General features: G+C 57.2%; 1 protein-coding gene and 1 long non-coding RNA gene across 3 annotated transcripts; one reads left to right on the forward strand and one right to left on the reverse strand.

Annotated features, from left to right (window-relative positions):
* Positions 1 to 11,832: 11,832 nt before the first annotated feature.
* LOC308654401 lies at positions 11,833 to 26,391 on the reverse strand. The gene is made up of 3 exons (XR_014023266.1): positions 25,789 to 26,391; positions 18,952 to 19,002; positions 11,833 to 13,750 (listed from the first exon to the last, which is right to left on the reverse strand). It is a non-coding gene; the product is annotated as an uncharacterized lncRNA (long non-coding RNA).
* PPP2R2C (protein phosphatase 2 regulatory subunit Bgamma) lies at positions 23,840 to 121,051 on the forward strand. 2 transcript variants are annotated; one of them, XM_081303741.1, is made up of 9 exons: positions 23,840 to 24,453; positions 89,952 to 90,049; positions 91,923 to 92,088; positions 92,933 to 93,045; positions 96,349 to 96,526; positions 109,165 to 109,329; positions 115,070 to 115,239; positions 116,526 to 116,617; positions 120,002 to 121,051. In XM_081303741.1, the coding sequence occupies exons 1-9, from the start codon at positions 24,426 to 24,428 to the stop codon at positions 120,291 to 120,293; spliced, it is 1,302 nt and encodes a 433-aa protein (XP_081159867.1). In that variant the 5' UTR covers positions 23,840 to 24,425; the 3' UTR covers positions 120,294 to 121,051. The 2 variants fall into 2 exon arrangements, with proteins under 2 accessions (XP_081159867.1, XP_081159866.1); XM_081303740.1 differs by having other exon boundaries at positions 23,840 to 24,376.
* The last annotated feature ends 845 nt before the right edge of the window (positions 121,052 to 121,896 follow it).

Below are 121,896 nucleotides of genomic sequence, written 5' to 3' on the forward strand. Positions count from 1 at the left end.
AGACGTCTTTGTGGGGTCCTTTGGCCCCCACTGGCATCCAGGGGTTCCTTGTGCATTTTCTCACTCGGCCATGCTGGGGGGCAGGTGCACCCCGTGTGTGCGGTTTGTCTTTGCTCTGTTCATGGTGGCCTTAACGTGGTGGAAGGGGCCCCTCTTGGTGGTCTGCACTTTGGCCTTGGTTGGGGGTCCCCAGCGTCCTAACCACAGCCTTCTTCAATGCCTTACAACAGTTTTCATAGTTAAATCTTGACTCTTCCTAGAGTTTACTCTTGTGCAGGGCCTGAGTTAGAGACCCCACATTATTTTTCCCAAAGAGACAGCAGTATCCCAATGGCCCCTGCCCCTGCTGTGGAATTGCCCTGGGTCTCCCTATGCTTGGGAGGCTGCTGTCTGCCCTCACCAGCCCTCGGGGCACCTGCTCCTCCCTCTCCTCTTCCATGCATTCCTCTTCTAAAAATAAGCAGCTGGGCCCCTGTTGCTGCATTCCCAAACACACCCGGCCCCTTGTCATCTTGCCTGTGTTCTGCGCAGGGCGGAAACACAGAAGGCACCAGGAGATGCCGCTGGGCCATGATGGGCTATGAGCTTCCCCTGAAAGGCGCCTCCCTCTTTCCTCAACGCGGGTTGGTCATGGTGAGGTGTCACCGACAGCAAAAGGAATGGCTTTCCTGCAAACCCGTGTCGTGCCCAGTCCCAGGTAGTAGCTAGACGACTGGTTCTCGGAGCCGGGCGGGCCGCGAGGCCTTGCTCCTCGGCCGCTTCCTTCCAGCCACGATGCGCGCCCTCTGGGACTGGGGTTTTCTTTCTGTACATCGTGGGTGGAATTTTGTTCCCTTCCATTTTGTCCAAGACCTGATCCCCGGTAACTGGATGGGACCTTATTTGAAAATAAGGGTCACGGCAGATGAAATTAAAGACCTCCCGATGAGAGCATCCTGGCTTTGCTGTCTGGTGCTGTCCTGATGTCCCTTCCTGTGTCCTTATAAGAGAGGAGAGAGGAGAGTTGGAGAGGGGGCGGCAGAGATGGGCCGGTGTGTCTACAAGCCAAGGGATCCCCGGGGACAGTGGCAGACACCAGCAGCCGGGCAGAGGCCTGCAAGGGGTTGTCCCCCAGGGCCTCTGGAAGGCACCAGTCCTGCCAGCACTTTGGTTTTATCCCTTAACACTCTTTGGACTTCTGGCCTCCAGAGCTGTGAGGGGAAAAGTCCTGTGGCTTCAAACCATCCGCCCACTGGCGACTGGCTGCAGCCGCCCTGGGAGGTGAGACACCCAGAGGAGAGCGTGGGGGCAGCCCAGGCCCTGACCCTCCTGGACAGCACCGTTTCCAGGAGCCTTGAAGCTTCCAGCTGATTTCCTTGGGCCTGGGAGGAAGGCCTGACCTCCTGTCCCCATCTCCCAGGTAGAAAAGCCCTCCTGCCCGACTCTACTTCCCTTCTGCCTGCCAGAGCCCTGCAGGAACCCGGGCCCCACGTGCCAGGCCCCTCTAGGCACAGGTGCCCCCGGCCGGCCTCCACCCTCCGCCTGCTGCTGGCCCCAGCCTCCTGGCTGACGGCTGTGGCATTTGCTCCCCCACGACGCTAGCTACCGTCCCTGGGCCAGACCAGGAGTGGGGAGGGCAGGCCGAGGTGGGCCCACAGCCTGTGCTCAGGGGCTGCTTGCTGGTCTCCCCGTCACTGCTGTCCACACAGGGCAGGCTGAGCAGGTGGTTAGAGCCCTCTCCCAGGGTAGGGCCAGGCGGGGCCTCACTCTCCAGCTTCTTGTCCCCCAGTCACTCTTCATCCCGCGGCGTCTGTCCCTGTCACAGGGACAGTGCCCAGGCCTCCGAGCACCCTCAGTGCCTCTCCTCCTCTCCCCAGTGCGTGCCCAGGCCCGTGCAGCAGTCCCCTCAGGAACCTCCTGCTCCCGTCTGGCCCTCAGGGTGTCCGCCTGCCCAGCAGCCAGGAGCAAGCAGCTCTGCAGGCCTTGCTCTCCTCGCTCTCCTGCCCCCCCTCTCCCCAGCCCCAGCATCAACAGCCAGCACAGCCTGGTGGCAGAGCCGCGCTGCGACTCGGCCCCAGTCTCTCCCCAGGAAGAGGCTGACAGGCCTCCTGCCCGCCCTGCCCAGCGCCAGTCGCCTCCCAGCACCTGCTCAGTTACTGGGCGCGCTGGGTGCCCTTAGCGCTGACCCCATGGGGCTGCCAGCTCCTGCAGTTAGGGACTGGGTTTGTTGCGCTTCCTCCACGGGCACCTGGCACCCTGCCTGGCGGCCCCCAAATGGGCACCAGTCGAGCTTTTGCTGGGTTACATCCAGCTCTTTGGCAGGGCCTGCAGGCAGGTGGGGGCCTGGATGCGGGAAATGCTGTGGAACTGGGGTGAGCGAATGGGCAGGGGATGGGACGTGGGGTCAACGTGAGGACGCCTCTGGATCAGGAAGGTCCTTCACACCCACACTGCTGACGGACTACTGGGGACCCGAGGTGAGGGGTGGAGGTCCCCTGCATGACCAGGCTTGCTGTGGGGTCCACCCAGGCCCACGGGCTGGACTGAAGGGTCCCGCCCCTCCATGGCAGAGCAGCCTGCCTGCTCCTGTCCCTGGGTGCTGGGACAGCACAAGACTCAGACTGAAATATCCAGCGTCCTGGTGAGAGGCTCAGAGACACCCTGCCCAGGCCCCGCGAGGAGGGAGGCTGATGCTGGGCACAGCTGAGGCATCGGGCAAAGAGTGTGTTTGGATTTAAAAGGCCAAAGCATCTAACAGCCGGGGAGGTTTTGCCTTCCCCTTCCAGCATGTTCTGTGGACGTATGGCCGTTGCTAGGCAACAGAGTACACTGAGGCGGGTGTGATTTTAAAGCTGTGGATCCCGACCAAAGAGAAAACCATTAGTCGGGGTGGTGGCTGGGGCGGGTTTCAGCGCAGCCCAGAGGACCTGGGACTGTCGGAAGCAATTAGAGCAAAGTGAGGTCCCCAGCCCTCCAGGCGGCCCTCCTGGGCGTGCCCACCCGGAGCCTGACCTTCCCCCCACCCGGAGCCTGAGCTTCTCCTTCGGGGACGGTCAGTGTGGACTCTCCTTACCTTGCAGTGGGTGGCGCAGTGTGTGTCAGGCTCCTAACGTGACCCTGTGGGCTGGACACGAGAGCTCGGAGGGCCATCCTGGTGGGGGTGGTCAGGTCCTGTCCAAACAGGAGCCCAGCCTCACAGCACCGTCACCACTACACAGGCGCCCACACCTCCCGGCCCAGGGCGGATGGAAGCCCTTCGGTGAAGCGGCCTTCTGAGTCGGGGACAGGCAGGAAGCAGTGGTTATTATGCACAAGCAAATCGCACCTTGTGACGTTAATGGGAGGTAAATGCCAGGGGGAGAAAAGGGAAAGGCAGAGCCAAGCAAAGGTGACCAGGGGCAGGAGTGCCTGCATCGGGGCTGGCATGGCAGGGCTGGCCTGGGGGGTGGCTGCATCTGTAAGTAGGAGAACCTGGTTGGCCTCACCAAGAAGGTGACATCTGAGCAGCATCTTGAAGGAAGTGAGGGACTGTGCCTTGTGAGCACCCAAGGCAGAGCAAGGCAGGGGCTCAGAGTGGTGCAAGGGCCCTGAGGCTAGGGCCTGTGTGCTGTGCTGCAGTGACAGCAGGGAAGCCAGCCTGGCTGTAATGCAGTGAGGAGAGGAAGAGGAGGTCCTCACCACTGGGAGAACACGCCACCAGGACAGGTCAGAGTTTCACATCTGGGGCCCAGGTCCTGTGGTCAGGTCTCCCTCTTATCAAAGGCCAGCCTGCCCCTTGTACCTGTGTCCTTGCTGGATGTCCTCCAGACCCCAAGGAGCCCTCTCCATGTACATCTTGGTTTGGGTTTCTTGAAAGCAGAGCCCGAGATCAGCAAGTTGTTGCAGACTGTTGATTTGGGATGCAATCCCAAGGTGTGTCACTTGGGTCCCGGCTGTAGGGAACTGGAAATCTAGTCCACCAAGAAGTCTAACAGAAGATTCTAAAACAGATCCCGGAAAGACAGGGGGGTGGCAGCAATTCTCCAGGGGTTCTCAGTGCAAGCTGGGCCGGGGTCACCTCGGGTCACTGACACATTCCACACCTCACTCGCACAAGGCCCTGTGTGCCCGGAGAAGGCCTCAGGGCAGATGCAGGAAGACACCAGGGTGTGGTGCTGGGCCTGGCCTCCTGTTTGAAGCAGTCCTGCCCCTGGCTCTCCAAGGCCCCCTGGACTCCAGTCGTCCCACTGGGCTGACTCTCTGGCCCAAGGAATGCCTGAACTGGCCCCCATGCTCCTCTAACTCCAGGCTTGACCCATCGAGCCACACCCAGACGGGCTCTGCCATCTCTCCCCAGCAGAGGTCGCTGGACAGGTTGCTGGTTGGGGCAACATCCTTTGGGGGCTACTGTGGGATCAGCAGGGGCAGCATGAGGGGCTGGCCGCTGGGCATGCCTGCTGGCTTTCCTAATCGTCCAGCCATTCACTAATCCACCCGACAAATCCAAATGAACTCCTACGGCCTCCAGGCCAACCGGGAGGAAGGCGCAGGTCCGCCATAGTGCTGCAGGGAAAGAGCAAAAGGGAGGAGGCCCTGGGATGTCGGGCTGCAGTGCCCGGGGTTAGTGTGGGAACAGGCTGGGAGCCCCGCCCTGGAGCCAGGTGCCGGGTTGTGGGTGACCAAGCAGAGGTCACTTAACCTTTAGGCCTCAGTTTTCTCACCTGTGAAGATGGAGATGCCGAGTCCCTGCCTGTGGGGTTTAGAGGCGAAGTGAAGAGTGCTTCGGAGGTACAGGTGCACGGGTGTGTGGCCCTTCAACCCCGGCTTCTGTCTGGGGCTCACAATTCCCCTGGGCCTGAGGAGTGTCACTTCCTAGTGACCTGAAGCTTCCTCTCTCCCTGGGATGTGGAGCTGGGGTGCAGGGAAGGCAAGTCTCACTCTTGGAACGGGGCCAGTGTGCTCTGTGCCATCTTCCCATCCAGCTGTTCCCTTCCACATGTCCCTTGGGGCTGTTTCCTTGAGATCTTGAGGGCAAGAACAGGTACTGCTTATTGGTCTGTGCTCCAGCATCCACTGCAGCCTTGATACTCAATCAGTGATCAACCACTTTTAAACATTAAGTTAGTGAATGTTGAGTAACCACCGTAGGGACTTAGGCTTGAGCACAGAAGTTATCCAGGAAGGTTCCGCGGAGGAAGCATCATGGAGGAGGCCTAGAGATGCTGGTGGAGAGGGCGGGCGCCGTCTCCCGGGTGCAGGCCAGGCAGAGTGCCCGTTCACAGATGAATGCTGGTCCACAGAGGAGCCATGCCCCCAGGGGCTTGCCGTCTCCTTCCCCCCCCCCCCACCGTTGCCAGGCCCAGGTGGGAAGTGGGGATGGGCCTCGGGCTCTCAGGGCCTCTCCAGAGGGCTGGGCTGCCTGGCCAGAGGAGTGGAAGTGTGGAGGCTGCTCAGGGCCAGCAAGTGCTGTGAATTATTGATCACCAGAGAGCACAGTGGAGCCGAGGTCATTCCCCTCCCAGGCCAAGCCGCTCCATCTTGCTTAACTGCCTGTTTTCCAAATTTCCCCAGGGCTGGCCTTGGGGAGGGATCAGCTCAGTGCCCATTTGTTTTGCTTAAATCCAGTGTGTGGGGGGGTGGGGGGTGGGTTGGGGTGGAAGCTGAGGGGTAAAGAGAAGCCTTCCACTTGGGGATGAAGTTTGAAACAGGGGATGGGTTAAGCCAGGCATTCCTGGAGATTGCCACACTATTGGGCATTGCAAAGAGGTGCTTCTCTGCACCCCAGTTCTCCCCACTCTTGCCTCACATGTTGGGGGCTGGCAGAATCCCCCCAAATTAGGCACAATATATATTCTTTGAACAATGGCGATGTGCCAGGCTGCCTGCGTGCCATCCTCCTTCATTCCCACTGAGGCTCCAGAAGAACTGCCACAGCACACTGGGGTGAGGGATCAGATGAGGAGACTTCCAAAGAACCGTCAGAAGCCAGTGGGAAGGTTCTCCTACCCCCTGAACAGGCAGGATGTGCAAGGGTGGGTGGTGGGTCACAGGGGCTTTGTGGGGAGGGCCGCTGGAGGGGGCTGTGCCAGGAACCCTTCCCTACCATGGGGGAGGAAGAGGAGGTGCCCGGCCCTCTTGGGTTCCTCGTGGAAGGGGATAATGCAAAACCTGAAACGCAGCTGCTGAGCTTCGGGCAGAGGTGGAATAAAGGCAGCAGACTCACCTCCTCCGGAAACAACCAAAAAATGGGACAAAACACCAAATGGCTGTTTTCAAGCAACAGGACCCCAGGCAGCACAGGACAGCAACCGCTGAGGGTGGAACAGGAATGGGCGAGCTCAGCACCCCTCCCACGGCTGCCCGGAGCTGCCAGCCCTCATTCAGGGAGAGTCTGCCCCTGAGCATGGAGGAGCCCTGAGCTGGGCAGGCAGAACCGAGAGCCAGGGAGACCCAGGGGCCCGAGAGTCGGGGGGCCAGGGGTCCGAGAGCCGGGGGGTCAGGGGGGCAGGCGGAGAGCTACAGAAGGAGGACTCTGGAGGCAGCAGAGTCCAGCCTGAGCACTTGGTTGAGTGCTCATCAGCACAGGCTAGTGAAGAAATGACTACAAGGACCTGAGGGGATGGAGTGTAAGCGCACGGGGAGTTGGCAGAGGCTTCTGCTCCTATCAGCCTGACTGGAAACAGCGCATTGGGAAACGGCTCAGGGAAGTCTGGTCTCCATGGTGGGGAAAAACTGGTCCTAGATTAAGATCTGCAACCATCAGAGCAAGACTTGAAAGGGTCAAATTGTTTCTAAATGTGTTGACTACCTTTCAGAACAAAGTCCAAAAGCATTTATAGGAATATGGACGCTCAGCACTCTTGAACTTGAGAGTCATAGGGTCTGGCATCCAGTAAAAAAAAAGTCCAGTCATGAAAAGAAGCAGGAAAATGCAACTCACTAGGAGGAGAAAAGCCAGTCAACTGAGACTGATCCTCAATTGACACTTAAGTTACCGACAAGGACATCAAAAACAGTTATTATGAACACTTTCCACAGCTTTTTTAAAGCTAGAAGAAAGGTTCACTATTCAACAGACATGGAGGGTATGATCACAGGGCGGGGAGTGCAGCTCGGGACTGGGAGTACTTGCCTAGTGTGTGCAAGGTCCTGGGTTCCATCCCAGAACTGGAGGGAAAAAACCTAAATCAAACTACTCCAGAAGAAAACTGCAGCATCTGAGATGAAGACACACTGGGTAGGATTAATAACCCAGAGGACATTAAGAAAAGATTAGTTAACTTGAAAACCACAATAGGAACCATCCAAAAAGAAACAGAGATTAATGAGGGTTTTAAAAGGAAGAAGAATTTAAAAAGACAGAGGCCTCTTCAGTGAGCTGTGAGACAATTTTTAAAAGTCTAATGCACATGCAATTGGGGTTCCTGAAATGGGGCAGCGGGGAGGAACAGAAAAATATCTGAAGATACAAATTCTTCTTCCTTTTAAAAAGCCTTGTTCATCTCTGTGCTTCATTTTGGATCGTTTCCATTGTAGTTTTCAAGATAACTAACCTTTTTTTTTCAGTGTCTTCTGTGTTATTAATCCCATCCAGTGTGTCTTCATCTTAGATGCTGGCACATTTCTAAATTGATGAAAACTATATGCTCAGGGATACAAGAATCTCAACAAACCCCAGCACAATATAAATGAAACCCACATCATAATTTAATTACTCAAAATGAGTAATAAAGAAAAAAATCTTAAAATAGCCAGAAAAAAGGGGTGAGAGGGAAGAACCAGAAAAAAGAGGTGTGGGGAGAAACCTGTTAACACAGACGAGGACGACGGCAGATTATTGCAGAAAATAATGCAAGTGAGAAGGCAATGGAGCAACATCTTTTTTAAAAAAAAATTATTCTAATTTGTTATATATGACATCAGAATGTAGTCCAATTCATATTGCACAAATAGAGCACCACTTTTCACGTCTCTGGTTGTACACAAAGTAGAGTCACACCATTCGTGTTTTCATACACGTATTTAGGGTAATGATGTCCATCTCCAGAGCAACATCTTTAAAGCACTAAATTAAAACATGTAGTGTCAACTTGGGATATACATCCAGAAAAAGTCTTTTAAGAATAAAAGCAAAATAAAGACTTCTCAGACATACAAAACCTGAAATAACTTATCTCTGGCAGAACTGTCATACAAGAAGTGTTAAAAGATGTACTTCAAAAACAGAACCAAATGATGAGAATATGCATTTATGTAAGGGAAAGAAGAGCATCCACCATGACAATCACATAGGTGTATGTGTAATATTTTCTCTTGTTAGTATAATCTCTCTAAAATACCATTGGCTCTTGAAACAAAAATAATAACTATATAGTGTGAGGTTTATGGCACGTATAAAAGCAAAATATATGATAACAATAGCAAAAAGACTGAGAGGGGAGAATGGAAGTATACTGTTGTAAGTAAGTATAAGTCTCATCAACTTGATGTAAAATAGCATGGCATCGTTTGAAGATAGATTGTGATGAGTTAAAGAGATATACTGTAAACCTTAAAGCAACACTAAGAACTGAAACAGAGTTATAGCTTATAAGCCACAAAGTAGATAAAACTGAATCATTTAAACATGCTCAAATGATCCCAAAGAAGGCAGGAAAAGGAAAGAGGGTGATAAAGAAAAAATGGAACAAGTGGAAAGCAAATATCAATATGGCAAATATAAACCTAAATATTCAATTAAGAGACAGAGATGGTCAGATTGGATGAAAAGGCAGGACCCAGATATATACTGTCCACATGCAACCTTTTTGTTTTTTTGAGGGGGTACCAGGGATTGAACTCAGGGGAACTTGGCCACTGAGCCACATCCCCAGCCCTATTTTGTATTTTATTTAGTGACAGGGTCTTACTGAGTTGCTTAGTGCCTTGTTGTTGCTGAGGCTGGCTTTGAACTCTAGATCCCCCTGCCTCAGCCTTCAGAGCTGCTGGGATTACAGGTGTGTACCACTGCACCTGGCACAGGAAAACTATTTTAAATATAAAAATAAATAGGCTAAAGCATCATAATGGAAAAGATATACTATGCTGATATTAATCAAAAGAAGATTTTTGTGGCTTGCATTAATCTCAAAGTAGATACAGTAAAAAATATTATCAGGATTAAGAGTAATTTCATAGTAATAAAAGGGACAATTCTTAAATTGGATGTAACAATCTAAACATTTATGCACCTAATAACAGGTCTTAAGAATACAAAAAGCTCAAACCAATAGAACTGAGAAATAGATGAATACACAATTATAGCTGGATATTTCAATAGTCCTCTCTTCATAACTTATAAAAGAATTAGACCAAAAATGTATAAGGAAACAGAGACATGAGGCTTCTCTGTCCAACAACAGCAGAATAGAAACTCAAATACACAGCATAGAACATTTGCCCAAAGGGACCAAAACCAATCTTAGTTAATGGGAAGGGATTGAAATCATAAAAATATGTTCTCTGTTTTAATGGAATTAAATTAGAAATTCAATAACAGATCTGAAAAAATCTCCAAATATTTAGAAACCATGATACACACTTCTGTGTAACCTGTGTATACAGCAAGAAATGGAAAAGAAAATAGAAAGTACTTTCTCTTGAGTGAAAATAAACACAATGTATAAAAATCTGTGAGGTGTCCCAAACACAAGCCCCATAGGGGACTTTTTAGCCCTGAACTCGCATATTGGAAAAGAAGTTCTTAAAATCAATAATCTTATGTTCCACCTCTAGAAACTAGAAAAAAAAAAATGAAACCCAAAGTAACATGATGTTTTAGTCAGCTTCTTTTCTGCTGTGACCAAAATACGTGGCAAAAACAATTAGAGGAGGAAAGGTTTATTCAGGGCTCACGGTTCCAGAGGTCTGAGTCCACAGATCGGAGACTCCACTGCAGAGGGCTCAAGGTGAGTGGGAAAGTCAAAGCAGAAAGTGGGGAGGAGAAAGTCTGCTCAGCACGTGGCCATGGGGAAGCAGAGAGTGCTCCGCCCACCTGGGACAAACCTCAACCCGCAGGGAACTGCTAACCCTAACCCTAACCCTAACCCTAACCCTAACCCTAACCCTAACCCTACCTGTCTCCTCCAGCCACGCCCACCCGCCTCCTCCAGCCACGCCCACCCGCCTCCTCCAGCCACGCCCACCTGCCTCCTCCAGCCACTCCTACCTGTCTCCTCCAGCCACGCCCACCCGCCTCCTCCAGCCACTCCTACCCGCCTCCTCCAGCCACGCCCACCGCCTCCTCCAGCCACGCCCACCGCCTCCTCCAGCCACGTCCACCGCCTCCTCCAGCCACGCCCACCTGTCTCCTCCAGCCTCTCCTACCTGTCTCCTCCAGCCACGCCTACCCGCCTGCGGGTTGACCCACTGATCAGGTCCCGGCTCTCATCATCTGCTCACCTCGCCTCTGAACCTTGCCTTGTCTCACACACGAGCTTTGGGAGGACACCGCGCATCTCACCACGACAGAGGAAATAACACAGACCAGAACAGAAAACAGCAAAATATAAAACAAAAGTGATAGAGAAACCAAGGAAACCAAAGCCAGTTATTTAGTAATAAAGAAGTACCTGAGATTTCTGCTAATAAAATCCATACACCCCTGGCCAGAGTGACCAGGGCGAGGAGGAAGAAATGATCAAATGGCAGAGGGGGAAGACGCGAGGGGGACAGCCCACTGGAGGCTCTGAGAAGCCTCTCTGCTGGGCGGGTCCAGCTCTTGTCGCCTCATGGCATCCAGTTACTGGGGGCCACTGTGCAGACGTGGACACCAGCTCTGGATCACCACCAGGGCCTGAAGCAGAGGGAAGAGGCTGTGGAGGAGGCCGAGAAGGGAAGAGGGAGATGCAGAGCAGGAGGCCAACGGGGAGGCTGAGGAAGGAGGAGAAGAGGGTGGGGGAGGAGGATGGAGACAGCAGCAGAGGCTGAGGCAGCTGAAGGGGTGACTGCAGGACACCAAGAAACAGGAGCCCCACGAGGACGATTAGACAGCAGCACAGGAAAAGTCAGACCAAAAAGGAGAGAAAGCTGCCATGCCCTTCACAGGGCTTTTCCCAACTGAGCTAAAGGTGGTCACTGGGAGTTCAGAGGCCCCCACCCACTGTGGGCTGTGCCAGTGCCTCTGACACGCGCTCTCCACCAGCAGCCAGAACCACAGCGCAAGCCATCGCGGTGGCACACACCTGTAATCCTAGCGACTCAGGAGGCTGAGGCAGGAGGATCACAGGCTCAAGGCCAGCCTCAGCAATTTAGTGAGGCCCTAAGCAACTTAGCAAGATCCTCTCTCTAAAAAAATTAAAAAGGACTGGGGATGTGGCTTGGGGTTAAGTGCCTCTGGGTTCGGTCCCCAGTACCAAAACAAACAAACAGAAAACAACACCACCAATAAAAACAGAATGAATTTTCAACAGGGGAGGGGAAAAAAGAACTGAAACTTCTAAGGCTCTGCTTTTTTTCTTAAAATTACTTTAGAAAAGGAAAAATTATTGTTTTATATGCATTTTATATTTTTGTACATATTACTAGGGGTCAGCCATTTTTAATGATCTCAGATGACCCAACCAGCCTTCTGAGTGCTGCTCTGACTTTACTTATGGTGTGACCAGGTTCATCATCATCTCAAAGGAGAAAGAGAAACCAACTTGTAAAAACATAAAAAATAACAACAACAACAACAAAATCTTACTCTGAGAATTCCAGTAACATTTTGGGATATGTATTTTAGCTATACTTTAAGTAATTGGTTTGTATGAGAAGGCTAAAAAGGCCAAAAATAAAAAGGTTACTTTCCATTTTCTTTATTTTGGTCTGAGAAGCTATTGTTTATTTATTTATTTGTGACCTGTTTGATGTATGTGTGAAGCAATGTTGTCCAATAATAAACTGGAATTTTATTTTGCTGAGTAGTTCTAAAAAAAAAAAAGCAGTGACATTCTTGTAGATTCTGCAGTTATTAAAAGAATAATAAAGGAAAACTAGCGAGGCTTTCTGATACACACTTGTATTCCCAGCCGCTTGGGAGGCTGAGACAGGAGTGACACAAGTTTGAGGGTACCTTAATGAGACCCTGTTTGGAAAAATAAAAAGGGCTGCGGATGTAGCTCCGTGTAGAGTACTTGCCTAGCATGCACACGGCCCTGGGTTCCATCCTCAGTATCGAAAATAAAAACAATATTATGCATGTTTTACTAACATTAAAAAGCAGATGGAGTCAATAAGTTCCTTGAAACACACAAGCAAATATTCCTGAAGAAGAAGCAGCCAGCCTGAGCCCTCTTCTCGACAATACGGGAAGGAGTGTGTGATTCAAATCCTCCCAGGAGGAAATCTCCAGGCCAGGGGGCTCTACAGAGGCTCCACCGAACACTGGAGGAAGGTGGGGCACCACGGCTACCAGGATTTCCCAGAAAGCCGAGGAGGAGGAAGGCCCCGGGTCCTCAGGGAAGGCCCCATGCGTCTTCAGCCAGAGAGAGCAGCTAACGGCTGCAGCTCCGCTGCACAGATCCGGAAAAGGAGACTGTCCCAGTCGCCTCAACAGGCCTCGAAACACAGGGGCAGAACCCGCCTTACTCCTGATCAGATCTCAGCTTGCCCAGAGTGTCTGTGGGAAGGACACAGATGTGGCAGTGAAGCCCAGGCCCGAGGCGGGACGTCCACTCCACACTTCTGATCCACCTGCCCTGGAAGTCTCAGCGGTGTAGGTGGCAGGGAAGAGACTACAGGATGCTCATGTCAGAGGCGAAGAAACGAAACCTCACAGACTGCATGATTACCAGGTAGCTGTGGGATCTACAAAAGAGATGCCAGAACTCATAGTGAGTTTGTCAAGCTGCAGGATACAAGAACATCAGAATTAAAAATGTTTTATAGTTGTAGATGAACAGCGTGCCTTTATTTTTATTTATTTATTTATTTTTATGTTGCTAAGGATGGAACCCAGTGCCTCACACATGCTAGGCAAGCGCTCTGCCACTGAGCCACAGATTAAAATGTAAGAAGCAGCACCAGTTATGATATGAAATATGGAGAAATGAGTCCTAGTCAAGATGTGAAAAGCCTGTACCCTGAAAATCACAAGACATTGATGACAGAAGTTAAAGAGACTTATTAACCAGGTAGGGAGAAACACCATGCCAACAGGCTGAGAACCCACACTGTCGAGATGTCAGTCACCCCGAATCAACCTACAATTTAACAACCTAAATGAAATCTGAGCCGCCTTTTAAGAAATTGACGAGCCAATTCTAGAATTCCTATAGAAATGCGAAGGGCCTAGGAGAGCCAAAGCCCTCTCAAGTAAGAACAAGGAGGACTAACAGGATCTGACTCCAAAATTTATTAGCAAGCCTTGGTCATCAATACAGGCAGCACAGGTGTCAAGACAGAGGAGCTGATCAATGGAGAACAGAGTCCAGAAATAGACTCGCAGGCACACAGCTGCTCACACAAGGCACAAGGAGAGCAGCCAACTTCAACACATGTCTTGCGCCATCTACAAAACCCAACTCGATGTGGATAATAGATCTAAACGTAAACCTAGGTCTACAGGAGAAGGTGACAGAGGTCTTCAGGGTCCGGATATCCGTACTTTGGGCCTGTGGACTGCAGTGTCTCTGTTGCAAGTACACAACTCTGACATCACACTGTGAGAGTGACCATAGACAGTCCAGAAGTGAATGGGGGTGGCCGTGTCCCAGTGACCTCCTGGAGATAAAACAGGCAGCTGGGCTCCAGACACAGTTTGCCAATCCTGCTGTAGAAGAAAACAGGAAAAAAATCTTTGTGACCTGGAGTTAGTCAAAGATTTCACAGACATGACTCTTAAAGCAGGATCTGTAAAAGAAAAAATTGATAAATTGAGGCCTCATAAAAAACTAAAAATCCCCCTCTATGCAAAACACTCTTCAGAAAATGAAAAGACAAGCCGTAGACTGGGAGAAACCTCTGCAAAGCACATATCTGATAAATAGATTGCATCAAGAATATATTAAGCTCAATAATCAGAAAACAAATAACCCTATTAATAAGTGGGCGGAATGTCTGAACAGGTCACCAAAAGTCGTATACAGGTGGCATATAAGGCATGAAAAGACAAGCAATGTCACTAGCCACTGGGATGATGCCAATTAAAACCACAATGAGGTGCCACCACATACCTGTTAGAATGGCCTACGTTAAAAAGGCTGGCCACTCGCAACTGTGGTGGAGACATGGAGGAAGGGACTCCTCCTGTACGCTGCCGTCTGGCATGTAACATGGCATAGCCACTTGGAAATAGTATGGACTATTATCTCTATCACATGTAAACCATCCCATAGAACCATAAAGAGAAAGTTCTTCAACTCTTTTTATGATGTTAGCATAAGCCATCTAGTAAACTGCAAGAAAAAATTACTACTACTAAACAATCTAAATTCTAAACATAGAGGCAAAAACTCAAATAAATATATTAGCCAAATGAACATGGATATATCTGTATCTTGACCATGTAGCGTCCACCCTAGGGATGAAAGGATGGTTACGGACAAAACTGATAATCTGACTCACTCCATTAATAGATTAAGGCAAAATGTCACAGGATCATTTCAATAGTATAATAAGAAATCACCAAACAAAAAACATCTACTTTTGAAAAATGTGAATGCTCATTTTTTCAGAAAACTAGGAAGTGAATTCTTGGCCCGAGAAAGAACATTAATCAACCCCTGAATGCCAACATCATTCTCTGTGGTGGAATTTAAAAAATATTGCTAGACCTAACACAGAGATGCCTTCTAGCTGGGCTGGTGGCACATCCCCGTAATCCCAGACACCCAGGAGGCTGAGAAGAGAGGACTACAAGTTCAAGGCCAGCCTCAGCAACTTAGTCAAGACCTGTCTCAATGAATAAAATAAACAAGTCTGCGGATGTAGCTTGGTAGAGCACCCTTGGGTCCAATTCCCAGCACTGAAAAAGCCCTCTAGCAACACTGCTGTTCAATATCACCTTGTCTTGGAACTCACTGGGACAGAATGGCAAAGAAAAGTCAAAAGGGTCTTCAGTTATGATTGTCTACATGGAAAACCCAAGAGAATCTAATTTTGTACTATTAGAAGCCTGTACAGTTGAACAAATTGCTGGACACAAGGCAACACAGAAAATCAATAGCATTCCTATTGAGGAGTCACACCAACATGTGAGAAGGCACGAATCCCATTTACTGCAGCAGCCAACTCCAGACGGGTCTTAAGATGAAGTCTAGCAATGTTGGCATGAGTCCCTTGTGGAGGAGGTGCAGGAGTGGTTCAGCTGAGCAGAGCAGAGCCTCCGAACCAGACCACCAGAGCTCAGGTCACAGCTGTCCACCCTCCACATCCTGGCCTGCATGAATTAGTCCCTCACCCCATGCCTCAGTTTCCCCATTTATAAAAGAGAAATACTGATATGTATCTCACGGGGAAGTTGGGAAGATCAGTTGAGCTAGATATAAAGTGTTTAGAACAGGGGCTGCCACACTCAACTTCTCTATACGTGGTTCCTATTGTTATAGAGAAAATTACAAAGTTTAATTGAAAGAGGTGAAACAAGACCCAAATAAGTAGAGAGATGGACCACATCGTGGATGAGATGATTCAGTGTTAGGAAGAACCACATTTTTCTCCTGGCTAATGTAAATTCATCGCAATTATAATAAAACACCCAAGAGGATTTGGAATGAAATCCAAAAGACTAGAAATTCATATAGAAGAGTAAAATTCCAAGAATAGCCAAGGCAGTTTTGAAGGAGAGCCAAGGCAGTGCCATTTCATCTGTTTGATGTGGAGTTATTATAAAGCTAGCCTGAGACGGGGTAGTACTGTCACGTGAGCAGGGCCAAAAGACCAAAGGAACAGAACACAGAGTCCAGAAATGACACCCCCCCACACACACACACGTAGGAAGCTGGTATAGAGGTGGCACTCTCAGTCCGTGGGAGTGGATGGGCTACAGTGACTGACTTGGATATTATGTTGCTCACATGGAAAAGTATGTGATGCCCTCCCCCCTCACCCCAAGCCCACAGCAGCTCTAGATGGGCTAAATCTCTAAATAGACGTTCTTAGGGTCGGGACCTGGAATGTCCCTCAAAGGCTCCTGTGTTGAAGGCTTGAACCCCAATGCAGCAATGTTCAGAGGTGAGGCTTTGGGGAAGCAATTGGATCATGAGGGCTGGAAACTAATCAGTGTATTAGTCCACAGATGATCTATATTTGAATGAACCACTGGGAGGTGGTGGAAACCAAAGGAGGCGGGGCCTAGTTGAAGGGAGTGGGTCCTTGGGGACTGTATCTTGTCCCCAGTTCCTTCCTCTCTCTCTCTCTCACTCACACACAAACACGCATCTGCGTGTGCCTGCACACATGTGCACACACCACACACACACACACACACTGTTCCCTGCTACATGCTCCCTGCCTTGAAGTTCTGCCTCAATACAAGCCCACAGTGATGGGGCCAGCCAACCATGAACTGAAATCTCTGAAACCATAACCTAAAGTAAATCTTTCCTCTTTTCAGTTGATTTTCTTAGGTATTTTGTCACAGTGATGAAAAGCTAACTAATAGGTCTTCACGTGTTAATATAAAGGAAGGTCATTCTGAAGGACCACCTTTATAACTCAGGAGGGAGAGAAGTACTGCTCAAACAAAAGGGAAAAACATTTAAAATACAACACTAACAAATTTCACTGCATAAAAATTAGTGCCTTCTGTAGGACAAGAGTTCTGTACATAACATTAAGAAAAAAGCAACAAATGAGAAGAGAATATTTTCATCACATACAAGCAGATGAGAACAGGGAGTACCTTTGCATAAAAAGCTCCAGGAAGCCAGTAAGAAGAAAGCCAAGCAGGGGCTGGGGTTGTGGCTCAGTGGCAGAGCGCTCGCCTAGCATGTGCAAGGCCCTGGGTTCCATCCTTAGTGCCACATAAAAATAAGTAAAATAAGGTATTGTGAACAACTACAACTAAAAAATATTTAAAAAGAAGAAGAGGAAGAGGAAGAATAGGAAGAATAAGAAGAAGAATAAGAAGAAGAAGAGGAGGAGGAAGAGAGCCAAGCAACCTAATGGGAAAATGGGCAAAGGGAAAGAACAGGCAATTAACAGAAGAGGAAATTCATATGGCAGCTTTGGAAAGATTCCTGACTGCACTTCCAGTGTGGAGTTGCAAATGAAGCAATCATCAACTTCACTTGAATTTGCATCTGCTCCAGGTCTTAGTGAGAATGCTGTTGGAGTACAAATGGTTTCTCAATTTGAAAAGAAAGTTAGAAGTTGAATTTACATATCCACTAGTAGGCGTGACCCATCATATGTATGTACCATACTCCGCATTACACAAGTGATGTATATTCTTGGTATATGTAAGGGGTGGCACCCTCTCCGGATCCCAGGGACTTGCATTTGGGTTTGGGGAGCTAGGTGAAAGGACACCACTGCATGCTGTGTGAAATCCTGAAAGTCCGGAAACAACCTAAATATCCTTCAAGGTGGAGCAGGGTGGAGAAATCCTAAGTCTGCCATAGCCCCTGGCGTGCTGCTGAATGTTTAACAGCCCACTGTTCAGGGAGAAAGCCTTCATTTGCCAGTTTCTGGGATGTCACTTCTCCACCATGGCTGAGGTCTGTCTATCCTGTGACATCACTGACCACAGAGCTGGGAGAAGATGCACAGGGTGAGTCTGTGGGAAGGTGCTCGGAGCGAGTGGCAGTGCACCATTGATTGCTTTCTCCCAGCAGCCAAGATCGATGAAGAGACCAGGTATAGCCGAAGAAAATAATGCTTAGGGTGGAAAAGAAGCAATTTTCAATGTGGGACGATCAATATGATAATGTTTATATAAATTCAAAAATTACACAAAGTGGTAAGACGCACATTGTTGAAGAATGGAATGGGAACGGGTGGAAACGCCAGCCTGGGGACGCTGTTTGCCTTTGGAAAGAGAAAGGGGAGAGCAGAATGAAGGACGGGTACGAGGAAGCGCCCGCCTTCCCGCTCTCTCTTTTTCTCTGGTTTTGTTTCTTAAGTGTCAAGAGCTGAAGCAAATATGTGGGACTGGGAAGCTGGTTTATGTTGGATCAATATTCAAAAGGTGGGGATTGTCGTCAGGCATGACTCTGTGTATTTAAAATACAACATTAAAACAAACAGAATTAAAATAAAAAACTGAAGAGAAAACTAACGTGGAAGGCCCTGGAGGGACACGCTCCAAGGGGTTTGGCAACTGCGTGTGGACTCAGGATCTTCACTTTTCATCTTCCTTATGTCTGGATGTGCCTGGACTGGGGCGGCACTCCCTGGGCCCTGGGAGGGCTGGGCTAGGCCGTAGCTCTAGGCCCTTCCATGTGGACGTCAACTCCCTTTGCTGGGTCGTGGCCTGTTTGTGAGACATCCCCATCCACAGGCCTGGTGACCTAGGCTACGGTGAGTGGGTGGGATTGTGGCCATCCTGGCCCAGGAGGGAAGAGCCACGGGGTGCTCTGTCAGCCTAGAGGTGGGAACAGACAGTCACAGTGCTGGAGAGAGCTGAAACCATCTTGAAGCTCGGCCCCAGGATCTGAGAGGTCACAGAGGGGGACAGTGGCAGAGAGTAGCTAGGTTGTACTGGCCGTGTGGACCGACCTAATCAACTCTGGATTCACTCAGACCTGGGCAAATCTCTGTGATGCCACATAGGAGCTGTGTGACTCAGGAAAATGACTCAGCATCTGTTTTTTTTTTTTTTTTTAAATGGGAACTATGGTAGAGTGTCTTATGGTGCAAACTAATTGCAGCTCTTTCCTAGAGAAAGATTGTTCCCTTGTGCTCCCCTGAGACCATGAAGCCCTGTGACCTGGGTCCCTGTCCTCCCTGAACTGATGTATGGTGTTATGTGACCTGCTTGGGCCAGTGATGCCGTAGGAGTGAGCTCGTGATCCCAGGTCTTTCTTTTACCTCTGCATGAGTCCAGTGTCCAAATGTGGGGCTGCTCCATCACCTTGGGTCCTGGAACAAAGATGGAAATGATGAGAACTGTAACCAACTCATGAGGAGTGTGCGACGTGCATGAGAAATAAGCCTGTAAGTCACTGCATTACTGCAGTATGACTTGGTCCACGGTGGCTGAGTGGCATTTCTCATGTTCTGATAGAGGGTGCAATAACACATGTGAAATGCTTACAGGGACAAAGCAGTGGGGATAGGCGAGGGTGTGCTGCAGTAATAAGCAGCCTGCATGTCTTAGTGACTAACACAGCACATTCTTTTTCTTGCTTACCCTGATGTGTAATAGTTCTTCAGAGTCCTTTAAAGAAGTAAAGGAAGGAAGGGAGAAGAGAGTGGGGAGGGGAGGAAGGAAGATCTGGCAAGCCTCTCACAGAGAAGCTCCAACCCAGAGAGATACTCTCCTCTCACTTGCCTCAAGCTTCACTGCCCAACACTAGTCTCATGACCACAACTAATTTAAGAGGGGACAGGAAGTGCAGATCTACCCCAGGCACAGAAGAAGGCGAGGAGCAGGAGAACAGAGGGAAGGTCGACAAGATGGCATTGTAGGCAGGAGTGGCTGGTGCGAATGTGCCCTCTGGAGGAGTCTGCCTTGCTCCAGAAGCTGTGGTCTTCAGGAAGGCCCCAGGGTGCACACAGGGATGGCTGGAGACACAGTCAGGCACTTACTGGGAAGACCCTTGCATTCAGAAATAGCGTGTGGGAGATGGGAGCCCCTGGGTCCTGGTGTGGCCATGTGGCTGGATGGAGGAGGGCTTGGGAACTCTGTCTGAGACCAGGAGAGGGCAGGCTGGGAAGGCGTGGGCAGAGGAGCTGGCAGGGGTTTACCCTCGGTGGGAGAAGGAGCAGGCCAGTCGGTGTCAGCATGGCAGCTGGTGGCTGGGCTGTGCCCACAAGCCAAGGCAGTAGCTCCCTGAGGCAGGGGTGGGCCAACAGGGACTCTCTAATGTTACTCTAAGGAGACGGCTTGCCCTCTGCAACCAAAGTTAGATGTCTGTAGGCCGTTGAGTGGCAGTGCTGGCACGTGTGCACAAAATGCGGACGCGTGGGAACTTTCCGGCTTCCAAACTGAAGGTAACTGCAGTGCCCTGAGCAGAGGGCACATTGCAGCATTTCCACGAGGAATAGTACACAGCAATGCAAACGACTAGACCACAACCAGGGTGTACGCAGATCGCCAAGCGAGAACCCAGAGAGAGAACGTCAAGCAAGACACCAGGCGAGCGGCATTCGTGCCCTGGAGTCGGTGGCGGGAAATCTCCAGAGCAGCAAAGCCGCAGCGGGTGATGTGTGGGTGGGCCTCAGCCAGGGCTGCTGTAACACAGATGCCACCACCAATGGCTTACACAGGATGAGGACCCTTCACCCCTCTGGAGGCCGTGTGGCTCCCATGACTCGGAGCTGGTGGTCTTCTTGCTGTGTCCCCACTTGACCGAAAGGGACAGGATGCAAGTTCTCTGTGTTCTTGTGGGGACTGAGCTGTCACTAGAGTGCCACCCTCATCACCTAATCACCTCCACTGTTCCCCTCCTAAAACCTAGCTCTCGAGGGACAAGATTTAAACATGACTTTTGGGGTGGGAGTGAGGGGGCAGAAGGAGCCTCGTGGGTTGGCTGTGCTTCCCTCCTGCCGTGGGCAGCCTCAGGTGCTCCCCGAGGTCCGGGGGCCCAGTGTTCAACTGTGCAACGGGCCACCCTCACAAGGCACCATGGACAAGCTCTCTCACAGCTCTCGAGGCCAGGATGTCCAAGGTGAGGCTCCGGCCGCTCTGTCCCCCAGGGAGGCTCTCTCCCCAGGTGCCCAGTGACCTTCCAGAGGAAGCAGGTAAGCCTTCTTGTCTTTTTTTTTTAACAAAGGCAGCGATCCCACCGTGAAGCCCCCTGTGACCTCATCTGACCCTAATCACCTCCGAGGCATTGGGGGGTGGGCTGTGTGTTCTCTATGTCACTTAAAACATCCTGGGGAAACAGGGGCACGAAACTTGGGTCCATCAGGAGGAGCAGCAGCTCCGGGGAGAAGCGAGTGGGGCTGCCCACCAGCGGCAGCCAAGAGAGGGGCTACAGTGTCCCTGGCTCCAGGAAGCCTTTCTCTGCCCCACGGGACCAGCTTCTCTTCGGGAAGGAGAGGAGGATGGTGGTCAGAAGCCAGCAGGAGGGGCTGAGGCATTGAGAGGGTGGGGAGGAGGCGGTGGCCCATGTGAACATGTCCTTCAGCCTGAGGTTGTGAGCAGGGGAGGCAGGTGCTGGCACTGGGAGGGACCCGTCTAGGCCTGTTACTGTGGCAGAGACCCGAGCAGGCTCAGCCCTGAGTCGTGAGAGTCTCTGGAGGGCTGCTGCCAAATATTTCCTTACGCAGCCGTCCTGCCCCTCCCTTCTCAAAGGACCTCTCCCGGCCACGTGTCTCCACAGCAGCTCCTTCCTCCTCTTCTCCACCCACCATGGCCTCCCCAGGACATGCTCACCTCCTCAGGGCATTGCCCATCTCATGCCACGGGAGGCCTGCCCCTCTAACCTGTGCCAGGCCGTGCGTGCACAGAGCAGGCGCGCAGCAGACACACTGTGAATGAGTGAAAGGCAGGGGACTCTGCAGGGGGGTGCAGGATCTGGAGCTGAGGTTCCGGCCAGGAGGGACAGAGACGTGTGCAGACGCAGAGGAGGAAGCAGTGCATTCTGTGACTGAGTGGGTGCCGGTAGCCAGGAGGCAGAGGGAGGGCCTTGGCTCTGATTGGGGAAGGGTGCTCCAGAAGAATGGGGAGACAGCTTGGAGAAATCTGAAGGATTCAGAGGGACTTCCTGGGGACTGATGCTGAGCCTTGGGGTCCAGCAAGTCTGGAGATCACCAACTCAGGGGTCCCAGGCATGGCTCAGGCATGATGGACTGAGGCACGGGTGGGCCTCAGTGTCAGTATGGTTCAGGGCATCCCTGCAGGTGAGGCTCATGTTAGCATGGGTTGGGTGCTTTGGCAGAAGTGACAGATGGGAAAGGTGGGTGTGGAGACCAGAGAGGAAGGGTAAAGGACATGTAGGAGGCTGGGGCTCGGCATGACCACAGTATAGCACCAATGAGGTCAGGTTCCAGTCATGCCAACCTTCTGAGGCACCTCCTTGTGCCTCTCACGTCCCTTTTGCAGATGAGGTTGTGCCAGCCCCAGCTCCCTTGTTGTTAGGACTTGAATGCAGCCTGTCTGTCTTCCAGTGTCTGAGGCTGCAGTCATTTTTCTGTCCTGAGCTGGAGAGGTGAGGAGGACATGGACAGAGAATGGGTACTGGTTCAGGATGTGCAGTGTGGGACATCTGAGCAGACCAGGTATGAGAGACAGAGAATGTCCCCATTCAGTGTATGAGGCCATGTGGACATCAGTCACCTTCCTGTGGGCAGAGTGATGTGGAACCAGCACATGTGGAGGGTCCCTGCATTTAATCTGCACCCCTCTGCTCCAGGGAGAGCAGAAGCCCAGGCTGGGACAGGCAGGGCATTGGTCCTGGGCCGCTCAGCAAGCAGGTGCTGCAGAGCCCCCAGGCCTCTGATGTGTCCAAGCCTTTCCATTACACCTGCAGGGTGTTAGGTTGGGCACTTTGACCTCTGGGCATTTTGAGGAATGAAAACCCAGTTTCAGCTGTGAAAGCCCCCTCCTGTTCCCCACCAGGATGCCTCAGGCAGCATCTCTGTTTCCCATAAGCCTGCCCTCCATACCCAGCACCTTTGGACCCTCCTGTCTCTACCACATTTTAGTGAGGTTTCTGGAATTCCAAAACCCAGCTGAGAGAAGCAGAGAGCATTGCATAATTGCACAACTGGGCAAGACCAGTCCCGCTGGTCACCTGGAGCCTGTGCCCCTAAATCTTGGACCCCAGGGCCTCTCAGCCTTGGTGACCACATGGAATCTGTCCCCCCATGGCACACTGCAGCTTTTCTCTCCCCTCTTTCCAAGGAGGTCTTGCCGAACACCCAAGCAGGCCTGTGAGGCCACAGTACCCCATGCATCACGCACAGAGTGAGCCTGGAAGAGATGGCAGCTTGAGAAAAGAGGAGGGCCTGGTCCAGTGTACTGGAAGATGGGGAGGGAAGGAGTTAGAAGGGAGGGGAAAGGTGGGGTGGAGGAAGAGGGGAGGGAAGGGAGGGAGGGAGGAGGTAAGCTCCTGATGCCTACTGCAGGGAGATGGGTGAGGGAAGGTGCGCTCTCCAGCCTGTTTCTGGAGCGCCCCCAGTGCTGGTGTCCACAGCTGGATCTCACTTGTAGGTATTCAGGGGTGAGCAGGAGGAGAGATCAGGACTCAGTTTGGGGGTGGTAAACTCACCCTGGGCAGAACCATCCAGAGTTTCACCTTGCAAGTGCTGGCCTGCCTCCCCTAGCTTCCTCACAAAGAGCCAGGGTGCTCTTGGAAGGGCCCCCAGAACTTTCCGGATCCACTCGCTCTTCTACTAACCAAGGGGCTTGTGGTCCTCCCCACTACCACCCTCTTAGGACTCCCATTCTACAGGTGCCCCCTTCAGCTGCGCCCCACCCCCTCCCAGTCCTTCTATTGCCTTCTGCCCAGTGAAGCTGCCCACCTCCTCCGCTCTTCTAGTCCCCCTATCCGTTGGCCGTCTCTTCCCCAATTGGAGCACCTGGCACCCAAGGGACCCTCCTCCCACAGCTCAGCCGACCAGCACCCCCGCCCCCACCCAGGCTGGCAGTCTCCTCCTTCCATCCCTCCTCCGTGGCGCACCCAGCCACCAAAGGCGCCCACCGCGAAGACTCGAGCACTGCGGCCCCACCTCTGCCCGGGCGCCCGCTGCACCTGCAGGGTGGCTGGGTGCACGGCGGGTGGCGGGCGGTGCGGCCGCAGGGGCGGAGGAGCGGGCGGCGCGAGGGAGGGGCCTGCAACAGCAGCGGCGGCGGCCGCCCCAGCCCGCGCAGCCCGGCTCGGCCCCGGCTCGGTCGGCGCAGCGCAGCGCAGCGCCGCGCGCGTCCCCTCGCCGCCGCCGCCGCAGCCAGGCGCACCGGCACCAGGCCACCGCCGCCGCCGCCGCCGGCGCACGGACGCAGCGCGCACAGGCCGGCCGGGATGCGCGCCTGGGCCCCGGCCCGCCCGAACCCGCGGCCGCCGCCCGCCCGCCGCGCTCTCGCCTGACCGCGGCGCCCGCCCCGGCCACCCCGCCCGGTCCCGGCCGCCCGCGGCCGAGATGTCCGCCCTCCGGGGCCCTGGCGGCCCGCGCCCCTGCTAGGCTGCGGCGGTATGGCCCGCGCGCCCGGCGCGACCTCTGCGGATTGCATCGGTGTGCGGCGGCGGGGCATGCCCAGGGCACCGGGCACGGCCTTCAATGGGCGAGGACACGGACACGCGGAAAATTAACCACAGCTTCCTGCGGGACCACAGCTATGTGACTGAAGGTAACGTACGTGTTGTCTGAGACCCCCTCCGGCCGGCCGCGGCGTGGGGATGCCGTCGCACCGAATGCCCTCCGAAGGTTTGGACCGCGCGCTGTGTGTCGTGTCCCCTGACCCCACCCCACCCCACCCCACCTTCACCCCACCTCACCCTGACCCGGGCCTGGAGGGAGGGAACCCTAGGGCACCGGCCCCCGCTGCCCAGTGCCGGGAGAGGCCAGCGCCCTCCTCTGCGCCGCCCTCCGGGAGGCAGCTTTACCCCCTGGCCAGGTAGCATCCTGATCGGCCCGTGGCCATCATTTTTTTTTTTTTTTAAGGCCATGTCTGCGGTTAAGGTGATGCGGAAATCCCGGGGAAATGTAATGGCTTAAAACCCCGTGTTTGCCATTTCAGCCCTATCCAAAGCCCGCAGAATCTTCTAGGCTGCCCACTCCTTGGAGACGGAGAGGGGCCCAGAGGAAAAATCCATTGCCAGACCCTTCGGAGAAGCTCGCCTGCCGCGGGCCTCTCCCTGCCCCCAGAGGCAGGGTCCTTTCCTGGGAGGGAGGCGCAGATGTGGACTCGAGTTTTATTCCTGGGGAGTTATATTGAGACAGGAGTAGCGGGGCCCAACCTTCAGGATTCCCACCACCCAAGTGGCACAGGTTACCCCAGACAGACCCTGCATTTAAACCCCCTAAATTGGCCCTACAGCCCAACCCCCACACCAAGCTGGTGGAACCCAGAGGGTCAGCACCCCTCTTACATGGCAGTAACTTCCGGGGTCCCTCTGCTCTGCCTTGCCCAGAGAACGGTGGGACAGCTCCAGTGCGAAGCCAGGGGACAGCGGAGTGAACTCCTGGTGGAGGATAGGGAGACCTGGCCGTGGAGTAGCAATGGGCTGCGCCCGCGGGGACCCTCGTGCTGGAGACCTTCCCGAGTATAGGGCGGTGCATCTCCCCCGGGGGCTGCTGGGCAGGCTGCAGAAGTGCTTGTGTGTTTTTAGCAAGAGGCTTCTTAATGGGCACCGGGAGAAGGGCCCTGGGCACTTCGTCCCGCGGGACTGGTGCGCACGGTGCGGGAGCTGGGGAACCTGTGTGGGCCCTGCGCGATGACTAGCCTCCGGCCGGTGTCTAATGCCTGCTCCGCCGGAAATGAGGCCGAGAGGGAGCGGAGCCCTGCGGGGACTAGGCAGCGGAGGACGGCCAGGCGGGCTCGGCGTCCTGACCCCGGGGGCGGAGGCTGGGTGTGCAACCTGGGCGGACAGACCGCTGCTGAGGGTGGCGTTCTCCGCTCGGAGAGGAGAAGCGCTGAGTCATGCTTCGCCGCTGGGTGGGTGTGGGGAAAGCAGGCAGGGCTGCCGCGCTGGGGGACAGCGCTGTCAGGCCGGGCTCCGGGAGGCCCCGGGGAGCCCAACGCGGCCCTTTGTCGCTTGCCTGGGTGAGGTGGAGCCAAGATCCGCTGTGTGCTGGGGGTGCGCTTTCCGCTCACAGCCTGAGGAGCCGCAGAGGGTTGAAGGAGGCCTCGGGTTGCTGGCAGGTGCCCGAGCGGCCTGGCTCTAGAGCAAGGGGATCTTGGCAGGTCCTCTGCTGCTCGGATCTGGCTCCGGTCTGGCTCCCTGGAGGAAGCCTCTGTTTTCTCATCTTTATACTGGGGATGATGGGATGGGAGGCAGGACTGAGCTGTAATTAAACATCAACTGCACGGCCCCAGCTCATAGGCCATTTTCAGCATGAATTCCTTGGCATCCCCCTGGCTTCTCTCTCTGATGACTCCACCGGTTCTCAGCTGTAGGAGCTGAAGTCATGCTTTTGAGTCCCTTTTCCTTTTACATGATTCCTGAGCCCCTGTGTATGCAGTCGCTGCCTTAGGACCACCCCCTGCCCCCCATAGACCCCCTTGTGCAGGCTGTATTCTAGCAGGGAGCCCTGTGACCTTGAGGGGAGTTCTTCCCACCTCATGTCAGTTTCCCCACCTGTAAAATGAGAGTGCAGAAGACCACCCTGCCTATGAGGCCCAGGTGAGATGGGAGGAAGGAGCACCTTGGAACCCCAAATTGTCAATGGCAAAGTGTGGTCTGCACCTACTTTGTGCTAGGGCCTCCCACAGGTCTCACATAACCCTCATCTCACTTTTTAGATGAGGACACTGAGGCTTGGCTTGGTCCATGGCTCAGACAGAATGTCAGGATATATAGTGCCCAGGGCTGAGGTGCCAGGGCCTTGCAGGGGCCAGATCAGATTCCTGCCGTCCACAAGAAGAAACAGTAACAGTGATTGAGAGAAAATTAGATGAGAATTGTGACCTCCTTAGAGGAAACTGGACTTTCATGCTGTGGAATCCTGACTGCATTTGGTAGAGCGTAGATTTGTCAGCCTTCAGACCTGTGTTGGAATTCTGCTTCTGATGCCTCACCTCCTGTGCTGCCTTGGTCAAGTTGCTTTGCTTTCTCACTTTGTAAAGAGAGAAATAAAATGATCTCTGTCACCGACTAGATTATTGAGGTGACTATGCTAATGTAGAAAGGGCCTACTGTAGTGTTTAGCTTATCAGAATCATTTAATGAATGGCACCAGAATTTCATAACCAGTAGTGGATGCTGAGACTCAGTTTGCAAAAGACCAGGTTTGGGGGGGCTGGGGCTGTGGCTCAGCGGTAGAGCCCTCGCCTAGGTTCGATCCTCAGCATCACATAAAAATAAATAAATAAAATAAAAGTAAATAAAATAAAAAGACCAGGTGTGCACATTCCTGTTCCACCCGGTGTCTCGGTCCACGCTCCTTCAGGATGCCCCGCTGCGTGGGTTACTTCCTGCTCCTTCACTTGCCAATTTCTTTTGACCTCACAGTGTTTGCTCTGGCAGTTCCTCTACCTGGAGGCCTACCTCCTGCGTTCCTCCTGACTATCTCCCACTCATCCTTTGAGTCCCAAATTCAATGTCATCTTTGCCAGTGGGAGTCCTGCCTGGGTTTCTAAGCCTTGGGAAATCCTAAATACCTTGAGAAGAGTTTATGTCTTGTTAGTCATTCACACCTCAGTGTGAATTGGACTGTGTGGGGTTTTTTTTGTTTCTGTGCTTACTCTTGGCTGGGCTCAGCTGCATTGAGGGTTATTGTGATCATTAGGTGTGAGTGTAGGACCTGGAGAACTGGGGGGCATGAGGGCCAGCAGTGAAGTGGAAGCACTGAGGACATTGGAGAGACCTGAGCCCTAGGGAAAGGGGACCCAGGGATAGGAGGATGCTGGGACATCTCTTTCAGATGTTTCTCAAAAGCTGAATATTTCCAGAAAGGGCCCTTCCTAGCTGTGCTCTCTCTCGCTACAGAACCCAATACTCAACCTTCGAGTGAGTTCCCTGGGTGTTTCTAGGCTAGTCTGAAAGGGTTTGGATGTGCCAAACCCTCCCACCCTTCCTTCTCTGGGCACCAGGTGCCAGGCATGTCCTCCGCTGGGCCTGGCTCTGGTCAGGCAGCATGGTTCCCACACAAGAGCTCAGCTAGGGCATCACAGGTGGATCCTGGCGGGTCTGGGTCACTTTGAGGAGGAGCAGCGACTCCCATGTGCCCAGCAGGTAAGGCATGTCAGGAGCATGGTGTTTGGCTGGGACCACAGTCAGTGTCCCCTCCCTGGAGCATCTCAGTCATCGACCCCTTGCAGACACCTGCTGCTCACACCTGAGGAAGGGCCGTGCCTCTGTCTTCTTAACCTCATTCAGGTTGTCTGTTATCCTGGCTTAGCAGGGAGGAAATGAAGGGGGCTCCGGTGAGCAAGGGCCGCCGGCCTGCCCTAACCCAGCGCGTGGGCAGGTTCCACTGTGGGTACTTGTCCTGGGCTGTTCCCTAGAGGCCATGGTTTCCCGTCCACCCTCAGCCACACTGGAAAGGGTGCTGCTTGTGAGAGATGGGGCCAGTGGAGTTTCACCTTTGTGGTCATGTCACAGCCGGCTCCCCAGCATGCTGTCTCTGCCTCTGGGCAGCACACGTGCTGTTCCTGGCAAGAGGCCGTGGCCATGTCTGGGTCTGACGGGTCTAAGGGTGGGCAGTCTCATCCCCTGGGCAGTGACTGTTCCAGAGGGGATGTGGGGTAGTTCTGGAGGCTGAGTGGGAAGGAAAGGGGGCTGCGGAAGCCAGTCCCTCTGTGGGGTGAGCACACCAAATCCCTGTGGTTGCTGGTAGCTCTGTTGGCACCTGGTGGGGAGTAGTCTTAAGATGGCATTGTCGATGGCCAAGTGGAGAGTGACAGAGAACCCAGGACCATGGTGACATCCAGGCCTGATGTCCACCTCACCTCTGGGCATCCAGTTGCATGAGCTGTTCCACCTTTGAGTCAAGTCTCCATTCTTTGCAGCCAATAGCATCCGACTCACATAACCCTGACTTGGTATCAGGAAAGCCAGGAGGACTCTACATAAAGCCAGGGTTCTGTTCACTTCCTGTTTAGGAGTCCTTTTGTCCCTTACTGCACCCAAGTCAAGGTTGCCAAGTTCAGTTTTCCCCTTCCGGGTCCTATTGTGGTGACCTGATGTGTGACCACAAGACCTGATTTTGGCGACCTGGGTCTGGTGGAGTCTGGCTCTGAGCTGTGGTCTCTGGCTAGCCACAGTCTCTCGGAGCCTCAGTTTCTTCTTTGTTGTTGCCTATCTTTGCAAATGAGGGACCTGCCACTGTTTGGAGTTTTCACATCTCTCTGATCTCCCTGGCCCATAGCCCCCTGTGTTAAATGGCTGGGTATACCAAGCATGCCCAGCCCAGGACTCATAGCACAGGCTGCCCTCATAAGCGCTCTACATAAATGACAATGTCCAGGCTAGTCCTCAGAACTGTCATCAAGTGGGCTGGCCCAAATCCTACCCCAACCGGTGGGAAACAGGCTAGGCAGGGAGGGAATTAGTTGGTGCTGGACCTACAGCCTAGGGGGCCATCAGGGAGAGCCAGGCTTTGATGTTTCAAAATCCACATATGGACTGGCTGATTCCGCCCTCCTTCTTTGGGTCCTTCCCTGCTGTCGGCTGAGTGGGGTAGAGTGCTGCTCGACCGCAGGTATCAAGGAGCCAATACAACAGTTATTTCTCAGTGGACTTGCCTCTGCTCTGGAAAGAACAACGCGCATGTGCAAAATACTAATTTTGCCTCTCAGTGATTTCACGTTCTGGGTAAATGCTCTAGCATTTAAATTGAAATTGCATGACAAGATGATGGGCAATAAAAATCATTCTAAAATATAAACTTTTACTTTCTCTTTATTTCGATTGACTTAAGCTGGAAATAAATAACATCTTGACAGATATGGAAGAGATGAAAAAACTGAATTTTAGACCAGTCAGTGAGGTCTCTTGCTTTTTGGCAGAAGGATCCCACATTTTCTCTTTTCCAGGGCCCCACTCATGATACCCTTGTGCCTCTTTGCTGAAACTCGGGAGAGGTGGGGTCCCTGGCCACGCCCCTTGCCTTGGCCACGCCCTTCACCTTGGCTTTTGTGATTGGTGAAAACGGTGAGAGAGCCTGTTATCCATTGAGTAGCTTTTCTCTCCTGGGCGGGGTCGGCTTTGGAGGTTGCCGCCCCCTGGACCCCGCCCCCTGTTTCTCCATCCCAAAGGCCTCTGGCCCTTTAACTTGGGAGTCTAGACTTAAACGTGCTATCCATGCAGGGTCCCTGGTTCATGTTTTTCGTCCAGATTTGTGCATATTAGCATATTATATATTCTCAAGTCCTAGGAGAGGTGGGTAACTGTGACCTCAGCCCCGCCCCAGTGCAGGTTGACCCTCATTTTATTGGCTGTGTACTGTTGCTGTATAGATGTGTTGTAGTTCAAATGTCACTCCTTATTGTTGGATGTTTAGGTTGCTTTTTGTCCTTTTACAGAATTTCCTGCTCTATCCCTTCCCCTAACTTTGGAATGGTGTTTTTCAGAGCAAGTCCTATAAGTGTAATTTTATGTAAACATCACAAACATTTTTAATGTTTGATACAGACTGACAAATTATTCTCCAGAAAGTTTCCGTGTTTTGCTGCAAGCTGAGCAGCATTAGATAGTCTAATTTGTTTGACCTTTGCAAATATCATAGATGAAAAAGATTTGTTTTAATCTATGTCTGAATACCAATGAGGCTTTTTGTTCAACACACATTTACGGACTTCCCTTATGTTCCAGGGTCATGTTATATGCGAGATGCACCAAGTTGACGAGCTAGGCCATGACCTTCACTCAGTCATTCAACAAATATTAAAGGAGTGCCCACTCTCTGCAAGGCACAGAAGAGGCCATGTTGCTGGATTGGGGAGAGGGGTGGGGGGAGATGAGAGCTGCAGCTCCAAGGTTCGTCAGCATCTAGGGGACCAATAATGAGACACTGGAACAGGGACAGAGTCTGAGTGGCCGAAGAGCAGGAAGAGAAGCAGGAGGGCTGTGGAGTCCTTCTTTCCAGGGGACTCCTTTCCAGGGGACTGGGGCATCAGTGATGGGTCAGGCCGATCTGATGTGGTAGGAGGACTCTGTAGCCCCATAGTACCCCATCGAACCCTGCAAAGACAGAACTCGCTGGTCAGCCCTCAGGAATGATGGCCCATGTGGACTTAGGATTAAATGATGATAATGGAAACATAACAGCCATTATTATGAGTAACCATTTATTGAATACATAGTCTGAGTACCCCATTATATCTGAGGTGTGGGTACTTACCTAGTCTCACATGGTTTGTAAAATGACAGAGCTGGGTCATCTGCCTGTGGAACCTGCAGTCCTTACCCCACACTGAGTAGCTGGGACAACAGGACAGGGGCAAGTGGCCTGCTCAGTTCTGATTATGCACTGTGTTTAGAGGGTTTGAGGATTTGAACCCAGTCTGCCTGGCTCCGTCTTGGGCTCATGGGGGGAGTTCCTCTCCAGCGCACAGGTGTGTGGTGGTGGGCCGTGGGTGGTGGTCTACAGGAGACAGGAGGTTCAGGGGCTGGAGGATACGTGGCAGTCCCCAGGTTTAGAGTGATGGTGTTAGGATACAGCCTTCTAGTGCCTTCCAGGCAGTTGGAACAGCCTGGTGGAGTGCCTGATGCTCACCCTGACAGCGTCTGAGCTCCTTCCTGTCCTGTTTCCAGGAGCCAGTTGCCTGCCATGCAGTCCCAGGGAGCAGGGCACAGGGGGCTGCTGTGCTGCCCAGGAGCCTTGCACAGTGGGGGCCATTGTCTTCTAGATCCTGCCCTAAATGACCCATTGATGCAGAACAAAGGCTGTCCACAGGCTCTGGCTGGGGAGTGTGGGCTGCCCCAAGCAGGGACCCGATCTCCAACTGCAGGCCTGAAGGACCCTGGGGTCAGCCTGGCTTCCCAGTTCCCCGCCAGTCCCTGTGGTTACCCTAGGCTGCGGCTGCTGGAAGCCGGGGCTTGGGCTCGGCTTCGGCACAGCTGTGTTCTTCTGGCAGCTTCTTCAGCCTCTGAGCCAGTTTCCTCTTCTCCCAAGCGGAGAGAATGGCCAACTACCTAGGCTTTCAGCCAGGATTAAATGAAATAATGTACACACCACACTGGAATTGGAAGGAAAGGGAGCTACTTTTATTATTAACTTTTTTTTTAGAGAGAGAGAGAGAGAGAGAGAGAGAGAGAGAGAGAGAGAGAATTTTTTAATATTTATTTTTCAGTTCTTGGCAGACACAACATCTTTGTTTGTATGTGGTGCTGAGGATCGAACCCGGGCCGCACACATGCCAGGCGAGTGCGCTACAGCTTGAGCCACTTCCCCAGCCCTATTATTAACTTTTGAATTAAAAAAAATCCAAAAAACGATTTCACGAAACTTTTCACATATGTAAAAGTAGAGAAAAATAATACTCTAAATTGCTATTAACTCCGCTGCTATCAATATTTTTCTGTACTTCCTGCATTTGGCTGGAGAATTTTTAAGCAAATGTAAGCCGGGCGTCATTACCTCATGCCACCAGGCATTCCTGAACGTGAGGCCCTTCTCTTTTCTTACGCAGCCAAACCCCATTCACTCACCTAACAGAATGAGTGGGTGCTGACTCCTCGTTATCTAGACTCCGGTCCGTTGTACCAATGCCCCTGCTTGTCCCAACAGCCCTCTTACTGTTGGCTGTTCTGACCCAGGATCTGGCCCTGCCCTGCCTGTGCTTCTTCTTCCTCTTGAGTTTTTTTCTGGTCGAGACCTGTCAATTCTCTGTCCCATTTTCAGACCACTGACTTGCAGGTGACATTCTTCATTATGTTCTGAGGAGGACAGTGCCACCTCCACTGCCCTGACCCAGGCCCTAAGGGTCTTGGAGGCTGATGGTGACTGCTTCCCTCCTGGGGAACAGGCCCGGGGTGGCCCCCCTACCCTGGACCCCTCCCTGCTCCGCTGGGCGGCACCTGGGTCGGGTGGGGGAGGCCCGCCTTCCTCTCAGAGTGGCAGCTTGTGTTGGTGAGATGACCCGAGGATGAGCTCGGGGCTGACACACCAGAGGCAGGTTGTCTTTCTCCCGAGCTGAGGATGTGGCAGTGAGACCTGGAGCCCCTGCCAGCCGCTCCCGCTCATGCTTGGCTGGGAGACCAGGGGGCTGGACTGGCCGGCATGTGCCCTGTGAGCTTCCCCAGAGGGGAGGTGGCTGCGGAGGACAGTTTGTTCCAGCTGCTGGTGAGCACCTGCTGTGAGGAAACCCAGGAGTTGGTGGCTTGATACCAGCAAAGTCTTTACCATCCACCGCGGCTGGTCCCAGTTGGTGGGCAGACTTGTCCACAGAGTGGCCGGGGGCCCTTCCACCTGTCAGCTCCCTTGCCCTCTCTGTTCCTTGGGAGAGAGTGGAGAAGGTGCCCTCCCTTCTTAGACACTTTGGCCCTGAAGAGCCTCCTGGGGCCTCCCTCCAATTCCATTGGCTGGAGCTAGTCACACCGCCTGCCCAGCTGCAAGGGAAGCTGGGAAATGCTGTCCCTGGCTGGGCTCCCAGGGACAGTTCTACAGATGGAACAGATGATCCTTGTGGACAGCTAGTCATCTTTGCCACATGACCCAGCAGAACAAACTGTCACTTTTTGGTCTCAAAGAATCCTGCTGAGAATCTTGCAGGGAAGACACCCTTATTCAACCCCTGACCCTCTAGTGTCCCCTGGTACAGGGACCAGAGTGGAGAGTTGCACGTTGGCTATGGGGTTCAGGGACGCCTTCCTGGGAGAGGTGATGACTGATCTGAATCCTGAAAGCCAATGAGTTGAGCCCAGGCAGGTCAGGTAGGAAAGGAGTAGTGGGAATTGGTCTCAGGGGGTCAAGGCGGGCACCTCTGGAGAGGGCGTCCTTCCCGGGGACCCTGTGGGCCTGTGAAGCCTTGAGGGTGTGTGAGGGAGGGGTGCTCAGAGGAGGAGAGGAGGGGAGCTGGGAAGGAGGAAGCACTGTAAGGAATTTGGATTTCATCCTGTCGACATCGTGGAACACACAGGACATTCTCTCCACCTCATTCAAAGTAGTGTGATTTGTATTGGCTTATTGTTTTACCACACACACACACACACACACAAATAAATGCACTCATTGTAGGAAGTCCAGAAAATATATAGAGAGAAAAGGTGAAAAAGAAAATCCTACCACTGAAAATATTTGGCTTATTTTTGTTTGCCTAGGTGCAGACAGCCTATCTACCTGCTATCTATCCATTTCTACATTGACTCCTTCACAAAAATATTGTTTAGACATGTACTGTGTGCTCATCCTATTTTGCACTCCTTTAAAATTTCCCTTAACAACATTTATGGATAGTTTCCAGGTTATAAAATGCAGAGCCCCTTGTCCTAGGCTGCTCGCTGTCATTAAAAAGTACCAGAAAACAGGCCTCAAACAGCAGAGGTTTATTAGCTCACAATTCCAGACACTGAGAATCCAAGATCAAGGTGTTGGCAAGGTTGGTTCCTCCTGAGACCTCTCTCCTTGGCTTGCAGATGGTGTCTTCTCCCTGGGTCCTCATGGTCTTCCTTCTGTGTCTGTGTCCTTCTAAGGCCACCAGCTATGTTGGATTAGGTCCCACTCAGGCAAGCATATTTTACCCTAATGGCCTGTTTAAAGCCCATATCTTCAAATATGGGCACATTCTGAGGTCCTGCGGGTTAGGGCTTCAACAAATGAATTCGAGGGACCCCATCATCACTGTGGAGTGCACCTCATAGGCATTTAAGTCACTTCCACGTTGGTGGATTGAGGAAGTGTCTGTCTGCTCGAGGTCACGGCTGGTCTGTACATCTTTGGCTCCCTCCACGGGAAGTGGAATTGCTGCTCCTAAAGGTTTGTTTTTTTAGAGGATCCTCATCTGACACCAGCTTCTCCCGATGCCCCAAGCCGGCAGTGTCTGAACCTTTCCCCAGAGCCTTGCTGGATTCATATTTGCCCATAAAACAGTAAAATAAGCTGCATTCTTTTCTTATTTATTTATTTTCATGTAAATTTTTAAATTTGTATATGACAGCAGAAAGCATTACAATTCTTATTACACATATAGAGCACAATTTTTCATATCTCTGCTTGTATACATAGTATATTCACACCAATTCATGTCTTCATACATGTACTTTGGATAATAATTATCATCATATTCCACCATCATTAATAACCCCATGCCCCCTCCCTTCCCCTCCAACCCCTCTGCCCTATCTAGAGTTCGTCTATTCCTCCCATGCTCCCCCTCCCTGCCCCACTATGAATGAGCCTCCTTGTATCAAAGAACATTTGGCATTTTTTTGGGGGGGGATTCGCCAACTTCACTTAGCATTACCTTCTCTAACTCCATCCATACCTGCAAATGCCATGATTTTATTCTCTTTTATTGCTGAGTAATATTCCATTGGGTATATATAGCACATTTTTTTAATCCATTCATCTATTGAAGGGCATCTAGGTTGGTTCCATAGTTTAGTTATTGTGAATTGTGCTGCTATAAACATTGATGTGGCTGTGTCCCTGTAGTATGCTGTTTTTAAGTCCTTTGGGTATAGACCGAGGAGAGGGATAGCTGAGTCAAATAGTGGTTCCATTCCCAATTTTCTAAGAAATCTCCACACTGCCTTCCATATTGGCTGCATTATTCTGCAGTCCCGCCAGCAATGTATGAGTGTGCGTTTTCCCCACATCCTCGCCAACACTTTTTGTTGTTTGTATGCATAATAGCTGCCATTCTGACTGGAGTGAGATGGAATCTTAGAGTGGTTTTAATTTGAATTTCTCTGATTGCTAGTGATGATGAATATTTTTTTCATGTGTTTGTTGATTGATTGAACTCATCTTCTGAGAAGTGTCTCTTCAGGTCCTTGTGTTCTTTTCTCTCCCTCCACTACTGGGAATCGGACCCAGAGCCTCACACAAACTAGGCAGGCACTCCACAACTGAGCTCCACCCCAACCCTTTTTATTTTATTTTATTACTCTAAGATGGTGCTAAGTTGCTCAAACCTGTGATCCTCCTGCCTCAGACTCTTGAGTTTCTGGGATTCTCGAGTAGCTGTGTGCTGTCACTCCCGGCAAGCTGTGTGCTTCTGAATCATCTTTCAGTGAGGTTCAGCTGCCTCACTTGTTGGCCATGGTATTCATTTGGTTGTGAGTTTTGCACTTTTGCACTTTATTTGCTTGTTTTTCTACATTCTTGGTCATCTCTGTCACAGAGGTGGCCCCTTGGTTTGTTGTTCACCTCTGGTGGTGTTTAATTTTATGTGATCAGATGTCAGTTTCACCTCTGTGGTTCAAAACTCTGCTGTCTGCTGAGAATGGATCTGTGCATTCCTCAGTCATGAGAAGAACTGCTGGAATATGGCGGAGGTGACACTGTGTGGCTTTGGAGGTCAGGCCATTAACAGGCCAACACAGGACCAGGCCTTACTCTTTGGGGGACACTTGGTCTTGGAAGCCAGCCACCACATTGTGAGGAAGCCCAAACAGTTTGTGGAGAGCTGTCAGCCAACAGCCAGTGCCACCCTGCTAGCCAAGGCCATCTTAAAGATGGATCCTGCAGAAGTGCCCCTGCAAACCCAGCCAGATGGCAGATTCATGAACAAAACAGTAAGTGGTTTCTGCTGGGAGTCATTTTATTCAAGGTGCTGTTACACAGCAATAGATACCGAACCTCAGGCCTTCCCCACGTTGAACCCCCAGACCTGCCTCTGGCTCCTGCTGGGGCCAGTGTTGTCCCCACCAAGTCAGCAGACATTATGTCTGCTTGGTCCTGTCATCTTCTTCCATACCCAGTTCAGCCTGACACCCAGCAGATGCCCAGTGAATTGCTGGATGACCGAGTGAGCCAACAGATGACACCTCTTCACATCCAATCTCAGAGCAATGCAGGTGGGGTTTCACCAAGTGCCCTGCCTTCCCCTGGCCAAACTCTCTCTCTCTGGGCAGCCAGCTTCAGTTTGAGCGGCTCCAGGATGTGTTGACATTGGTTGCCGTGGTCAGTTAGGTAATGCTGACCCCAGCAGCACCTCTGGGATTTCACTTAGCAAGGCAGGCGGCGGGTCACGGCAGAGAGCACCACCCCTACTGCTCGCTCCGCAGTCCCCATGTCACCAAGGAAAGAACAGATGCATGTTGTGATACATGAGCAGATCACTTCTGTTGCCAAGGATCTCGACAGGTGTTCATTCATCCACAGGCAGCAAACATGTAGCTGTGCTGCTTCCTTGTCTCCCTACAATGGATGGAAGACTTGTGTCCCCTACAGTTCATGTTGAAACCTTGACCCCGCTGTGAGAGTGCATGTGGGGTGGGGGGCCTTTGGGAGGTGATTATGTTGTAAGGGTGGAGCCCTGGTGAGCGGGATTAATGCCCCAAAGAGCTCTTCTCTCCCTTGCCACATGAGGATACAGTGGAAAAGACACCGACTGTCACCAGAAAGCAGTCGTCACCAGACAGGGACTCTGCCTTGCCTTGACCTTGGACTTCGGCCTCCAGACCTGTGAGAAATGAGCATGTTTTTTACAAGTCACCCCAGCTATGGTGTTTTGTTATAGCAGCACAGATGGACTAAGACATTCCCAGTGATAAACACACACCTTTTTACAAATATGGGCAATTGAGAGGAGGAATTGGCCAATGAGGATGGCATTCAGCAAAGACAGGAAGTGATAATGCTGGGGTGGGGCTTGTAGCTCAGGGGTAGAGGGCTAGCCTGGCATGTACGAGGGTCCTGGGTGGATTCCTGGCATTGCAAAAAATAAAGCAAAATAAACCCACAAGGAAAATAAAAGTGATAACTCTGGAAGAGGACTCGTGACCGAGTGTAAGTGGACGTCCAGAAGAAGTCACTGCTCCTGGCAACGCCGAAGTTCCTGTCCTTCTTGAGGCTCATCTGCAGCCAGAGGCACTGTGAGACGGGGGACTAGCCCTCGGATGTGAGGAGAGTGGTTGTACCCAGAGGGTGGAGGTGCCCTGGAGGGAGCGGCCAGGAAGACACACTGTGTTCAAGGGCCGCTGGAAGATGTGGTGTCCAAAGCACAGGGGACGCAGTTTAGGACGCTGATCAAACTTAGCGGCACCCGGAGGCACAGGGAGGGCCTTCTCCGCCTGCCTGGAGTCTTGTAAAGGCAGAAGCACTGGATTTCTTCCTCTCCCCGGCGTTTTGAATTGCAGTGTCCTGAATAAACACCATTTCTCGTTTTTAATTTCCCTGTGCATTTATAACCGTCAGTAAGAGGGTTTTTAATGTCTTCAAAAAACGTTTTAGAGGACGCAGGACGACTGTAAATTTCTTCATTGACTGTTGACATGGCTTCAAGCTGTTCCGGCTGTGTTGCAGGTGACTTTTACTGTCCTACACTTCCAGGCGGAGGACAGACCGCTTGCCCTCTGTTTTAGTCAGCTTTTTTTGTTGCTGTGACCAAAAGACATGACAAGAACAGCACATAGGAGGGAAAGTTACTGGTCATGTTCCCGAAGTTCAGTCCTGGGTCAGCGGAGGCCGCCAAGGCCGTGGTGGTAGAAGGGCGTGGTGGAGGGAAACAGTCAGGACACAGCCACAGGAAGCAGAGAGAGCTCTGCTCACCCGGGACATGAACCCCAGAGTTTATGTCCCCAGTGACCCACCTCCTCCAGCCACACCCCACCTGCCCAGCACCACCCATTAATCCATGAGTGGATTAATCCACTATGAGGTTACCCCCCACAGTCCCCACCTCTGAAAAGCCCTGCGTTGTCTCATACAGGAGCTCTTGGAGGACACCCCACGTCCAGACCAAGCGCCTGCATTCCAGAGGAGCGGTGTTCGCTGTTGCATACGTCGCCTGTCGGTGCAGGAGGCTGCAGTGATGCCCAAACCCAGGAGGCTGCGGTCTCTCTCTACTGAGGCCGCAGCTCAGAGCGTCACATAATCAAGTCCCTTGCTGTGGACATGGTTAGGTGGCTCACGATCGCTGGTCAGTGAGTAGACCTGGGCCCGGCTGTCGGCTTTGGAACAGCCCCTCGTGGACAGAACTGATGGAGGCAGAGGTCGAGTCAGAGTGGTCCCTGTACCAGCTCTCAGTGCGAAAGGTGCTAAAACAACCGTCATATTATACAGCCCCGAAGAGCAGAAGACCCTTCACTAAAGCTTTGGTGAACACGTGATTCATCCTGTGTCCCAGGTCATCAAACTGGAGCTAAGTTGGATGTCTGTTAAGGTGCTCCTTGTGAGACGATTTTAGTCACATTTCTCTATTTTATGTCAGTACAGAAATGCCTGACAATGGAGAAGGGTAGCATCCTGATTTCATTGTCCCAGAACCATTGCTCACATTTTGTAACTGCCCCCAGATTGCAATATAAATAGTTTTGTATCATTTAAAACATCTGACACACCATCAATGATTTTCTGGCTGTGTAGTATTCCACCACACAGAGATGATTACTCATTCGGTGGTCACTTAGGGAACCATGCATCAGCTAGTGTTGTGTGTGGCCGGGGTGAGGATGGGGTGCAGGAAGGAGGATGGGGTGCAGCCCACTGTGACTGACCATGGTCCTAATGCAGTATGATAAGCAGGGGTGCCTGGGCCCCATCCAGCCTGGGGCAGGTCAGAGACACTAAAACTGTGACAGTGGCTGAGGAGCAGCCAGTGCTGCCCAGCCATTGGGGAGCAGGGAGCAGGGTGTCCCCGGCAAGAAGAACCTCATGAGCAGGCTCAGAGGAAGGTCAGCGGGTGGTTCCTGTCTACCGACAGGTCTTGGAGATCCCGGGTGGCATGGTGCAGTCAGTCCAGGCAGGGAAAGAAGAGGAGACTGAGAGTGACCAGAGGTCCTGGGAACTTGGAGAGGGGCCATGAGGGACAGGAGGGCGTGTGGGCACTTGTAGCAGAGGCTGGGAGACCCCAGTGAGGCACCTGGAGCTGCGGGGCTGCTGGGCTGGGGGCGCCAGGGGAAGGCAGGCCGAGCCTCCTGTCCAGGTCTTGATCAACAGGGCAGTGTGGCCTGCAGGGGCAGATCCCGGGGGTGGGCTTCTCCCCTCCTGTAGGACTCCCGTGTCCCTGGCTTCCAGCTTCTGGTGAGCAGACTTAGACGGGATGAGCATCCTCGTGGAGGTCCGTTTGCCTGGTCCCCTTACCTCAAGTCCTCCTCTCCAGGGTGCCGTGTCCTGGTGAAAGGGTAGGAGTGTTTTCATGGGGCTTGAATACCGACTTGAATACAATGTTGTCTTCTACGCAGAAATTCAAATATCCCAAAATTTCTGGGCAGTTTTTAAGAGTAAGTCCACTGGCAGGTGGTGTGACTGGAGCCCCCTGTAGGTCACAGCCGAACGTCTCGCTCTTGCTGAAACGACGGATGGACGTCAGCACCAGCTCTGGGGGCTTGGCTTTGTTGTCACCTTTTGATGGGGGCCTGACAGGGTGGGGCTGCATCGTCATGTGAGCTGCCTCTAGGTGGGACATGGCTATTTTGTCTTCATGGTAAACTGATAGCAATGAGGTGGTGACAGGAGAAGTTGCTTCTTGAGGCCACTGTGTAAGGACGTGTCCATGATCCTAGTAACTTTCTGCCCACTGTGGGAGGTGGTGGGACGATCCACCACACCAGGAAACAGCCTCAGAGAGACCGAGCCACATGCCCCTGTCACACGAAGAGTGCCGGGTGACAAATGACCCTGGACCTGAGGGACACAGAACCCTGGGGGGGGGGGGTGGAAGGTGGGGCTCCCTCTCAGCATGGTGGTCTTGGACAGGCGGACTCAGGGGAAGGCCAAGTGTCCCGGGGGTTCAGGTAGAAGCCACATGGCCTTCCCTGAGTTCCCCACAGTCTCACAGCATCTTGTTACTGTCATAGTTGGGGCTCATCACCTGCCGGCCAGGTCGACAGGGGCTAAACTGCCCCGGATGTGGGAGAGGCCAGCTCTTGCTCTTCAGGAGCACCCGGGACAGGTGACAGTGTTGTGCCCTGCCCCAGAAACACAATCGGCCACAGATGGCCTGGGCAGGACCCCGAACCAGGCTGGGCTCTGTGTGACCTTGGGGCTGCCGCCCCTCTGCTGAGCTCCCATACTCCTGTCCTCTGACTCGGTGAAGGAGCACAGGTGCCTCCCTCCTGCTGTCCCTGGGCCAAAAATAGCAGAATCACCCAAATGTTCGCTCATTAAAAGAGTTGGAAGGAGATGAGCAAAGGCGTTCCCTGGTGTAGGTGAGACGCCAGGCTGCCTCCTCCCTCCCCGTGCACCACGGGCTTTGTACACGGAGGGGCGCGGGCTGGGCTGGGCTGCCTCTGTCCTCGCCTGTGGCCACACCCTGTCAGGCTTGGTGGTGCCCACAGCAGGGCACAGTGGCCGAGGAGGTGCCCTTGGCAGGCCCCTGTGTGGGGTGGAGGCTGAGAGGCAGAGGTGAGCAGGCAGGTTTTCTCTTGGAGAGTTGGGTGCGGCTCGATGCCAGGAGGATGCTCCGACCTCCCCACCGGCTCCTTGGCTCCGCCTGGAGCAGCAGTTTCATGGGAAAGTGTTCCAGTCCCCATGGCGAAGGTCCTTGCCGGGCAGCAGGGGCGTTCTTCACTCCCCCACACCTGGCTGGGCGGAGTGGGCGCACTGGGCACCACCTGTTAGGTGGACCAGGCTGAGGTCTCCCTGGGCTGGCAGGAGGCGGGCTGGGCAGTGCCCCTTCCTCCTTGGGAAGCTGTCCGCAGCTTAAACCTCTGCAGGGGGTGGGCACAGAGAGGGACTCAGGCCACCCCAGGACTCACCTCTGTCAGGGGTCACTGCCAATGTGCATGTGGCCCACTATGGCCCCTCCCGGTGGCTCGATGTCTTCAGCTCTAAATCAAGCGTGTCCTCTCGGATCTCTTCAAGGGTGGACAGAAATAGCACGTTAGGCGCTGATGCTCGGAAGGAGGCCAGCACACATCCGTCCTGTGCCCGGCTGTGGTACCGGGGCCAACGGGCCTCTCTGCTTCTGCCCATGCTCTCCAGCATGGCGGGGAAGATGTCTGACCCACTCCCATCCCCACCTGGCCCTTTAACCAGACCAGAATGTCCTGCCACATGGCCTCGAGGACTGGAGCCAGGAAGAGGGTCAGGGGCTGGCAAAATGGCCCTGGGCTGTGGGCTGCCCAGCCTGCAGCCTCCTGCAGTGCCTCAGAGTTCTGAGGAGGGGCTTGTGCTGGGCCAAGAGAGCTGGACCTCTGGGGGACTCTGGGCCAGGAGGTCAGGCAGGACAGAGCTGATCCAGGACCCACATGGACTTCATGCTGAGGACTCAGGACTCACTTTGCTTCTGGGCTTGGGCACCATGGGGTAAAGCAGGAGCCTGGGGTCTTCCCTGGGCTCCAGGCATATCTGTTGATTGCCATTCTGGCAGGTGACCCCATTTTCAAATCCCCAAACTGGGACCTCTGTTGGGCCACACTGTGCATTTGGGCACAGTGGGAATGGCAGGTGAAAAATGGAGGTAGTCCCTGAAATCCTGGGGTTGGCATTGCTGCACAGACACCTCTAGGGACGTGTGCCAGACAGGATCCTCTCTGTGCCTCAGTTTCCTTTTCTTGTGAACTGGGAACTCTTTCTTGGGGGCCACAGAGGCTGGCATGTCCTCTGGGAGAGAGGACGCCCTCCCTGGCAAGGAGAGCAGCAGGTAGCACAGGCCAGGCCCCAGGCAGGTCCAGAGCCTTGGGAAAGCCATCCTGGAGGGCCTGGAATGGACAAGGGTGTCAGAGCCGGTCCTTGGGAACTGGGATGAGAGGACAAAGAGCTGATGGCCTCTCTGGTTCCAGGTAGGGAGTGCAAAGTCATCCTGAGGGGACACAGCGCTAGGCCAGCTGGAGGGGCTGCATCCAGTTGTCTGTTTCTAGCAATATTTGGCCAGCAGAAGTACCTGGTCCTCCGCCTCCTGTCCAGGCCGTGGGCCCCACTCTCCAGCCCTCCCACCCCGCCTGCCTTGCTCAGGCCCCTGCGGGGGAACAAATAGCCATGAGAGGTACAGTGACGCGTGGATTTGGTGGAGGTTGTGAGCACAGGGAACAGGGTGCGGGGGGTGGGGGAGGTGGCTCTGGGTCTGGGACTGTGGTCCCTCTGGTGCGGGTGCCTTTGCTCCTCAGAAGCCAGGAACGAGGGCCCCACTGAGCCTTCCATCTGCCGACCACAGGTCTCATTCCCCTTCCCTCCAGGAGGTTTCCAACTTGGACAGCAATCAGCCAACCCATCCTGATCGCTCAGAGGACAGAGGCTGGGGGCGGGGGGCTCCTTGCTGCAGTGCACAGAGTGCAGGGGGGGCCACCCAGTTTCCTTTGTCCTCCTCCTTTCTGGCCACGACCTGGGGAGGCAGAGTTAATTATGCTTTGTCTTTGTAAACAGGCAGCTATAAAAACCTATCAGCAGCTCAGCACCTTCTCCATAAAACAGGCTTGGCTGGATTTATCACCAGAGGCCCTTCTCCAGGGCTGGGAGGCTAAGGAGGAGGCCCACCCCACCCGCTGCTGACAGGGGAAGCAGCAGGGGACAAGCCCCTGCCCACTGTGTGCTCCCTGGGGTTGCCTCTGGGAAAGGTGGAGTTGTTGGGGGCCACGCTGTTTAGGAATGGTCTGGAGCAGTGGCAAAAGCTGCTTCTGGGAGGCTGGCCTGGGCAGGAGGGGAGGGCCCCGAGTGTGGGGGAGCAGGCGGAGGGGGCGGGTGGGGACTCTGCACACCCATCCATCCTGTGGGCAGTGTGTTGAGCATACGCTGGGTCAGAGCATTTCGGGGTGGGGAATGTGGCTGTGGACGTTATTGACAGGTCTCTGACCCAAGGAGTCCTTGCAACAGACCTTATGGGCAAGTGACCAGTGCTGGGACACTGCGGAGAGGAGCCTAGGGCCCAGCTGCCCAGAGGAGGCATCTCACCAGTGTGGGTGGCGGGGGGTTAGGAGGGAGGATGGAGCTCATTCAGCACAGACCTCAGGGCCTGCTGGGTGCTGGCAGTAAGATTAGTGTTGGGGACCCTGGTAGGTGTGGGGCCAATGGGGCAGAGGGCTCTGGGTGGGCCAGGAGCCCTGCAGTATGGAGGGAGGGCTGCCAGGGGCTTGCCCTGCTGAGGTTTGACCCGTTGCAAGACCCTCCTGCCAGGGCTGGGAGTTTTACCCAGGTCTGTAGCCACTTAGCCCAGCCCTTGAGCAGTCTGCCTGGGCCTCCAGCTCCACAGGGCTTGGGGTGGCTGGCCTGGCACTGTATCTGGTCACTCGTGGCCTTTGCTGGCCCTTCCCCAACCCTTCCTTCATCCTTCACCTGGCTGCCTGAGGGTGGGAATCCCTTGGTGACACCCTGTGTGGGTCACCTGGCAGTGTGCTTCCCACACCTGGCCACTGTGGTGGGTGAGACTGACCGTGACTCAGTGACTCTCTGACCCAGATGAAGAACTGAGGATCCTTGTGGGCAATAAAGTGAGACCTCTGCTCAGGTTAAAAACTGGGGCGGAGGACAGGGGAGGGAAGTGAGGGCTCGGGATGCCCATGGAATAGGTTCTGCACTCTGGCCAGATGCGTCCAGTCCTGACTGGGACAGCCACCTGCAGTGGGTGCTGTTACCTCACCCCAAGATGAGTGAACAGAAGCCCCAGGGGTCAGCCCTCTCCGGGGTACACAGCCACAGGGGTGGTGGAATTGGGTTCAGCCCCAGCTCTGCCTGCCACCAGGGCCCACGTCACCCCCACCACGCCGAGTGTTTCCCAGGCTCATTTTGTTGCTGCAGGAAATTCCAACACAGTTGCCACAGCTGTCCCAACAGCAACTGGATGAGAGATAATGAGAAGGGAATCCTGGGTGCAAGGCTCACGGCTCCTGGGAGGCTGGCCGGGAGGTGGTACAGAGGCCAGTGGGTGGCTCTTCCCATCCTCTCTGGCCAAAGTGGGTCGCAGCCTCCCCCAGAGCCTTTTCTCCATCCAGGACTGGACGTCCTCTGGAAATTGCATCCCCCCAGATTTGGCTCCTGGAGAAGAGGAGAACGTTTGGCTACCCAGAGCTGTGGGGTGTACCCACTCTCCAGAATTCTAGGAGGGAACGGGCTGTCGCCCCGTGCTGCCTGGGCCTGGTGCTCAGGACCTAGGGACTGTGGAGGGCCCTGCTTCGCTGGACCGCTGGCACATGGGCAGGGACGCTGCTCCCCACAGAGCTACAGACCGGGGGCTTCACGTGGCCCAGCCCCCTGCTGTTTTCCTTTCTCTGTGTGTCTTTGGCAGGAACAGTTCAAGGTCAAAGCTGTGTGTTCTCGTGGTCCAGGGTGTCGGGAGGGTGCACATGGGACGCAGACTGCGGTCCTGCAGACTGCCACTCAGAGACCAGCCGAGCTCTGAACAGAGGTGGCGGCACTTCACTATAGGGGTGGAGCACGACCCATCGTCACCTGTCAGTAGGCCTGCGATGGACCTGAGCTTGTGTCTCGCAGTGACTGTCCCTTTGGACGTGGTGCTCCTGGTGGGTGTGTCAGACTCCTGGTGTCCTGTGGGTGCCAGGCTTGCACAGCCTTCCCCCCTGAGATGTTCCCCTGCCCCTCTGTGCCCACCAGGTGACCTAGCTCCTGTCCTCTGCTGCCCTTGGTCACTCAGCCTGGCCCGGGCCCTGGAGGAATGTGGCTCTGGGTCTCCCAGGGTGGCTGGCTTCCTACTGAGATCCGGGGTCTCAGCTGGAAGAGCATGGCAGGACACACCTACCTGTGCCGGAGTCAGCTCTGGCCCCTGGAGTTGACCAGGACCTCACTGGTGGCCTCCCTTGCTTTGTAAAGGTGGACTGCAGGAGGTCCCTTGGGGTGATGGCCATTAGCTTGTGGTTCCTGTACCCATTTGGGGGCAGAAGGCATCCAGGACAGATGAGAGGGGCTTGCCGTGGCAGTTCTGGCCCTTGCCCAGAAATTCCCGGCTGAAGGCCCTGCAGTGTGTCATGGTGCCCTGTGCCTGGTTCCTGGTGACTGGGTGGTGGCAGTGGGAGTGGCCCTGGGAGCAAGGGGCGGGAAGGGGGTCAGGTGTGAGCGGCTTCTTCTCCAGTCTGCCTGGGAGCCGAGCTGAGCTTTCAGCGAGCTGCAGCCTGGTGCTCAGTGGGAAGGGCAGGGAGGACCCAGAGCAGCCTGTTCAGTGGGCAAGTGTTGGGACACCTGGGCCTGGGTCCTGCCTGGCCACCCCTCTGCAGGCAGCCTCTTGGTGCCTCAGTGTTCCCGTGGGTAAAGAGGGCGGTAATGGTTCTCAGATCCTGGGTGGTTGTGCAAGCTGCTCAGGAGCTGACCCAGAGAAAGTGCCCAGTAAATGTCCTCTGTCACACTCCCAGTTCTTCTCTCGCTCGCCTGCTGGTCTCAGGAAACCCCTCTGAGCCATGGTCTTCTCCTTTGTCAGCTGCCCATGGTAACCGTCCCTGTGTCCTGGGCCGTGGTGTGGCTCCCTTGGGAGGGTACGCAGGAGTCTCCTCCCCTCTGCCCTTCCTGAGGAGGTGCTCAGGGAATGTTTGCTGCCCGAGCAGCCGAGTGAACCAGCGAGCTTTCCACGCACCTGGGACGTCGAGGGGCTGCGGGTGGGCGAGGGCCCTTAGCTAAGTAGGGCAGGGCAAGTCCAGAGGCTCGTCTTGGTCAGCCTGTTCCTGTGAGCTGGCTGCTCCCCAGACTGGTCCCTGCTATCCTGGGCCTCTCTGGGCCAGGGTGGATCCCTCTCGCAGGGACACAGGTGGGTGTTCCAGAGAGGGACTGCGACTCTTCCTTTCTGTTGAACTGCTGAGGAGTCGTCTCCTTGGGCCCACAGAGTAAGGGGCAGGCACGAAGGTGAGTCCCCTGAGGCCCGTCTCTGCTGGGGTGCGAATGGGGTGGCCGCAGGATGGGGAACGGGACGCTGGGCCCTGGGCCTCAGATTTCCTCAGCACCTGGGCTGTACCCTCCCTCTCGTTTCTCCGGGGCTCTGCCCCCGCAGGGAGGAGCAGAACGCTGTGGGGTTATTTCAGGGGGATCCCCATGGAGACCGAGAGTGGGAGGCTGCTCTCAGCACCCTGCGCTGGAGTTGGCCGTGGTGACAGTGTGTCCCGGCTGAAGGGTGCAAAGCCCTGCTCTGCACCTCGGGGTCTCAGGGGCCCAAGAGAGGCTGGTGCCCCATGCTCCCACCCCTCTGCCCAGCTCAAGTCCCCAGGTGCCTCGGTGTGGGAGTCAGGCCCGTGGGCCTTTCTCCAGCAGGTCCTGGGCTGTAGCCAGCTGCAGCTTCTAGCACCATCCTGGCAGGACCTCTGTGCTGTGGGCTGCTGCTCCTCTCCCAGGACCTCTTCCCCAGCCGTGGCCTGGATTGGCTGAGTACCCTGAGTCCCTGGGCCGTCCACTCATTGGTCCACGCCTTTCTCTATCGGACTTTTATTGGTAACACGCAGAGCGTTTGCCCCTGAAAGAGCCAACTGTGTAGTCCCCCGAGCCTCGCTCCTCTCATCCGAGTAGTGGGGACGGAGGCGGCTGCCCTGCCTGGCGGGTGAGGGTCTGATGGGGCAGTGAGAAGGCGGGCTGCAGTGGAGAGTGCTGTGCAGCTGTGGCCGGTGTTCCCATGGCACTGGGCCTGGCTGATGGAGAAGCTCTGGGAGGCAGGGAGGCCAGCCAGGCACCCGGAGACCTGCAGAGGTGCCCATGGGACCGTGAGAGCCATCAAGTCCTCCATCCCGTTGGGCCACGGACCCTCCTGTGTGTGGCTGTATTTGGTCTTTGTGCTGGGCCTGAGAGGTGACCGGTGCCAATCTCCATTTTACAGAGGGGGAAACGGAGCTGGGAGGCAGCGTGATCTTTGTGCCTGTAAAGAGGCAGGGCCAGGACGCAGGTGTGGCTTCAACCCCACTGCAGTTTCCAGGATGCAGTCCCGGTGGGGGTGGGGTGAGGACCCCTAGGAGGGCAGGTCTAGATCTCCACCTCGAGCTCTGCTCAGCTGTGTGTGTGGGGCGCTGAGGGAATCCACTGAGGGGGGTGTTGGAGATGCTGCAGGGACACCTCTGGGCTCTGGTGTCCCAGGACTGCGCTGGCATTTCTAGGAGTCCCTGTGGGTCAGGTTCCAAGAGCTCCAGTCTCTAGCCTGACCCTGAGGGTGGGCACCATTGGTTCTGGTATTTAATAGGGAAACGGAGTAGGAGAGCCTGGGGTGCCCGGACAGCAAGAGCCCAGCCTGGGTCCACCAGGGAACGTGGGCTTTCAGGGTCCCTTAGAAAGCGCCCAGCACTGTCACCCATGTTGGGAGACCTTGGGCATGGCCCAAGGCCATCTGGCCACTTGAGCTGGGAGTCCTCTGCAGATCTCCAGCTGGTGTGGGCGGGGAGCCAGAGGGCCTGCGAGCCAGGAGAGCACCTTGTGCTAGTGAAAGTCACGCATTCAGCGCTCCCTTGTCAGTCCTGGCCACCTGTGTACCAGGCTCTGCTTTGACCTAATGAGGGCCACTGTCACTTGTGCTTTGAACTTGGGACTAACAGGTAAATGGTGAAGCCCGTTGACAGCTTGTCCTTTTACAGACGGAGTTCACGAAATGTCCTCCAGCGGGTCCCAGCTGCACGTCAATGGGGTGCAGGTGTGAGTGATTCCAGTCGGCCAAGTCCTACCTGGACAGTGAACACAGGACTCTAGAATGTTCTTAGCTGTTGGGGAAAAGCATCAGGAATCCCTCTGGTCAGGTGTGAAAGAGGCTGTGGTCACTGGGCAGTGGACATGAAGGTGGCTGGTGGCCCGGAAGGGACCCTCATGTCCTCCCTCTGTCCAGCAGATGTAACCCAGTCTGGTTAGAGAAGTCATCCTCTTGGCCACCGTCACTCGAGATGTGCAGACACTTGGCCTTCTGCACTATCTCTCATGTGTAGCTTCCTTGAGTTTAAAGAAATTCAGAAACTGAGCTCCTGTTGACCGTCTGTGAAATGCAGAATTATCCCTTGAATCATGGGCTGGGGGTGAAGAGGCCTGCGGCTCTGAGCCTTCTGGGAAGATCCACAGCTGGCCTGTGAGCCCCTGGGATGGCAGAGTGTCCTGTGTGTCCTACTATCACCCAGAGGACCTGGGACAGTTCTGTGGTCAGTCCAAGCCCTGGCCTTCTCATCTGCATGACGGGGCCGGGGAGTAGCCCTGGGACTCTGGTTGTCATTCAGAAGACAGACTGAGGAAACGGACCCGAAAGGGCTGCCCCAGGCCCGGCCCTCCCTGGTGCTGTCCCTCCCACGGACGCAGAGCCCCTGAAACAGGCACTGGCTGCTGCTTGCCTTGTCACGCCTGGGGACACTGCCCCGCGGGTGCCGGGCTGGTGTTGGGTTCTGAACCTTCCGTCCTGTCCTGACGTGATTCTGGGCTCTTTCTCCTAATCTGCCCACTCATTCCCACCCCGGTGTTGAGCCCAGACGGGGTGCAGATACTCGTGGGTGGAGGGCCTCAGGCAGGCGGAGCGCGAGGCCAGGGCTGGGTGTCTGTGCTGCTGTTGTGTTGGAGCTGCCTGATGCCTGGCTTGTCACAGGGCTGCGTGGGCTGAAAGAGACAGCAGATAAGCTGCACCAGGAGCCATCTGTTTGCAGCCCCTGGACCAGATGGTCTGCAGGGACTCCTGGGGGCGGGCTGGGGGGGTAAAGATGCAGAGCACCCAGCATCTCCAGAGCTCCACCACAGCCTCTGAGCTGGGCCTTCCATCCACGCCTATACAGACCAGGAACACGAGGCCCAGAGTTGTCAAGCCACAGATGAAGGCCACATAGCAGGAAGTGGTCGCGGTGGGGTTTGAACACAAGGCTTCCCAGCTCCCAGGCTTGTCTTCATTGCTCGGGGCTACGGACGTTCCAGCTGGAAGCTGCCGCAGAGTGACTTGTGAGAAAGACCCCAAATGGGGATGACTCATGTGGGAAAGAGCTGGCCTCTGTCCTTGCCCGATGGTCCCCAGGTCCCCATGTGTCCTTGGGTATTGGTGCCAATCTGGACTGACCTGCAGCAGCATTGCATGGCCAGGCTGGACCTGGAGGTGGCCGCTGTGCCCCTAAAGTGCCCCTGCCTACAAAACCCTTCAGTGGAAGGTGGAGAAGCCGGCCCCAGAGATGACCCTCACCCTGCCAGCCGTGGTGGCCAGGGCGTAAGTGGACTCAGCCCTCTGGGCAGACTGGTGGGGTCCTGGGAGGGTGGGCCCCAGGAGAAGGGCCAGGGCTTGTCTCGGGCCTTATTTCCAGGGTGCTGAGCGTGGCCATGGTGTTTTTGTTGGTGGGGATTTGGGAGAGGGGCTCCAGAGCTGGCAGACCAAGGCCAAGTGCTCTGAGGCTGGTGTGTTGCTGGCAGTCGTGCGGGTTCCAGGCCTTCTCCACCTGAAGGGAGAGAATGGGTGCCTCCCTCCATGATTCCTGGGACCCAAGAGCCTTGAGGCAGAGCACTGGGCCCTGGGTCCGCACTGCTGCTCCACACCAGGCAGTGACAAGAGCAAAGGCTCTGTGGTCAGGGCACATGCATCGAAGCCCCGAGGCTCCTTTCACTGGCTGTGTGGCCTGTGGTGAGTTGTCTAACCTCTCTGTGCCTCACTTTGTTCATCTGTAGATGAGGTTGGAAACACTAGCCCCACATCCCAGGGCGGTTGGGAGTCAGACACTCAGTGAGTGCTGGTGTTCAGGTGTTTTGCACCTGTGACGATCACCATGAAATCATCATCGTTACTGTGTCCCCCTCCCTGTGGGCCATGCAGTGAACCCCAGCTAAACTGAGCTGAGTGGTGGGTAGCTCCAGCCACCCACCCACCTTCCTGGCAAGGAGAGGAGCAGAGGGAGGGGCGGCCAGGCCTTCTGCTGGGGGGCAGATGGCCAGAGCAGCGGGCCAGGTGCTGGACACCAGGCGGGGAGATGGCGTGTTAGGCACAGTCTGGTGGCCTCCTTGGAGCTCAGGCCGGAATCCTCGCCCTGTGCCCCCCAAGCCACCGGTGGTGTCTGAATCACATCCAAGTGTGGCGGGCTGAGCCGGCAGCTGAAGGAGCAGCATGAATCGAGGTTGAGATGGTCACCTTGGCCAGCTGCCTTCTCCCTGCCTTGGCCAGAGTTTGGCTCAGCCTGAAAGGGTGGGTGGTCGGGCGGCACCCCATGGCCTCTGCAGGGGACGGTGGGCTGGAGCCATGGGCGCTGCGGCCATCAGGCACTCAGTCCTGACGGCAGCGCTAGGAGGAGGGGCCTCAGCCCGTGCGATGGAGACCCTGGGCGGGCTGTGCTGTGTGGGGGGCGGGCACCAGCCCTTCACTTCTTACATGTCCACATCCAAGCCTCTTGGTCTCTCACTGGGATAAAATGAGGACGCAGAGGCCGGGGGTGCAGAGTGAGGTCTGGGCAGCGGTGAGGCAGGGGCCTGGGTATGCCGAGCAAAGGTGACGTGGAACCACCATCCAGGTGGCACACGGGGGGGGGGGGGTCCAGCCCCAACAGAGGCAGGACGGGGGCACAGAGTGCACACATGTGGTCAGTGAGCAGGTAGAGCCGGGCACAGGTCCTGGGGCCTCGGGGGGCAGGCGGAGGAGTGCTGCAGTCTTGGCTGGGCACAGAATCACGAGCCACTCAAGCAGGAACAAAACTTTATTTTGAAAAAGCCGCCAATACTCTGTAGGCGCCGGCAAGCCAAACCCGGTCCTCCCACGCGGGCGTCAACCGGAACCTCCCCTCTCCCGGAACCGGGGGTCCCCCGGACCTCCCCCGGAATTTCCTCCTACTATCCTTCCCCAACCAATGGGAACTCTCCATGAGTCCCATAACATGAGTCCGGTAGCAGGCCAGGGTGAACAGCGGGAGTCCAATTTCCATATGAATGTAAATCTTAACATAATCATATCTCAGTGGCTAGCTGGCGTCACTTTACAACCAAAGGTGCCATACATCGTATATTTGCTTGTGGCTCCTAGCAGAGGAGGAGCTTGGTCTCCCTGCAGCTGGAAGGGCCTGGACGGCAGTGGACCCAGGGCTGAGGGTAGCAGGGTCACTGGGGGTTGCCCTGGAGGAGAGGAGTGGGGGGCCAGTCAGTAGCCGTTGTGGACAGCCTCTGCCCACGCCCCTCATCCGCAGCCTCTTTGCTACATCCACGCACCAGGACCTGTGGCGGGTCCCTGAGCGCCTGCACTGGGCACCGGGTGGCAGGTGCCCTTGGGCTGCTGAGCCCTCTGCTGGTGCCCCGGGAACCTCCAGCAGCAGTGGTGCACACACCAGCTCCCTCCCTCCTGCCTGGGACACTGAGATGTGACCCGCACTGTCCCCAGGGCCACAGGTGTGACCGAGCCCAGGCTGCCCTACGTGGGACTCTGCTGAGTATCACTCTCTGACCGTCCCTTCCTGTCCTGGTTTCCCTGGGAACACTTCCTGACTACTCCACAGGAGTCCTTGCCTGGGCAGCCGCTTCAAGAGGCCCAGGCCACAGAGCTGGCTCTGGGGCTGAGGCAGGGGAGGGCTCCGAGAGGCTCCAGGTGGGGCTGCCAGCTGTGGCAGGGCTCCCAGATGTGCACAGGCCGGAGGCCAAGCTTCAGAACCATGGACAGCACCAGGGTGGGGCAGCGCCTTGGGTCTCCCCTTGGGGTGGAAGGCCAGTCTTCCCACTGCTTAGGGTCTCCAGCAATGCCAGCTGCAGGGCTGGGCCCTCCCTAAGGGCCTGCTGATGACCCTCCACATGACCGCTGGGACAGGACCTCACAGGACTTCAGTTCTCCGTCCTGCTTTCCTGCTGTGGAGTGGGATTCAGGATTGAGCTTGGGGGCCAGACCTGACTGCTCAGACAGGAAGCCCTAAGGAGAGATGCCCTCTTCTGAGGTCCTCCCAGTCAGTGAATCCACGGAACATCTGCTCACCCGTCCCGTCCACCTGCCCAGCATGTTGTTTGTTGACCCCTCACTAGGCCTTGTGCACCTGGGGATGTCTAGGCCCTGTCTTATTTTGTGTGGCTGTAACACAGTACCTGAGGGTGGGTAAATTATAAGGAAAAGGAATTTATTTCTCACAGTTTTGGAGTCTGGGAAGTCTGTGATCGAGGGGCCAGCACCTGGCCAGGGCCCTTATGTCTCATCATCCCATGGTGGAAGGCAGAGGTGCGAGAGACGGTGAGGCGAGGTGGGGCACACCCACTTTCATGGCAAACCTGCTGTCCTTGTGATGATGACATTAATTCTTGGGGGCTGAGCCTGAGGCCTAATCGACTCCAGGCCCCAGTGTGAACTCTGGGGCCACACTCAGCAGTCCCATGGCCACACCCTGGGGAGCTAGCTGGGGCGGGAGATGCAGTGCAGAAAGACACCATGTCTCTTTTTTTTGGCGGGGGGGGTACTAGGGAGTGAACCCATGGGTGCTTAACCTCTGAGCCACATCCCCAGCCCCTTTTTATATTTTATTTAGAGTCAGGGTCTCACTCAGTTACTTAGAACCTCACTAAGTTGCTGAGGCTGACTTTGAATTCATGATCCTCCTGCCTCAGCCCCCTGAGCCGCTGGGATTACAGGTGTGTGCCACCATGCCTGGCTGATACCATGCCATTTTGATAGGCTCTGGAAAGAGGAGGCCACAGGAGCCTCTATGCTGTGGTGGAGGGATGAGGATGAGGGACAGGTTTGGCCACACCCACGTGGGACCTATGGTGGAGGTGTCAGGGAGGCTAGGAGCTGTGCTGGGGCTGATCTCCCAGGGCTGGCCAGGGCTGGCCCCGTGGTGGTGTGAGGTAAGGCAGGCTAGGGGTGGTCACACCTAGTGGTGCAGTGTCACCGAAGCCACACGTGGAAAGCCTTGGTCGAGGCATGGGACTGGAGTGTGGATTTGGTTTCCAGGACTCTGGGAAGTGTCACCCAGAGCCCTTGCACCTAACCTTCCAACAGGGTTTAAGCCAGAGTGTGGGTGGTGAGACTCCAGTCCAGGAAGACCTCTCTGGGTGGGGTGCAGGAGTGGGTGGGCTGGGATGAACACACTGTCCAGGGGCGGAAGGGCTCGGCCCAGGCCTGGATGTGAGCACCATGCCTTAGCCCAGATGGTGTCTCCCTAACGTAGAGGAAAACAAGAGGAAAGGTCCTTTCTATCTCTGCCTCTTCTGGGGTGGAAATGAGCTATTTTGAACCATGCTAAAGTTAGATTTCTAATTTTCTTTGAATCTGTGTCTCATTTAGAGCATCAGAAACTGAAAACCGTCCCCCTATGAATGCGGGGCCATAAATCAGGGCCCGTCACCAATTGCAGGACGAGTCAGTCCAACCAGCATCACAGCCTTGCATTTATAGCACATCTAATTCTTTTTAGGCGTGGTCTGGAGTAATTAGTCATCTCTGCTGAGGAGGGCAGGGCAGGGCCTGGGCAGGGCAGGGCCTGGGGAGGGCAGGATCTGGGGAGGGCAGGGCCTGGGCAGGGCAGGGCCTGGGCAGGGCATCGACTGGGCAGGGCAGGGCCTTGGGAGGGCAGGACCTGGGGAGGGCAGGGCCTGGGCAGGGCAGGGCCTTGGGAGGGCAGGACCTGGGGAGGGCATCGACTGGGGAGGGCAGGACCTGGGCAGGGCAGGATCTGGGCAGGGCAGGGCCTTGGGAAGGCAGGATCTGGGCAGGGCAGGACCTGGGCTGGGCAGGGCCTGGGCAGGGCATCGACTGGGGAGGGCAGGACCTGGGCAGGGCAGGACCTGGGCTGGGCAGGGCCTGGGCAGGGCATCGACTGGGCAGGGCAGGACCTGGGCTGGGCAGGGCCTGGGCAGGGCAGCGACTGGGCAGGGCAGCGACCAGGCAGGGGAGTGGCGGCAGATTCCTCCCACTGCCCCCCTGCCTCTTGCTGGTGTGGCCCTGTCTCTCCCGCCTGCTTTGGGGGACGTGAGGCAGTTGGGCTGGCAGAGCCATTTCTTGGGCTCTGACCACGCCTGGTGCAGTACAGATTCTGGAGGGGAGGGTCCTTTGTCCACCTGGAGTCTGTCCCTGTGTGTCTGAAGGCCTTTGATGGGTCAGATGATCATTGCTGGCTTATGCTCTGTGTCCACCCTGTGCCACATCTAAACCTCCCAAACTGTCATCAGGAGTCACCTGTTAACCACTCATAAGTACCCGCCCCTTCTTCCTTAGCAGTTGACCCTGGACCACAGAGGAGTGGCCAGCACTTCAGGCCAAACAAGGAACTTCAGACAGGTGCAGGTGGCTCCTGCTCTAACAGGACACAGGTGTCCCCTGAGAAGCCTCCTGGTCCATAGACTCACATGGACGGGGTCAGGTCCGTGCAGACGCTGTGCAGGCTCCACCAGACGCTAGCCAGGATCAGTCCTGTAAAATTCTGCCTCGGTGTTTTCAAAACCTGTTAAGTTCCCCAGAATGAAACATGGCAGCCATTACGGTCTTATCCTGATGGAGGGGCTGCGAGGAGGGGGCTGACCCAGGAACGGGACACGGCGACTCAGCCAGAGTCCACCAAACGCCTCCAGCAGGGCAGAGGGAAGACACGAGGGATGGGCGCGGCCCTGTGCCCGGCTGCGCCTCTTCCCTACGCTGGCCGGCCCTGTTCTGTTGCAGTGGCTCCCAGGGACTGGCACAGGACAGCACACGCCAAGGGAAACCGCGTGTGAACCAACGTTACACTGGCGTTGTTCTCCGGCTCACAAACGTCTGACCTAATTTGCTGTGCGAAAGCCCTGGGCAGAGCAGGTCTGTGTGTACAACGGCAGGAAGAACTGTCACCTGCAGGCCAGATGCCACATGACAAGGCTGTGACCCGGGACCGTTACTCCAGTTCCCAGAGAATGCAAAAGGGCTGGAAGGAGGAGGCCGGAGGCCACCCTGGTAGAGCTTCGTGGGGTCACCCCCATTTACCCTCCAGAAAGCCAGGGAGCTGGCACTTGGTCCAGCCGTCCTGCCTCCGAGAGCCATAGCCCTGTCATGAGAAACGGCAGCTCATTCACACAGAAGCCCGGCTGTGCTCACTCCCAGGGTGTCAAGGACTCAATGAGGGCAGGTGTGTCCGAACACACAGGGCCATGGGTTGTCCCTATACAGGGCTGGTGACACATGCTATTCTGTAGGCCACGGAGAGCCACTGGGCTCAGACGTGCTTGTGGGTCCTTAGCATTGAAGAGGTGCACAGAACAGGGCTGCCCAGACTGCCCCGGGTTGGAGGAGGCCCTGGAGGGTGTCGAAGTGACAGGGCCTGGGCCAGATGACACTTGATCAGAGCACCGTTGCCAGCTTCCTCTGATTCGTCAAGGCCTTGCTCTCTCTCTGGCTTCAACGCCCCGTCCTTAGAGTGAAGGGGTTCAATCGATGACTAGGAGAGGATCCCCAGGCATGTGACCGGATCCTGTGTGACAACCTAAGGCAGCCCAGGTCCCAGGCGCCCTCCTCTCAGCAGTGCAGCTGCGTTTCCTGGCAGTGCAGCCAGCCCTTCTCCAGGCCTTCCAGGAGGCCAAGAGGGATGCCCGTCCATGGCCTGGTGACTGTTAGAACCCGGACATCCCAGGACACAGGGCGGCCGTGTCAGCAAGCCACTCAGAGTGACGAGACAGCAGAGAGGCTTTCCTACGATGGTGGCATCGTGATGACGGGGACCATAGCGTGCTGGGATTCGGGGCAGCAGATGCAGGGAGGCCCTGGAGACACGGAGACTCCCGCACAATCACTGGAGGGTGAGTGAGGGCCAGCGTTTGGAAGGTCCATGGATTCCTGTTGAGGGACGTTAGAGATGACAACGGCCAGCAGCCGGTGCCAGAGGCCCCAAGCCTCTGAGAGCCACGAGACTTTCCCAGGTTGTTTGGGGCCACACCAGCCCAGATGGGTGCGAAGCTATCCGTGGTCTCCAGTTGGCCCTCCAGGGGGGATTTCCGTGGTTTGCTACAGAAAGATAAACGTGACTGAGCGCCGTCCGATCCTCCTGGGGAGGGAGTGTAGGTAGGCCCTGTGCTCTGTACCTGCCCAACACCCCAGAACGTTCTCTTCCTAAACAGCTAGATCCACTCAGGGGCAGTGGGCAGAGAGTGGGAAGCTTGGTCAGGCGACTGGCTGCAGGGAGGGCTGCCGCGGCTCGGGACAGGACCTGTCCTTGCTAGGGCCCAGGGGCCTGTATGCACCAGGCTCTGCTCAGGGCTGGTGCCAGGCCAGCATCTTCCACTGCCCAGCTTCTGCTCTCCGGAGTTCTGGGGCCTCCTCCGTCTCAGCCCTGCACTCTCCTCTCTGGGGAGAGTCCTGGATGAGCCAGGGCCTTGTCTCTTATTTTATGGGAGGCAGGGTTCAGCCAGGGGTTCTGGAGCTGGCTTGCACTGGCTCCTGAGAGCCAAGTGCTTCGGTTTTAGTTTTGTGAGCCGGTTGGAGAGTTCTTGGTAGTTTGGAATCGGCAGATAAGAATGTTTGCACCCCTGGGACCTGGCTTGCCCGCTGTGGTTAGATGACAGTGTGCTGCCAGCTGCCTCCCGGCCTCCCTGCCTCCTGGCCTCCCTGCGTCCTGCTTTGCACTCCTTGCCAGCCGGTCCTGATCTGGTGACAGCCTCCTCTGTCATCCAGCTTCTCCTCAGGACCCCTGCCCTATGAGGGGCTCCCCCAAGCCCAGGCTTCCCAAGCTGGGGTGAGTGGCGGTGACCGGGGCAGGGGGAGGGGGTCTGGGCTCTGGGCTGGACAGGATAATGCGTCTGTGGGTTTGTTGACGGCGGGAGTGGTGAGGTTACAGAATTGGCCTGGATTTCCAAAACGAGCCTATCCACCTTCGTCTCTGAGTGGACTGGCAGCGGGCCACTATTGTCCACGCTGGCTGGGGCTGGTGTGTGCTGTCCTCTGAGGTTCAGTGTCACCTTTTGGGAACCTCTGGCTGTGGGTCTCCCCTCACATGGATTCTTTGGAAGCCAGTTTTTCCAGCACTGTGGGGTGGGGGTCGTGGAGGGAAGTCACCTCTCTTCCTGGGCCTCCCAGACTCCTCTGGCATTTCCCTGACACGAGGGAGTAAGTGCACAGAAGAGGCGTGGGCCTTGGAACCAGGCGACTGGTGCAGGCCGTGTGGCCTCCGCTGTGTTGCTTTGCTCTGCTCTTTAGCTGCCTTCTGGAAAATCATGGTGCCCCGCCCCAGGGTTTTGCAGGGAGCTGGTACAGGTGCTGGCAGTGAGCACTGTACCCACTGAGAACAGAGTTTTGGCTACTTTCACTGATTTTGTTGCTGGGGAGTGCTGCTCATTCTCATGGAAAAGGAAAGGGATTTGTATGGCCACTTGGTAAATGGGACCCACATGTGATCCTGGTCCAGAGTGGAGTTGGGACGCCAGTTAGGTTCCTAAGTCCTCGTTCTTAGTGGCCTCCTATTACACCAGTGGAACATTCAGGTGGGGCATCAAACCCTACTGTTGTGCACTGTGACCTTAGGCAACGCGTTTGGCCTCTCTGGGCCTCCGTGTCTAGTTGGAGCAGGCCATCGCCAGACAGGCCTTCTCCTCCACCCTCGTGGGTACATGAGGTCCAACTGGCACTGGCCCCACGCCCTGCTGTGAGAGCAGACTGCCCTCTCAGGCTCTTTCCTCCTAGGTGTGATGGGGTGATTATTCGTCCCCTGCAGCAACCCCACCCTCACCATCCGGAGGGCTGCACTGGGCGCTGGTCACCCTCTCAGCCTCCCTCCTCCCCCGTCCCGAGTCCCAGCCATAAGGATGTCGTGGGTGCTCCCCTCCCCCACTGAGACCTCAAGGCAGGGCACGTGAGCCTCTCGCACTGGCTGGCCCTGACTTGCCGTGGGCTCCACAGGTGTTAGTCGGGAGGGGACCAGGCCTGGGAGGGTGCCAGGCAGCCTCTCCCACACAGGGCACGGCCAGCAGAGGAGGTGAGGGTCGAGGCCCGGGGTGGGATGGCGGAGCCCCTCCTGGGTGTTCCCCAGAGGAGATGCCGTGTGCTAATGCGTGGGGTGCAGCTGGCAGCACCGTGAGCTCATCGTGTCCCCGTGGGTTCAGGAGCCTGGTGGCCAGCTGCTTCTGCTTCTTCCCGTAAGATGGACAGTTTCCGGAGACTCCAGTTGAGAGGGCGTGGCATATGTTGAAGTCCTACTGTGTCATTGCCATGGACTGAATGTGTCCCTCCCCGCAATTCACATGTCCAAGTCCTAACACCCACCCCAGTACTTCAAAATGTGACTGTTAGGAGAAGATCCTTTAAAGGCATAATTAAAATAGAATAAGGTCCCTGAGGTGGCCCCAATCCAAGATGGCTGTCTTCCTTATAAGAAGAAGCCACCAAAACACACAGAGTGGTGGCCCTGTGAGGACGCAGGGAGGAGAGGCCATCTGCACGCCAGGAGAGAGGCTCGCCAGGAACCCGCCTGCTAACACCCCGATCTCTGACTTTCTGCTTCCAGAATTGTGGGAAAATCATCCTCTGTTATTTGAGGGCCTGCGCCATGGTCCTTTGTTCCAGTGGCCTTGGCTGACCCCTCCAGTCCTCAGTAGATCCTCCCAGCTTGACTGGGGAGGAAGTTCTCTATTTTAGAAGCTGGGGAGGCCAAGACTCATTTGCCCAGTGTCCCAGTGCACTGGTCATGTTGGTGCTGCCCTCTGACCCTGGCCCTGCCCCAGGATGGCACAGCCAGTTTGGTGGATTGGGTTCCATCTCGTGCTGCCACGCCCAGGGCCCTGCGGTCGGAAGTCCCAGCAAGGAGGAGGTGTGTGGGCCCTAGCAGCCTCCTGGGGTGTCTGTCCCTCCTGGCCTTGCCTCCTCAGAGTGCCGGGCTGTCTGTGAGAGATAGGGGTTCACTGCCCACACGACTGGAGTTGAAAAGAAAGAAGTGGCCACCGATGTGGCGCTGGGCTGCAGCCGCTCAGGGCCGCGACTCGGTTATGCCTCCAGGAGCTGCCCCTGAAACCTGGCTGGAATTCTCTTTAGGAAATCCTCCCAGTGGACTTGGCCCCTGCCGTTCTGCTCAGCACACGTGAGCCACACGGTTCCGGGAGGTGGGAGAGGCCACACAGCTTCTGCTGCACCGCTGCTCCCTGGCTGTTGGCAAAGCCTGCATTGTCCACGTCTCATAAGTCGCTCACAACAGCCCAGGGAGTGGGCAGGGTAGGCGCTGGACTGTCCTGCTGTTGGCATCCTAGCAGGTGTGGGCCTCTGGGAGGTGGCCGTCCTAAGTGCCCAGAGTAGCACTGCACCCTTGGCCCTCAGCCAAGGCCCTCTCAGTGCGCCTCAGGTTGGCTTGTTAGTTAGGGGTCCACCTGCGCCTGAGCTCCTTGAGCCAGGTCTGGGGACTTTGTGTTCCAGAGATGGCAGCCACCAGGACACCTGGCACAAACCAGGTGGCACTAAGTATTTGGAGCCCTGAAGCCAAGAAGCAGGAAGCGTGCGATTGTGGTCTAGTGGGACAGGCCAGATGCCCCACCTGCTGTGCCCACCTGGGCCACAGTTGAACTCATGGTCACAGTCCTGGTTCAGCAGCATATGAGCCTGAGCGCAGGTAGGAGCATCTGATTGGCCCGCATGGGTCATGTGCCCATCAGGAAGTGGTGTGTGATTGGCTGAGTCTGGGCCCCACGCCCATGTGTGGCTTGGGGAAGAGGAGGACTTGGCTCCTTGGCTTCTGTGGCCCACCCTCAGTGGGAAACTCCCCCAGTAGGAAAGCAGGACCCGCAGGGCAGGTGAAGGACAGCAGAGCCCACACCTGAGTGCCCAGTGAGCTTGGTGTGAGGAGACAGGAGAGGAGGGTACTCTACCACAGATCGTTGGTGGCCTTGTTCTGCTGCCATGGTAGGGGAAGTGTCTCTGTGCCATGGTCCCTGTGGTCCCTTTTTCAGGACTACCATTATCCTTTTCAGGGTCCAGGCCCTGCTCCCCTCCCCCATGAAGGCCTGCCCAGGCCCACCAAGGATCACCACACCTGTCCTGCTCTCAGGGGGCCTCCCTTCCAAGGGGTGAGGCTGGGAGAGGAGGCTCTGTGGTGTTCCCTGAGAGTTCATTGGGTTTCTGCTGTGTGCCAGGCACGGGCTGGGCACCAGACATGCCCTAGACATCACTCCCTGTCAAATGCTACTCGTGTCACCGTTGGGCTCTGGGGTTCCACTCTGCAGCCACCTGTCATGTCTGACCAATGCTCTTGTTAAGCAGCACCATCAGTTTTGGGCTGCTGTGACAGAGTACTTACTGCTGAAGAATGATTTGTATGGAGAAGACATTTCTTCTCATTTCTGGAGGCCAGGAAGTCCCAGAAGGAGGGGCCACATTTGGTAAGGGTCTCCCTGCTATGTCAGCCATGGCAGAAGGCACCACATGGGTGAGAGTGCAAAGAGAGGCCTGACCTTGCTTCTAGAACAATCCCACCCTCATGATGGTGACAGTCTTCTCACAAGGGCCCAGCCCTTCCCCTTGAAGGCCCACATGTCACACATGAACCTTGGGGCCACACACGCTGAGCCATGGGCACCAGGTTTCTGTGTTTACTCTGCAGTCCATCCACAGGCCCTGGCCCCTTCCTTTCCATCAGCTTGTTCTGAAGTAGGCTAAAGAGCTTCAGTGAGGTCCCCATGACATGTCCCCAGCAGCTAGCAGGCGCTCCACCAATGGCCATGCCCTCTCCAGACCTAAGAGGCGGGAGTGAGAGGTTGGCATGGGGACAGGGGAGGGCACCTGCCCTGGCTCTTAGGGCATGGATGACACTTTGCAGAAGTGTATCTGTCCTTGCAGCTTCAGACCCAAGCTGGCCCTGCAAGGTCCCTGCCTGCTGAGGCGGGAGGGGGCGGATGCTTTTAGGTCACTTGCTGAGAATGATTTTATTCTCACCTTCACCACTGGTGGTGGGTTCTAGTGGAAGACATTGGCACTGGGACTTGGCAAGAGACAGATTATTTGTCATGGCCATGTGCCAGCCTGCATGTGTCCCGCAGCCTGTCCTTGGGAAGTCTTGCCTGCCTGTCATGCAGAGTGTGCGTGCGTGCGTGTGTGTGAGAGAGAGAGAGAGAGAGAGGTGTTCGTGCCTCTGAGAATACAGTTCCCCAGAGGAGGCAGAAAATTGGGGGTTCAGAGGATGGTGTATTGAAAATGCCCCCAAATTTATGTTCACTCAGAACCTTAGAGTGGGAAATATACGTAACTAGGTAAGAACAGGTCACACTGGATTAGAGTGGGCCCCAAAGCCAGTGTCTGGTGTCACTTTGAAGAGAAGGGGACAGACACCCAGGGGAAGGCTGTGACAATAGACGCAGAGACTGGCGTGGTTCCAGGAGAGGCTGCGCCCACCCCCAGAGCGTGACAGTTGGACCTGCAGAGCGTGGAGAGAATGAGGTGCTCTTGTTTTGAGCCCTCCTTGCAGTGATTCCTGAGAGCAGGACCCTGGAGCCCCGCCCCCTTTCTGGTGCCAGTTCTCTGGCTGCAGGTTGGGGTGTGGCTTGGAGCAGGGCGGGGAGCTCCCCTGGAGAGGGCAGCAAGGCCAGAGTTTGCTTGGCAACCACAAGTCTCCGTTGCATATTTTTTTGTTTGTGTTGCTCTTTGCTTTACAATTCCTTAAAAATGCAAAGAGCATTCTTAGCCCTGGGTCTGGGCTTGGCCTGTGGCCCCAGGCTGCAGAGCCCTGGAGTTGCCCACTTCACCTTTATGGAGCCCCTGCCCCATGCCCAGGCCTGTTTCCAGGCTGAATGGGCATGGACTCCGTCCTGGGTATTCTCTTCTGTCGGTGGTTTTCTTGGGTGAGGGGACAGCACCAGGTGGTCATATGCCCATTTCCTTATCTGGTGGCGCCCTGTGCCCCAATGCTGGGCACAGCCCTCAGCCCAGGGCAGCTTGGGGGACTTCCTGGGAGGTCGAGGGATCTTCTGCAGAAACCTCTCTGTGCCCTGGGACCTGGGGCAGGATTCCTCCACCTCACTGGGCTCCCTGGCCTTCCTCTGTCATAGAGGTGACTTCCATGTGTCACAGTCCCTGGGGAGGGCAGAACACCAGCTGAGACATCTCGGACCATGTGGACCAGCCCGGGGTTTGAAGACAGAGAGCGTATGTCTAATAGGGTCCCAGGCCCATGGGCAGTTTGGCCCCCACCCATCTGCACAGCCAGGGAGACCACCCCAGGAGGACTCAAGTGGGTGAAGGGTGGTGGCCTTTGCTGACTGTGCTGCCTCACAGGTGTGTGACTCTGGTGTGCCAAGCAAGCCAGAGGTCAGGTCTGTCATGGGTGGGGTAAGCAGACCATAAAGCCACGTGGCACCTGGGCTGCCTGTGCTTGGTGACAACCCTGCCACCTAGCGAGTGAGTCAGCCTCCCTTCCTGTGGAGCTCACCCTCCCTCCACAGACTTCACACCCGCGCCCCTTAGGTTCGTCCCCTCCACTGCTGTCTGTGGGTTGCTGCGGCTGCCCCCCACCTCACAGATGAGGAAGCAGAGGCCCCAGGAGGCAGGGCTTCCCAAAGCTACAAGTCAATGCAAGCAGCTGAGCAGGGACCCGCCCCTCTCCTCCCGCCCAGCCTCCCTATCCTGAGTCCCCGTCCGCTGGACCAGCAGTGTGTGGCGGCCACCTCGCCAGGGCTAAGGGAGCCAACATGGTCTTATGTTGGGTTGAGGGGCAGAAATCCCCTGGAGTGCGCCATTCAAGGCATGGTGACCTGGCCAGACGCCTGAGCCTGAAACCAACTGTGGGGACCTCGAGTGCCCACGCTGGGTGTATGGGCCACTTCCACGCTGTCCCCCCTCCTGTGCATGCCAACAGCCTCAGCCCCAGCCCCCTCAGCCTTGATCACCGCAGTTCTGAGGAGGCCTGCTTGGTTACCCTCGGCTAGTAGACATCTTTGAGTTACTGCTACTCAGCTGTGGCCATGGACATGGTCCCCTGGGGCCCCTGGGAGGCCCTGCAGGAGACCGTGTTTATGCTGAAGTCAGGCGGCTTCCAGAGGAGCCGGTGTGGTGTGCGGGGCAGGCTGTGCCTGGAGACCACCCAGTGGCCTTGCCCTTGGGATACCAGGGCTTGGCTCAACCTCAGTCCTCAGGAGGCCAGACAGGGGGGGGGTGGGGGGGGGTTCTTCTCTGGGGAAGAGTCCCAAGCCAAGGCCTGGGAGGAGAGGCCATGGGATTGGGGGAGTGCTCCCTTGGTCACCATCACCAGGGAAGGGTCCACGTGAAAACCTAGGCGACAGGGAGCCTAGGTCCAGACTCTGGGGCTGCATTACCACTGCCCCCCCCCTCTCTTCTGTCATGCCCCACCCCTCCCTGCAGCAGGGGTTCCCATAAGTGGCCCTCTCCCCCCACCCAGGGTCTGAGCCCCTTGAGGCTCGCATCAGGAGGCAGGATGGAGGAGGGTGTGTTTTTGTTTTTAATATTTTTTAGTTGTTAATGGACCTTGATTATCATTTTTTAATTTATTGATATGCGGTGCTGAGAATCAAACCCAGTGCCTCACCCATGCTAGGCAAGCGCTGTGCCACTGAGCCACAGCCCAGCCCGAGGAGGGGTATGGCTTTAGCCTCCCACACTGCTGACCTGGAGACCCGGCCTGGGCACGGTGGCCAGATGGGCTTCCTAAGCCCCCACCCCAGACCTGATCTGGTGCACCTTCCTGTTGGGACACTGGTGGGGGAGGGGGAGAACAGTGGGCTCCCAGCAGGCACGTGTCCCAGGAGGGGTCGGCCCCCTGCCTGCTGTCCCTTCAGATGCCCCAGTCAGAGCAAGTCCCTGCCCCTCCCAGAGGAACACGGGGTGGAGGGCAGAGGCCAGGAGCGCCCCCAGGAACCTGTATGGGGTTGTGTCAGGAAGACTCACGCAGCTGCACAGCCCTGCTGGGGTCCTGTCCCTTGCAGGATAGTGACAGCATGGCTCAGAGGCAGGAGCCAAAGCCTCCCGAGCAGAAGTGTCTGGATTCGGAGCTGGCCCTGGGCAGGAGGGCGTGTTGCAGCCTGGGCCTGGCCAGTAAGGAGGTGACTGCACAGAGTGAGAGGAGCCTAGGGTGGTGCTGGGTGCTACTCACCAGGGTCACAGCTGCTTGTGGCCAGGGAGCTCCAGCTGGAGGGTGGGGAGGCGACTCTGGAGTCTCAGTGGGGGCCAGAGGGGCTGCACAGGGGTTCCTAGGCAGGCACTGTGGACTGCAGGTGTTGCACATCAAGGCAGTGAAGAGCCTCTGCATGCGACCCCAGTTTGCATCCTGACCCCGACTCTGGTAGCTGTGTGACTTTTCTAAGTTTACAGGGCCTCTCTGAACCTCAGCTTCCTCATCTGTAAAGTGGGGAAGGCTGAGGGGTTGCTGTGTGCACTCAAGACATCCACTCCAGGGCTGGGTCCCAAGAGGCTAAGGACTGGAGTCGCCTTGTCTGTGAGGGAGAGAGGGACGCTGAGCTGCCTCCTGCCTCCTGCCTCCTGGGTGGCTGATGGGTGGAGGTGGTGCAGGAGTGGGTTTGTTCTGGACGATGGTGGGCTCAACCCTAACCATGTGTTTACATTGATGGTGGGGAATCCAAACAGAAAGGTCTGGTGCGACGAGCAGGGGTGGCTAGGGACTTGGGACAAAACTTGGTTTCTACCATGCCTGTGAATAGAGGGGCCGGGCGCTCTGTTCTGCCAGCGGGGGGCAGAGCTGGTACACTGGGGGGCAGAGCCGGTGCACTGGGGGGCAGAGCTGGAGCACTGGGGGGCAGAGCTGGAGCACTGGGGGCCAGAACTGGTGGCTGGGGGGCAGAGCCGGTGGCTGGGGGGGCAGAGCCGGTGACTGGGGGGCAGAGCCGGTGCACTGGGGGTGCTCCCAGGCAGAGCTCCTCGGTGGGCTGAGCTGTCAACGGTGGTGAGTCCCCATCCCGGGAGCCACGTGCCGCAGCGCCCTCATGTGTTGCTCCACGGTCGGGTACATTCCGAGAGTCACCGGTCAGGACACCGTAGAGCGTACTCAGGGGACCTGGATGGTGGGGTCAGTCACCCTCGGGGCCCTTGGTTCAATCAAGAGACGCGACAAACACGAGCCGTAGGAGGCTGCTGCCGTGTGAGAGGGTGGGACGGTCTCACAGCCACTTTCTTAATAAGTAGGAGTGCACTTGCAAACGACGCACCAGGCTCCGGGACAGGCCGCCTCTCAAGAGCTCGGCTTGGGGCTCAGTGCTCCTGTGCCTCTGTGCATCTAGCTGTGCAGTCACACCAGAGCCCAGGGGTGACAGGCACATGACAACGTGCTACCACAGCGACGTCAATAGGTGACAGGAAAATCTCAGCTCTGTTAGGACCTTACAAGGCCACTGCTGACACATCATGGTGTGGCACGTGTCCCTAATAGGAAGGGCACCTCCCCGTCCTCAAGACTCTTTGAAAGGCAAAATGAACACACCTGGCTCTCTGTGACTGTGGAGGGAATGCTGGTGGCCCGTGGGAGGGACCGCTACCTTGCCTGGCACTCCCCTCCCCTTCCCCTTCTGACCCACTGCCCTCACCCCCAGCCGTGGACCCCAGAGCCACCCGCAGATGGGAAGAAAGCTCTTTGGTTAGTCTCTGGCACAGACAATGTGGCCCGTCCAGCTCAGCTCTGCAAAGCCGGGTCTTTCCACATGGGTAGAAGGACCGCCTGCCTGTGCTTCTGAATCCCGCCAGGTCTCCGGGACTTGAAGCTCCAGCCAGTTCTGGCTCCAGCCAACGAGAGAGAAGACCGCACTGGCAGCTTCAGTTCCTCGAATCCTTGGCCATCAGCACACACGTCCATGCCCACCTGTGCACACCCGCCCCATTTATGCTACCATCAGGTGTATCACCGTGTGGATTTGGACATGATTATCCATCTTCGGCCAGCTGCAGAACTACTGGTCCCATTCTAAGTGTCACCAAGATGCTCATGGGAGGAAGGGGCTGAACAGGGACTGTTGGGGAACACGGTGGTTGGGAAGGTCACCTGTGTCAGCTGCAGATGGAGTAGGGACCCCAGCTCTGCCCCCTGCTCAGCAGTGGTCTCTGGCCAGGCACCCCGTTTCTCAGGGCTCAGCATCTCTGCTGCTAACAGGAGGATTGTTGGGGTATCCAGATATGGAAAGGCAGAGCAGACCTGAGCCTCGGATCTCACTGTCACTAGTGGACCTTGGTGGCACTCTCGTGGGATGAGAGGCAGCTGGGGGCTTCTGGTCTGCAGGCTCAGCTCTTGCTCTGACGATCTCTTCAGGACAAACGCCCCACCTGTTGGCATGTACCCACCAGCTTCTACCTGGTGAATTTAATCCTGGGCTGAGACAGACATGTCCAGGTCATCAACAGTGCTCCCTCCTCCAGGGTTGAGGCCAGGCCGCGCCCTCCCGGAGGCTCTGGATGTGATCCCAGGAGGCTCAGTTTCAGCTCCTGGGGTATGCGCGTGTGTGCATGAGTGTGCGTGCATGCGTGGGGGGTGCGAGTGCGTGGATCTGAGCTATGAGTGAGTGTGAACGTGTGAGTGTGAGAGTAAGCGAGTGCATGACGGAGTGTGGCACTGTTTATTCTCGAGGGAAACAGGAGCGAACCTTCGAGAAGATGACTGTACCTCAGAACCAGGTTTGTGATTCTGTTGGTCGCCTTCGGCGTCTGTCTTGGCCCTGCCGGCTGCTCGAGGAGCTGTAGGCTGGGCTCCTGAACCACAGGCTTTCATTTCCCACAGCTCTCCGGCCAGTCCGGGATCACGGTGCCAGTCGGCAGTGTCTGGGAGCCCTTCACCTCCCAAGGCCCCGCCCCCCAAAACAGTGCACCATGTATTTAGGGATTAGGTTTCCAAGAGGTGACTCTGAGGGACACGTGGGAGCCCGAGCAGGGTGGGGTTAACACGACAGGGTCACCCCGGGGACCAGCAGGCCACTGATGCAGTCAGCAGGGCCCGGCACGCAGTGAAGGTCAGGGTGGGCTGTGACCTGGGGAGCCTGCCACTGCACCCACTGGGAATGTGGCCCTGTCTGTGAAAGGCCCACCCCCAGGTCTGGTCTCACAATTCCTGTGTGGGAAGGGCCTGGAACCCCCGCCCCAGTAGAAAGGGCTAAGAGATGAAGACCCTTAACACACGTTTACCTAAGGCTCACTGCTCGGCCGGCTTTGTTCCCAGTGACTCTCAGCCATTAACTCATGTAATCCTCAAAACCATCCCTCAAGGTATGTTATGTCCATTTCCCGGAAGAAGAAACGGAGGCACCAGGGATATTGAGCTTCCGGGGGACTGGCCAAGCCACTGGGAAGGAGGAGAAGAGACATGTTTGAGGCGCACAGACAAGCCTGGTTGGTCTGGGTGAGCAGCGAGGTCCGCCCTGGCAGGAGTCCTGCCCGCCCCTTCCTGGCTGTGTGGCTGCAGGCATGTTACCTACCTTCTCTGTATTTCCTCCTCATTAGGATGGGGATGGTAACAGCGCCCCTCATGGGGCTGTGGTAGGCTGAAAGGAGAGCGGGTATGTGAAGGCGTCTACACTGTGGCCTATCTGGGAGAGGGTGACATGCGCAGGGCAGAGCTGGGTCTCAGGGCTTCTCTCTGCACGTGAGCTCCTCACGCTGACCGTCCCACTGGCCAGGATGCATCACGGCTTCGCCCTCAGGAGCAGGGCGGGACCCGTCCTGAGTACCTTCCCACGTCCCCAGCCTTCGTCCTCTTTCACCTTCCACCTGAGCCTGGCTGGCAGGTGCCTGGGACCTCTGCTCCCCTGGGCACCGTCTGTGCACACCCACCTGCTCCCTCCTTGCCCCGGCCCCCAGCAGGCTTGGATCTGCGCTGCGAGACAGGTGACGAGCACCCCCGGGCCAGGGGGTTAATTAAATCACACCGTGAACTTTGTAGAACACGGGATGCTCCATTAGGCCGCGTGAACCAGCTCCCGGGCGTGCTCAGGCGCGGGTGTAATTACAGCTCACACGCAGTCTCATGAGCTCAAGAGGCAGCAGGAGGCCCGCACCCAGGGGCTCCACCAGTACGGCCTGAGGCTCCCCAGCCCCTGTCAGGCAGGTGTGTCCCCCCACATGCCAGCCTGCCTGGTGTGGAGCTGGCGCACCCGTAGAATTAAGGGCATCCGAGGGATACGTGACATGTAGATGGTGTCGCACCAGCCTGGTTCTTGCTCTGAGCTGCTTCCCAAGACCCTGAAACCCCGAAACTGGGCAGGCCTCAGGCAGAGCTGAGCATGGAACCTTCATCAGACAGAGGCCAAGGCTGGAAGGTTCCAGGCGGAGAGAGCAGCGGGGCAAAGGCTTGGGGGACAAGAGCTCTCCTCCTGGCTCTACCCCCAGTCCCATCCATGACTGGGGCGAGGCCGGGTTCTCCCCTATCTCAGGGTCCCCAGGGCTGCTCTGTCATAGTGTTGACTCTGGGGATTCTGTGCCTCCCTCTGGCTTACTTGCTGGTCACAGACAATGCCACTTGACATGTGGGTGTGACTGCAGGAGCTCTGGATCACCGTCTTCCAGGTGGCCTCAGCTGCCTCACCTGAACTTCTGGGCTCAAGGCCCTTCGGTCCCTCTCCCAGATTGCTGGGACAGAAATGTGATTGGCTCAGCTCTCTGATTGGCTGCTTCTTGAAGGGGGTGGCTGCCCCTGGATCCAATCAGCTGAGGGCTGGCGTGTCCCTGGTGAGGAACCTGGGTCTGGCCAGGGCTCCCTGGAGCTCCCTTAGCCTGGAGTTGGGGGTGGGGGAAGGGGACAGTGAAGTCCCTGCTGCTATTGGCTTATCAGCTTGTTAATATTTGGTCCCTTTTGGGTGTCTTTGCATCCTTTGTGGGGAAGGTTCTGGCTCGTCTGCCATTTGGCTGGCATTTTAATTCTTTTGTCAACTAATCTAAGGGCACTTTACCTCCCAGCACTGTCCTGACCACATTTTCTGTATCCTCTACATCAGTGTCCAGCAGTGGACAGCAATGGGAACCCACGTGTGATTGAAAATCTCCTGGTAGCCATGTTACACAAATAAAAAGAAATAGGTGAAGTTGTGGTAGTTGTAAATGTGCAAACTACGGTGAACATGGTGCAGACTTATTAATGAGATGGTGGACATCCTTTTATGTCAAGTCTTCGAGCTCCGCTGTGCAGTCCCAGCTGACAGCGCACCTCAGCTCAGAGCAGCTACACTGGGGCCTTTGGCCCCCGCGCTGGACTGCATGCAGGCTTTGTTGTGTATCCTTAGGGAATAATTTTAAATCTACTTTTTTTATCATCTGGGGAAAAATTAAATCCATTTTATCCACTTTTGAATAGTTGAAGAACTTTCCAATCCATTTATCTAAGGGTATTTGGCTTTAAAACTTTGGGATTTTTGCAATAAATGCTCATGAAGTCTGCTGGACTTTGGGAGGGTCAGGTGCTTTCATCCCCTCTCTGTCCTGTTTCTGCTGGGCATTGTGGACCCCAGCCCAGGTCACACACCGTCAACACCATTTCCGATTGGTGAGCATGTTACATTTCCTGCCATAACATCATCAAAGGGTGGCTTAAAATGACAGATGTCGGCTCTCACAGCTGGCCAGTCCCCAGGGCTGAGCCGAGGTGGGGAGAGGGCCGTGGGGAGCACCTGTCTGGCCTCGCAGCCGTCAGCCCCTGACCCTGTGCCTCAGTGCTCAGGTTCTGCCTCCTTTGCACACCGCCTGCTCTTCCCTGTCTGCTCTGTGTGTCCGACGGGGACACTGCCCCTGGAGGGAGGGCCTGTTGGGACAGCGCAGGATGGTCTCCTGTCTCTTAACCGCTTCATATATGCAAAGGCACTTTTTCCAGATAAGGTCACGCTCATGGCTCTGGGGTTGGAACATGGACACATCTTTGGGGACACCATTCAGCCCACTGCAGTGACCTCTTCCTGTTTTGACAAGAAGGAAGATGAAGAAGGGTCATGAAATGCACAAGATGACCAGAGGTTGTGAGCAGCAGCTTCCCAGAGAGCAGTGCTGCCCACCTCTGTGGGGCTGAGGCCACTTTGGCCAGGACCGGCGGGAGCTGTTTGGTGAACAAGCACTTGGGGAGCTTCCCGGAGGGCAGATGGAGCCAGCAGAGGGGCCGGACCGCCAGACGCTGGGAAGGGGGCCTGTGTTAACGTCAGAGCAGGGCGGCCCTGCCCTGATGGGTGCTGAGTTTCATCCTGGCGCTTGGAACGGTCATTATTGTACACCGGCAGCCCCGCCGTGTGCCTCTGGATTATTAATGAGGATGATAACAGATAAAATAGAGGGAAAAGAGGCCCCACCAGGATACAAAACGAACAGTTAGCGGAATCCGTAAGTTACCAAATGGGTCTCGATGACAGCAGCCTCTGAGGGCTCTCCCTGCTCCGCCGTGATGCCGTTGCCCATGGTCACGCTTGTTCCTGGCTCTTTATGTCCCATCTTTCTTTTATACGATCATCAGAGTGGCACTAATCTGGGTCTGCGAATGAGGTTTCTGGGATTTTGTCGTGTCAGCATCTGGATTCCAGACCGGCTGCGTCCCGGAGCCGGCCCTCTGGGGTGGCGGGAGCAGGCCCGGCCCTCCCCCACCTAATCGCTCCCCAGGAACCGGGGACTCCTGTTAATGGGCCCAGGAAGCCATAAACGGTAATGAAAGTGCCTGTGTTGCTGCTGGCTGGGGGTTGCCCTGGGGGTCCCCTCCTCATAATTAAGTGGGAGCTTTTCCTTGTGCCTCTGAGTGGGGAAGGGGGTTTGTCCTCCTGGTGACACTCGTCTCTTCACCCCTTTCGTTTATGCAGTGGTTTACTTGTTTATCAGACCTCAGTTTACTGCCTGCTGAGAGCCAGTTCAGGGCAGGCAGGATGGGGGGTGGCTGCAGGGGGAGAAAGGTAGAAGGGCTGTCCCCACTCCGAAGCTCCGGAGCTCCCCAACGCTCGGAACCCCCTTAACCTTCCCGCTTGGTTTTCTCATCTGTGAAATGGGAAGACAAATGAATTCATAGCTACCCCACGTGGTGGTGGTGATGACGTGGGACCTAGTGGCTGTGCTGCCTGCATGCTGCCCGACTGGGCTGTAATGGCAGTGAGAACCCCCGCTCCCACGTCACACTTGTGCCCGTGACTCTGCAAGCCTGTGCAGGAGGCCACGCTCTTCTGACTTCCCTGATGAGGCTGTGGAGGCCTGGGAGCTGCCAGGGCTGCTCAAGATGCACGAGTGGCCGGGCTGTCACCCGGCAGAACTGGCCACAGCATTGGCAGCCCTTGCCAGCCTCTTGCACACCAGGACGCTCTGTCTCCTGGGCCACCTCTGTGGGGTTTGAGTCTCCACTGTAATCATCCTGCCACCAAAGTCACCCTGGGGAAGGAGTCCCCGCAGAGTAACGTTTCCTTGGGCACAGCCGAGCACTGCCCGGGGAAGCCGAGCGTGTTGGAGGGGGCGGAGGCCAGGGGAAGTTTTTCAAGGATTACGTAAGATATTTTGAACCAATCATTCTTGGCCACAAGGATCAAAAACCAGGGTGACATCCTCCAAGGTCAAGCAGACAGTTGCTGGGCAGACGTCCTTGCAGACCTGCTTTTTGTGGAGAGGTGGCCCTGGCAGAGCCCTCTGTGGAAGCTCTGGTGACTGGGCTTGGGCAGGCGCGCCCTCCTGCAGTACCTCCTGGGTCAGTTACTTATTTTGGTTAGGGTGGGACAAGACAGACTTGGCTTGGAGTTTGACCGTCTTCTTGGGCAGTGCCCGTCCTCCTGGTTGCACCCTGCCTCCTGCCTCTGGGCCTCTTGCAGGTCCCTGCTCCTGCTATGAGCCTGCTGCCTGGCCCCAGCTTGGGATTTTGGGGACCCACCATTTCCCCACAGGCCTTGAGGTTCATTCTGACACACCTGAAGGATGGGGAATCTCTGCAGGCCACCTAGGGTGTCCTGCAGTCTCTGGGGTGACAAGTGTGCTACCTGGGTGCTTCACAACTGATGTCGCAGGTGTCCCACCAAGCACAGGAAGTGTGTGTCTCTGCTTACAGGGAGCTGCCCATGGTCATCAGGGGCAGCAGCAGCCCCTCCCGGCAGGCAGGGTGTGTGCCCTTCAGACAGGAGGGGCCTCCTCCAGGGCTACACACTGTGCCAGTGGAAAGGGCTCCTACCGCAGAGAGTGGCAGTGTGCTCTGAGAGCGAGGACAGTGGCAGCCTTGGGGAGGCCTCGGCCAGGGACCTTCCTGTAACCTCAACTGCAGCTGATCACCAACCCAGGCATCTCGTCACCTCGACACACTCCGGCACAGAGCTGGGACTTGAGTGCAATTTCTCTCTTCTTTTTCCCATCAAAGGAGACACTTGGGGAGCAAGAGAGAGAGGTGGGGGCAGTTCTTGTTCCTGCTGCGGAGCTACCCCTGAGGGACGCCATCTCTGGGGCTGCCCCTCCCATGAGCAGTCTGCCCATTCCAACCAGGGAGCTGCTGGGGGTCCTGCCACTTCCCAGTGGCCCAGGGAGGGACATCCTCATGGGCACAGTCATCTACCAATGGGAGGGAGACATCGTGCTGCCGCCCTCCACTGCCCGGCGGCTCTTGTAAGCCCTCCCTGGCCCTCCCTGGCCCTCCCTGGCCCTCCCTGGCCCTCCCTGGCCCTCCCTGGCCCTCCCTGGCCCTCCCTGGCCTTGGTAGAATTGATGGGCCCTTCTTCTCCCTGGTTCTCCAGCTGGCCCTTGAGGATGGGCATGAGTCAGAGACAAGCCGAGTGACACAGCTTCTCCTTGGCTGAGTGGAGACCCAGGTGGGGTCTTTTTGGTGGATCGTTCATGTCCTTGCAGGGCCCCCTCTGCTGACGATGTTCTGCGTCCTTCTACAGAATGGGCTCCCCAGCAGTGCACCTGCCCTTGCCACCCAGGATGCCTCCCGCCTGCAGTGTTTCTGCCCACAGTTCAGGAGGATTCAGGATGCAGCTCCACCTCCTCCTCCGGGAGGCCGCTCCTGACCCCCAGGCTGGGCTGCACCACGTGGTGCTTGTTTACATCCCTGACTCCCCCAGGAGCCTGGGAGCCCTAGGGCAGGGACTGCTCCCCGCCTCCACACTCCTGGCCTAGTGCAGAGATGGGAGGAGGGAAGGACAAGGACCCAGGAAGGAAGGGGCGAGAGAGGAGGGCCAGGGGGGGTGAGCACTCTGGACACACCAGCGACCAGTGTGCCACGCTCTCCCCACTGCACGCATGTGCGCCTGTGGTTGGGGAAGTGGGTGGTGTGCAGGAACAGCTGCTGAAAGTGCTCCAAAGCCCCTCCCCGGCACATCTGTGCTCACGATTAACTGTGTCCCTACTATGAACCGAGTCCAGAGATAGAAGTCTCTGCCCTGGTCACATTCCCAGAGGGGCAGGTGGGTCGAATCATGTGGCACAAACATTTCTGATAGATAGTGATCGGCTCCCAGCCCTGGACCATCACAAGTGGGAGCAGGGAGGTGGGGGAGCCACGGCCCAATTCTGAGGTGTTTGTTTAGGGGCTTTGGCCAGCCTTGACTTTGACATTAGGCTCTGGGTGCCTTGTGACCAAAGGTACAAACCCAGGAGCTTGGGAGAGTCCTCAGCCGGCCGGGCACTCCAAGCGCTAAGGAATGCGCTTGATCCGTAGATCTGTAGATGCCTTGATCCGTCAAGTCAAGCAGCCAAATTGCCCAACATGCTTTTAGGGCAGTTGTTGCCAAACTTTTTGGTCTTTACATTCTTAAAAATTATTCAAGATCCCCAAAAAGCCCTTGTTTATGTGGGCTCTGTCTGTTGATATTTGTCATATTAGAAAATAAAACCTAGACTGTTAAAAGATTTATATATGAATTTATTTCAAAATAAAAATTACAATTCATTACATGCTAACATAAATAATTTTTTTTTCTGAAAAACTATACTTTCCAAAACAAAGCAGTAGTAAGAAGAGTGGTGTTTGGTAAACCTCTTTAATGCCTGGCTTAATAGAGGGCTGCTGCTTTGTCTGGTGTGTGGCTGTGTGGCTGGAGTATTGTCGGTCACCACCTCACACAACATGGAGTTGTAAACCCCTGGAAGGGTCTTGGGGACCCCCAGGGGTCTGAGGACACCATCTGAGAACTACCGATTCAGGCAAACTGCAGGATAATGTGTCAGCTCCAGGGGACTTCATGCATGGACAGGGAAGCCCAGGGTCTTTGGAGTCCTGACAGTGCCCCACTTGGAGACAGACCAGGAGAGGAACACCAGTCACACTGGCCTGGCTCGGCCCCCGTCAAAGCCCTCCACCCTTTGCCTGGGCTTCATTCTGCTGCAGACTTCAGCTGTCCAACATGACTGGATGTTTCTGGTGGGAACCTGCCAGCAGGTGGCCACTCTTGGCTGTGCCTGGGTTTTCAGGTCCCTTCCTCTGCCCGCCACGCCACGTGTGTGAAGGGCTCTGTGGCAGAGGGGGCAGCCCCGGGCTCAGCGCAGGCCGCCCTGCTGCGAGCGCCTGGAAGAGGGAGGGGATGTCTAACCCTAGGCGATGGATGCAGTTCTACGCCGTGGGGCACAGCGTGGTGCTTGTGCCAAGGCGGGTGGGCCAGGCCTCCTTGGACAAATCTGGGTGAACTGTGTCTTGACAGGTAGGATGCGCTTGATTGATGAAAACTGCACCAAAGGCTTCTTTCCCTTCTCAAGGTTACTTGGGGTGTGTCGATGACCCACAGTCCCGGGGTCAGACCTGCGATGCTCTGGAGGCCTCCCAGCCTCCCATGAGGGCAGCTGCTTCCCCTTTTCTCCCTTTAACACTTTAATACAGTGGGGTCTTGGCCACACTTTAATACACAGCGTGAGCTTGGGGTCTTGGCCACATGCACACGAAACCAGCACCTCCTGTGAGGTCCCCTTGTCCCCAGGTGGTCCATTCCATCTCTACCCTGTACCCGCCTGGCCACCCACGTGCTGTCTGTTGCTGTGTATTGGTCCGTACTTTCTAGACGTCCATATAAATGGAGTCACCACGCAGGCCTGTTTGGTCTGGCTCCTTTCCCCCAGCTGAATCACTCTGAGAGTCCCCCCGCGGTCTCGCACATGCCTAGGGTGGTCTTTACCATTGCTGAGTAGTAGCCCATGGAGTGGCTGGGTCACAATTGTTCATCCTTCTACTTGTCGATGGAAACTTGGGTTGTTCCAGGTCTGAGCTGGGTGGACCGGCCGCTGTGAACAGGGATGCTCACATCTTGCACATGCGTGTGCTTTGCTTCCTCTTGGCTATGAGGAACGGGTGGGTTGCATGGTAGGCCTGTGTGGCTCTTTAGGATCCTGCCAGGCTGATCCCGAGGAGCAGCTTCATTGCACAGTCCTGGCAGTGTCGGGATGCGAGCCACTCCTCATGGTCACCAGCTGGGACTTTTTAATCTATCTGTCCTCGTGGGTGAGTCCCAGTGTCGCCTCATGGTTTCAATTTGCTCCTCCCGATGGCCCAGGATGTGGCGTGCCTCCCCTGTGTCCACTGCCTGTCTGTGGACATGAGGTGTTCTCCTGGGAACACGAGGTGGAGAGCCAGACCTCTGGTGGCGCCTTCCCGCCTCTCCCTCCAGCTGCTGTGTTCCCACTGAGCGCTGTGCCCTTATGAGCTTTGGATGTGAGTGGCTGGTCAGGTGCCACAGTCTGGCTGGGCACAATTCAGGAGCCACTTGTCAAGCAGAAACAAACTTTATTTTTAGAACCACACACGCTGCACCACAGAGCTCTTCAGGGATTCCCTCAGAGCCCAACTGCCACCACCGGCTTCCAGTGAGTCTCTCCACCCCCTACTCCTCCTGCTCTTGAGGCCGATTGGCTGGGTCGCATGGGCGGAACCAAAAGAGCCCCCAATGAGCAGCTCCGTGGTCTGAAAGGGCGGGGAAACAGCCCAGTGAGCATCACCACAGAGGAGCCAATCAGCTGGCAGCTGGAAGTTTGCTGGGGCCAGGGTGAGCCAATCAGCTGGAAGTTTGCTGGGGCCCCTTCAGCTGTGGCTCTCATGAGTCAGGTGCATGCGTTACAGGTGTTTTCTCCCATCCTGTGGCAGGACGTTTTGTTTTCATAATAGTTTCTTTCAAAGAACAAATGCTTTAATTCTGATAAAGTCTAAGAAATCCATTTTTCTTTTGTTGCTCTTGCTCTTTGGGTCTTGTCTAAAAAATAAAAGCTGCCAAAATTCCCCTGCAGATTTATCGTCTTGACTTTCACATTGAGCCGTTGGCTCCCTCCTGGCTTCTTCCCGTGTGGACCACCCTTGCCTCAGTGACCGGCCTCGGTGCCTCTGGGAAGGCCAGCTGGTCGTGGAATCGCAGGTGGTTCCTGGTCCCCTGCCTGCTCTCTGTCTCGCCTTCCACCAACGCCACACTCTGGTTTGTGGTCACTTTATCTTGGTCTTGAAATCGGGTTGAGTCAGACTTCCAGCTCTGTCCTTTGTGAAATGGTTGGGACCAGTCTAGTCCTGTCTGTGGAACACTTGTCCCTCATTAACCCTTAAGGCCCTCTGAGGCAGGGTTAGCCTTAAGCCCATGGACAGACGAGGAGACTGGCCGGGGGCCGGGGGTAGCCTCCTCAGATGACTAAGGAGAGGGAGGGAAGCTTGGATCCAGGGCTGGCCAAAGCAGCTGTTCCTGACCACTAGGCTGTACTGTCCTCCCTTGGGTGTTCTGCCCACTCCTGTCACAGACTTCTTCCCCAGAACCTGTGAGGCTGGAATGAGTGTACTGGTTTCCTTTTTTGTCTCCCTCCAAGCCACCATGGAGGCATAAGCCATCTGCACATCCACCTTGGTGGCCCAGCCCCAGGGACTCCACATGGACTGGACATGGGTGAACGCTGGGTCAATGAATGACTGGCGGATGGCTGGCTGCAGGTCAGGGCCAGGTCCCACCAGCCCTGGCAGAGGGACCTGGAGAAGAGCTGTCCTGGGAACCTGAGGTGGAGAGCCAGACCTCACCTGCAGCCTGCGAGCTCCTGGGGGAGAGAGACGCTCATCAAGCTGGAGGGAGGGGGAAGGGGGAAGGCCCAGGGTTTGCCCCTGCAGGAACAGGTGTCCTCCTCCAGGGGCAGGTGGCAGGGGTGGGGCCCTGGGTCCCATGCTGCCTGTCCTCCAGCCCCTGTTCATCTTGCCCAAGCCAGAGCATCTATGGACAAAGAGGTCACAGAGGGACCCTGAGGCTGGTCCAGTACCCTCACCTGGCATCCGAGGCTGGCACCCACCCAGCACAGGGACAGCACCTGACCTCTCTTGGCTAGGCGCTGTATTTCTGCTCATCACACCAGGCCCCTGCAAGCCATAACTGGGGGATTGATCACAGCTAGAAGGCGCGTGGCTGGAGTGGGCCTCCCTGTCCTTCCTTCCAGCTGAGCTCTCTGGCGGGGTTCCGTGGCTGGCAAGGATCCTCCTGGGGCTGTACTGGGCTGGGTGGGTGCACGTGCTTCTGAGGGAAGACTCTGAACTCAGCGGTGACATTGGTGCCAGAGTCTGACCTCAGGCCACCTAGGTGGCTCACTTTGCCAGGGTGTGCCCAGGCTGGCCCATGTTGGCTGGTGGGAGCCGACAGTGACATTTTTAGAAGTTCTTGAACTAGCTATCAAACACAGGTGCTTGGCATCAGCTCTGGCAGGAGTGTTCATCCACAGGCTGGGTGAGCGCCACAGGTCAGGGTCCTCTCCACCTCCCACTGGGTTCCCCAGAGCATGGTGGACTCCCCTCCCCCAGCCTCGGTTTCCCTGTGTAAGAAGGGAGAGCGATGCCCACCCACCCCTTCAGGCTGGCTCCACCACTGAATGGGGGCACAGCTGTGCAGTGCTCCTTAATGGTCTAAGCAGGAGACCAAAGGGGAGGGGGGTCTCCACACTGGCCATTGTCACCCACATTGTCACTGGCTGTTGTCACCCACAGAGCTGCAGCTGGACCATGTGCCCGGCTGTAGGAGGGGCGCCCGAGGACGTGGGCAGCATCTGGGGCGGGGGGGCTCTGGTCTGGGCACCTCTCTTCTCTGTAAGGGGCATTGTGATCCCAGTGGCAGGTTGGTGAATGTGGTGGCACTGCAGTCCCCTTAGGCCACACCCATACCTCGGGAACTGCCACTTCCTCGATTGCCATCTGGTAACCTAGTCCAGGCGGACATCTGTACCGGCAGGGGGTCTGGAGAGGGGGCTGCAAGGGAGGTGGAAGAGGGGCAGGGAGCCTGGAGGCCACAGCAGGAGGGTCCCAGAGAGCAGCCACAGCACCCGAGGGCCTGCCCATTTTCAGAACCGAGGTACTGGGGACTCGGCTGCTGCCATCACCTGTCTGCTGACCTCACCTGTCTGTCAAGCCCACGTCCCACCCCATGGGGGTCTCTGGCTCTGCACCCCAGCTGGCACCTGAACAGGGTGACTGGCCTCCTCTACCTGACTGTCACCCAGAGACTGGCACATGGGGTGGTGCCATAGGAGGGCGGGGCAGAAGTCAGCTTTGCTCTGCGCCACAGGTAGTTCTTGCTGAATTTGAGGGCGAGCTCTCTCCCTGGTCAGGCAGTGTCCGTTGGGCACAATTCTGAATTCCTGTTGCCTAGGATACGGTCTAGCACTTTGTAGGGGTGCAGTAAGTCCGGTTTGAATAAGTAAGTGGCCTCTTCTGGGGAAATGAAGGATGCCTGGGCCAGCTCAAAGCAGGCGTGGTGAGCAAGAGGTCGCCAGGCAGATGGGCCTTCATTCCGAGGGCGCTGGGGAGCCCCCGAGGCTGCAGGGAGGCTCGTGATGTGATGAGGTGCTAGTTTCAGAGGAGACCCCCTGAGGCTGCAGCTGCTGGGTCATGTGGCCTGGGCCAGGATGAGACGAGAGCGGTGGGCAGTGGAGAGGGACCAGCCCTGCTGACTGACCCCAGCACCCCAGCCTGGGGAAGTCTGGCCAGGGACATAGTGGCTCAGTGCCTGAGCCCCTGCCTGGAGCAGACGGGCCTAAGGGGGTCTGGTGGTCACGCTGACGTGATGAGAACTGAGAGGCGTTGCAATGGCTTGGACAGCTCGCCCCCCCTTGCCTGCCTGCTGGCTGGGGTCTAAGGAACTGGGCAGGGAGGACAGGGCCCGTGGGACCCCAGGTGCTGGGAGGACAGAAGCCAGTGGGCCAGCTGGCCTGTCCCGACCCGGGTAATCCGTATGAATCAGCGTCAGGCCTGCACGCTCCTCCAGGCACGAGGGCAGCATATCATAGTGTGCAGAGCCCCCAGCATGGATGGCTCTAGTCACTAATAGGCTGCAGGCAGGGAGACTGAGGCTCAGAGCCAGCAGGGCTCGCCCAGACCCCACCACCAGGACCTGAGAGCCACACCGACCCCCACAGCCGCTTCGCCTGGTCGGAAGCCCTCTCCTGTCACTTACTCCCCTACCATGTCCAGGTGGCACTGCGATCGTGTGTGACAGCAGTGGTAATGCCCACTAGCTGCAGTTACCGACTCTCAGCAGGTCCTTGGTGCTGGGCAGTTCTGTTGTCCTCATCTCGGTCCCTCTCGCAGCCAGCCCGGGCGTCTCCCATTGGAGGTGGGGACATGGAGGCTCGGAGTCATCCAACGTGCCGAGGATCACTGAGAATGCACAGGCCTGGCGCTCTCGCCCTCCAGGCTGCTTTGCCAGGGTCCTCAAACCTCAGCACGCAGGAGGACCTTCCCAGTGGTCCGGCCAGGAGAGCAGGGCCGGGCCAGAGAATCTTCTTCTTCTTCAGGAGAGAAGCCCGGGTGATTTGAGGGTGCTGGGGGAGGCAGGCTTTCTGGAGCCTGTTTTGCAAGAGAGCAGGCAGGGAGCAGGTGGTCTCCTTCACCTTGACCCGTCCTGAGTCAGTGGCTGGCCTCAGGCCACCTGGCCACCTTAAGGCCCCAGGAGTCTGATTGAGGGCAGCCCTTAGAGGCTGTGCTGAAGCCAGAGCTGGGTGTCACCCCTGCTCTGGGCACAGTCCAGCCTGGCCTGGAATCAGACCCAGAAGCTTGACTGGACCCTGCTGACCACTGGCAAATCCATTGCTGCCCATCCCTCCCCCAGGCCCATCTGCCCTGCCAGCCCAGCCAGCAGACACTCAGCAGGGGGCCCATCTGGCCTGGGTGGGGAGGAGCTGCTGGCCACCATCACTGCCTCCCCCTGCCCTGTCCCTGACGGGGCAGCGTCCTTCCACATCCACCCTGGCTCCCACAGCCATCCCCTGGCTGGCAGAGCTGGGCACAGCCACAGCTCAGGGACCCAGGATGCAGGGGTTTCCAGAGGCTTGTGACGTCCCCCAAGGGACCTACCTGTCTTGGAAACATTGTGATGACTGGATAGTGCCCATCCATGAGAGAGGACCCAGGACTGAGATTCACTGTGAAAGCCCTGCTGGGTGGGCAAGGCCCCTGCCCCAGGAGGCCATGCAGCATGGTCCAGAGTAGGCCATGTTCAGGGGCTCAGGAAGCGGACGATGGCTGCCTGGCTGGGGAGGAGCGGGAACACCACGATGGGGCGGTGGGATTGCCCTGGACTAGGTAGCAGGGATGGTTCCCGCATGGCACGTCCAGAAACCACCAAGTGTGAGTTTGGTGTGGTGTAGGTCAGGCCTCAGCCCACCACGGTCTAAAATCAAACCAGAACCAGTGTGAGCCCAGCGTCTCTCCGAGCCAACGAGAAGCCAGAGTGCAGTGGGAGAGAGGTCACATGAGGAGCAGAGGTGACCCCAGGCTGCTGCAGCTTGTCCCCAGCCCACCCCGCGAGGCTTGGTTCCCTCTGGCTCAACAGATCTGTCCCAGAGCCGCTCGAGTGCCAGACCCTGCACCCCGATAGATCTCCTCTGTGCCACAGAAACACAGAGGGTTGGAGCAGTCTCTAAGCCTAAGTCAGATGGAGGCTCCGGCTTGCTTAGAATAAAGTCCCTGGGCCACCTCCTGCCTGCGGGGTCTGGTGTCCAGGCTGGCTTGATGCTTCATCCTTCCTGCCCTGCCCTGTCCTTCCTCCCTCTGCACACACTGGCTTCTTGCTGGCCTGCAACTGGCCTAACTCGCCTCAGGGCCTTGGTATGTGCTGGTCCTGCAGGTATCCATGCGGCTCCCTCCTGGCTCCCCTCAGGCCTCTGCCAGAACAAGGGCCCTTCTGCCCTCACTCCAGAAAACACTGCTTTCCATGGAAAGTCACTCTTGTCTGTCTCCCGGGGCGCCTGCTGTGCCCAGGGCCAGTGTGCGCAGTGCTGCCAGTCCAGTTGTCCTCGTTCTGTTGTAGAACACACCCCACACCGCATACCACTCCAGCTGCTCCTAAGTACATGGCTCCAAGAGGAAGCCCGTTCTCGGTGTTCCACAGCCACCAACATCGCGTTCCAGACTCTTTCCTTGTTCCCAGAAACTCTGCACCCACTGGACGACGCCCACTTCCATCAGTCTGGTCTTGAATGAATAAATGAGAGACCAGTGGACTTACTGAGTGCCTGTTCCAGGTGGCTGAGCGCCCTCAGAAGGTACACATTGCTGTCTTGTTGCACAGGTGAACAAATCCACTGGCTCCGAGACGCAGAGAGGTGCAGTGTTTCCCCAGAGTCACAGCTGGCAGGAGTGGGAGCTGAAGCAGGTCTCCCTTGGCCAGACAGCAGCTATTCCTGGGTGGACGCCACCCTAAGGGCACCACCCAGGCCTCCCTCTGCTGTTCCTTTCTCCCAAGGTCACTGTCTAAGCAGACGTGGCCAGAGTCCTCAGCCGGGCTGGCTGGCCACGTGTCACAGCTCCCCTCATGCTGACGTTCCCTTCCTCCTGGAGCTCCGGGGGGCGGGTGCCAGCTACGGGGACTGTCCCCGGGCCTCACAGTGAGCCAGTGCTAGGCCCAGTGTAAGAGCTGATGCAGTTCGACCCGCGCTCCAGGCTTGGAGGTGCTTTTCCTCTTAGGAGCCCGGATGGGGAGTTGGGGCTGAGGCCAGCACTGGCCCGCAGCACCCGCCGGGTTGTGAGAGGATCCAATGCCCAGCCCTGGGGTTCTGCCCGTCCCCCTCCCTGGTCCTGTCCTCTGTACACAGGAGGTGTGACCAGAGAGGGAGGTGGCTTGTACAGGTCACCGGCAGGAAGGAGGTGGCTTCCTCCTGAGGCCAGGCCAGGGCCTGGGGCTGGGGGGGGGGCACCCGCTTCCTGTTCTGAGGATGCCCTGGCCCGAGGGGCAGAGCCTGGGGTCCTGCACCCTGGCCTACCCACTCAGACCCCCACGCCTCCACCAGCCCCTCACGCCCTGCTCCAGCCCAGTGGCCCAAGCACAGCTCAGGGAGCTGCCTCACTCCTCCAGGCTCCCAGGCTCAGGCTGCAGGAGAGAACCGCTCACCAGGCCTGTGTGGTGACCAGTGTGGGGAAATTAGTGACCCTTGGATTGTCACCTCTGGGTGAGGATCATGAGCCAGGTGTGCTGGGTGAGCACAGAGGTGCACGGCAGGCAGGCCTGTGATTGACAGCCCCCCAGGGAGGCCCCTCCCTTGCCCTCGGGGCGGTCCGGCCTTCCCAGTGCCCCCCCCCAGCTACGTGCCCCTCACCACATACTCAGTACTGACTTTCCAGACCCGGTCAATGCCTGTCCCGATTCTGAGAGAGGCTGGCATCTCTCCTGTGTGCCTGCAGCCAGCCAGGCCTCTCCTCCCAAGGCCCACGGTGGGGAGGGCCTGCAGGGGGACGGGGCTGGGCTGGCGTCCTGTCGGCCTGCTCGCTGGCTGGGAAGTCAGCAGGAGACGCGGGCCATCTGCTGTGTGCTGGGCTTTGCCTGCTCTGGTGGGCCTGGCAGGGGGACATGGCTGCCCACCTTGTCCTAAGTCCTTCCCTGGGAGCTCTGGAAGACGCCTGCAGAGCCCTCTCTCGCAGGACCCTCACCTGGGGATCACAGCTGTTTGTCCAGTAGCCCCCTGCCCAGCCCCCCTGCTGCATTTCCTGGCCCCCAGGCACCAGCACACAGCACCTGAGATGACTGAGGCTGGCTCTCTTCTGTCCCTGGGAAGCACGTGGATGCAGAACCTCCTCCCCGGCCCTCAGACACCAGGTCCCTCAGCTCCAGGTCTCAGGCCACATCTTCAGCTTTCTCCAAGGGTCCTCTTCACAGGGTGTGTGGGGACTCTGAGCCCAGCACTTGCTTTCTCCCCAGGCCCATCTCTGACCCCTTTGCTGTCCTGAGACCCCCAGGCAGGGGTCAAGTTCAGGACTCTGGAGCCAGCCCGCCTGACACTGAATCTTGGCTCCGCTCCCACTAGCTGGGTGGCTTCTGGCAGGTGGCTGCCCTCTGTGCCTCGGTGTCTCCACCTGTACACTGGGGTGATGGTGACTGCAACAACTCTGGACTGTGGAAAGGACTCAGTGTGTGCGGCGTGCTAGGACCAGGCCACCCAGGACGTGACCCGAGGCTGGACCTGTGGTAACCTCTCCTGGCCTTCCCGTGTCTGACTCACTCTCCGTGGCAATCCTGAGTCCTCATCTGCCACCTCCCCTTGTCCCTCAAGACCCTGCTCCTGTCACTGCATCCAGAGACTCTCAGATCCTCTCTGCCTCACCTGGCCGCCCCTCATCTGCATGTGTCCTTGGACCTAGGGTGCCCCTGGAGGGCAGGCCTGAGGACCCCTCTTCCCAGGTGGGGCCTGGCTCCTCTTCTGGGAGCCCAGAGAAGATGCTGGGCAAATCCACTCACAGAGCCCCAGCCCCGGGGCCTGGCACCTGAGCCCCCTTCTTCTCCCGGGTGCCTGCCCACAGCCCTCCTCCTCCCTCCTCTCCCAGCCCTGGACCCTGAACTGCTCAGCAAACGCCACAGTCATCAGAGGGACGCTGGGCCCAGGCCCCCTGCTCTGAGCTCCAACACCTGATGGATCCTTAATGGTGTAGACAGCACCCAGGGTGAAGGACAAGGAGAGGGAGAGTCCCCAACAGTATCTGAATCTCCTGCATTTGCAAGCCTCTGCCAGAACCTCCAGAGAACTTTCTAGTCTACAGGCTATTTGAGTTTCACATACACTCTAGGAGAATTGTGACCAGGTAGTGATGATGATTTCCATTTTACCCATGGGGCAGCCTTGGATCAGAGAGGGTGAGTGGTTCTGGTGAGGTTACACAGCTGGTTAAGTAACAGGGCTGAGGCTGGAATGCCCAGGTGGAGCACCCTGTCATCTTCGAGGTCCACAGGCATCGTTTCCCCCACATGGCATAGTGGAGAAGAAATCAAGCACGTGCCCAGGCCAGGGTGTGCCCTGTGGAGTTAAGTAAGCTTCTTAAATTTGTAAACTGGACAGATTATATTCTTTGCAAATTGTGGAGTTCTCAGTGCCTGTTTCCACAGGTCTGTCTTCCTCTGTTCTCTTTCTTCCGCAGCTCCAGCTGTGCCGGGTGCTGCAGGGCACACGGGAGGGCAGGGGTCTCTGACATGCGGCTGTCACTTCCTGTGGATATACCCGGCATTGCGGATCCTGTTGTATTTGGAGACGGTCACCGTGCCCGAGATCAAGCGTCCGCTCTGGCAGTTGGTGGGCGGTGCCAGGGACCTCGATCACTTCTCTGAGCCTGCAGCTGTTTGGAGCCTGCCTCGTGCAAGCATGATCTGGGGGCAGCGAGAGACATGGCAGACTTTACCTGCCACTTTTGGGGATCCCTTCTCTAAAGAGACCTTCCAGAACCTTCTCTCTCCCTTTTGCAGCTGGCAGGTGTCTTCACACTGTTGTCTGGTGTAAGCCTGTGAGACGGTGGCCGTCTTGAGTTTCCTCAGTTGCGTGGCCCTGGCTGGGGCTTGTCCTGGGGCTGGAGGCGGGAAGCAGGCCCAGGGTAGGGCTTTTCTTCAGCGGCTGCCACCTGCTCTGGGTGGCCATCCCAGCTTCAGATTGTCCGGTGGTGGTGTTTGTGGTCATTTAAGGCCTGTGGTGGCCATCTGTGGGACAGCTGCTTGGTGGGGCTTCTGGGCTAGGGCGGGAGCCCTGGGGGCAAGCCTGGTGGGCCAGATGCTGAGCTGCCCCCTGCGGTCAAGACTAGAGGTAACAGCAACACAGCGCCTCCAGGTGGGAGTGCTGGCGCCCTGCAGGTGCACCCAGTGGCCCTACGGCCAGCTGTGGGCGAGGCCACTGAACTGGGATGGCAAGAGGAGGGCTGGCGGGGGCTTCTGGGAGGAGGTGGTGTGGGGCTGAGACGGGCTGCGCCCTCAGGATGAGAGGATGGCCTTGGTCTAGAGGTGGCACCAAAGCTCCTGACTTCCTTGTTTGGGGGATGGGAACTTCCAGGTCTCAGGGGAGGCCACTTTACCCAAAGACAATGGAGATGGCCACTGTGAAAACCTGTCACTGCGCAGCTCCCCCAGCCACCTGCTGGGCCTGAGCAGGCAGGGCTGGGCTGGGTGAGGGGAGGTGGCCCATCATTACCTGCAGAGCCAGTTGGAGGGGCTGGTGGCAGGACTTGGCCAGGTGAGGCTGGGCCACCATCTAGCTCACACCTCAGGGCTGCTCTCTGCACATTCTCTAGAGGCAGAATCAGAGGTGACAAAGACCTTAAACTTCTGTCCAGCAAATTATTTGAACGCATCATTCCTTGGAGTCCTGGTGGGCTCTCCCTCTCTCCTGACTCTCTCATCCCCTCCCCCCCCCCCTCGCCGGGCTCATGGGCCTCTAATCCCTGGAGGACTCTAATAGGCATATTGCAGGTGAGGAACCAGGGCTCAGAGCAGCTGTGTGACTCCCCAGAGCCACACAGCCAAGGGGCTGGAGCCCAGCGTCCAACCCACGTTTCTGCCTGACCCAGGAAGAGCGCAGGGGTCGCTGCTTGCCGAGGGAGCTCGGGGTCTGCAGCTGCCAAGTGGAAATAGTAATCTCTCCCCGGGGGCTGGCGTGACGTGCGAAGGAGGCGGTGGTTATGAAATGACATATGAATCGTGAGTCGCCTGCAGACGTTAGTGTCTGTTACTGTGGTAACCACCCAGCTTCTGTGGCCCTCACTCACTCTGGGTAGCAAGGTTACACTGGCATTTAAATTTAATAGCACTGTTATTTTCCACCATAAAATAACATACATTATTCATATGTCCAAACGCATCAAATTACGTAGATTAAATGTGTGCAGGTTTTGTATTTTGATTACACCCAATAAAACTTTTTTTTTTAAAAAATAATGTATCTTCATTACAAAAAAACCCCTGGAAAACAGAAAAGTAGAAAGAGGAGAAAAAATTATTTAATTTCAGCCATACTGTTGGCGTTTTGGGAGGTTTTCTTCCTGCCGTCGCTCGGCTGTTTGCTTATCTAACCTGGCTGTGATCACTGGTCTACATAATCAAAGACATTTTACATACAATTTTACATCTTGTTCTTTCCTCTTGGGGGGGTGTTAATATGAAACAGTGAGAACCAGCCCACATCTGGGAGCCTGGCATGACTGGGCTGAGGCTGGGCTCCACGGCCGCCAACAGCTCTCTGAAGGACAGGATCAGGGGGCCAGGACATTCTGCACCGTGCTCAAGGGACGGGTGCGTGTTTCCTCTGGGCCTTATTTTAAGAGTTAACAGAACGTCGTGCGTCTGTCTTCACAACCGCCTTCTGGCTTCTCAGCCCGCTTTTCTCTTTCTTCTGTCACCATCAAAGCTGGCATTGGTGGCTCAGAGGGCAGTGCCAGCCGGGAGCTGCTTCCCAGAGGTCTACATAGAATGACACCTTAGACTGACCTACCACAGGCCACACCGAGTTTCCAAGTGCCATTGCCAATCAAGGAGCTCAAGCCGCTGCCCGTGTGGCCTTGCGCTCAGGCAGACAGACAGACAGACAGCCTGCAGACAGGACAGCACCGTAGCAGAAGCCAGTCTGGGCTAAGGGGGTTGGGCTACTCCAGAGGGGCTCTGGGATACAGATGGCGATTTCAGCAAAGGTGGTCCAAGCTGGGCCCTCGAGAAGCAGCAGATGAGCAGAATTGAAAGACAGGGAAGGAGCTCTGCTGACACTCAGGGCCACCACCAGCAGGCCCGAGAGCTGTACTTTGGAGATGGAGCCCAGAGTCAGGAGAGGGATAACTGAGATGGAGTAGTGGCCAGGGCTGGGGCGGGTGTCGTCATCTGTGGTTGAGCTAAACCCCCAAACCGCTGCATATAAAGTAAATATGTAGCCAGATGCAGGACCGTGACTGTGATCCCAGTAACTTGGAGGCTGAGGCGGGAGGATCACAAGTTCAAGACCAACCTCAGCAACTTAGGGAGACCCTCAGCAACTTAGACCTTGTCTCAAAATAAAAAAAAAAAAAAAAAAATTGAAAGGACTGAGGATGCGGTTCAGTAATAGAGCACCCCTGGGTTCAATCCCCAGTACCCAAAATAAATAAGTAAAGCCGTTCATCTCACATCTACAGAGGCCAACATCAGGTCTCGTCTGGCCAGAGACTGGCTTGTACCTCCTTCCTCTGGGATGGGTGGGCTTCTGGGCAGGCCCCTCTCCTGGCAAAGGCAGAGGTGCAGGGTGGCAACTCTAGTGCCCAAGCCCTTTCCAGTGTCTGCTGATGTCCTGGAGCCCCAAGCAAATCACAGCTACACTCAGTCAGGGGCAGAGAGCAGGTTGCCTGGCCAGTGGGGGCACTGCCAGGTTCCATGGGGCACGGGAGAGACAGGCTTGGCTTCCTGATGTGTTCCACGTCGGGGGCTTTCAGCCCTCCTACCCCTAACCCTACCCCTACCCCTAGCCCTACCCCTACCCCTACCCCTAGCCCTATCCCTAGCCCTACCCCTACTCCTACTCCTAGCCCTACCCCTACTCCTAACCCTACCCCTACCCCTAGCCCTACCCCTACTCCTACTCCTAACCCTACCCCTTGTGTTACTCTGAGACGGGGCCACAGGAGGCCTTTGAGCAGGGGCATGAGGTGGCAGCCTGCCTCTCACTGCTCCATGGAAGCTGGCTGGTAGCAGGTGACGGCAGGGAGGTGATGGTCAGGAGGTGTGTGGCATCAGGTGGAGGTGGAAGCGGCTGGCATCTGGCTGTGTTGCCCTGGCAGCAGGATAATGTTGTGTCAGGAAGAGATGGAGTTGGTGACTTCAAGGCTGGGGGGAGTTAGCGTCACTGGTGCTGCCATCCCTGAGAGCAGGAAGCGGCAGATGGGGCGGTGTGGGAGGGTCGATGGTCAGGCTCTGAGCACACACGCTGTGTCCCGGGAATTGACCTCTGGCTGCTGTCAGGAGAGGGAACCTGGGGCCGGGCAGCCTGCTGGCATCCAGCCTGGGGGGGGAGGGGGGGCGGCTTTCCCAGGACTTGTTTGAAAGTAGGTCCAGATGGCTAAAGTCAGGTCAGGGGTCTCGGTGCCTAGAGCCCAAGTCAGGAACGGAGAGCTGGCAGAGCCACCGTGCATGGGAGGACTGCTCTCTGCTTGGGCATATGGGGACACTGTTCTGGAACAGTCTGTTTTTCAAACATACTTGAAATGTGGGTTTCATAGGCTCACGTCCCCTCGTCAGAGGACGGGCATGAGTGGAATCAACGTGTTGGTGGCAGACCCCGGGGGGAGCAGTAGTGCAGGCCAGCTCTCCTGGGAGGGAAGCATCCTTCTGCCAGGCCACGGTCGTCCTCCCCCAGCTTTCCCCTGCCCCCAGGCTGGCCCCTGGAACATCCGGGCTGCTCATCTCTGACTGGACCTTGAGAATGCTGGGGACAGCAGGGAGGCCTTGTACTTCCCACGTGCCAACTGTGGGATCTGGGGGTGGGGCTGTCAGTTCTCTTCAAACGCCTGCCTGTGCAGCCACGCCAGCCCTGGGGGCCGAAGGCTCCAGGTAGTGGGCGACTCTGGGTGCCCTGTAAGGAAGGTCCCCAGGATCCCTGAGGAAACATGGGTGGGAAGAAGAGCCGGAGGAGTAGCGGCCAGGACAAGCAGAGCTGGGCTCAGCCTTCCGGGCACAGACAGGAGGACCCCAGAAGCCTGCCTGGGGCTGGGCTCTGACGGGAGGGAGATCCACCCAACCCTGACTGGGTGCCGGTCCTTGCAGGCCCTGGCAGGCGAGCGTCTTGTCTGCCCACGGAGATGCTGGGAAGGGCTGGCCGGCCCAGGTGGCTGGAGTCCAGGGGCCGGGGGTTCAAGACAGGAGGGGGGCACATCTAGGTGCCTTTAGATGCCACCTCCAGTCTCCACTGAAGTTGCCCAGATTCTAGGAGTTTGCATGGCCACGTGGTCCCCAGTCCCGCCCACACCCCATCCTCTCAGGGTGGCTTCCTGAAAGCCTGCATTCTCCAAGGGCGTCCAGTGGAGACCTGTGCAGGACCCTGTCTTGGCCCATGCTGACCTCAAGTCTAGAACGTGACCACCAGCTGTCACCCAGCCCTGAGACTGTGAGCTCAAGGCTCAGTGAGTGTCCCACATGCAGGGGGACACCGCTCAGCACAGGAGGAAACCTGCAAACTAGAAGGGAGGGAAGAGGCAAGAGGGGCGCACACCCCAAACAGGGCTCCCCAGTCCAGGGAGGCCGAGAGGGGCCCTGTGCATGCTCCCCCACGTCTGGCTCCCTAAGGTCCTCTGGGCGCTAGTCCAGCGCCTGAACCCCGTTCTAACGAGTACGCCCTCCTGCTTCTCTTCCCCCAGCCGATATCATCTCCACCGTCGAGTTCAACCACACTGGGGAGCTGCTGGCCACAGGCGACAAGGGCGGCCGGGTTGTCATCTTCCAGAGGGAACCCGAGGTGTGTGGGTGGGTGGGGCCAACAGGGGGCGGGGCCTGGTAGAGGCTGACCGGTGGGCGGGGCCTGACGGGGTCGGGTCTGGAGGTCCCGGGCCCGGGGCGGAGGGAAAGATGGGGATGGGAACCGGCAGGTGGGACGTGGACCACTGCGCCTTTGGCTGGGCGGTGTGTTGACTGCACCCAGTGAGCTGTGCCCCTGTCCTAGACCCCAGAAAAACAGCTGAAGCCTCCGGTTAGACCTTGCTCTGCCTGGGTGACCTGGGGCCCTGGGCCAGAGAGGACAGGGAGGAGGACCCTCCCTTCCTGCCCTGCCCCTGCCTCGTGGGGTTTGTTGTCAGCAGAATTCTGGATGAAACAGGAGGCCTGGGACACCTGCCTTGGGGGTCACTTCTGAAATGCTTGGTAAAGGCCCCCCATTCACCGAGCACCTACTATGTGCAAACGCCTGGCTGAGTCTTGGGGCACTCTCTGACTCTATTGGTCCCCTCCGAGGGCAAGGATAAGACCCATTGTACAGATGAGCAAGCAGGCCAGTGACCAGCTGGTGCACAGCAGGCCAGCCATGGAGATGTGAGCTGGCAGGGGAGGGAGGATACCCTGAAGCCAGGAAGGGGGAGGGGCGGAGAGCTGCCCGCATGCCCTCCTGAGCAAGGTCCAAGCTGGCCTCCTTGTCCGCCCCACCCTCCCCTCAGCTTGCTGGTGTAGCTCGGAGCTCCCTTCCCCCAGGCACCAAATGGGGACAGATGCATCTTGGGCCTGAAAGAGCTCACCAGGGACACAGTCTAGTCCAGGGCCAGCATCCGTGACCCAGTGCATCACTGGCCAGCCCGTGTGGATTTTACAAGGTAGACCAGAGTGTCCCCCTTGGGGCTAGTGAAGCCTTTCTCTTGCCAAACTGCAGAGGGAAACTAAATTGGCAGATGTGAGCTGCTCCGTTTTGGATTCTCTTCATCTTAATGTCACGGATCTTTTTGTCATAACCAGTGCTCCCGGGAGATGAGGAGAATTGGAGGCAATTATTGCAAAGAACTTTAAAGGTTTTAAAAAGACACTTTTAAAAAATGAACAGAAATACCCAAAGTTGTGGCTTGGCAACTATCTTCATCTGTCCCTGGTTGCAGTTTTATGTCATATAAACTTGAATTGTCTACTGGGAAACGGCCTCTGGTGCACGTGGCATTACCGCGCCCTCATTTGGGGAACGCCACCAGGAGCCTCTTCACTATGGTTTAAGTTCTGCTGCCTGAACCAGAACAGGAGCCACCAAGGTGGGTCAGGGACGAAATTCTGCTCCAGGCCCGACGCTGCAGGATGTCCTACCCCAGTGTGAAATCTCCAAGCACAGTTTCCCTCAAGTCAGGCCCCAGCTGGACACACAGACACTAGGAACAGGTTGGCACCTGAGACAGGAGGGTGGTCATTGCCATGTGACCTCAGTGGAGTGAGTGGCGGCCCCTAGTGGACACAAAGCTTTGGAAGCTCCACTTGCCTGAGTCTCCACTTGATGCTCAGTAAGATAGGAGCTGTCCTGGTACTCCCATTCCCACAAAGGAAGCCTGGAGAATATGAGGGACAGCCCGAGAAGCCCTTAGCTCAGCGTCCAGCACATAGTAAGTGCTCAGTTAAATGTGAACTGGTCTGGATTGAACTGACCAGGAGGTGGGGTGTGGCCTCAGCCACACAGAAAGTTATTAGCCCTTTAAAATGTAGTTTCCGTTGGCCCTTGAATTGGACCAACTGGTGCTCCTTGGCAGCCAATTGCAAGGCAATGTCTAGTCCTCTGAGGTTCTGACCACCCAGCCCCTTCCCTGTGTCCACTTCCCCTGCGCTGGCCAGTCCTGCAGCTCAGCTCTGTCCTTGGGGTCTCCTTGCAGAGTAAAAATGCTCCCCACAGCCAGGGTGAGTATGACGTCTACAGCACTTTCCAGAGCCATGAGCCAGAGTTCGACTATCTCAAGAGCTTGGAGATAGAGGAGAAGATCAACAAGATCAAGTGGCTCCCGCAGCAGAACGCTGCGCACTCGCTGCTGTCCACCAACGGTGAGGCGCCCGGCCCTGTCCTCAAACACTATCTTGCTTTACTGTACTGTGGGCATTCTCCTAGGTCTGTGCAAGAGCTCAGCATAATATTTTGAGCAGCATGAAATCCCCCCTCTTGCCCAGGCCACAGCCTCCTTGGCTGGACCAGCTTGGCTGGACCCGGGTTGTAAATAGTCACGAGCACTTGTCTGTGAGGTGGAGGGGGCATGATGTTTTAGACGAGGGTCCAGGTCAGGACACCCAGCGGCAGCTGACACAGGGTGGACCCTCCAGCCCGGCCGCCAGCCCACCCCAGAACTGCTGTGCCGCAGGCGTACAGTGGCAGTCAGAGCAGACTGGTTTAGGAGCTGCTGTCATTCTGCCTCAGGAAGAGGACCCCCGCCTCTGCTGCAGGTGCCACCAGTGCCTGCTGGGCCACATTCACTCTGGGGCAGCAGCAGGGCCCTCGTGCCTCAGCGGCTGGGGGCTTCCGCACAGCAGGGTGCTACTCAGGAAGAGCAGGTAGCCGACCTCTCTCCCCGCCAGTGAGGGCCTTTGAAGGGGGACGGAGCGGTGGTCCTGCCTTGGAAACGAGTGGAGAGGCAGATAAGGAGGCTCGATAGGGTCACACCCTTGGCCCAGCCGTGCCACCTTTGGGACCAGTCACGAGGAGAGAACAGATTATGGACAAGCGCCCACATGCAGGTTCCCCGCGTCAGTGCAGGTGAACCGCAGGACCCCCGACCGCGGACAGGGTGACGAGAAGTGCCTTCAGCGCCTCGTGCGGAGCTGGCTGTCCTGGAGATTCTGCCCCTGTCCTGGTGGCTAATTCTGAGTCTCGTTTTCCTTTGCTCTGTTCCTAAAGATAAAACTATCAAATTATGGAAGATTACCGAACGAGATAAGAGGCCCGAGGGCTACAACCTGAAGGACGAAGAAGGGAAGCTTAAGGACCTGTCCACGGTGACGTCGCTGCAGGTGAGTGGCCTCCACAGGTGGTCCCGGGAAGGGGAGCATGTCGAGCTTCCTCTTTTAAGCCATGATAATTTTTGGACTTGAAGGGCCTTTGAGGTTTGAGCCAGGGCCAGGGTCGCATCCCGGACTGCTTCCTTGTTGGGTGGCCATGGCCAGCTCCCTGCCCCATGCCTCAGTTCCTCACCAGGAGAGGACCCTCATCCTGGAGGTCAGGTTTGCATGAGGTGTCGGACGTGGGTCTGCAGAGTGCTTTTCATCTGGGACGGAGGAGGAGGAACCCCCAGAGCTTGCCTTGGGAGGTGGGGGGCACTGCAACCCTGGAGGGGCAGCATTCGCGCCGAGGCACTGAGCTGGAGGAAGCAGAGCAGAGGACCTGTCAGCTGAGCCCTGCCCCCAAGCCTCCGCCACGGCGCACAGGGAAGCTGGGGTGAGCTGAGCCCCAGCACTTACAAGGCCCAGCTGGCCAGGCGGCACTTGTCAACAAGGAGGCCAGGCAGAGCCACTCCAAGGCACAGGCTGGTCCAGCATGATTGAAAGGCAAAAGGTGTCCTCTCCTCAGCAGGAAGTTAGTGAGGCATGGAAGGCATGAGCCACAGGAGGGTTCCCACCCCACCTCTGCCACTGCCTGGCCAAGTGACCTGGGACGAGGCACCAAGCCTCCCCCAGCTTCGGAGTCCTCATCTGCAGCAAGAACAAATGCTTCCGTAGTGAGCGTGTCTCCCAAGCACTGTCACCACGGGGCTGTCACAAGTGCTCACTCAGCCCTCACCAGATCCTTTAGGCTGGCTCTGTTCCCACCGTCCCATCTCACAGACAAGCAGGCGGACAGCCGGGACCCAAGCCTGAAAGGCTGTCCAGAGCCAGCCTCCTGGTCCTCCGCGAAGCAGGAGCGAGGTCCCTGCTCCCAGCAGAGCCGTGGGGTGGTTAGCAACGTCATGCTGACAAGACTAACGGTCCCTTTCTTCCTGAAGCAGGGCAGGGGGAGCGGAGCCCCCTTGTCTGTCCCTGGCTTCCAGAACCGTCCACTGATGAAATCGATGCTCACACAGCGGATTCACTTCTATCCATCCCACACACCTCCGTCCCCTGCTCTGCTCTGGGCACTGGGAAGCCTCAGTAAATGCAGGCCTTGGGTCAAGTGCTGCTCAGAGGAAGTGACCTTAGATGCTGGTGAATGAGCAGGGCGAGCCCCGGGGGGCCCAGCATCTCCCCGTGGCCTGGAATCCCATCTCCCTTGGTTCCTCAGTGACTCAGGGCTGTCGCTCCCATCCAGAAGCCTCCTAATGTGAGGCCTGGTGTCGGGGCCCCCGCAGGCTCCCAGACACACTCACCTACAGCTGGTTGGTGGCTGCGGCCACTTCCCTGCTCTGTGCCTCGGTTTCCTCACCAGCAAAGCAGACCTGGTAGGTGGAGGGCCTGCCGCCCAGCCTCCCACGCCCCGTCCTGGAGAGGCTTAGCAGGTGCTCGCACGCCCCGCGCCGGGGGCCTGGAGAGACGGAGAGCGGTCATCGGGTCGTTCAGACACGCGGGCCTCTGTGACTGGCACATTGCACAGAGATCCTGAGGAAGCTGGGAGGCAGTTACCTGGTGTCCACAATGGGGGATGACGCCCCCTGCCCAGAAAAGCTTCTGGGTATCGTTCAGAAGGAAGCAGGAGGGTCGCATCTCACTGGTCTGGTTTCCAGGCAGGGCAGTGGCCCCGATCATAGCCTTGGAGGCGGGACTGAACTTGCCTCTTCTTTACCTCCCCCTTCCCGTGACCCTGAGCCAATCAGCCCCGCGGCTTCCTGCCACCTGTGAATCCTGTTGGGGGAGCCAACGTGCTGGGCAGGTCCTGAGCCCCAAAGCAAGTCCCAGCTAAGACTCACTCCCTGCCCCCAAAGTTTTCCCAGACGCAGAGTCACTGCCATGAGGACCGTGACAGGGACATATAGGCTGGGAGAGCCTTTACCCTCACACCTGATGCTCACGCAGCCCCTGGACGTGGGAGCGCTGAGCGGGGACTGCAAAGCCACATGTGCATCAGAGGAGCCCGGTGCTTGTCACTCACTCTAATATTGTCTGTCCCTTTCCACCCCAGGTCCCTGGGAGCTCAGGAACATAGCCTATCATTCACTCATTCATTTACCCACCCACCCACTCACTCACTCCCCAGAGGGCCTCTTGTGCTGGGCCTGGACTCAGCACCAGACACAAACAAGAGAAGGTCACATCACACCCTGACTGGTCCCCAATTCCCCGGGGGAAAGAGGAGAGCAGACAACCTCAAGCTGCCCTAGGCTGTGGGAACCCCAGGGAGCCTGGGCAGCCTGCGCAGGGGGGGTCAGTTTACCTTTACCAGCCTAGGCCAGGCCTTGGGATAGCTCATAGCTGACTGGCCGGCCACCTTTGGAGACCTCATAGTTGAACAGAGCTGCACCCAAGATGCACTGCAGTGCCCCCCACTGTGGGCAGTGAGCTGGGGACAGAGGGACAGGGACATCCCTGGAGGGCAGTCTCAGCTTCAGAAGTGTGACTCTGGTCTTGCGGGAGGAAGCAGGGTTGACTAGAAGTCCAAAGCGGCTGAGCCTTCCAGGCACAAGGCACAGACTGAGGCCAGGGTCACTGTAGGGACTCTGACGTGGAGATGGGTTTGGATGAGTCAGGCTCCAGTGCTGTAACAGAGAGCCCCAGTGTTCCAGGGTTGGACAAGGAACTGTGTTCCTTGCTGTGAGGAGGTCCAATGTGCAGGCACCTTGATGGTGCGTGGCTATCCTGCAGCCTCTTTCATCCCCCAAGGCTTGGATCCTCACTGCCAGGCCAGAAGGCACACCCTTGCTTAACCACCTGCCCAGGAGCATGTGCATCACTTTGCTGACATCTCATTGGTCAGGATCAGTCACGTGGCCACACTTGGTTGCAAAGGCAGCTGGGAAATGTAGTCCCCTGGTGGGCAGAAACTTCCCAGTGATGTTGTTATTGCAGAAAGTAGAGCAGTTTGGTGGACAGTGGCCTGGTCTGCCATGCTATCTTCCATGTCATTTTAGAGATGGGAAAGTCTGGTGCAGAGGGGTTTTCAGCTACTTAGACACAGTGCATTCAGGCCAGGGCCCGGAACCCATCGCAGGAGCCTATGTTAAGGAGGAAGCCTCTCCTGCAGGGCTGGGCAGGTGAGGGACCTTGCCATCTGTCGCTGCTCATTTCAGACAGTGCAGCATCAGGATTATGGCCCCTCGAGTGCTGTGGCCTCTTGTTAAGATCGTGTGCCCTGCCATGCCACCCTCACCTGCTCCCTGCTGCCCCTCTGATCCCCGTCCTGCCCTGCAGGTGCCTGTGCTGAAGCCCATGGACCTGATGGTGGAGGTGAGCCCGCGCAGGATCTTCGCCAATGGCCACACCTACCACATCAACTCCATCTCTGTCAACAGCGACTGTGAGACGTACATGTCCGCGGACGACCTACGCATCAACCTCTGGCACCTGGCCATCACCGACAGGAGCTTCAGTATCCTTGCCAGGGGCCCCATGGGGGTGGCTTCAGGGGTGCTGGCTTGGCCACAGGCAGGTTTGGGGGCCTCCTCTTTGCCTAACTTCTTCATGGAAGCACCTCTGGCTCAGTGTGCCTGAGCCCAGAATGAGCCCAGGTAGATTCAATGAAAGCCTTAAAGTCATGGCCACTGAGGGTCACATCTGACCTCTCCCCTCCCCTAGAGTGGCCAGCCTCCCATCCTCCTGGGGCCTCTCTGGGACAGCAAAGAGGGCAAAGGGCCCAGGGTTCATCTGTCCTGGAGGAGGACGCCTGCCCTCCTGGAAGCTCCTGCAGACTCCTCTTGGGGTCTGAGGCAGGCTGTATCCATGTGTGATGGGCAGAACTGAGGGCCTTTCTAGGGCTTCGAGGGACAACCCGGGAGCAGAAGCCCAGCTGGAGTGGGGGCCAGGGGAACCTCTGCTCAGTGGTCCTGTGTCAGAACAGGTGAAGGTCAAGAGTGATGACTGGCTCACTCCGCCTGGTAAGGGAAGGACCCTTGATCCATGAATGTCAGCCTGGGGAGGGGTGAGGTTTGGCCCCAGGGGTGGTGGTGGACAGGGCAGGCGGCTGCTGGGATGTCACTGTGCTACAGACCATTCGTGATGCTGCCCCAGTGAGGTGCTGCCCAGGGGCTCTGGCCTCCCTCGCTGCATGGATTTTCACTCAGGTCATCCTCACGGCAGCCCCGGGAGGCAGGCATGGTCACCAGCATGGTCACCAGCCCCTTTCCAGATGAGAGAACTGAGTCACAGAGCCCAGGTTCACTTGCTCTAAGCTGACGGCAGACCCAGGCCCTGCAGCCCAGATTCTTCACCCAGCCTCCACTCTGACTGCCCTCTGTGGGAGCGGCCACCTGGGGGTGATGGGAGAGGGCACCCTGGGACCTTTGTGCAACTGAGTCTCCAAGTGCCTGTCAGTGCTGGCCCCCAGGGTCCAGACGGCTGAGCTCCCACAGGACTGTGAGCCTGGCTGGGCAGTGTTCCTCCAGCAGACACCAGGACTGGCCAGCGGGGAGGGGGGGGCAGGAGGGAGTAGGCTGGGGGTTAGAGGAAGGACAGAGGGTGACAATGGCTTCTGGGCAGGGAGACTCGTCCAGCAGGAAGAGAATTGGGAGCAGCTCTAAGCAAAGCCTCTGAGGGGCCCTGGGCCCAGCAGGAGGGCTTGGCCACACGTGGGGGCTGTGTGAGCCTCAAGCCCCTCTGTGGTCCCTCCTCACAGGACCACAACATACAGTCTGTGGGCCCCTCAGGCTGGGCCCAGCACACAGTCAGCTCCATGGTATTGGGAGCATCTGCCTTCTTGCTCCCGCTTTCCAGCATGGAGGGTGGAGGTGGGGGTGGGTGGTCAGGAGGACTCCAGGAAGTACTGGGCCTGGGACATTAGGAGGGGTGAGAGCTCAGATCTGGCTGGATGGAGGGTTGGGCTGCCCAGATGCTCCACCCAGGCTGAATCCCAGCAGGCCTGCCGTCCCTGGTGCTCACAGCATTGGTTGGTGGGACTTGCTGTTGCCGGGTCAGGACGCCTCACTCCAGCTGGTGTGAGCACGGCCTTTACTGACCAATGTAACCACAAAGAGCTTCCACACTGGTGGATTGGGGGCTCCAGCAGTGTTAGGGGGCAGCTCTCTGCTCATTGCCTCTGGTCTCAGGCTCCATGTGAGTGCCAGAGTGAAAGTCCAGGAGAAAAGAGACCAGCTCTCAAACTCTCTCAGGAGCACCTTAGATGGCACCCTATTGGTTCTGATTGGGCCTGGCTCTCTCTGAACCAATCAATGTTGAGGGAGGGTAAATGCCATGCTCTGATTGGCCAGACTAGACTCACATGGCCCCCTGGTGCTGGAGGCCTCCATCTCTGCCCAGCCCAGTGTCTAGGTGTGGGAGGGGTCAGTCCTGGAAGACCAGGAACCGCTGCCCACTGCCAAGTCTGGAACTACTGACTGACGTCCCAGTGTAACTGACCAAACGATGCCATGCACATGTCTATGAGGCAGGATGGATTGCACTCTTATGTATAACTATAAAGTGCCCATTAAAATAATGAATTAATAGAAGGAAGGGCTCGAGGTGAGGGAGGAGGGGAGGGAAAGGGGAGGTACCAGTTGTTGAAGTGGAGCACATTTTGTTGTATGCATTCATGGATATGTCAAAATGAACCCCACAATTATTAAAAAACAACACTATAATGGACTGGTAAAAACATTTTTAAAAAGAAAAAGAAAAGATGCTAAGGAGAATTGAATACAGACACTTCAGGTTTGCAAATGGGGTTGGTGAGACTCAGAGGGCTTCCTGGCAGTGCTCCACAGCTCACAGAGAGCCCCCTCCACCACTGGGTGCTCCTGGCAGAGCTGAGGACAGTGGCAATGTTACCACCAGCCCATTCACAGGTGAGGACGTGGCTTCAGGAGAGCCTGGGCGGCTCAAGTCCCCAGCTCCCAGGGCTGAGCTGGACTTGTGCTCAGCCTCCGTGGCCTGGCCCAGTGCTGTCTGCCTTGCCCTGAGCTGCCCACTGCAGACCAGGACAGTGGCAGCCACCCTCCTTGAACCCCGACTGCCTCCTGGCGTGGGCCTCGGGGGGATGGGCTTATCCCCGGGGTGCAGTGCGGCCTTGGTGATGCCCTTGCTCCCGGAGGCTCTGCAGCCCGGGCGGGATTGGGCTTTGCACTGCTCCCCTCTGCTGTTGGCTTCTCAGGGCTCTCAGGGCTGTCCTGTCCAGGCCCCTGCTAGGCCCTAGGACCCCGGGAGGAGTGGAGGGGTGCAGCCCTTCCCTGGAGGGCCTGCGGGCTCAGGAGAGGAGTGAAAGGGTCTTCCTTGCTGGTACCTGGGTCTGCACAGCGGCCGTGGCCACAAGGAGGAGGCAGGAGAGTGACTGTGGGGAGCTCCCTGGGCTCCAGGCAGCAGAGTGCCGGCGGGTGAGGGGCTTGACGGGGAGCAGGGCAGAGGTGGCCCCACAGCAGTCGGGCAGGCCGGCCAGGCTGTGAGGCATGCCTCTCCTGACCGGCGTCACTCGCAGGCCCCTTGGGTACCTGCCGTGTCTGCAGCCGCCTGTTCATTTACTCTTCCCACTTTTTTCTAAGTTTTATTAATTTTCTTTTAAGTCAGTTTTCTTTAGTTTTGCCTAAATAACTATTTTTTGAGAGGAAATTAGCTTCATGTTGTAAATGAAAATAAAATATTCGTGGTTCGTCGCATGCCGTAAATAGGAAGGACGTGGGTCAGTGCTGTGAAGTCATTCATAACATCTGCACTTGAAGCAACAGAGATGGAGCCCTCCTCGCCCCGCCTGGGAGAGCTCTGTCTGCACTCAGGGGCCAGCTGCGACCACCTGTGCCTGTCGAGTCCTACAGTGTGACCAGGAAACTGAGGAGCCACGTTGTAAGTTCAGTTCAGCTTTAATAATTCCCAACTTCCGCTAAACACCCACAGGAGCTGTGGGCCGCGGGGCTGCACCGCGCTCCATAAATGTCGGGCCTGTGGCTGGTTCTCCTGGTGGAAGGAGAGAGGCAGTGCTGGAGTGGCAGAGACAGAGAGCAGGGACCAGAAGTCCCCCTCTTCATCATGGGGTCCCAAACCCTGCCCCGGGATGCTGGTGTCAGAATGGCCGAGTATACAGCGGCCCTGGTATACAGTGGCGTGGTGTTTGCATATCGCCTCTGCACACCTTGCTGTGTGCTTCACACCGTCTCTAGGCTGCTTGCACTGACAGTGCTGTGGAAAGAGTCGTGACACTGTGCCATGCAGGGAACAATGACCGGGAAAAATAACCCGTGTTCAGTGGATGCAACTTTCTTTTGAGTTTTTTCCTTGGCACATGGTTGAGTCTGTGGATTCAGAGCCTGGGGACGTGCAGCGTGACGGCACGTGAACCTGTGACACGCAGCCACTGTCTGCCTCCACGGCTTCAGGTCTGAGAAGCTGTGGGCACACTGGAAGCTGGGGAGCGTCACCAGCGAGGTTTGCAGGGGCCGTGAGGCTGTGTGTGGTGGTGGGTGGGATTGCACACACAGCCTGGGAGCCAAGGAGATGCAGGGGAGAGGGGACAACTGGGCGTGTCCATGGGCAGGTGAGGTTCCCAGACAGTAAGAATGTAGGCTTCACAGGTTTGGGACCCAAGTGGCCCCAGGACATTAGAATGGTTAGTTGTGAGAGGGTTGATCCTCCGCAGAGCTGTGGAGTTCTCCTGGGCACTGCAGTCAGCCTGGGCTCCTGCCACACTACGAGCACACAGATGGTGCTCTCTGCATGCTGCAGGGAATGCCACCTACCAGCAGGTATTTATTGAGCACCTCGGTGTGCCAGGAACCGTGCTTGATGCTGGGGGTGGAGAGGATCCTGTCCTCCAGGAGTGGACGGGTGATGGACTATTAGTGAGGTGTCCAGTGTGGGAGCTGGTGACCGATGTGCCCAGCTGGCACAGCAGTGAGCACCTTCCCAGCCATGCTGTCTGCTGGCTGTGGGTGCCGGGGAGGGGCATAGTGAGTCAGTTGTGGTTTTGCCCAGGGAAAGGGCAGCCCTGGACCTGGTGGGGTGCAGGGGAAGAAGGATGATTAGTGGTTGGAACCTGAGCCAGGCCAGGGATCATGAAACGGGGCAGTGTCGTTGGATTACTGGTCCCCTGGGAGCCTGGGGACCTCCCTGGCTGCATATTCTGCCATATAGCTCTGCAAAACCTGGTGTAGCCTCTAACTTTGTGAAAATTGTCAGCTGATGAAAATACAGATGCTCTGGCTCTTAGCAACAGAGGAGGTGAAAACACTGACTGCCGGGCTCCAGGCAGCCTGGCCGGCAGAACTGGGCGTGTGGACGGCCTGGAGTGCGGTCTGCAGAGACACGTGGGGGCCTCCCCTGGCCAGAGTCCTCCTCCAGGCAGCCACAGTTTCCTTTCCGTGACCAGCTGGTGCTTGGCCATGGAGTGACGGGCACCCAGAGCTGAGAGACCCCGCACGGGGGGCCGGCCTCCCTCAGCAGAGAAAGTGCCGTGGCCTGGGTCGCAGGTGCTGCTGCGTCTCTGGTGGTGAGGAGCGGCGCGTCCTGTGGAGGAGGAGGCACCTGGGAGGAGCCCAGAGGGCAGGGGTGACCGCACCCAGCTGGAAGCTGCTGCCAGGACTGTGATTGCCCTTGGGCAGAGCCCACCTGGCGGGTTCTGGATGCTGGGTGACGACAGTCCTGACTGGTCCTGAGAAGAGAAGCCAGGGCTGGGGCCTGGGGCAGAGTGAAGGGCAGGCCCGGACTGCACCAGGGGCCTGTTCCTGCAACCATTGCCCGGGAGCCTGCTTGTCCTGAGGGCTCTGTGCCGTCCTCGTGGTCCCCTGGAAGTTCCCTGTTCGTCCCCATCTCCTCGTGTCCAAACAGTCCCCCTCCCCACCTCCCCTGCTGCCTGGCGCACACATGGCCCAGCTGGCACCAAAGCTCACATGAAAGCTCCCTGTCTCTTCCCCCTCGAGGTGGAAAATGTGCCAAGCCTTTTCATCCCCACCCCAGGCCATGGCAGCCTGTCCACCTGCACAGCCATGAGGGGCCCTGGGCACCCTCAGCCACGGCCAGCTCTCTGGTGACCAGGCCTATGGCCTTGCCTTTCGCATTCTGGCACATCAGACTTGCCCTCTCTCCTCTTCTGGTCAGCGTGGGCTGTGTACTGCTGACCCCCTGACCAGCCCATCTCCCTCTCAGAGCCCAGCTGACTCCCACTTGCTCCAAGCATCTGCTCCCAACCCTGTCACTCTGCCATCGTCTGCCTGTCCTCGCCATGTGCCCTCTCATGCTGGCCAGGCTCCTGGCCTCTCTCCAGCTGCACTGGGTTTTCTGGGGATATGACCGCCTCCCCAATTTCCGGCAGAAGGTTGGGATCAGGAGCCCAGGTGAGCACAATCCCTGCACTCCTGTGGGGCTGCACACAGTAGGTGCTTCTGCATGGCTGTAGGTGGTCAGGCTGGACTTGGGGTGAGAAGCTCACCATCCCCACAGAACCTAAGGACATCACCACCTGCTCATCAATGTGAGGTCCAGGGGGCCCAGACCCAGGCACTGAGAGCCCGAGGAGCAGCCTGGGCCCTGGGGCCTGGCAGGCCCGGGCTCAGGCCCACTGCTGGCCCTCCTGGACCATCAACTTCCACAAGGCAACGTGGGGAACTTTCCCTCTCCTGAGGATACATGTGAGGGGTGGAGCACTCATTCACACAAGGGGCCTGGTAACTGACCAGGCCGGCAACCTGCTGGGGTGTTTCCCCCCTGAACAGTAGCCCTTCCATATTTAAGGCCGGTCCTCGTAAAGCCTCCTCGTCTCTGGTGGTCAGGGTGTCAGCTCAGCCTCTGTTGAAACAGCCCCTTGCATCCTTTACCAATGTCTTGAGAGCTGACAGCACTGGGCAATTCTTCTACACTTCGATGCACCTCAGAGGTAACAAATGGTCCAGGAGGCCGCAGCTGAGGACCTCTGCTTTATTTTTAGCACCCGGAGGATTTTAAAGACAGTTCAATTGATTTTTTCTCCCCTGAGCAATTCTTCACACTGGAAGGGGCGCTGCGCCAGCCTCCGATGGGAACAGATTTCTGATTCTCATTCATGGAGCGGGTTCCCACAGCCGGGCAGGGAGCTGAGCGGTGGGAGGTTCAGGACCCCGGTCAGTGCACACAGGTCTGCAGGCTTCACCATCTTTCTGCGCAAGGAACAAAGGAAGGACCCTCCCACTGTGCCAGGCCCTGTGCTGGGTCAAGGATGCCGGAGCGCCAACCTTCCCCCTCTGCTCCCTCACCTGGCCAGCCACTCAGCCAGGGCCTTGATGTTCTCCATCTAATGTGGGATGCCTGCCAGGGGTCGTGAGGGCAGAATGGCCCTCACCAGTCTGCAACGCACTGTCGGGTCCCTTGTGGGCACCTTTTCATCCTGCCCACAGTGCCAGGAAGAAAAGGCAGCCACGGCGCACCCATTCAGAAGGGCTCTCTCCACCGCTGTTGGATAGGAGAGCTGATGGTATGAAGCAGAGGCCATGCATCTGCACCCCGGGTGCTTGTTCCAGCTCTGCTGCTCCTTTCTGGGTACTGTACTAGGTGCTAGGGATACAAGCAGGGCTTCTGCCAAGGCTTTCAAGTACTATAGGTTGTCTACTGCAAAAAAGGAGGTGGTGAGTGAGGACAGAAATCCAAGCCAGGCATCTAGGGAAGAAAATTTAAAAAAAAATCTGTATAGAAAAGGTATCTTTTCATGACTTGCACAAAGACGTCTTTTGAGTGGGGCCCCCAGTACTGCCCTCGAGGGGTTTATAGTTGAATAGGAAGACAGACCCTGAACTAGGCAAGACCTGGTGAGGCTGTTGCCCTGGCTTTGGAGTGCTGCAGAGCCCAGCTGCCTCTCCCTCTGACTGAGTCCAGGCCACTGCTGGCCCTCACCTTGGCTGGACCTAGTGGCCTCTCTTCTCAGTTTAGGACCCACTGAGGTTCAGCCTCAGCCCCTCTTTGTGATGCCTCCGTGGTCTGACCGTCCACATGGACCCCTGAGCCCAGAATGTGAGAAGACAACCCCCTGTTGCTGCTGTCCTGGACCGGGTGTTGGGATGTGGCCCATGAGTCTCTCTAGTAGCCTGGTGCTTATTGAAGCCGGCATCGGTGCTGTCATTAGCTGTGCTTCCCATGTCCCCTACAGCAGTGACAGGGGTGGCAGTTAAAAACTGCGAGTCAGAGCTCACTGTGGGGAGCCCTCCAGAGACTTTTAGCAGCGTTGACTGAGCTCTGCCCCTTCCTCCAGCTCAGAGGCCCCCGGTGCTGGCCCACTCCCTGGCTCAGTCCCACCTGCCCCTGGCCCCTGGACTCAGCCTTGCTGAATCTGCCGCCAGGTGGCCTGGAAGGCTACCTCCCCACTGGGCCCATGTCCCCTTGTTTGGGGTGTGGTTGGACTGGCACCTGAAATTGTCTCTCAGCCGACCTGGCCCCTGCCTGCTTGCAGGAGCGGTGGTCCCCCTCCTCCCCGTGTGTCCAGCTTTGGTATGGGCTGGGCCATAGCGATAGTGTCCTCTACCCATGTCGGCAAACACGACAGAACCTGCCTCCCTTCTTCCCAGAAAGGCAGCTGATGGCACACCATGATGGCACACTGTGCTGGGGCCGTGAGCAGGCCCAGGGCTTCCGCTTGGTGCCGCTGTCCGTGGTGCTGACCCCCTGACCCGCCCTCTGTCAGCCCTGAGCACTGGTGTTCTGAACACAGGGCACCTGGTGCCTTAGGCAATCTCCCAGCAACTCTATGGCTGAGCACACAGGTTAGGAGACCTGCCCCGAGTCACTGCAGGGAGATGGCAGGGGCTCGCCCCGGGCTGCCTACACGTGGAGCCCTAGCACCCAGCTGTCATGCCACTTGGCCTCTCCTTCACAATGACATCACCCCATGGCGGCCACTGGGGTGACTCAGAGGCTGAGCACAGCTCGTGCAGCTCCATCCAGTGACCTCTGACAGCGAGTCAGAGGGGTGTGACCTTCCCCCCCACTTGGCAGAGGTGGAGCTGAGCTCAGAGAGGTGGGCGCCTGCCAAGGCCTCTCAGGGCCCCAGGTCCCTCCAGCTGCCCGTCCACCTCCACAGCTGGGGCAGTGTCTCCTGGCTCCTGCTTTGGCTCCTAAGGAGAATGTGCCACCCAGGACAGAGGAGAGGCTTTGTGAAGCATGTGGCTGAGGGCGAGCACTTGGTAGAAGGGACCAGTGGCCCTGTCCTGAGTCCCATCCCTCCTGACAGGCCTCGGAGTATCTCAGGCTTCCCACTGAAGTCCCTGTGACCCCAGGCCAGAGCCCAGCCTGTTGCTCTTGTGATGGATCCTGCCACCCCCAGCCTTGCTTCAGGGCCACCTTGTACCCCATCCTCCCTCACCCTGGGCCTCTGCTAAGCTGCCCCCTTGCCCAGATTCCCCCCATCACCCTCTTCTCTCCTCTGGACAGAGGCCTGCTGGGCCCAGTGTGGGCTTGCCCTCCCAGCTCTTAGAACCCAGGGGTCCAGCTCTGCACCCACCCTGGTCCTCCAGGGCTGGAGTATCTATCCTTTGCGACTTCACTTAGTTTTTGTTTTGTTTTGTTTCTGTTTGTCCCCAGAGAGAGTGAAGGACTCTGAGTCGCGATTCTGGTTTAACTTTAGCCAAGTGCAAACCTTCCCATGTTTGTCATCTCATGAGACCTCATTACAGCCCTGCAGAGCCATTGTCACCCCGCCCAGGGACAAGAGGCCCGTGCAGAGAGGCTGGGCTTCTGAGAGGCCGCACAGCTGTTAGGTGGTGTCTGGACTCTGACTCCGAGGCTGTTACACACCAGGCAAACACCAATCGCAGCCCAGGACCTTAGGATGAGACTGTTTGGGGACTAGGCCTTTAGGGAGTGACTGGGTGAAGGTCAGACCATGGGGTGGAGTGGGCCCTCCCCAGTACTGCTGGTGTCCTTCTAAAAACAAGAAATCGGGACACACGGGCACCGGGATGTGAGAGCACAGTGCAGGGAGATGGGCACCCTTATGCCCAGGAGACGGGCCTTGGGAGGACCAGCCCTGCTGGCACCTTGATCTTGAGCTTCTGGGCTCCTTGACTAGGAGAGCCAAGCGTCTGCTGTCCAAGCCGCTGTCTGTGGCATTTTGCTGTGGCAGCGGGAGCCCGGCAGGGTGGATGTGAGGTGGCCTGAGTGCTCAGTGCACGTTTGAGGCCAGGCCATCTTTTGGAGATTTTCTGAGGAAAGCAGTTTTCCCAGGACTGTCTCCTGCGCTCCCAGTGTCCCTGATAGGCCAGCAGGGGAGGCTTTCTGTGGCCTGGTCCTGGGCAGGATGCTCCTTCCCTCCCTGCAGCTGCTTGGTTGCCATGGTAACAGTCTCTGGTGCGGAAAGCAGGCCTTGCGTGCTGCTTCTGCGGCGGCAGAGCAGGTTCCTGCCAAGGCACCTGGATGGCCACGCGTTGCTCCCTTGATCAGTGGAGCCAGAGGCCACAGATTCCCTCCCGTCCAACATCTGTCTGCACTCGGTCCTGCCTTGCTGAGGGCCCCAGCCAGTCCAGCGAGACCCAGCATCAGGGCCCTGGGGCACCGACCACAGGGGAGGCTGCCACGGGGCGGACCTGTGCCTGCTCCAGGCCAGCCTGGCCCGGCTAGCCCTGCCTCTGCCTCACATGTGGTGCTGGGCATGGTGCTGCCCACCTAGCACCTCCGTCTCCTGCTGAGTGGATGGGAGAGGGCAGCCCTTCCTGCAGAGAAGGCCAGCTTCTCTACTCCAGTGGGTGGCATTCGCTCGCTGTGTCTCAGGCTAGCCCTCCTGGCATCCTTGCCGAGGCCCACTGGGCGTGACTGGAATGGCCGCACTGCCCTGGCCTGCATGGGTGACGTCCTCACCATTCTCACCTAGCTCTTCACCAGAACCAACCGGGAACCTTTCCCCATCTCACGGCCTCGCCCCACTGACTGTTGGCAGATTCACCCGTGGAGTGGAGAGAGTGCCAAGGCTAGAGGACTGAGAGCCAGGGATGGGGGACCCCTCTCCCACAGGTCACCAGCCCTCATGATGCCCTCCATGCTGGTGTGACCCTGGCTGGGTCTTCTGATAATGCAGAGCTCCTGACAGCAGAAGACAGAGGGCTTCTATAAAGGTCTCTGAAAACCCGTAGAAGGCCGTGTGACCAGGCGCCCCGTGTCCTTGCGGGAGAGCCAGGAACTTCACTCTTGGGTGGAGTGCACCCCATTTCTGAGCTTCATTGATTCTCTTAGCTGCAGCTTAGGGTCCACAGGCTGGGCTGAACAGCCAGGGCATCCACACATCCACCAACCTCAGGGTGACGAGACCTCATCCTGAGGGCAGGGGGTGCACCCACCCTCCAGGGCTACATGGGACACCCATCCTCATCTCTCCAAGCTCCTTGGAGCTGCATCACTGGACCCTGGCTCATCTTGGCAGGGCATCCCCCTCTAGTGACTGTCCTCTGTGTCTCATGAGGATGTTCGTGTTGGATTTAGGGCCCACCTGGGTAATTCAAGGTGATCTCATCTCGAGATCTTGAATTACATCTGCAAAGACCCCCTTTCCAAATAAGATGACTCTCACACTCTCTGGGGGTTATGGACACCTTTTGGGGGGCCATCCTCAGCCCAGGGCTCTGGAGAAAATAATTGCTCAGTCGAGGAGGGGACTTTACCCACTGTCCTCGTCCTGTCTGTGTGACCTACTCCTCTCTCCTGAATCTTCCTGTGCCCCACAACTTTTCTTGTAGGGAATATGATTCTCAGCTGCCAAAGAGTGATGGGGAGTTAGCTAGAGCCCCCCGGACAGCTGGAGCAGAACCAGGCGGGAAAGCGGAGGGGCTCTCAATGCACCTGATTATGCCCCTCCCCAAGGGAGGCCCATCCTGAGGCGGGCCTTGGACAGCAGGGTCCCACAGGTGGGTTCACACAGCCGCTCAGGAGCTGAGGAGGAGCCAGGGGCCATCCTCTAAAAGAAAGGGCGTTCCCTGCTCACGCCCACCCCCTCGTTCTGCAGACATGGAGACAGGCTGCAGGGCAGAGGTCTCCCTGCTCTGGAGACAGGCCCTGATGCCCAGCCCAGGGCCTCTGGCTTCTGACCTGGTTGCCCAAAGCTAGAGCCGTCCAGGTGGTTGCTGTGGCTTACACACGCGTGGTCGTGCGGGCGTGTGGAGGCTGCCCTTGCTGGGCCCTGGGGCTTCTGCCATGGCACCTCCCTGACCAGGAGCCCACTGTCAGGCCCATCCTGGGGTGACTAAATGAAATTCAGCAGGGATGGCACCCTTCTCATTCATTAGCTCTGTCACATACTCAATGGCTTCCATGAAGAGGGAGGCAGCAGGACCTGTGGGTTCAGGGACCTGGTGGCCCCGACCCAGTGGGATGCCCACGGTCTGTAGGACACCATGCTGCCCAGAGGCACTGGCTTTGGCTTCAGAGGGAAGCACTGCCCATTGGCTCCAGGGCCCTGCTCAGAGGGCTCCTGGGTCCTGGCCATGACCGTGTTGTGCCCGTGGCGACCAAGCCTGCTCACAGAGCTGCCTTACAGTGTCCACTGCGCCCAGCATCCTTTGCAAGAGCAAGATTCTCCCCAGGTGCTCTGGCTGTGACAGCCACTGTCCTGGGCCACTGAGAGACCCAGGCTTTGGGGCCTGCGACTCCCCAGCCTGCACATAGGCACAAGTTGGAGCTGGCCCAGAAAGGAAGGAGGCCCTTTCCCCACAGGAGACCCCGATGCCATGGGCAGAGGGGAAAGGAGCTGGGGGAGGGGACAGAGGCTCACAGGCTTGGTTTCAGACAGATTTAGAGTGACAGAGATGTTGAATCCTTCACCAAGAGCATTCCTGATGAGTATGTAGTAGGTGCACAACAAAATCTCCTTCTGCTCAACACTGATAGGGGCTGGGAGCCACTGGGGAGAGGACTCAGGGTGGGAGGGAGGCAGTGGGTCCAGCTTTGCAAGGTCAGTGGACACCGCATGAAAAGGGGGCAGCAGGCACTGCCCCACGCAGCTCTGTGGCTCAGGGGCCTCTCTGCTACGGTGTTGTCCAGGGGTCCTGGGAACAGAGGTGCACAGCCTGGTTCTGGGGGCCTTGGGGGCAGGGAAAGGGGAGCAGCCAGGGTGCCGTTGCTGGCCTTCCTTGACCTTGCCCCCAGACATCGTGGACATCAAGCCGGCCAACATGGAGGACCTCACGGAGGTGATCACGGCCTCGGAGTTCCACCCCCACCACTGCAACCTCTTCGTCTACAGCAGCAGCAAGGGCTCCCTGCGGCTCTGCGACATGCGGGCGGCGGCCCTGTGTGACAAGCACTCCAAGCGTAAGTGCCATCCCAGGCCCTGCAGAGGCGGGGGGGGGGGGGGGGGGGGCGAGCTGCACGGCCTGTCCTGGAGCTGGGGGCGGCCGGCGTGGGCCGGGCTGTTCTGCTGGTCCTGCTGCCCAGGAGCCGCCCAGCTTCCAGGATCTGGGACTCTAGGGCCAGGGCCAGGAGACACAGAGGTGAAGGAGGTGCTGCTCTAATGTCACCTCCTCGGGGGCCCTCCCCTGACGCCACCCTGCTCTGCCCATCCCAGGCCGCATCCTCCTCCCTCGCAGAGCTCCCTGGGGGCTGCTCTCTCGTCCCCTGCAGCCCGAGCCCCTCTGGGTGTGGAATGTGTGGCCCGTTCATCCTGGAGCCCCCCAGAGGGTGCCCTGGAGGCCCAGGGGAACAAGCCCTCAGCAAGACAGCCACCACGGCCCACCTTCTGAACACTCGGCTGAGCCTGGCCCCCAGAACTGAGCACGGCTCAGCTGAGCATGGCTGGGCTGCCTGGTGCTGGCTGTGGCCCCAGTTGCCACATGGTCTCCAGAGGCCCCTGTGGGCAGGATCAGGCTCCCTTCCTGTGGAGTCGCAGGCTGCACCCCTGCTGGGAGAGCAGGGGCCGTGTCCCTCTGGTCCACCTCCCCATCCATCCCCAGTGCCTATTAACAGTGTCTGGAAAGAGACACCTCCTGAGTGAGTGAGGCCAGTCGGTGGCTGGTGAAGAGTGGGTGACACTCTCCCCTGGGTGCATGTGTCATGGGCAGTCATCATGGATCCTGTTCCCGCCCTGGGGACTCAGGCTCAGGCGCTGAAGCCTCCTGTCCCCTCTCCCTCCCTGAGCTCTGTCCCTTGCTCCTGGCCACCACCACTGTCCTCCAGGCCTGCCCACGCTCCATGCCGCCAGGGGCTTGCGTCTGAGTTGGGGAGACAGTGAACACGTACCTAGGCCACAGTGTCAAGTTCAGCGACAGAAACCAGCGAGGGTATGGCAAGACAGACCCCCGGGAGTGAGCCGCGGGAGTGGGGAGAAGGTGGTCCAGAGCAGGGCTGTGCGGGGCAGAGGCAGGGGGCCAGAGGGAGTGCGGGAAGGAGGGCAGGAGGCCAATCAGAGTAGAGCAGGGGCAGGTGGCTCAGGCCACCGCCCGCAGGTCAGGCCAAAGGTGAGAGGTCAAGTGTGCTCCAAGTGAGGTGGGCTGCGCCAGGCCTGGGACTCCCAGGCTCAAGCAGTGGTGAGGGGGGGTTGGCCTGGAGAGGTGGCAGGCCACCTGTGAGTGGGACATCTGCACACGAGGCTCCCGGGAGCCCGGTCCAGCAGGCAGCCAGACGTGGAGGCCTGGAGGCCAGGGAGAGGCCTAGGCCTTTGAGGTATCAGCATGTGGACAGGACAGAGGGGAGGCCAGAGGCCACCTGAGGAGTGTGGGCAGTGCTGGCCCACAACCAGGCCCAGAATGGAGCTGTCCCCTGCTCTGCCACAGGGGACAACCACAGGGAGCAGCTTAGCGCAACACAAGTTCATTCTCTTCTGCGTGCAGGTCGGAGTGTGACACGGCCTCCTTGCCACAGGTCGGGTGTCACCTGGGCAGGGCTGGCTCAGAGGGTACAGAGTAAGACGGGAATGGACGGGTCCAGGCCCTGACTCCCTCAGAACCCCATGGAGGGAAACCGAGGCTCCGGGGCTCATCCTTCCTACAGGACAGGAGCTGAGACACCCCGTGTCCAGGACAGCAAAGGGCGACTCGGTGACGTCGACGCCTGCATCATGGAGCACTGCTCGGTCCCTTGTTCCGATATTGTTTTAGAGGATTTTTAAATGACGTGGAAATGCTCCTGTGAGGAGGTTCAGTGGGGGACAAAAGAGCAATGAGCGCTTGGCCAAAGAGGGAAGCAAGGGAGCCCCGGAAAAGACGGGGCCAGGACAGGCCGCTGGCCACCGAGAGCAGCTGACACGCTGTTCCTGTTTTTCTCTCTGTTTGTGTTTAACAGGTTCAAACCTTGAATCAGCAAACATGGGTGGGAAGGGGACACAGAGGGGCACAGAGACTCTTGGTGCCGTGCTGCTCCATTGTCGTTGGGGGGGGGGTAGAAATCAGAGCCCCTAGGCTTCTGCAGCCCGTGTCACCCTGGTCCCCCGGGTGTGCGGGAGCACCTGTGTGCTTCCTGAGCTGGGCTAGAAGCATGGATTCCAGCCACGTGACCGCTGCGCTCCTGGTGGTGAGCCAGCCTTGTCTGAGTCACAGGCAAACCTGAGAGTAGGAGGCACGGAGCTTTATTTTCCATGACTCAATTCAATTTTCGTTCTCGCCCCATCCTCCAGCACTGCAGGGAGCATTGTTTTGGGGCCCTGGCAGACCCCTCCCCATAATGCACTAGGTTCCAAAGTCGAGGTGTTCAGGGAGTGATGTTGGGTCTTCCGGAACATTGTTTGGCATGGTGCCTGGTGACATGTGGCCAGGTGCCTCCGGAGACATCCCTGTGGCCTGTTTTCTGGCTGCCCATGACTTCCTGGAAGCATCCTGGTGTCCAGGCCCCTCCCTGGCCTGTGGACAGGTGGCCATGTGTGCATCGATGGTTTCACGTAGGCCTCTGTGCATGCTCCTAGGTGAAGTTGGCCTTTAATTTTCTTTCCCTATTCTTTGCCCAGTTTTGTTAAGGTTAGTTGATTTCCTACAGCGAGCTGGGTAGCTCTGTCTTCCTCTTTCTGGAACTTGGTAGAGTAAACCTGCCCCTGGCGTCTTTGTGAAGCTCACGTATGAGCCTATCCAGGGATTGAACTCAGGGGCCCATGACCACTGAGCCCCATCTCCAGCCCTGTGTTGTATTTTATTCAGAGACAGGGTCTCACTGAGTTGCTTAGCAGTTCACGTTGGTGAGGCTGGCTTTGAACTCTCGATCCTCCTGCCGCAGCCTCTGGAGCCACTGGGATTACAGGTGTGGGCCGCTGCACCTGGCTGGCTCTCATGTCTTTTTTGAGAATAATTTTTTTTAAAATAGGTCTATTTCCTTTTGATTAGTGGTTTATGTGGTTTATGCAGATTTTCTATTACAGTTAATTCTGTATTTTAAAATTTTCCAGGATTTTTTATTCTCAAACTCAATAGCTTGCATATGGAATAGCTCGCTCTCTCTCTTTTCGTGCCGGGATGGACCAGGGCCTGGGCATGCCAGGCAGCCTCTACCTCTGGCCACAGCCTCAGCCCCGGGAGCTTTCTCTTCAGATCTGGTGACAGGCTGGTTCCTGCTCTGGACGCCATCTCGGCTGGCTCTCCTTGTTTCGTTTAGTTTGCCGTAAATTCGGGGTGAGGGCTGGATGTCGCCCCGCTGCCTGCTGTGACCAGGCCATGCGTGGTCCTGAGGCAGGGAACTAAGCAGGCAGCTGATTCCTGATTGGCAGGTGGTGGTGGCTGTTTCTGATCAGAACACAAACGATTGTTACTTTAGCTAACTTTTTTAGACCTGGAGATGGACTAGTTCCTGACTCCCACTTGTATCTGTCTGTCCACTTACTGCTCAAAACTCAGCGTGGGAGCGAGCCCTCAGGGAGGCATGCTCATGTCATCACTTCCTAGCAGGACAAACCTGCGATTTTCATTCACACTGTGACCCGAGTCCTAGACCACATGTGGATGTTTATTTCCGCGATGGACAGATGAGGAAACCGAAGGTCCGAGAAGCACAGTAGCTTCCTAGACCCTCCACATCAAGGTGGGAGGGTGCTTGGTACATGGCTCCAGCTTCTCTCTGCACTAGAAACCAGGGTCTTTTGTCTGCTAGGCGATGTGACAGGGTAGCCATGGAAACAACCCTCTGTGAGTCCTCAGAATAGACAGTTATTTCTGCATTTGACAGCTTAGCTGCGGAAGGGACGGGGCGGGCCTGGAGCAGACGCTCCTCAGAATGGGCGGGTGGCAGTCCAGACCCTTGGTGGGACCAGACCGCATGCCCAGCTGGTGCTGGGCACAAGGAGAACCCCAGCTCATGTTGCTGAGAGCTTGGGGCACAGCATGCGCTGCTCTGGGTGGGCGTCCATCAAGTCCCAGAGCTGCCCGGAGGAGGGCAGGGTGGTGCATCTCACAGATGGAGCTGGGGAGCATCCCACCTCCGCTGCTGCCACAAGAGCCTGGGAGGCTGCTCTTCCTCTGTGGCTTGAAACAACACAGCTCTGGAGCTCAGGGAGTTGGAGGCGGGCGGCACAGGTTCCTAGGGCCTCCGGTGGAGTCCGTCCCCAGTCTCCAGGGGCCTTGCCTTCCCCATCCCGTGGCTCCCCTCACCCTCCTCGCGGGTCGCTCTGCGCTCTGTCTCTCCTCCCTCTCTTCCTCTGCCAAGAGCTTCCTGCCTCCCTCTCAGAGGTCCCTGTGTCGTCACTTGGTGGAGATCCAGGATTCCCCCCCTTCAGATCCTTTCTCCATGTGCACCGGCTCCCAGGAGCAGAGAACAGACATCTTTAGAGGCTGCTGTTGCCTACCACGTTAAGGCATCAGGAAGTTAGGACATTGGCCCAGGTCACACAGTCAGGTGGAGCCCAGGTGGAGCCCTGTCTCCTGTCACCAGCCGCAGCTCCTTCTGTCTCCCCAGAAATGCTGAAGGCTGAAAACTCAGGGGAATTGTGGGTGAGCCAGGCTCACCTGGCGGGGGCTGCATGGGGGCTCCCAAGGCGCATCCCTGACCCTGCACATGGAGCAGAAAAGCCAGACGGCCAGTCCCCCCAGCAGTCTGGGGGCAGAGTCAGGCCCAGCTGCCCCAAAAGGGAGCAGCCAGTGCTCAGGCCCTGCAGCTGGATGCTGAGGCTGGTGAGGCAGAGAAGTGGGCCCGTGGGAGGGGAGGCCAGGGGCACGGGTGGAGGAAGGCCCACATGGACAGACTTCACAGGCCACGGGGAGAGCATCCCTTATTCTGAAGGGACAGAGCCACAGAGTGCCCGAGTGTTCGGCAGGCTCCCCCTGGTGGCCAAGTGGAGAACAGACTAGGGGTGAGGTTGGAAACTGGGGACCAGTTGGGGGCTTAGCCTGTTAGCACGGGGCAGAGAGGCAGTGCTCAGAGCATGGTGGCTGGCACAGGAGGAGAGGGTCACGTCTTCACCTCACAAGCCTGCTGGAGCCATGGGTTGGGTGGAGGCAGGCTGGAGGGTCTGGGGTTGGCTGTCTGGAGACGAGGCTCCTGCCGTGTGGAGGAGATGGGGAGACCAACTGACGCACAGCAGGGGCCAGCAGGCATCATGGGCGAGCGACCCTTGGTCTCCCTCAAGGTGGGGAGAGGCCTCTGAAGCCACAGCAGTGCCCAGCCTAGGGCAGGATCCTGTCAGGCCACCCTTGTGATCCGGTGCTGGACGTCACCAGTAGGAGGCAGCAGAGGGCAGCACTGGAGAGCAGATCTGGGTTCAGAGTCACCCCTTTCCCCAGCTCTGACCCCCGGGCGTGGTTTCCAGTGTCTGCCTTGGTTTTCTTGGCTATAAAATGGGGGATAATCAGGGTATCAATTTGATACTTTTATTCAGGGATTAGATGAAATAATATAAGGGAAGACTTCACAGAATCTGACACAGAATAAATGTGTCACTGTTGCCACAAATGAGCCCTTTTAGGTGCCGGTTCTTCCTCTGCTGGATGATAGCTGGGCCAGTGCCTAGTTATGTTTGGTTGTAGGTCTGACGAATGAACAAATGACCTACAGACAGACAGCTGGGCCCAGGGTGGAAACAGTCTCCTGGCCCTCTGACCCATGGGCTGGGCACTCCAGTGACAGTGACCAACTCTCTCTGCAGTCTTTGAGGAACCCGAGGACCCCAGCAACCGCTCCTTCTTCTCGGAAATCATCTCCTCGGTGTCAGACGTGAAGTTCAGCCACAGCGGCCGCTACATGCTCACCCGGGATTACCTCACGGTCAAAGTCTGGGACCTGAACATGGAGGCGAGGCCCATAGAGACCTACCAGGTGGGTGCCACTGCCTGAAGACCTCGGGCCACTCCACAGGTGGGGTCCCACAGGAAATGTCCCTGCACCTGGGGCCTCGGTTTTGAGGAGGAGATGGTGAAAATGAAGATGGACTCCAGGCTGGGTCTAATGCGGGGTGCAGGGTGCACCCCTCCTCCAGCATCTGCAGTCCTCTTGCTAAGTGAGGCGAGCGCTGCCCTCCCCTGGGAGCAGCCGGAGCGGGCAGGGGACGGGGAGCGGGCATGGAGTGGGCACGCCTCTAGGCCTCAGCACAGGGCTGTGGGCTGGGTGCAGGGTGAGAGCCGGCGCCTCCCTGGGAAGGGTGTGCGTGTGTGTCCTTCCTCCCACGGTCCACGCAGACCCTGCGGGTGGGCGGCCAGCTTCACGGGGTGCTAGACTTGCACGTGGAGCTAGGGGGGCAGGCTTCCTGGAAGAGGAGGCATTTGTACTAGACCTGGAGGCATGAGCAGGATTTGGTCATGCAGATGTGGCCAGAAAACACCCACCAGAAGCCCAGCTGGATCCTCATGGCGTCACCTGGGATGAGTGCATGGGGTGTCACACCTGCCACACATGGGATCACCTCCGTTCTTTATGCCCCTGTGAAGAGGGTGTTGTCAGCCCTCCTGCAGAAAGGGAAGCCCGAGTTCTAAGGGGCTGGGGTGTGAGGGAGGCAACCCTGACTCAGTGACCCACACCCCGCTCCCTCCCGGAGGCCTGGGAGGGGCGTGTCTTGTTAGGCACAGGGGTGGGGACTGGGAAGGGGCACAGAGCTCAGAAGACAGGCCACTCCGAGGCTGAGCTGGGCCATGTGAGCAGTGCCCCTGGAGGCCAGTGCCCATGGAGCATCTCCTGGTGACGGCCCCTTATTTGGCCAAGGGTGAGGTACTGTGGCCCCCACTCCACCCCCACTGCACACCCTGGGCAGGGATAGGCTCTTCTGTGTCCCTCTAGAAATAGCAGAGGCCTCAGAATGGGACAGGGACAAACCATGCCTTTCATGATCCTGTGGTCAGTGCAGACCCGTGAAGCACATGCCTTGATTTCAGGCGCTTTGAGAGGGGGGTGCGGAGTCTCTTGTGGGTCTCAGACCGGCTGGGGACCCAGCACATGACTAACCATGTGCCAGGCTTCATGGAGAGCAGGGTCCTTTGGGCCACCTGCAGCACCTTGCAAACAGGGCTCTTTCTCTCCACCACAAGGAGTCTGGGGAGGGCAGCCCAGGAGCGGCCAGTTCCTGTGATGTCGTCCCTGTCCCTGCTCTCACCTGGCCCTCCTCTCACCAGGTCCATGATTACCTTCGGAGCAAGCTCTGTTCCCTGTACGAGAATGACTGCATCTTCGACAAGTTTGAATGTGCCTGGAACGGCAGTGACAGGTGAGCCCAGCCTTGGCTGCCCTGCATGTGGCAGGAGTGTTCTCGACCTGCAGGAGCTCAGCGGGCGACTGGGGCAACTGGGACAACCGTCCGGGGTGGACACGCCTTGCTGAGTGAAGGTGTCGGTGCGAGGCCACACCCTGGGGCCATCAAGCGTGATGGCTGAACCCTAGTGCCTTTTCTCCATGAGGCAGAAGCGTGTGGCACCTGGTCACTGTCATCTGTCCACACCTATGGGCCCCAAGACGGCCTCACTTCTCTACAGCAGTGGCCATTGGTCCACCTGGCCCCTGCTCCCACCATTATTGTGGCCACCATTGGCCGCAGCCCTGAGCAGGCCTTCCATTATCCATCCATGCAGTGGGGAGAAGGGGCAGGGTCCAGGGACATGGCAGCTTATCCCCTGCCACACACCTCTACTGGGCAGTCGGCCCCCTGAGCTTCTGAGGGCTGCCATGCTGCTGTAGTCCTGCAAGGGGCTGGGCTGTGACCTGCTGTGGCTTTGGACACAGGGCTGGGAAGAGGGGGGGGACAGCGACTGGACCAGGGTTAGGAGGAAGCCACAAGGAGGCAGGCCTGGCCCCAGGTGGGCGGAGCCAGTGGTAACAGGAGCCCCTGGGCCTGCTGATGTCCTGGGGCAGAGCTGCCTGCAGGGCCTCTGACCAGAGCTATGTGCAGTGGCCAGCCCGGTGGTCACAGGGGGTCCATTGAAGGACGCCTAGAAAGCCAGGATGGCCCCCCAGGACCCTCTCTGGCCAGTGGATTGACCCCACCCCCGAGGAGATGGGAGTGCTCAGACCCTCCTGTCCTGTGGCCCTCCCACACTTGGGGACTCCCTGGTGAACACTGGGAGGTGCAGTGAGAATCTCAGGAGAGGGACTTGGTGCTGAGCTACTAGGTATGTCCTTCCTCCACACGGGCACCAGGGGGCGCTTGTGACCTGGCGACGTCTGCACCCAGAGCCAGAAGTGCTGAGCTCCAGTGGCTGGTGCGTGGCCTCTGGGGCTCAGCTGTCCTGTCCTCCACCCAGCACTTCCTGTGGGGTGCACCTTTCAGGCCAGCTGTCTCGGCCCTGGTGGTCCCCACCCTCCCTGCTTCCTGCTCCCGCCCCCATGAACCCGCCCTGAGTGCTCTGCTCCTGGGTGGCTCCTCCTGGCTTCCTGCAGGAAGCCCTGGGGTCCTCCCATGCCCCCCGTAGCCCCCTGGGTGTTCCTCTCCTGTCCTGCCACCTACACGGGCTTTCCCATGGCCTTTGTCCTCTTGGCCTCCTGACCAGGACTAGACGGAGCCCCGAGGTGGGGTGGGCTAGGGTTTAGTCCGAGTGCAGCCCTCATTCAGCCAAGGGCTGTCGCATTTCTGGGGCACAGAGGCACCGGGCCACCTCTGAGATTGTCCTGCCTGTGGCTGGGATCCCATGCTGCCCTTTGGGACTTCGGGGGCTCAGGGAGAAGCTGTGCTGCCCCAGGACCCCATTCTTGCACAATGAGGCAAAATCAAGCCTGCGGCCCGCAGCCGTGCTCCCTGGCTAATGGGAAGCTGAGCCCCCACTGGACAGAGGGGCAGTGAGGAGCTGCTGATGCCACATTGTGTGTTGGGTGACAGCCCTGCAGTGACCCACCCATTCCAGCAAGGCACACGGTGGCTTCCTCTGGAGAGTGCCTGGTTACGTCGCTGGGCCCCTGAGTCTGCCCACCTGGAAAGTGACACTAATAAAGCCTGGCCGTCCATGGCTGTCTTGTGACGCCTGGCCGGGTGGCTCATCTGCAACTGTGCACACAGTTGGCAGGCCTGCGTTCTCCCTGGTCACCCGTGGGAGAATCCTGCTGCCCTCTGTGACAGCCCCAACACACTCCTGTCCCTGAAGCCCCCTGCAGCCTGTCCTCTTGGAGCATCTCTGGTTGCAAGGCTCGGACAAGCCTCGTCTCCCTGGAGAAGTGCAGCAGGGCTCCCCAGGCTGGCCGCATCCTGGGGACCTCTCGTTTGTCCTGCCCACGTCTGCCTCCCTGCCTCCCCTCTGCCCTTCCTCCCTACGATGGCTTCCTCCTCCCGGCTGGGATGACAACCCCCAACAGCCCCCCTTCCATCGCCCTCACAGCCCCCACCCCTCTTCCAGAGTGACACAGACACAGCCACCTTCTGAGGTCCCAGTAAGGCATGAAATGACCCTTAATCTGCCTGTCCCTCCCTCTCCCTTTCTCTCTCTGCCCCTCTCTCCTTTTCTTCCTCCCTATCTTCCTCCCCCACTTCTCTCCCTGGTGAGTCCCTCTCCTCTTGCCACAGGCCTGCAGGTCACAGGTGACGAAACCCTAAACCTACCAGTCCCAGAGCACTGCACTTCCCCTGTGGTACCCTTGGAACCTTCCAGAACTATCCATAAGTGCTTGTTCCTCAGACTCCTCTGGTCACCACTGGCATATGCTCTCATTGAGACCCTGAGTGAACCCTCACCAGGTGGGCCTGGGTGTCCCAGGGACACCCACAGAGGAGCCTCCTGTGGCTCACTGCCCACCTTGTCCCTCAGAGCCAGCTGGGTGGAAGGGAGGTGACAGGCAAGGCCTCCACTGTGGCACAGTCCTCCCATGAGAAGGAAGCCTTGATAAGAGAGATGTGTCCCCTGCAGCCTGGGTACACCTTCATCCAGGGCCATGAGCCAGGTTCCTGAGCCCCACGGGACGCCCATCCTGTCCCCGCACGGTGCTTGGGAGGAGCTTGCCTCAGAAGCACAGCTCGGCCTCCAAGAGGAGAGAGCCCCTCGGGGCCAGCGCCTCCCTGGGGTGCAGGCCACACCTCTGCACCCCCTCGTTGCTCTTGGAGGCCCCTCCTCCTCTCCAGTACCTCCCCACACACAGCTGCTCTGGCCTCCCCTGGGCCCAGGCCTGCGCACTCTCCCCCTCCGGGGTCTTACTCTGTGTGTACTCTTAGCAGTTCCCTCCGCAGGCAGAAGTCCTAGTTAGGAGAGGGGAGAGGACAGGGGAACGTGGAGAGCGCAGGCCCTCATCAGGGAGCTGGAGACACTGAGGCACTGAGCCTGCTGCAGCCACTCTACAGCTATGGCTCCTGGGAGCAGGGTGCCTGGGCCTGAGGAGGCGGGTGGGAGGTCCAGAGGCCTTGCCCAGCTGAGTGCCTGGCCTGGCCACCTCAGTGTCCTCCCCTCTGCAGTTTTAGGGCTGCCTGGCCTGCACCCAGGGAAATGCCCAGAGGAGGTTTCTGGTATGTTGGGGTCTCGGCCCCTGCCCCAAAGTCTGCATAGGATTAGCAGCTGAGAGGTAAGGGCGCAGAGGAGACCTAGGGAAAGGTGACGGGAGGCAGGGTGGCTCTTTCTGGGGACGCTGGCCACGGTGGGGTGCTCGCTCCCCCCCACCGCTGACCCCTCTTGTCCCGCAGTGTCATCATGACGGGGGCTTACAACAACTTCTTCCGCATGTTTGACCGCAACACCAAGCGGGACGTGACCCTGGAGGCCTCGAGGGAGAGCAGCAAGCCCAGGGCCGTTCTCAAGCCGAGGCGCGTGTGCGTGGGTGGCAAGCGGCGGCGGGACGACATCAGCGTGGACAGCCTGGACTTCACCAAGAAGATCCTGCACACGGCCTGGCACCCAGCCGAGAACATCATCGCCATTGCGGCCACCAACAATCTCTACATCTTCCAGGACAAGGTCAACTCCGACATGCACTAGCACGCAAGGCCCTGGCTGTCCCAGCCCGACTCTTGCAGATTGTCCCCGACCTTCAGCAGCAGTGCAGGAGGGAGGTCAACTCCAGAGGTGGCCATGGGGGACACGGGTGACTTGGGCCTAGTTTCCCTAGTGTCATGACGATGACCATTTAAGAGAAGAAAGGACTCAGGGCCACAGGTGGTAAAATGGGCGTGACTGCCAAGTCTCAGTTCAGGGTCCCTTCATTCAGGAAGCTTCCTGCCTCGGCCTGCGGTCTTTCCACATTTTTAGGACTTTTCATGTGTCTGGGTTAATTTTTCATGCCCGCAGGTCCTTCCAGGAGGAGCAGGAGCTGGTCCCTGATCTGGCTCTGGGGACGTCAGGCTCTTTGGACTGTGAATGGAGCAGCTTTCCCATCTCAGACGGTCCCACCTGGGTCTCAGGTGGCGAATTCCTGCTGAGACTTTGCAGATGCAGGCTCTGGCTCTGGACTCTGAATGGTCGTTAGCCCAGGCCAGCTGGTCCGGTTTCCTGAGACGAAGCGTGGGCCTGGCACCCTCTCCTCATCATCTGCCTCTGCCCAGCAGAGCGGCTGTTGCTTCTGGGAGTGGCACAAGCCAGAGGTGCACCTGGCCTGAGCTGCGGCACCTCCACCTCTTCCCTCCACACTCCCGGACGTTTTGCCTGAACAGACGCTGGCTGCAGCCTGTGGACTGTATTATTCCTCTCTCTCGAGCACGAGGTGGGTATCTGTTCACTTCCTCCACAAGCAGAACTGCTTCCGAGTGCCCTGCTGCGAGGGGCTGTGGGTAGGGATAAAGGTGAGCAGTACCGTCCTCTTTTGTACTTGGGGACACCGAGGCTCTGTGCAGACAGGCAAGTTGCCCAAGGCAGGCACCCACCAGTGGCAGGGTCAGGGATCCCTCTGGGTCTTCTCACAGGCTCTTTATGGGCCACCATTCTGATGGAAGGTTCTGGAAGGGGACACCTCTCCATCTTATGAAGAGGAGAGTAGGCATCTGTGTGACAGGGAAGATGGAGAAGCTGGTGGCTGCTCTCTCTGGGTGGCGAGGTTGTGAGCTGTTCCTCCACGGACTCTGGGCTCCACCTGGGACGTACCTGCTCCTCCTCCCAAAGACAGGACCATGCATGTCGTGACCATTAGGATATTTTCTTTGAGGATCACACACAGTCCCAGAGGACACTCAGAGGATGTAAACCCTGCTCTGCCAAGACCAGAGCCCTGACCTGCAGTGTCCTCCCGTGGAATTCGGCAGGACCACGTGGCTGGGCATCTCCATTGAGAAAGCAGGGAGCAGCGGGAGCTGGCCGAACCCAGCTGCATCCCTTACGACTTGGACTACAACCCAGGAAACAGACTCCGCTGGGGTCTCAGTGCATTACGGAAACCTTGTGTGTGTGTGAAAGCACAAAGCGCATGTCCTCTCACTTCCAACCATGTCATTCACACACAGAAATGGGTCCATTGGTCTTTCCTTTTTTTTTTTTTTTAACAATGTGAATGAAGAATGTTTGTTTATATGTCACTCCAAAATCCAGGCAGCCTGGACAGTATTATATGTACATATTTATCCTAATTCAGTTTAACAATCAAAGGATCAGG

Source organism: Spermophilus citellus, assembly GCF_964194105.1.
Source record: "Spermophilus citellus genome assembly, chromosome: 8".
In the NCBI taxonomy this organism is placed as follows: Eukaryota; Metazoa; Chordata; class Mammalia; order Rodentia; family Sciuridae; genus Spermophilus; species Spermophilus citellus.

Bases quoted from the DNA above. Each gene is read 5' to 3' on its own strand.
- PPP2R2C (XM_081303740.1), top strand. From the start codon at position 24,307: ATGGGCGAGGACACGGACACGCGGAAAATTAACCACAGCTTCCTGCGG. The intron at 92,089-92,932 runs GTGAGGCGCCCG...CTGTTCCTAAAG, and splicing joins CTCGCTGCTGTCCACCAACG to ATAAAACTATCAAATTATGG. The intron at 109,330-115,069 runs GTAAGTGCCATC...CTCTCTCTGCAG, and splicing joins GTGTGACAAGCACTCCAAGC to TCTTTGAGGAACCCGAGGAC.